The following is a 144179-nucleotide window of genomic DNA, read 5'->3' as shown; positions in this document are numbered from 1 at the left end:
CTGGGTTCATTCTGTAATGTGTGGACTATCAGTGTGTTGTTGAAACACAGAAATTGCATCGGGATTGAATACAACAATCACCATGCGCAATTTTCCTAAATGGGAGTAATGTCTCAAACAGTCTACGCTTTGATCGTTCCCTGCAAGGCCAGTAGTAGTTTCCGATGCACATCTGGAGGCATTCTGTAATCTGTGGACCTTCAAAGTGTTGATGAAACACAGGAATTGCATCGAGATTGAATACAACAGTCACCATGCGCACTTTCCTCCATGGGAGTAGTGTCTCAAACAGTCTACGTTTTGATCGTTTCCTGGAAGACCAGTAGCAGTTTCCGATGCACATCTGGAGGCATTCTGTATTCTGTGGACTTTCAAAGTGTTGATGAAAGACAGAAATTGCATCGGGAGTGAATACAACAGTAACCATGCGCACTTTCCTCCATGGGAGTAAGGTCTCAACCACTCTACGCTTTGTACGTTTGATAGAAGACCAGTAGTAGTTTCCGATACACATCTGGAGGCATTCTGTAATGTGTGGACTATTAGAGTGTTGATGAAACACAGAAATTGCATCAGGATTGAATACAACAGTCACCATGCGCAATTTTCCTAAATGTAAGTAATGTCTCAAACAGTCTACGTTTTGATCGTTCCCTGGAAGACCAGTAGCAGTTTCCGATGCACATCTGGAGGCATTCTGTAATCTGTGGACTATCAGAGTGTTGTTGAAACACAGAAATTGCAACGACATTGAATACAACAGTCACCATGCGCACATTCCTCCATGGGAGTAATGTCTCAAACAGTCTACGCTTTGATCGTTCTCTGGAAGAACAGTAGTTTCCGATGCACATCTGGAGTATTTCTGTAATCTGTGAACTATCAGAGTGTTGATGAAACACAGAAATTGCATCGGGAGTGAATACAACAGAAACCATGCGCACTTTCCTCCATGGGAGTAATGTCTTAAACAGTCTACGCTTTGATCATTCGATAGAAGACCAGTAGTAGTTTCCGATGCACATCTGGAGGCATTCTGTAATGTGTCGACTATTAGAGTGTTGATGAAACACAGAAATTGCTTTGGGATTGAATACAACAGTCACCATGCGTACTTCCCTCCATGAGACTAATGTCTCAAACAGTCTACGCTTTGATCGTTCCCTGGAAGACCAGTAGTAGTTTCCGATGCACATCTGGAGGCATTCTGTAGTCTGTGGACTATCAGAGTCTTGTTGAAACACAGAAATTGCATCGGGATTGAATACAACAGACACCATGCGCACTTTCCTCCATGGGAGTAATGTCTCAAACAGTCTACGCTTTCATCGTTCGATAGAAGACCAGTAGTAGTTTCCGATGCACATCTGGAGGCATTCTGTATTCTGTGGACCTTCAAAGTGTTGATGAAACACAGAAATTGCATCGGGATTGAATACAACAGTCACCATGCGCACTTTCTTCCATGGGAGTAGTGTCTCAGACAGTCTACGCTTTGATCGTTTCCTGGAAGACCAGCAGTAGTTCCCGATGCACATCTGGAGCCATTCTGTAGTCTGTGGACTATCAGAGTGTTGTTGAAACAGAGAAATTGCATCGGGATTGAACACAACAGTAACCATGCGCACTTTCCTCATTGGGAGTAATGTCTCAAACAGTCTACGCTCTGATCGTTCCCTGGAAGAACAGTAGTAGTTTCCGATGCACATCTGGAGGCATTCTGTAATGTGTGGACTATCAGAGTGTTGTTGAAACACAGAAATTGTATCAGAATTGAATACATCAGTCACCATGCACACTTTCCTCCATGGGAGTAATGTCTCAAACAGTTTACGCTTTGATCGTTCCCTGGAAGATTAGTACTAGTTTCCGATGAACATCTGGGTACATTCTGTAATGTGTGGACCATCAGAGTGTTGTAGCAACACAGAAATTGCATCGGGATTGAATACAACAGTCACCATGCGCCAATTTCCTAAATGTTAGTAATGTCTCAGTCTACGCTTTGATCGTTCTCTGAAAGACCAGTAGTAGATTCCGATGCACATTTGGAGGCATTCTATAATCTGTGGACTATCAGAGTGATGTTGAAACACAGAAATTGCATCAGGATTGAAAACATCTGTCACCATGCGCACTTTCCTCCATGGGAGTAATGTCTCAAACAGTTTACGCTTTGATCGTTCACTGGAAGACCAGTACTAGTTTCCGATCAACATCTAGGTTCATTCTGTAATGTGTGGATTATCAGAGTGTTGTTGAAATACAGAAATTGCATCGGGATTGAATACAACAGTCACCATGCGCAAATTTCCTAAATGTTAGTAATGTCTCAAACAGTCTACGCTTTGATCGTTCCCTGGAAGACCAGTAGTAGATTCCGATGCAAATATTGCGGCATTCTGTAATCTGTGGACTATCAGAGTGTTGATGAAACACAGAAATTGCATCGGGATTGAATACAACAGTCACCATGCGCCCTTTCCTCCATGGAACTAATGTCTCAAACAGTCTACGCTTTGATCGTTCCCTGGAAGACCAGTAGTAGTTTCCGATGCACATCTGGAGGCATTCTGTTATCTGTGGACCTTCAAAGTGTTGATGAAACACAGGAATTGCATCGAGATTGAATACAACAGTCACCATGCGCACTTTCCTCCATGGGAGTAGTGTCTCAAACAGTCTACGTTTTGATCGTTTCCTGGAAGACCAGTAGCAGTTTCCGATGCACATCTGGAGGCATTCTGTAATCTGTGGACTTTCAAAGTGTTGATGAAAGACAGAAATTGCATCGGGAGTGAATACAACAGTCACCATGCGCACTTTCCTCCAGGGGAGTAATGTCACAATTAGTTTACGCTTGATCTTTCCCTGGAAGACCAGTAGCAGTTTCCGCTGCACATCTGGAGGTATTCTGTAATCTGTGGACTATCAGTGTGTTGATGAAACACAGATATTGCATCGGGATTGAATACAACAGTCACCATGCGCACTTTCTTCCATGGGAGTAGTGTCTCAGACAGTCTACGCTTTGATCGTTTCCTGGAAGACCAGTAGTAGTTCCCGATGCACATCTGGAGCCATTCTGTAGTCTGTGGACTATCAGAGTGTTGTTGAAACACAGAAATTGCATCGGGATTGAATACAACAGTCACCATGCGCACTTTCCTCCATGGGAGTAATGTCTCAAACAGTCTACGCTTTGATCGTTCTCTGGAAGAACAGTAGTTTCCGATGCACATCTGGAGTATTTCTGTAATCTGTGAACTATCAGAGTGTTGATGAAACACAGAAATTGCATCGGGAGTGAATACAACAGAAACCATGCGCACTTTCCTCCATGGGAGTAAGGTCTCAACCACTCTACGCTTTGTACGTTCGATAGAAGACCAGTAGTAGTTTCCGATACACATCTGGAGGCATTCTGTAATGTGTGGACTATTAGAGTGTTGATGAAACACAGAAATTGCATCAGGATTGAATACAACAGTCACCATGCGCAATTTTCCTAAATGTAAGTAATGTCTCAAACAGTCTACGTTTTGATCGTTCCCTGGAAGACCAGTAGCAGTTTCCGATGCACATCTGGAGGCATTCTGTAATCTGTGGACTATCAGAGTGTTGTTGAAACACAGAAATTGCAACGACATTGAATACAACAGTCACCATGCGCACTTTCCTCCATGGGAGTAATGTCTCAAACAGTCTACGCTTTGATCGTTCTCTGGAAGAACAGTAGTTTCCGATGCACATCTGGAGTATTTCTGTAATCTGTGAACTATCAGAGTGTTGATGAAACACAGAAATTGCATCGGGAGTGAATACAACAGAAACCATGCGCACTTTCCTCCATGGGAGTAATGTCTTAAACAGTCTACGCTTTGATCATTCGATAGAAGACCAGTAGTAGTTTCCGATGCACATCTGGAGGCATTCTGTAATGTGTCGACTATTAGAGTGTTGATGAAACACAGAAATTGCTTTGGGATTGAATACAACAGTCACCATGCGTACTTCCCTCCATGAGACTAATGTCTCAAACAGTCTACGCTTTGATCGTTCCCTGGAAGACCAGTAGTAGTTTCCGATGCACATCTGGAGGCATTCTGTAGTCTGTGGACTATCAGAGTCTTGTTGAAACACAGAAATTGCATCGGGATTGAATACAACAGACACCATGCGCACTTTCCTCCATGGGAGTAATGTCTCAAACAGTCTACGCTTTGATCGTTCGATAGAAGACCAGTAGTAGTTTCCGATGCACATCTGGAGGCATTCTGTATTCTGTGGACCTTCAAAGTGTTGATGAAACACAGAAATTGCATCGGGATTGAATACAACAGTCACCATGCGCACTTTCTTCCATGGGAGTAGTGTCTCAGACAGTCTACGCTTTGATCGTTTCCTGGAAGACCAGCAGTAGTTCCCGATGCACATCTGGAGCCATTCTGTAGTCTGTGGACTATCAGAGTGTTGTTGAAACAGAGAAATTGCATCGGGATTGAACACAACAGTAACCATGCGCACTTTCCTCATTGGGAGTAATGTCTCAAACAGTCTACGCTCTGATCGTTCCCTGGAAGAACAGTAGTAGTTTCCGATGCACATCTGGAGGCATTCTGTAATGTGTGGACTATCAGAGTGTTGTTGAAACACAGAAATTGTATCAGAATTGAATACATCAGTCACCATGCACACTTTCCTCCATGGGAGTAATGTCTCAAACAGTTTACGCTTTGATCGTTCCCTGGAAGATTAGTACTAGTTTCCGTTGCACATCTGGGTTCATTCTGTAATGTGTGGACTATTAGAGTGTTGATGAAACACAGAAATTGCATCACGATTGAATACAACAGTCACCATGCGCAATTTTCCTAAATGTAAGTGATGTCTCAAACAGTGTACGCTTTGATCGTTCCCTGGAAGACCAGTAGCAGTTTCCGATGCACATCTGGAGGCATTCTGTAATCTGTGGACCATCAGAGTGTTGTTGAAACACAGAAATTGCATCGACATTGAATACGACAGTCACCATGCGCACTTTCCTCCATGGGAGTAATGTCTCAAACAGTCTACGCTTTGATCGTTCCCTGGAAGAACAGTAGTAGTTTCCGATGCACATCTGGAGTCATTCTGTAATCTGTGGACTATCAGAGTGTTGATGAAACACAGAAATTGCATCGGGAGTGAATCCAACAGAAACCATGCGCACTTTCCTCCATGGGAGTAATGTCTCAAACAGTCTACGCTTTGATCGTTCGATAGAAGACCAGTAGTAGTTTCCGATGCACATCTGGAGGCATTCTGTAATGTGTGGACTATTAGAGTGTTGATGAAACACAGAAATTGCATTGGGATTGAATACAACAGTCACCATGCGTACTTCCCTCCATGAGACTAATGTCTCAAACAGTCTACGCTTTGATCGTTCCCTGGAAGACCAGTAGTAGTTTCCGATGCACATCTGGAGGCATTCTGAAATCTGTGGACCTTCAAAGTGTTGATGAAACATAGAAATTGCATCGGGATTGAATACAACAGTCACCATGCGCACTTTCCTCCAGGGGAGTAATGTCACAAACAGTTTACGCTTGATCTTTCCCTGGAAGACCAGTAGCAGTTTCCGCTGCACATCTGGAGGTATTCTGTAATCTGTGGACTATCAGTGTGTTGATGAAACACAGATATTGCATCGGGATTGAATACAACAGTCACCATGCGCACTTTCTTCCATGGGAGTAGTGTCTCAGACAGTCTACGCTTTGATCGTTTCCTGGAAGACCAGTAGTAGTTCCCGATGCACATCTGGAGCCATTCTGTAGTCTGTGGACTATCAGAGTGTTGTTGAAACACAGAAATTGCATCGGGATTGAATACAACAGTCACCATGCGCACTTTCCTCCATGGGAGTAATGACTCAAACAGTCTACGCTTTGCTCGTTCCCTGGAAGAACAGTAGTAGTTTCCGATGCACATCTGGAGGCATTCTGTAATCTGTGGACTATCAGAGTGTTGTTGAAACACAGAAATTGTATCAGGATTGAATCCATCAGTCACCATGCGCACTTTCCTCCATGGGAGTAATGTCTCAAACAGTCTACGCTTTGATCGTTCGATAGAAGACCAGTAGTAGTTTCCGATGCACATCTGGAGGCATTCTGTAATCTGTGGACTATCAGAGTGTTGTTGAAACACAGAAATTGCATCGGGATTGAATACAACAGTCACAATGCGCACTTTCCTCCAAGGGAGTAATGTCTCAAACAGTCTACGCTTTGATCGTTCGATAGAAGACCAGTAGTAGTTTCCGATGCACATCTGGAGGCATTCTGTAATGTGTGGACTATTAGAGTGTTGATGAAACACAGAAATTGCATCAGCATTGAATACAACAGTCACCATGCGCAATTTTTCTAAATGTAAGTAATGTCTCAAACAGTCTACGCTTTGATCGTTCTTTGGAAGACCAGTAGCAGTTTCCGATGCACATCTGGAGGCATTCTGTAATCTGTGGACTATCAGAGTGTTGTTGAAACACAGAAATTGCATCGACATTGAATACAACAGTCACCATGCGCACTTTCCTCCATGGGAGTAATGTCTCAAACAGTCTACTCTTTGATCTTTCTCTGGAAGAACAGTAGTAGTTTCCGATGCACATCTGGAGTCATTCTGTAATCTGTGAACTATCAGAGTGTTGATGAAACACAGAAATTGCATCGGGAGTGAATCCAACAGAAACCATGCGCACTTTCCTCCATGGGAGTAATGTCTCAAACAGTCTACGCTTTGATCGTTCGATAGAAGACCAGTAGTAGTTTCCGATGCACATCTGGAGGCATTCTGTAATGTGTGGACTATTAGAGTGTTGATGAAACACAGAAATTGCTTTGGGATTGAATACAACAGTCACCATGCGTACTTCCCTCCATGAGACTAATGTCTCAAACAGTCTACGCTTTGATCGCTCCCTGGAAGACCAGTAGTAGTTTCCGATGCACATCTGGAGGCATTCTGTAATCTGTGGACTATCAGAGTGTTGTTGAAACACTGAAATTGCATCGGGATTGAATACAACAGTCACCATGCGCACTTTCCTCCATGGGAGTAATGTCTCAAACAGTCTACGCTTTGATCGTTCGATAGAAGACCAGTAGTAGTTTCCGATGCACATCTGGAGGCATTCTGTATTCTGTGGACCTTCAAAGTGTTGATGAAACACAAAAATTGCATCGGGATTGAATACAACAGTCACCATGCGCACTTTCTTCCATGGGAGTAGTGTCTCAGACAGTCTACGCTTTGATCGTTTCCTGGAAGACCCGTAGTAGTTCCCGATGCACATCTGGAGCCATTCTGTAGTCTGTGGACTATCAGAGTGTTGTTGAAACACAGAAATTGTATCAGGATTGAATACATCAGTCACCATGCGCACTTTCCTCCATGGGAGTAATGTCTCAAACAGTTTACGCTTTGATCGTTACCTGGAAGATTAGTACTAGTTTCCGATGAACATCTGGGTACATTCTGTAATGTGTGGACCATCAGAGTGTTGTTGAAACACAGAAATTGCATCTGGATTGAATACAACAGGCACCATGCGCCAATTTCCTAAATGTTAGTAATGTCTCAAACAGTCTACGCTTTGATCGTTCCCTGAAAGACCAGTAGTAGATTCCGATGCACATCTGGAGGCATTCTATAATCTGTGGACTATCAGAGTGATGTTGAAACACAGAAATTGCATCAGGATTGAAAACATCAGTCACCATGCGCACTTTCCTCCATGGGAGTAATGTCTCAAAGAGTTTACGCTTTGATCGTTCACTGGAAGACCAGTACTAGTTTCCGATCAACATGTAGGTTCATTCTGTAATGTGTGGATTAACAGAGTGTTGTTGAAACACAGAAATTGCATCGGGATTGAATACAACAGTCACCATGCGCCAATTTCCTAAATGTTAGTAATGTCTCAAACAGTCTACGCTTTGATCGTTCCCTGGAAGCCCAGTAGTAGATTCCGATGCACATCTTGCGACATTCTGTAATCTGTGGACTATCAGAGTGTTGTTGACACACAGAAATTGCATCGGGATTGAATACAACAGTCACCATGCGCCCTTTCCTCCATGGGACTAATGTCTCAAACAGTCTACGCTTTGATCGTTCCCTGTAAGACCAGTAGTAGTTTCCGATGCACATCTATAGGCATTCTGTAATCTGTGGACCTTCAAAGTGTTGATGAAACACAGGAATTGCATCGAGATTGAATACAACAGTCACCATGCGCACTTTCCTCCATGCGAGTAGTGTCTCAAACAGTCTACGTTTTGATCGTTTCCTGGAAGACCAGAAGCAGTTTCCGATGCACATCTGGAGGCATTCTGTAATCTGTGGACTTTCAAAGTGTTGATGAAAGACAGAAATTGCATCGGGAGTGAATACAACAGTAACCATGCGCACTTTCCTCCATGGGAGTAATGTCTCAAACAGTCTACGTTTTGTTCGTTCGATAGAAGACCAGTAGTAGTTTCCGATGCACATCTGGAGGCATTCTGTAATGTGTGGACTATTAGAGTGTTGATGAAACACAGAAATTGCATCAGGATTGAATACAACAGTCACCTTGCGCAATTTTCCTAAATGTAAGTAATGTCTCAAACAGTGTACGCTTTGATCGTTCCCTGGAAGACCAGTAGCAGTTTCCGATGCACATCTGGAGGCATTCTGTAATCTGTGGACTATCAGAGTGTTGTTGAAACACAGAAATTGCATCGACATTGAATACAACAGTCACCATGCGCACTTTCCTCCATGGGAGTATTGTCTCAAACAGTCTACGCTTTGATCGTTCGATAGAAGACCAGTAGTAGTTTCCGATGCACATCTGGAGGCATTCTGTAATGTGTGGACTATTAGAGTGTTGATGAAACACAGAAATTGCATCAGGATTGAATACAACAGTCACCTTGCGCAATTTTCCTAAATGTAAGTAATGTCTCAAACAGTGTACGCTTTGATCGTTCCCTGGAAGACCAGTAGCAGTTTCCGATGCACATCTGGAGGCATTCTGTATTCTGTGGACCTTCAAAGTGTTGATGAAACACAGAAATTGCATCGGGATTGAATACAACAGTCACCATGCGCACTTTCTTCCATGGGAGTAGTGTCTCAGACAGTCTACGCTTTGATCGTTTCCTGGAAGACCAGCAGTAGTTCCCGATGCACATCTGGAGCCATTCTGTAGTCTGTGGACTATCAGAGTGTTGTTGAAACAGAGAAATTGCATCGGGATTGAACACAACAGTAACCATGCGCACTTTCCTCATTGGGAGTAATGTCTCAAACAGTCTACGCTCTGATCGTTCCCTGGAAGAACAGTAGTAGTTTCCGATGCACATCTGGAGGCATTCTGTAATGTGTGGACTATCAGAGTGTTGTTGAAACACAGAAATTGTATCAGAATTGAATACATCAGTCACCATGCACACTTTCCTCCATGGGAGTAATGTCTCAAACAGTTTACGCTTTGATCGTTCCCTGGAAGATTAGTACTAGTTTCCGTTGCACATCTGGGTTCATTCTGTAATGTGTGGACTATTAGAGTGTTGATGAAACACAGAAATTGCATCACGATTGAATACAACAGTCACCATGCGCAATTTTCCTAAATGTAAGTGATGTCTCAAACAGTGTACGCTTTGATCGTTCCCTGGAAGACCAGTAGCAGTTTCCGATGCACATCTGGAGGCATTCTGTAATCTGTGGACCATCAGAGTGTTGTTGAAACACAGAAATTGCATCGACATTGAATACGACAGTCACCATGCGCACTTTCCTCCATGGGAGTAATGTCTCAAACAGTCTACGCTTTGATCGTTCCCTGGAAGAACAGTAGTAGTTTCCGATGCACATCTGGAGTCATTCTGTAATCTGTGGACTATCAGAGTGTTGATGAAACACAGAAATTGCATCGGGAGTGAATACAACAGAAACCATGCGCACTTTCCTCCATGGGAGTAATGTCTCAAACAGTCTACGCTTTGATCGTTCGATAGAAGACCAGTAGTAGTTTCCGATGCACATCTGGAGGCATTCTGTAATGTGTGGACTATTAGAGTGTTGATGAAACACAGAAATTGCATTGGGATTGAATACAACAGTCACCATGCGTACTTCCCTCCATGAGACTAATGTCTCAAACAGTCTACGCTTTGATCGTTCCCTGGAAGACCAGTAGTAGTTTCCGATGCACATCTGGAGGCATTCTGAAATCTGTGGACCTTCAAAGTGTTGATGAAACATAGAAATTGCATCGGGATTGAATACAACAGTCACCATGCGCACTTTCCTCCAGGGGAGTAATGTCACAAACAGTTTACGCTTGATCTTTCCCTGGAAGACCAGTAGCAGTTTCCGCTGCACATCTGGAGGTATTCTGTAATCTGTGGACTATCAGTGTGTTGATGAAACACAGATATTGCATCGGGATTGAATACAACAGTCACCATGCGCACTTTCTTCCATGGGAGTAGTGTCTCAGACAGTCTACGCTTTGATCGTTTCCTGGAAGACCAGTAGTAGTTCCCGATGCACATCTGGAGCCATTCTGTAGTCTGTGGACTATCAGAGTGTTGTTGAAACACAGAAATTGCATCGGGATTGAATACAACAGTCACCATGCGCACTTTCCTCCATGGGAGTAATGACTCAAACAGTCTACGCTTTGCTCGTTCCCTGGAAGAACAGTAGTAGTTTCCGATGCACATCTGGAGGCATTCTGTAATCTGTGGACTATCAGAGTGTTGTTGAAACACAGAAATTGTATCAGGATTGAATCCATCAGTCACCATGCGCACTTTCCTCCATGGGAGTAATGTCTCAAACAGTCTACGCTTTGATCGTTCGATAGAAGACCAGTAGTAGTTTCCGATGCACATCTGGAGGCATTCTGTAATCTGTGGACTATCAGAGTGTTGTTGAAACACAGAAATTGCATCGGGATTGAATACAACAGTCACAATGCGCACTTTCCTCCAAGGGAGTAATGTCTCAAACAGTCTACGCTTTGATCGTTCGATAGAAGACCAGTAGTAGTTTCCGATGCACATCTGGAGGCATTCTGTAATGTGTGGACTATTAGAGTGTTGATGAAACACAGAAATTGCATCAGCATTGAATACAACAGTCACCATGCGCAATTTTTCTAAATGTAAGTAATGTCTCAAACAGTCTACGCTTTGATCGTTCTTTGGAAGACCAGTAGCAGTTTCCGATGCACATCTGGAGGCATTCTGTAATCTGTGGACTATCAGAGTGTTGTTGAAACACAGAAATTGCATCGACATTGAATACAACAGTCACCATGCGCACTTTCCTCCATGGGAGTAATGTCTCAAACAGTCTACTCTTTGATCTTTCTCTGGAAGAACAGTAGTAGTTTCCGATGCACATCTGGAGTCATTCTGTAATCTGTGAACTATCAGAGTGTTGATGAAACACAGAAATTGCATCGGGAGTGAATCCAACAGAAACCATGCGCACTTTCCTCCATGGGAGTAATGTCTCAAACAGTCTACGCTTTGATCGTTCGATAGAAGACCAGTAGTAGTTTCCGATGCACATCTGGAGGCATTCTGTAATGTGTGGACTATTAGAGTGTTGATGAAACACAGAAATTGCTTTGGGATTGAATACAACAGTCACCATGCGTACTTCCCTCCATGAGACTAATGTCTCAAACAGTCTACGCTTTGATCGCTCCCTGGAAGACCAGTAGTAGTTTCCGATGCACATCTGGAGGCATTCTGTAATCTGTGGACTATCAGAGTGTTGTTGAAACACTGAAATTGCATCGGGATTGAATACAACAGTCACCATGTTCACTTTCCTCCATGGGAGTAATGTCTCAAACAGTCTACGCTTTGATCGTTCGATAGAAGACCAGTAGTAGTTTCCGATGCACATCTGGAGGCATTCTGTATTCTGTGGACCTTCAAAGTGTTGATGAAACACAAAAATTGCATCGGGATTGAATACAACAGTCACCATGCGCACTTTCTTCCATGGGAGTAGTGTCTCAGACAGTCTACGCTTTGATCGTTTCCTGGAAGACCCGTAGTAGTTCCCGATGCACATCTGGAGCCATTCTGTAGTCTGTGGACTATCAGAGTGTTGTTGAAACACAGAAATTGTATCAGGATTGAATACATCAGTCACCATGCGCACTTTCCTCCATGGGAGTAATGTCTCAAACAGTTTACGCTTTGATCGTTACCTGGAAGATTAGTACTAGTTTCCGATGAACATCTGGGTACATTCTGTAATGTGTGGACCATCAGAGTGTTGTTGAAACACAGAAATTGCATCTGGATTGAATACAACAGGCACCATGCGCCAATTTCCTAAATGTTAGTAATGTCTCAAACAGTCTACGCTTTGATCGTTCCCTGAAAGACCAGTAGTAGATTCCGATTCACATCTGGAGGCATTCTATAATCTGTGGACTATCAGAGTGATGTTGAAACACAGAAATTGCATCAGGATTGAAAACATCAGTCACCATGCGCACTTTCCTCCATGGGAGTAATGTCTCAAAGAGTTTACGCTTTGATCGTTCACTGGAAGACCAGTACTAGTTTCCGATCAACATGTAGGTTCATTCTGTAATGTGTGGATTAACAGAGTGTTGTTGAAACACAGAAATTGCATCGGGATTGAATACAACAGTCACCATGCGCCAATTTCCTAAATGTTAGTAATGTCTCAAACAGTCTACGCTTTGATCGTTCCCTGGAAGCCCAGTAGTAGATTCCGATGCACATCTTGCGACATTCTGTAATCTGTGGACTATCAGAGTGTTGTTGACACACAGAAATTGCATCGGGATTGAATACAACAGTCACCATGCGCCCTTTCCTCCATGGGACTAATGTCTCAAACAGTCTACGCTTTGATCGTTCCCTGTAAGACCAGTAGTAGTTTCCGATGCACATCTATAGGCATTCTGTAATCTGTGGACCTTCAAAGTGTTGATGAAACACAGGAATTGCATCGGGATTGAATACAACAGTCACCATGCGCACTTTCCTCCATGCGAGTAGTGTCTCAAACAGTCTACGTTTTGATCGTTTCCTGGAAGACCAGAAGCAGTTTCCGATGCACATCTGGAGGCATTCTGTAATCTGTGGACTTTCAAAGTGTTGATGAAAGACAGAAATTGCATCGGGAGTGAATACAACAGTAACCATGCGCACTTTCCTCCATGGGAGTAATGTCTCAAACAGTCTACGTTTTGTTCGTTCGATAGAAGACCAGTAGTAGTTTCCGATGCACATCTGGAGGCATTCTGTAATGTGTGGACTATTAGAGTGTTGATGAAACACAGAAATTGCATCAGGATTGAATACAACAGTCACCTTGCGCAATTTTCCTAAATGTAAGTAATGTCTCAAACAGTGTACGCTTTGATCGTTCCCTGGAAGACCAGTAGCAGTTTCCGATGCACATCTGGAGGCATTCTGTAATCTGTGGACTATCAGAGTGTTGTTGAAACACAGAAATTGCATCGACATTGAATACAACAGTCACCATGCGCACTTTCCTCCATGGGAGTATTGTCTCAAACAGTCTACGCTTTGATCGTTCGATAGAAGACCAGTAGTAGTTTCCGATGCACATCTGGAGGCATTCTGTAATGTGTGGACTATTAGAGTGTTGATGAAACACAGAAATTGCATTGGGATTGAATACAACAGTCACCATGCGTACTTCCCTCCATGAGACTAATGTCTCAAACAGTCTACGCTTTGATCGTTCCCTGGAAGACCAGTAGTAGTTTCCGATGCACACCGGGAGGCATTCTGTAATCTGTGGACTATCAGAGTGTTGTTGAAACACAGAAATTGCATCGCGATTGAATACAACAGTCACCATGCGCACTTTCCTCCATGGGAGTAATGTCTCAAACAGTCTACGCTTTGATCGTTCGATAGAAGACCAGTAGTAGTTTCCGATGCACATCTGGAGGCATTCTGTAATCTGTGGACCTTGAAAGTGTTGATGAAACACAGAAATTGCATCGGGATTGAATACAACAGTCACCATGCGCAAATTTCCTAAATGTTAGTAATGTCTCAAACAGTCTACGCTTTGATCGTTCCCTGGAAGACCAGTAGTAGATTCCGATGCACATCTTGCGGCATTCTGTAAACTGTGGACTATCAGAGTGTTGTTGACACACAGAAATTGCATCGGGATTGAATACAACAGTCACCATGCGCCCTTTCCTCCATGGGACTAATGTCTCAAACAGTCTACGCTTTGATCGTTCCCTGGAAGACCAGTAGTAGATTCCGATGCACATCTTGCGGCATTCTGTAATCTGTGGACTATCAGAGTGTTGTTGACACACAGAAATTGCATCGGGATTGAATACAACAGTCACCATGCGCCCTTTCCTCCATGGGACTAATGTCTCAATCAGTCTACGCTTTGATCGTTCCCTGGAAGACCAGTAGTAGTTTCCGATGCACATCTGGAGGCATTCTGTAATCTGTGGACCTTCAAAGTGTTGATGAAACACAGGAATTGCATCGAGATTGAATACAACAGTCACCATGCGCACTTTCCCCCATGGGAGTAGTGTCTCAAACAGTCTACGTTTTGATCGTTTCCTGGAAGACCAGTAGCAGTTTCCGATGCACATCTGGAGTCATTCTGTAATCTGTGGACTTTCAAAGTGTTGATGAAAGACAGAAATTGCATCGGGAGTGAATACAACAGTAACAATGCGCACTTTCCTACATGGGAGTAATGTCTCAAACAGTCTACGTTTTGTTCTTTCGATAGAAGACCAGTAGTAGTTTCCGATGCACATCTGGAGGCATTCTGTAATGTGTGGACTATTAGAGTGTTGATGAAACACAGAAATTGCATCAGGATTGAATACAACAGTCACCATGCGCAATTTTCCTAAATGTAAGTAATGTCTCAAAGAGTGTACGCTTTGATCGTTCCCTGGAAGACCAGTAGCAGTTTCCGATGCACATCTGGAGGCATTCTGTAATCTGTGGACTATCAGAGTGTTGTTGAAACACAGAAATTGCATCGACATTGAATACAACAGTCACCATGCGCACTTTCCTCCATGGGAGTAATGTCTCAAACAGTCTACGCTTTGATCGTTCTCTGGAAGAAAAGTAGTAGTTTCCGATGCACATCTGGAGTCATTCTGTAATCTGTGGACTATCAGAGTGTTGATGAAACACAGAAATTGCATCGGGAGTGAATACAACAGAAACCATGCGCACTTTCCTCCATGGGAGTAATGTCTCAAAAAGTCTACGCTTTGATCGTTCGATAGAAGACCAGTAGTAGTTTCCGATGGACATCTGGAGGCATTCTGTAATGTGTGGACTATTAGAGTGTTGATGAAACACAGAAATTGCATTGGGATTGAATACAACAGTCACCATGCGTACTTCCCTCCATGAGACTAATGTCTCAAACAGTCTACGCTTTGATCGTTCCCTGGAAGACCAGTAGTAGTTTCCGATGCACATCGGGAGGCATTCTGTAATCTGTGGACTATCAGAGTGTTGTTGAAACACAGAAATTGCATCGGGATTGAATACAACAGTCACCATGCGCACTTTCCTCCATGGGAGTAATGTCTCAAACAGTCTACGCTTTGATCGTTCGATAGAAGACCAGTAGTAGTTTCCGATGCACATCTGGAGGCATTCTGTATTCTGTGGACCTTCAAAGTGTTGATGAAACACAGAAATTGCATCGGGATTGAATACAACAGTCACCATGCGCACTTTCTTCCATGGGAGTAGTGTCTCAGACAGTCTACGCTTTGATCGTTTCCTGGAAGACCCGTAGTAGTTCCCGATGCACATCTGGAGCCATTCTGTAGTCTGTGGACTATCAGAGTGTTGTTGAAACAGATAAATTGCATCGGGATTGAATACAACAGTCACCATGCGCACTTTCCTCATTGGGAGTAATGTCTCAAACAGTCTACGCTTTGATCGTTCCCTGGAAGAACAGTAGTAGTTTCCGATGCACATCTGGAGGCATTCTGTAATGTGTGGACAATCAGAGTGTTGTTGAAACACAGAAATTGTATCAGGATTGAATACATCAGTCACCATGCGCACTTTCCTCCATGGGAGTAATGTCTCAAACAGTTTACGCTTTGATCGTTACCTGGAAGATTAGTACTAGTTTCCGATGAACATCTGGGTACATTCTGTAATGTGTGGACCATCAGAGTGTTGTTGAAACACAGAAATTGCATCTGGATTGAATACAACAGGCACCATGCGCCAATTTCCTAAATGGTAGTAATGTCTCAAACAGTCTACGCTTTCATCGTTCCCTGAAAGACCAGTAGTAGATTCCGATGCACATCTGGAGGCATTCTATAATCTGTGGACTATCAGAGTGATGTTGAAACACAGAAATTGCATCAGGATTGAAAACATCAGTCACCATGCGCACTTTCCTCCATGGGAGTAATGTCTCAAAGAGTTTACGCTTTGATCGTTCACTGGAAGACCAGTACTAGTTTCCGATCAACATGTAGGTTCATTCTGTAATGTGTGGATTAACAGAGTGTTGTTGAAACACAGAAATTGCATCGGGATTGAATACAACAGTCACCATGCGCCAATTTCCTAAATGTTAGTAATGTCTCAAACAGTCTACGCTTTGATCGTTCCCTGGAAGCCCAGTAGTAGATTCCGATGCACATCTTGCGACATTCTGTAATCTGTGGACTATCAGAGTGTTGTTGACACACAGAAATTGCATCGGGATTGAATACAACAGTCACCATGCGCACTTTCCTCCATGGGACTAATGTCTCAAACAGTCTACGCTTTGATCGTTCCCTGTAAGACCAGTAGTAGTTTCCGATGCACATCTATAGGCATTCTGTAATCTGTGGACCTTCAAAGTGTTATGAAACACAGGAATTGCATCGAGATTGAATACAACAGTCACCATGCGCACTTTCCTCCATGCGAGTAGTGTCTCAAACAGTCTACGTTTTGATCGTTTCCTGGAAGACTAGAAGCAGTTTCCGATGCACATCTGGAGGCATTCTGTAATCTGTGGACTTTCAAAGTGTTGATGAAAGACAGAAATAGCATCGGGAGTAAATACAACAGTAACCATGCGCACTTTCCTCCATGGGAGTAATGTCTCAAACAGTCTACGTTTTGTTCGTTCGATAGAAGACCAGTAGTAGTTTCCGATGCACATCTGGAGGCATTCTGTAATGTGTGGACTATTAGAGTGTTGATGAAACACAGAAATTGCATCAGGATTGAATACAACAGTCACCATGCGCAATTTTCCTAAATGTAAGTAATGTCTCAAACAGTGTACGCTTTGATCGTTCCCTGGAAGACCAGTAGCAGTTTCCGATGCACATCTGGAGGCATTCTGTAATCTGTGGACTATCAGAGTGTTGTTGAAACACAGAAATTGCATCGACATTGAATACAACAGTCACCATGCGCACTTTCCTCCATGGGAGTATTGTCTCAAACAGTCTACGCTTTGATCGTTCGATAGAAGACCAGTAGTAGTTTCCGATGCACATCTGGAGGCATTCTGTAATGTGTGGACTATTAGAGTGTTGATGAAGCACAGAAATTGCATTGGGATTGAATACAACAGTCACCATGCGTACTTCCCTCCATGAGACTAATGTCTCAAACAGTCTACGCTTTGATCGTTCCCTGGAAGACCAGTAGTAGTTTCCGATGCACACCGGGAGGCATTCTGTAATCTGTGGACTATCAGAGTGTTGTTGAAACACAGAAATTGCATCGCGATTGAATACAACAGTCACCATGCGCACTTTCCTCCATGGGAGTAATGTCTCAAACAGTCTACGCTTTCATCGTTCGATAGAAGACCAGTAGTAGTTTCCGATGCACATCTGGAGGCATTCTGTAATCTGTGGACCTTGAAAGTGTTGATGAAACACAGAAATTGCATCGGGATTGAATACAACAGTCACCATGCGCAAATTTCCTAAATGTTAGTAATGTCTCAAACAGTCTACGCTTTGATCGTTCCCTGGAAGACCAGTAGTTGATTCCGATGCACATCTTGCGGCATTCTGTAAACTGTGGACTATCAGAGTGTTGTTGACACACAGAAATTGCATCGGGATTGAATACAACAGTCACCATGCGCCCTTTCCTCCATGGGACTAATGTCTCAAACAGTCTACGCTTTGATCGTTCCCTGGAAGACCAGTAGTAGTTTCCGATCAACATCTAGGTTCATTCTGTAATGTGTGGATTATCAGAGTGTTGTTGAAACACAGAAATTGCATTGGGATTGAATACAACAGTCACCATGCGCAAATTTCCTAAATGTTAGTAATGTCTCAAACAGTCTACGCTTTGATCGTTCCCTGGAAGACCAGTAGTAGATTCCGATGCACATCTTGCGGCATTCTGTAATCTGTGGACTATCAGAGTGTTGTTGACACACAGAAATTGCATCGGGATTGAATACAACAGTCACCATGCGCCCTTTCCTCCATGGGACTAATGTCTCAAACAGTCTACGCTTTGATCGTTCCCTGGAAGACCAGTAGTAGTTTCCGATGCACATCTGGAGGCATTCTGTAATCTGTGGACCTTCAAAGTGTTGATGAAACACAGGAATTGCATCGAGATTGAATACAACAGTCACCATGCGCACTTTCCCCCATGGGAGTAGTGTCTCAAACTGTCTACGTTTTGATCGTTACCTGGAAGACCAGTAGCAGTTTCCGATGCACATCTGGAGGCATTCTGTAATCTGTGGACTTTCAAAGTGTTGATGAAAGACAGAAATTGCATCGGGAGTGAATACAACAGTAACAATGCGCACTTTCCTACATGGGAGTAATGTCTCAAACAGTCTACGTTTTGTTCGTTCGATAGAAGACCAGTAGTAGTTTCCGATGCACATCTGGAGGCATTCTGTAATGTGTGGACTATTAGAGTGTTGATAAAACACAGAAATTGCATCAGGATTGAATACAACAGTCACCATGCGCAATTTTCCTAAATGTAAGTAATGTCTCAAAGAGTGTACGCTTTGATCGTTCCCTGGAAGACCAGTAGCAGTTTCCGATGCACATCTGGAGGCATTCTGTAATCTGTGGACTATCAGAGTGTTGTTGAAACACAGAAATTGCATCGACATTGAATACAACAGTCACCATGCGCACTTTCCTCCATGGGAGTAATGTCTCAAACAGTCTACGCTTTGATCGTTCTCTGGAAGAAAAGTAGTAGTTTCCGATGCACATCTGGAGTCATTCTGTAATCTGTGGACTATCAGAGTGTTGATGAAACACAGAAATTGCATCGGGAGTGAATACAACAGAAACCATGCGCACTTTCCTCCATGGGAGTAATGTCTCAAAAAGTCTACGCTTTGATCGTTCGATAGAAGACCAGTAGTAGTTTCCGATGGACATCTGGAGGCATTCTGTAATGTGTGGACTATTAGAGTGTTGATGAAACACAGAAATTGCATTGGGATTGAATACAACAGTCACCATGCGTACTTCCCTCCATGAGACTAATGTCTCAAACAGTCTACGCTTTGATCGTTCCCTGGAAGACCAGTAGTAGTTTCCGATGCACATCGGGAGGCATTCTGTAATCTGTGGACTATCAGAGTGTTGTTGAAACACAGAAATTGCATCGGGATTGAATACAACAGTCACCATGCGCACTTTCCTCCATGGGAGTAATGTCTCAAACAGTCTACGCTTTGATCGTTCGATAGAAGACCAGTAGTAGTTTCCGATGCACATCTGGAGGCATTCTGTAATCTGTGGACTATCAGAGTGTTGTTGAAACACAGAAATTGTATCAGGATTGAATACATCAGTCACCATGCGCACTTTCCTCCATGGGAGTAATGTCTCAAACATTTTACGCTTTTATCGTTCCCTGGAAGATTAGTACTAGTTTCCGATGAACATCTGGGTACATTCTGTAATGTGTGGAACATGAGATTGTTGTTGAAATACAGAAATTGCATCGGGATTGAATACAACAGTCACGATGCGCCAATTTCCTAAATGTTAGTAATGTCTCAAACAGTCTACGCTTTGATCGTTCCCTGAAAGACCAGTAGTAGATTCCGATGCACATCTGGAGGCATTCTATAAGCTGTGGACTATCAGAGTGTTGTTGAAACACAGAAATTGCATCAGGATTGAAAACATCAGTCACCATGCGCACTTTCCTCCATCGGAGTAATGTCTCAAACAGTTTACGCTTTGATCGTTCACTGGAAGACCAGTACTAGTTTCCGATCAACATATAGGTTCATTCTGTAATGTGTGGATTATCAGAGTGTTGTTGAAACACAGAAATTGCATCGGGATTGAATACAACAGTCACCATGCGCAAATTTCCTAAATGTTAGTAATGTCTCAAACAGTCTACGCATTGATCGTTCCCTGGAAGACCAGTAGTAGATTCCGATGCACATCTTGCGGCATTCTGTAATCTGTGGACTATCAGAGTGTTGTTGACACACAGAAATTGCATCGGGATTGAATACAACAGTCACCATGCGCACTTTCCTCCATGGGACTAATGTTCCAAACAGTCTACGCTTTGATCGTTCCCTGGAAGACCAGTAGTAGTTTCCGATGAACATCTGGAGGCATTCTGGAATCTTTGGACCTTCAAAGTGTTGATGAAACACAGGAATTGCATCGAGATTGAATACAACAGTCACCATGCGCACTCTCCTCCATGGGAGTAGTGTCTCAAACAGTCTACGTTTTGATCGTTTCCTGGAAGACCAGTAGCAGTTTCCGATGCACATCTGGAGGCATAATGTAATCTGTGGACTTTCAAAGTGTTGATGAAAGACAGAAATTGCATCGGGAGTGAATACAACAGTAACCATGCGCACTTTCCTCCATGGGAGTAATGTCTCAAACAGTCTACGCTTTGTTCGTTCGATAGAAGACCAGTAGTAGTTTCCAACGCACATCTGGAGGCATTCTGTAATCTGTGGACTATCAGAGTGTTGTTGAAACACAGAAATTGCATCGGCATTGAATACAACAGTCACCATGCGCACTTTCCTCCATGGGAGTAATGTCTCAAACAGTCTACGCTTTGATCGTTCTCTGGAAGAACAGTAGTAGTTTCCGATGCACATCTGGAGTCATTCTGTAATCTGTGGACTATCAGAGTGTTGATGAAACACAGAAATTGCATCGGGATTGAATACAACAGTCACCATGCGCACTTTCCTCCATGGGAGTAATGTCTCAAACAGTCTACGCTTTGATCGTTCGATAGAAGACCAGTGGTAGTTTCCGATGCACATCTGGAGGCATTCTGTAATCTGTGGACTATCAGAGTGTTGATGAAACACAGAAATTGCATCGGGATTGAATACAACAGTCACCATGCGCACTTTCTTCCATGGGAGTAGTGTCTCAGACAGTCTACGCTTTGATCGTTTCCTGGAAGACCAGTAGTAGTTCCCGATGCACATCTGGAGACATTCTGTAGTCTGTGGACTATCAGAGTGTTGTGGAAACACAGAAATTGCATCGGGATTTAATTCAACAGTCACCATGCGCACTTTCCTCCATGGGAGTAATGTCTCAAACAGTCTACGCTTTGATCGTTCCCTGGAAGAACAGTAGTAGTTTCTGATGCACATCTGGAGGCATTCTGTAATCTGTGGACTATCAGAGTGTTGTTGAAACACAGTAATTGTATCAGGATTGAATACATTAGTCACCATGCGTACTTTCCTCCATGGGAGTAATGTCTCAAACAGTTTACGCTTTGATCGTTCCCTGGAAGATTAGTACTAGTTTCCGATGAACATCTGGGTACCTTCTGTAATGTGTGGACCATCAGAGTGTTGTTGAAACACAGAAATTGCATCGGGATTGAATACAACAGTCACCATGCGCCAATTTCGTAAATGTTAGTAATGTCTCAAACAGTCTACGCTTTGATCGTTCCCTGAAAGACCAGTAGTAGATTCCGATGCACATCTGGAGGCATTCTATAATCTGTGGACTATCAGAGTGTTGTTGAAACACAGAAATTGCATCAGGATTGAATACATCAGTCACCATGCGCACTTTCCTCCGTGGGAGTAATGTCTCAAACAGGTACTCTTTGATCGTTCACTGGAAGATCAGTACTAGTTTCCGATCAACATCTAGGTTCTTTCTGTAATGTGTGGATTATCAGAGTGTTGTTGAAACACAGAAATTGCATCGGAATTGAATACAACAGTCACCATGCGCAAATTTCCTAAATGTTAGTAATGTCTCAAACAGTCTACGCTTTGATCGTTCCCTGGAAGACCAGTAGTAGTTTTCGATGCACATCTGGAGGCTTTCTATAATCTCTGGACTATCAGAGTGTTGTTGAAACACAGAAATTGCATCAGGATTGAATACATCAGTCACCATGCGCACTTTCCTCCATGGGAGTAATGTCTCAAACAGTTTACGCTTTGATCGTTCACTGTAAGACCAGTACTAGTTTCCGATGAACATCTAGGTTCATTCTGTAATGTGTGGATTATCAGAGTGTTGTTGAAACACAGAAATTGCATCGGGATTGAATACAACAGTCACCATGCGCAAATTTCCTAAATGTTAGTAATGTCTCAAACAGTCTACGCTTTGATCGTTCCTTGGAAGACCAGTAGTGGATTCCGATGCACATCTGGAGGCATTCTGTAATTTGTGGACTATCAGAGTGATGTTGAAACACAGAAATTGCATCGGGATTGAATACAACAGTCACCATGCGCACTTTCATTCATGGGACTAATGTCTCAAATAGTCTACGCTTTGATCGTTCTCTGGAAGAAAAGTAGTAGTTTCCGATGCACATCTGGAGTCATTCTGTAATCTGTGGACTATCAGAGTGTTGTTGAAACACAGGAATTGCATCGGGAGTGAATACAACAGAAACCATGCGCACTTTCCTCCATGGGAGTAATGTCTCAAACAGTCTACGCTTTGATCGTTCGATAGAAGACCAGTAGTAGTTTCCGATGAACATCTGGAGGCATTCTGTAATGTGTGGACTATTAGAGTGTTGATGAAACACAGAAATTGCATTGGGATTGAATACAACAGTCACCATGCGCCAATTTCCTAAATGTTAGTAATGTCTCAAACAGTCTACGCTTTGATCGTTCCCTGAAAGACCAGTAGTAGATTCCGATGCACATCTGGAGGCATTCTATAAGCTGTGGACTATCAGAGTGTTGTTGAATCACAGAAATTGCATCAGGATTGAAAACATCAGTCACCATGCGCACTTTCCTCCATCGGAGTAATGTCTCAAACAGTTTACGCTTTGATCGTTTACTGGAAGACCAGTACTAGTTTCCGATCAACATCTAGGTTCATTCTGTAATGTGTGGATTATCAGAGTGTTGTTGAAACACAGAAATTGCATCGGGATTGAATACAACAGTCACCATGCGCAAATTTCCTAAATGTTAGTAATGTCTCAGTCTACGCTTTGATCGTTCCCTGGAAGACCAGTAGTAGATTCCGATGCACATCTTGCGGCATTCTGTAATCTGTGGACTATCAGAGTGTTGTTGACACACAGAAATTGCATCGGGATTGAATACAACAGTCACCATGCGCCCTTTCCTCCATGGGACTAATGTTCCAAACAGTCTACGCTTTGATCGTTCCCTGGAAGACCAGTAGTAGTTTCCAATGAACATCTGGAGGCATTCTGGAATCTGTGGACCTTCAAAGTGTTGATGAAACACAGGAATTGCATCGAGATTGAATACAACAGTCACCATGCGCACTTTCCTCCATGGGAGTAGTGTCTCAAACAGTCTACGTTTTTGATCGTTTCCTAGAAGACCAGTAGTAGTTTCCGATGCACATCTGGAGGCATCCTGTAATCTGTGGACCTTCAAAGTGTTGATGAAACACAGAAATTGCATCATGATTGAATACAACAGTCACCATGCGCACTTTCTTCCATGGGTGTAGTTTCTCAGACAGTCTACGCTTTGATCGTTTCCTGGAAGACCAGTAGTAGTTCCCGATGCACATCTGGAGATAATCTGTAGTCTGTGGACTATCAGAGTGTTGTGGAAACACAGAAATTGCATCGGGATTGAATTCAACAGTCACCATGCGCACTTTCCTCCATGGGAGTAATGTCTCAAACAGTCTACGCTTTGATCGTTCCCTGGAAGAACAGTAGTAGTTTCTGATGCACATCTGGAGGCATTCTGTAATCTGTGGACTATCAGAGTGTTGTTGAAACACAGTAATTGTATCAGGATTGAATACATTAGTCACCATGCGCACTTTCCTCCATGGGAGTAATGTCTCAAACAGTTTACGCTTTGATCGTTCCCTGGAAGATTAGTACTAGTTTCCGATGAACATCTGGGTACATTCTGTAATGTGTGGACCATCAGAGTGTTGTTGAAACACAGAAATTGCATCGGGATTGAATACAACAGTCACCATGCGCCAATTTCTTAAATGTTAGTAATGTCTCAAACAGTCTACGCTTTGATCGTTCCCTGAAAGACCAGTAGTAGATTCCGATGCACATCTGGAGGCATTCTATAATCTGTGGACTATCAGAGTGTTGTTGAAACACAGAAATTGCATCAGGATTGAATACATCAGTCACCATGCGCACTTTCCTCCATGGGAGTAATGTCTCAAACAGGTACTCTTTGATCGTTCACTGGAAGACCAGTACTAGTTTCCGATCAACATCTAGGTTCATTCTGTAATGTGTGGATTATCAGAGTGTTGTTGAAACACAGAAATTGCATCGGAATTGAATACAACAGTCACTATGCGCAAATTTCCTAAATGTTAGTAATGTCTCAAACAGTCTACGCTTTGATCGTTCCCTGGAAGACCAGTAGTAGATTCCGATGCACATCTTGCGGCATTCTGTAATCTGTGGACTATCAGAGTGTTGATGAAACACAGATATTGCATCGGGATTGAATACAACAGTCACCATGCGCTCTTTCCTCCATGGGAGTAATGGCTCAAACAGTTTACGCTTTGATCGTTCCCTGGAAGACCAGTAGTTGTTGTCCGATGCACATCTGGGGACATTCTGTAATGTGTGGACTATCAGAGTGTTGATGAAACACAGATATTCCATCAGGATTGAATACAACAGTCACCATGCGCACTTTCCTCCATGGGAGTAATGTCTCAAACAGTCTACGCTTTGATCGTTCGATAGAAGACCAGTGGTAGTTTCCGATGCACATCTGGAGGCATTCTGTAATCTGTGGACTATCAGAGTGTTGATGAAACACAGAAATTGCATCGGGATTGAATACAACAGTCACCATGCGCACTTTCTTCCATGGGAGTAGTGTCTCAGACAGTCTACGCTTTGATCGTTTCCTGGAAGACCAGTAGTAGTTCCCGATGCACATCTGGAGACATTCTGTAGTCTGTGGACTATCAGAGTGTTGTGGAAACACAGAAATTGCATCGGGATTTAATTCAACAGTCACCATGCGCACTTTCCTCCATGGGAGTAATGTCTCAAACAGTCTACGCTTTGATCGTTCCCTGGAAGAACAGTAGTAGTTTCTGATGCACATCTGGAGGCATTCTGTAATCTGTGGACTATCAGAGTGTTGTTGAAACACAGTAATTGTATCAGGATTGAATACATTAGTCACCATGCGTACTTTCCTCCATGGGAGTAATGTCTCAAACAGTTTACGCTTTGATCGTTCCCTGGAAGATTAGTACTAGTTTCCGATGAACATCTGGGTACCTTCTGTAATGTGTGGACCATCAGAGTGTTGTTGAAACACAGAAATTGCATCGGGATTGAATACAACAGTCACCATGCGCCAATTTCGTAAATGTTAGTAATGTCTCAAACAGTCTACGCTTTGATCGTTCCCTGAAAGACCAGTAGTAGATTCCGATGCACATCTGGAGGCATTCTATAATCTGTGGACTATCAGAGTGTTGTTGAAACACAGAAATTGCATCAGGATTGAATACATCAGTCACCATGCGCACTTTCCTCCATGGGAGTAATGTCTCAAACAGTTTACGCTTTGATCGTTCACTGTAAGACCAGTACTAGTTTCCGATGAACATCTAGGTTCATTCTGTAATGTGTGGATTATCAGAGTGTTGTTGAAACACAGAAATTGCATCGGGATTGAATACAACAGTCACCATGCGCAAATTTCCTAAATGTTAGTAATGTCTCAAACAGTCTACGCTTTGATCGTTCCTTGGAAGACCAGTAGTGGATTCCGATGCACATCTGGAGGCATTCTGTAATTTGTGGACTATCAGAGTGATGTTGAAACACAGAAATTGCATCGGGATTGAATACAACAGTCACTTGCGCACTTTCATTCATGGGACTAATGTCTCAAATAGTCTACGCTTTGATCGTTCTCTGGAAGAAAAGTAGTAGTTTCCGATGCACATCTGGAGTCATTCTGTAATCTGTGGACTATCAGAGTGTTGTTGAAACACAGGAATTGCATCGGGAGTGAATACAACAGAAACCATGCGCACTTTCCTCCATGGGAGTAATGTCTCAAACAGTCTACGCTTTGATCGTTCGATAGAAGACCAGTAGTAGTTTCCGATGAACATCTGGAGGCATTCTGTAATGTGTGGACTATTAGAGTGTTGATGAAACACAGAAATTGCATTGGGATTGAATACAACAGTCACCATGCGCCAATTTCCTAAATGTTAGTAATGTCTCAAACAGTCTACGCTTTGATCGTTCCCTGAAAGACCAGTAGTAGATTCCGATGCACATCTGGAGGCATTCTATAAGCTGTGGACTATCAGAGTGTTGTTGAAACACAGAAATTGCATCAGGATTGAAAACATCAGTCACCATGCGCACTTTCCTCCATCGGAGTAATGTCTCAAACAGTTTACGCTTTGATCGTTTACTGGAAGACCAGTACTAGTTTCCGATCAACATCTAGGTTCATTCTGTAATGTGTGGATTATCAGAGTGTTGTTGAAACACAGAAATTGCATCGGGATTGAATACAACAGTCACCATGCGCAAATTTCCTAAATGTTAGTAATGTCTCAGTCTACGCTTTGATCGTTCCCTGGAAGACCAGTAGTAGATTCCGATGCACATCTTGCGGCATTCTGTAATCTGTGGACTATCAGAGTGTTGTTGACACACAGAAATTGCATCGGGATTGAATACAACAGTCACCATGCGCCCTTTCCTCCATGGGACTAATGTTCCAAACAGTCTACGCTTTGATCGTTCCCTGGAAGACCAGTAGTAGTTTCCAATGAACATCTGGAGGCATTCTGGAATCTGTGGACCTTCAAAGTGTTGATGAAACACAGGAATTGCATCGAGATTGAATACAACAGTCACCATGCGCACTTTCCTCCATGGGAGTAGTGTCTCAAACAGTCTACGTTTTTGATCGTTTCCTAGAAGACCAGTAGTAGTTTCCGATGCACATCTGGAGGCATTCTGTAATCTGTGGACCTTCAAAGTGTTGATGAAACACAGAAATTGCATCATGATTGAATACAACAGTCACCATGCGCACTTTCTTCCATGGGTGTAGTGTCTCAGACAGTCTACGCTTTGATCGTTTCCTGGAAGACCAGTAGTAGTTCCCGATGCACATCTGGAGATAATCTGTAGTCTGTGGACTATCAGAGTGTTGTGGAAACACAGAAATTGCATCGGGATTGAATTCAACAGTCACCATGCGCACTTTCCTCCATGGGAGTAATGTCTCAAACAGTCTACGCTTTGATCGTTCCCTGGAAGAACAGTAGTAGTTTCTGATGCACATCTGGAGGCATTCTGTAATCTGTGGACTATCAGAGTGTTGTTGAAACACAGTAATTGTATCAGGATTGAATACATTAGTCACCATGCGCACTTTCCTCCATGGGAGTAATGTCTCAAACAGTTTACGCTTTGATCGTTCCCTGGAAGATTAGTACTAGTTTCCGATGAACATCTGGGTACATTCTGTAATGTGTGGACCATCAGAGTGTTGTTGAAACACAGAAATTGCATCGGGATTGAATACAACAGTCACCATGCGCCAATTTCTTAAATGTTAGTAATGTCTCAAACAGTCTACGCTTTGATCGTTCCCTGAAAGACCAGTAGTAGATTCCGATGCACATCTGGAGGCATTCTATAATCTGTGGACTATCAGAGTGTTGTTGAAACACTGAAATTGCATCAGGATTGAATACATCAGTCACCATGCGCACTTTCCTCCATGGGAGTAATGTCTCAAACAGGTACTCTTTGATCGTTCACCGGAAGACCAGTACTAGTTTCCGATCAACATCTAGGTTCATTCTGTAATGTGTGGATTATCAGAGTGTTGTTGAAACACAGAAATTGCATCGGAATTGAATACAACAGTCACTATGCGCAAATTTCCTAAATGTTAGTAATGTCTCAAACAGTCTACGCTTTGATCGTTCCCTGGAAGACCAGTAGTAGATTCCGATGCACATCTTGCGGCATTCTGTAATCTGTGGACTATCAGAGTGTTGATGAAACACAGATATTGCATCGGGATTGAATACAACAGTCACCATGCGCTCTTTCCTCCATGGGAGTAATGGCTCAAACAGTTTACGCTTTGATCGTTCCCTGGAAGACCAGTAGTTGTTGTCCGATGCACATCTGGGGACATTCTGTAATGTGTGGACTATCAGAGTGTTGATGAAACACAGATATTCCATCAGGATTGAATACAACAGTCACCATGCGCACTTTCCTCCAAGGGAGTAATGTCTCTATCATTTTACGCTTTGATCGTTCCCTGGAAGACCAGTAATAGTTTCCGATGCCCATCTGTGGGCATTCTGTAATGTATGGACTATCAGAGTGTTGATGAAACACAGAAATTGCATCGGGATTGAGTACAACAGTCACCATGCGCACTTTCCTCCATGGGAGTAATGTCTAAAACAGTCTACCCTTTGATCGTTCTCTGGATGAACAGTAGTAGTTTCCGATGCACATCTGGAGGCATTCTGTAATCTGTGGACTATCAGAGTGTTGATGAAACACAGAAATTGCATCGGGAGTGAATACAAGAGAAACAATGCGCACTTTCCTCAATGGGAGTAATGTCTCAAACAGTCTACGCTTTGATCTTTCGATAGAAGACCAGTAGTAGTTTCCGATGCACATCTGGAGGCATTCTGTAATGTGTGTACTATTAGAGTGTTGATGAAACACAGAAATTGCGTTGGGATGGAATACAACAGTCACCATGCGCACTTTATTTTATGGGAGTAATGTTTCAAACAGTTTACGCTTTGATCGTTCCCTGGAAGGCCAGTAGTAGTTTCCGATGAACATCTGGGTTCATTCTGTAATGTGTGGACAATCAGAGTATTGTTGAAACACAGAATTTGCATCGGGATTGAATACAACAGTCACCATGCGCAATTTTCCTAAATGGGTGTAATGTCTCAAACAGTTTACACTTTGATCGTTCCCTGGAAGACCAGTAGTAGTTTCCGATGCACATCTTGGGGCATTCTGTAATGTGTGGACTATCAGAGTGTTGATGAAACACAGAAATTGCATCGGGATTGAATACAACAGTCACCATGCGCACTTTCCTCAATGGGACTAATGTCTCAAACAGTTTACGCTTTGATCGTTCCCTGGAGGACCAGCACTAGTTTCCGATGAACATCTGGGTTCATTCTGTAATGTGTGGACCATCAGAGTGTTGTTGAAACACAGAAATTGCGTCGGGATTGAGTATAACAGTCACCATGCGCAATTATCCAGAATGGGAGTAATGTCTCAAACATTCTACGCTTTGATCGCTCCCTGAAAGACCAGTAGTAGTTTCCGATGCTCATCTGGAGGCATTGTGTAATCTGTGGACTATCAGAGTGTTGTTGAAACACAGAAATTGCATCGGGATTGAATACAACAATCACCATGCGCTCTTTCCTCCATGGGAGTAATGTCTCAAACAGTCTACGCTTTGATCGTTCTCTCGAAGACCAGTACTAATTTCCGATGCACATCTGGAGGCATTCCGCAGTCTCTGGACTATCAGAGTGTTGTTGAAACACAGAAATTGCATCGGGATTGAATACAACAGTCACCATGCGCACTTTCCTAATTGGGAGTAGTGTCTCAAACACTCTACGCTTTGATCGTTCCCTGGAAGACCAGTAGTAGTTCCCGATGAAAATCTGGAGGCATTCTCTAATCTGTAGACTGTCAGAGTGTTGATGAAACACAAAAATTGCATCGGGATTGAATACAACAATCACCATGCGCACTTACTTCCATGGGAGTAATGTCTCAAACAGTTTACGCTTTGATCGTTCCCTGGAAGACCAGTAGTAATTTCCGATGTACATATGGGGGCAATCTGTAATGTGTGGACTATCAGAGTGTTGATGAAACACAGAAATTGCATCGGGATTGAATACAACTGTCACCATGCGCACTTTCCTCCATGGGACTAATGTGTCAAACAGTTTGCGCTTTGATCGTTCCCTGGAAGACCAGTACTAGTTTCCGATGAACTGGCTTCATTCTGTAATGTGTGGACCATCAGAGTGATGTTGAAACACAGAAATTTCATCGGGATTGAATACAACAGGCACCGTGCGCAATTTTCCTGAATGGCACTAATGTCTCAAACAGTCTACGCTTTGATCGTTCCCTGGAAGACCAGTAGTAGTTTCCGATGCACATCAGGAGGCATTCTATAATCTGTGGACTATCAGAGTGTTGTTGAAACACAGAAATTGCATCAGGATTGAATACAACAGTCACAATGCGCACTTTCTTCCATGGGAGTAATGTCTCAAACAGTTTACGCTTTGATCGTTCACTGGAAGACCAGTACTAGTTTCCGATGAACATCTAGGTTCATTCTGTAATGTGTGGACTATCAGAGTGTTGTTGAAACACAGATATTGCATCGGGATTGAATACAACAGTCACTATGCGCTCTTTCCTTCATGGGATTAATGTCTCAAACAGTCTACGCTTTGATCGTTCCCTGGAAGACCAGTAGTAGTTTCCGATGCACATCTGGCGGCATTCTGTAATCTAAGGACTATCAGAGTTTTGATGAAACACAGAAAGTGCATCGGGATTGAATAGGACACTCACCATGAGCACTTTCCTCCATGGGAGTAATGTCTCAAACAGTTTACGCTTTGATCGTTCCCTGGAAGACCAGTAGTAGTTTACGATGCACATCTGGGTCCATTCTGTAATGTGTGGACTATCAGTGTGTTGTTGAAACACAGAAATTGCATCGCGATTGAATACAACAATCGCCATGCGCAATTTTCGTAAATGGGAGTAGTGTCTCAAACAGTCTACGCTTTGATCGTTCCCTGGAAGACCAGTAGTAGTTTCCGATGCACATCTTGAGGCATTCTGTAATGTGTGGACTATTAGAGTGTTGATGAAACACAGAAATTGCATCGAAATTAAATACAACAGTCACCATGCGCACTTTCCTCCATGGGAGTAATGTTTCAAACAGTCTACGCTTTGATCGTTCACTGGAAGAACAGTAGTAGTTTCCGATGCACATCTGGAGGCATTCTGTATTCTGTGAACTATCAGAGTGTTGTTGAAACACAGAAATTGCATCGGGATTGAATACAACAGTCACCATGCGCTCTTTCCTCCATGAAACTAATGTCTTAAACAGTCTACGCATTGATCGTTCCCTGGAAGACCAGCAGTAGTTTCCGATGCACATCTGGAGGCATTCTGTAATCTGTGGACTATCAGAGTGTTGTTGAAACACAGAAATTGCATCGGGATTGAATACAACAGTCACCATGCGCACTTTCCTCCATGGGACTAATGTCTCAAACAGTCTACGCTTTGATCGTTCGATAGAAGACCAGTAGTAGTTTCCGATGCACATCTGGAGGCATTCTGTAATGTGTGGACTATTAGAGTGTTGATGAAACACAGAAATTGCTTCAGGATTGAATACAACATTCACCATGCGCAATTTTTCTAAATGGGAGTAATGTCTCAAACAGTCTACGTTTTGATCGTTTCCTGGAAGACCAGTAGTGGTTTCCGATGCACATGTGGAGGCATTCTGTAACCTGTGGACTTTCAAAGTGTTGATGAAAGACAGAAATTGCATCGGGAGTGAATACAACATTAACCATGCGCACTTTCCTCCATGGGAGTAATGTCTCAAACAGTCTACGCTTTGATCGTTCCCTGGAAGACCAGTAGTAATTTCCGATGCACATCTGGAGGCATTCTGTAATCTGTGGACTATCAGAGTGTTGTTGAAGCTCAGAAATTGCAGCGGGATTGAATACAACAGTCACTATGCGCACTTTCCTTCATCTGATTAATGTCTCAAACAGTCTACGCTTTGATCGTTCATTGGAAGACCAGTAGTAGTTTTCGATGCACATCTGGAGGAATTCTGTAATCTGTGGACTATCAGAGTGTTGTTGAAACACAGAAATTGCATCGGGATTGAATACAACAGTCACCATGCGCACTTACCTCCATGGGAGTAATGTCTCAAACTGTCTACGCTTTGATCGTTCCTGGAAGACCAGTAGTACTTTCCGATGCACATCTGGAGGCATTCTGTAATCTGTGGACCTTCAAAGTGTTGATGAAACAAAGAAATTGAATCGGGATTGAATACAACAGTCACAATGCGCACTTTCCTCCATGGGAGTAATGTCTCAAACAGTTTACGCTTTGATCGTTCACTGGAAGACCAGTACTAGTTTCCGATGAACATCTAGGTTCATTCTGTAATGTGTGGACTATCAGAGTGTTGTTGAAACACATAAATTGCATCGGGATTGAATACAACAGTCACTATGCGCACTTTCCTTCATGGTATTAATGTCTCAAACAGTCTACGCTTTGATCGTTCCCTGGAAGACCAGTAGTAGTTTTCGATGCACATCTGGAGGAATTCTGTAATCTGTGGACTATCAGAGTGTTGTTGAAACACAGAAATTGCATCGGGATTGAATACAACAGTCACCATGCGCACTTACCACCATGGGAGTAATGTCTCAAACTGTCTACGCTTTGATCGTTTCCTGGAAGACCAGTAGTACTTTCCGATGCACATCTGGATGCATTCTGTAACCTGTGGACCTTCAAAGTGTTGATGAAACACAGAAATTGCATCGGGATTGAATACAACAGTCACCATGCGCACTTTCCTCCAAGGGAGTAATGTCACAAACAGTCTATGCTTTCATCTTTCCCTGGAAGACCAGTAGCAGTTTCCGCTGCACATCTGGAGGCATTCTGTAATCTGTGGACTACCAGAGTGTTGATGAAACACAGATATTGCATCGGGATTGAATACAACAGTCACCATGCGCACTTTCCTCCATGGGAGTAATGTCTCAAACAGTTTACGCTTGGTCGTTCCCTGGAAGAATAGTAGTAGTTTCCGATGCACATCTGGGGACATTCTGTAATGTGTGGACTATAAGAGTGTTGATGAAACACTGAAATTGCATCAGGATTGAATACAACCGTCACCATGCGCACTTTCCTCCATGGGAGTAGTGTCTCAAACAGTCTACGTTTTGATCGTTTCCTGGAAGACCAGTAGTAGTTTCCGATGCACATCTAGAGGCATTCTGTAATCTGTGGACTTTCAAAGTGTTGATGAAAGACTGAAATTGCATCGGGAGTGAATCCAACAGTAACCATGCGCAATTTTCCTAAATGGGAGTAATGTCTCAAACAGTGTACGCTTTGATCGTTCCCTGGAAGACCAGTAGCAGTTTCCGATGCACATCAGGAGGAATTCTGTATTCTGTGAACTATCAGAGTGTTTTTGAAACACAGAAATTGCATCGAAATTGAATACAACTGTCACCATGCCCAATTTCCTCCATGGGAGTTAATGTCTCAAACAGTCTACGCTTTGATCGTTCTCTGGAAGAACAGTAGTGGTTTCCGATGCACATCTGGAGGAATTCTGTAATCTGTGGACTATCAGAGTGTTGTTGAAACACAGAAATTGCATCGGGATTGAATACAACAGTCACTATGCGCACTTTCCTTCATGGGATTAATGTCTCAAACAGTCTACGCTTTGATCGTTCCCTGGAAGACCAGTAGTAGTTTTCGATGCACATCTGGAGGAATTCTGTAATCTGTGGAATATCAGAGTGTTGTTGAAACACAGAAATTGCATCGGGATTGAATACAACAGTCACCATGCGCACTTACCTCCATGGGAGTAATGTCTCAAACTGTCTACGCTTTGATCGTTTCCTGGAAGACCAGTAGTACTTTCCGATGCACATCTGGATGCATTCTGTAACTTGTGGACCTTCAAAGTGTTGATGAAACACAGAAATTGCATCGGGATCGAATACAACAGTCACCATGCGCACTTTCCTCCAAGAGAGTAATGTCACAAACAGTCTACGCTTTGATCTTTCCTGGAAGACCAGTAGCAGTTTCCTCTGCACATCTGGAGGCATTCTGTAATCTGTGGACTACCAGAGTGTTGATGAAACACAGATATTGCATCGGGATTGAATACAACAATCACTATGCGCACTTCCCTTCATGGGATTAATGTCTCAAACAGTCTACGCTTTGATCGTTCCCTGGAAGACCAGTAGTAGTTTCCGATGCACATCTGGCGGCATTCTGTAATCTAAGGACTATCAGAGTTTTGATGAAACACAGAAAGTGCATCGGGATTGAATAGGACACTCACCACGAGCACTTTCCTCCATGGGAGTAATGTCTCAAAGAGTTTACGCTTTGATCGTTCCCTGGAAGACCAGTAGTAGTTTCCGATGCACACCTCGAGGCATTCTGTATTAAGTGGACTATCCGAGTGTTGTTGAAACACAGAAATTGCATCGGGAGTGAATACAACAGAAACCATGCGCACTCTTCTCCATGGGAGTAATGTCTCAAACAGTCTGCGCTTTCATCATTCGATAGAAGACCAGTAGTAGTTTCCGATGCACATCTGGAGGCATTCTGTAATGTGTGGACTATTAGAGTGTTGTTGAAACACAGAAATTGCATCAGAATTGAATACAACAGTCACCATGCGCTCTTTCCTCCATGAAACTAATGTCTTAAACAGTCTACGCTTTGATCGTTCCCTGGAAGACCAGTCGTAGTTTCCGATGCATATCTGGAGGCATTCTGTAATCTGTGGGCTATCAGAGTGTTGTTGAAATACAGAAATTGCATCGAAATTGAATACAACAGTCACCATGCCCACTTTCCTGCATGGGAGTTAATGTCTCAAACAGTCTACGCTTTGATAGTTCTCTGGAAGAACAGTAGTAGTTTCCGATGCACATCTGGAGGCATTCTGTATTCTGTGAACCATCAGAATGTCGATGAAACGCAGAAATTGCATCGGGATTGAATACAACAGTCACCATGCGCTCTTTCCTCCATGAAACTAATATCTTAAAGAGTCTACGCTTTGATCGTTCCCTGGAAGACCAGTAGTAGTTTCCGATGCACATCTGCAGGCATTGTGTAATCTGTGGACTATCAGAGTGTTGTTGAAACACAGAAATTGCATCGCGATTGAATACAACAGTTACCATGCGCAAATTTCCTAAATGTTAGTAATGTCTCAAACAGTCTACGCTTTGATCGTTCCCTGGAAGACCAGTAGTAGATTCCGATACACATCTGGAGGCATTCTCTAATCTGTGGACTATCAGAGTGTTGTTGAAACACAGAAATTGCATCGGGATTGAATACAACAGTCACTATGCGCACTTTCCTTCATGGGTTTAATGTCTCAAACAGTCTACGCTTTGATCGTTCCCTGGAAGACCAGTAGTAGTTTTCGATGCACATCTGGAGGAATTCTGTAATCTGTGGACTATCAGAGTGTTGTTGAAACACAGAAATTGCATCGGGATAGAATACAACAGTCACCATGCGCACTTAACTCCATGGGAGTAATGTCTCAAACTGTCTACGCTTTGATCGTTTCCTGGAAAACCAGTACTACTTTCCGATGCACATCTGGATGCATTCTGTAACCTGTGGACCTTCAAAGTGTTGATGAAACATAGAAATTGCATCGGGATTGAATACAACAGTCACCATGCGCACTTTCCTCCAAGAGAGTAATGTCACAAACAGTCTACGCTTTGATCTTTCCCTGTAAGACCAGTAGCAGTTTCCTCTGCACATCTGGAGGCACTCTGTAATCTATGGACTACCAGAGTGTTGATGAAACACAGATATTGCATCGGGATTGAATACAACAGTCACTATGCGCACCTTCCTTCATGGGATTAATGTCTCAAACAGTCTACGCTTTGATCGTTCCCTGGAAGACCAGTAGTAGTTTCCGATGCACATCTGGCAGCATTCTGTAATGTGTGGACTATCAGTGTGTTGTTGAAACACAGAAATTGCATCGCGATTGAATACAACAGAAGCTATGCGCACTCTCCTCCATGGGAGTAATGTCTCAAACAGTCTGCGCTTTCATCGTTCGATAGAAGACCAGTAGTAGTTTCCGATGCACATCTGGAGGCATTCTGTAATCTAAGGACTATCAGAGTGTTGATGAAACACAGAAAGTGCATCGGGATTGAATAGGACACTCACCATGAGCACTTTCCTCCATGGTAGTAATGTCTCAAACAGTTTACGCTTTGATCGTTCCCTGGAAGACCAGTAGTAGTTTACGATGCACATCTGGGTCCATTCTGTAATGTGTGGACTATCAGTGTGTTGTTGAAACACAGAAATTGCATCGCGATTGAATAGAACAGTCACCATGCGCAATTTTCGTAAATGGGAGTAATGTCTCAAACAGTCTACGCTTTGATCGTTCCCTGGAAGACCAGTAGTAGTTTCCGATGCACATCTGATGGCATTCTGTAATGTGTGGACTATTAGAGTGTTGATGAAACACAGAAATTGCATCGAAATTAAATACAACAGTCACCATGCGCACTTTCCTCCATGGGAGTAATGTTTCAAACAGTCTACGCATTGATCGTTCACTGGAAGAACAGTAGTAGTTTCCGATGCACATCTGGAGGCATTCTGTATTCTGTGAACTATCAGAGTGTTGTTGAAACACAGAAATTGCATCGGGATTGAATACAACAGTCACCATGCGCTCTTTCCTCCATGAAACTAATGTCTTAAACAGTCTACGCATTGATCGTTCCCTGGAAGACCAGCAGTAGTTTCCGATGCACATCTGGAGGCATTCTGTAGTCTGTGGACTATCAGAGTGTTGTTGAAATACAGAAATTGCATCGGGATTGAATACAACAGTCACCATGCGCACTTTCCTCCATGGGACTAATGTCTCAAACAGTCTACGTTTTGATCGTTCCCTGAAAGACCAGTAGTAGTTTCCGATGCACATCTGGAGGCATTCTGTAATCTGTGGACCTTCAAAGTGTTGATGAAACACAGGAATTGCATCGGGATTGAATACAACAGTCACCATGCGTACTTTCCTCCATGGGAGTAGTGTCTCAAACAGTCTACGCTTTGATCGTTCATTGGAAGACCAGTAGTAGTTTTCGATGCACATCTGGAGGAATTCTGTAATCTGTGGACTATCAGAGTGTTGTTGAAACACAGAAATTGCATCGGGATTGAATACAACAGTCACCATGCGCACTTACCTCCATGGGAGTAATGTCTCAAACTGTCTACGCTTTGATCGTTTCCTGGAAGACCAGTAGTACTTTCCGATGCACATCTGGATTCATTCTGTAACCTGTGGACCTTCAAAGTGTTGATGAAAAACAGAAATTGCATCGGGATTGAATACAACAGTCACCATGCGCACTTACCTCCATGGGAGTAATGTCTCAAACTGTCTACGCTTTGATCGTTTCCTGGAAGACCAGTAGTACTTTCCGATGCACATCTGGGGGAATTCTGTAATGTGTGGACTATCAGAGTGTTGATGAAACACAGAAATTGCATCGGGATTGAATACAACAGTCACCATGCGCACTTTCTTCCATGGGAGTAATGTCTCAATCAGTCTACGCTTTGATCGTTCCCTTGAAGACCAGTAGTAGTTTCCGATGAAAATCTGGAGGCATTCTCTAATCTGTGGACTATCAGAGTGTTGATGAAACACAAAAATTGCATCGGGATTGAATACAACAATCACCATGCGCACTTTCTTCCATGGGAGTAATGTCTCAAACTGTTTACGCTTTGATCGTTCCCTGGAAGACCAGTAGTAATTTCCGATGTACATATGGGGGCAATCTGTAGTGTGTGGACTATCAGAGTGTTGATGAAACACAGAAATTGCATCGGGATTGAATACAACTGTCACCATGCGCACTTTCCTCCATGGGACTAATGTGTCAAACAGTTTGCGCTTTGATCGTTCCCTGGAAGACCAGTACTAGTTTCCGATGAACTGGCTTCAATCTGTAATGTGTGGACCATCAGAGTGATGTTGAAACACAGAAATTTCATCGGGATTGAATACAACAGGCACCATGCGCAATTTTCCTGAATGGCACTAATGTCTCAAACAGACTACGCTTTGATCGTTCCCTGGAAGACCAGTAGTAGTTTCCGATGCACATCAGGAGGCATTCTATAAACTGTGGACTATCAGAGTGTTGTTGAAACACAGAAATTGCATCAGGATTGAATACAACAGTCACAATGCGCACTTTCCTCCATGGGAATAATGTCTCAAAGAGTTTACGCTTTGATCGTTCACTGGAAGACCAGTACTAGTTTCCGATGAACATCTAGGTTCATTCTGTAATGTGTGGACTATCAGAGTGTTGTTGAAACACAGAAATTGCATCGGGATTGAATACAACAGTTACTATGCGCAAATTTCCTAAATGTTAGTAATGTCTCAAACAGTCTACGCTTTGATCGTTCCCTGGAAGACCAGTAGTAGATTCCGATGCACATCTGGAGGCATTCTGTAATCTGTGGACTATCAGAGTGTTGTTGAAACACAGAAATTGCATCGGGATTGAATACAACAGTCACTATGCGCACTTTCCTTCATGGGATTAATGTCTCAAACAGTCTACGCTTTGATCGTTCCCTGGAAGACCAGTAGTAGTTTTCGATGCACATCTGGAGGAATTCTGTAATCTGTGGACTATCAGAGTGTTGTTGAAACACAGAAATTGCATCGGGATTGAATACAACAGTCACCATGCGTACTTACCTCCATGGGAGTAATGTCTCAAACTGTCTACGCTTTGATCGTTTCCTGGAAGACCAGTAGTACTTTCCGATGCACATCTGGATGCATTCTGTAACCTGTGGACCTTCAAAGAGTTGATGAAACACAGAAATTGCATCGGGATTGAATACAACAGTCACCATGCGCACTTTCCTCCAAGGGAGTAATGTCACAAATAGTCTACGCTTTGATCTTTCCCTGGAAGACCAGTAGCAGTTTCCGCTGCACATCTGGAGGCATTCTGTAATCTGTGGACTACCAGAGTGTTGATGAAACACAGATATTGCATCGGGATTGAATACAACAGTCACCATGCGCACTTTCCTCCATGGGAGTAATGTCTCAAACAGTTTACGCTTTGATCGTTCCCTGGAAGAATAGTAGTAGTTTCCGATGCACATCTGGAGGCATTCTGTATTCTGTGAACCATCAGAATGTCGATGAAACGCAGAAATTGCATCGGGATTGAATACAACAGTCACCATGCGCTCTTTCCTCCATGAAACTAATATCTTAAAGAGTCTACGCTTTGATCGTTCCCTGGAAGACCAGTAGTAGTTTCCGATGCACATCTGCAGGCATTGTGTAATCTGTGGACTATCAGAGTGTTGTTGAAACACAGAAATTGCATCGGGATTGAATACAACAGTTACCATGCGCAAATTTCCTAAATGTTAGTAATGTCTCAAACAGTCTACGCTTTGATCGTTCCCTGGAAGACCAGTAGTAGATTCCGATGCACATCTGGAGGCATTCTGTAATCTGTGGACTATCAGAGTGTTGTTGAAACACAGAAATTGCATCGGGATTGAATACAACAGTCACTATGCGCACTTTCCTTCATGGGTTTAATGTCTCAAACAGTCTACGCTTTGATCGTTCCCTGGAAGACCAGTAGTAGTTTTCGATGCACATCTGGAGGAATTCTGTAATCTGTGGACTATCAGAGTGTTGTTGAAACACAGAAATTGCATCGGGATAGAATACAACAGTCACCATGCGCACTTAACTCCATGGGAGTAATGTCTCAAACTGTCTACGCTTTGATCGTTTCCTGGAAAACCAGTACTACTTTCCGATGCACATCTGGATGCATTCTGTAACCTGTGGACCTTCAAAGTGTTGATGAAACATAGAAATTGCATCGGGATTGAATACAACAGTCACCATGCGCACTTTCCTCCAAGAGAGTAATGTCACAAACAGTCTACGCTTTGATCTTTCCCCATAAGACCAGTAGCAGTTTCCTCTGCACATCTGGAGGCATTCTGTAATCTATGGACTACCAGAGTGTTGATGAAACACAGATATTGCATCGGGATTGAATACAACAGTCACTATGCGCACCTTCCTTCATGGGATTAATGTCTCAAACAGTCTACGCTTTGATCGTTCCCTGGAAGACCAGTAGTAGTTTCCGATGCACATCTGGCAGCATTCTGTAATGTGTGGACTATCAGTGTGTTGTTGAAACACAGAAATTGCATCGCGATTGAATACAACAGAAGCTATGCGCACTCTCCTCCATGGGAGTAATGTCTCAAACAGTCTGCGCTTTCATCGTTCGATAGAAGACCAGTAGTAGTTTCCGATGCACATCTGGAGGCATTCTGTAATCTAAGGACTATCAGAGTGTTGATGAAACACAGAAAGTGCATCGGGATTGAATAGGACACTCACCATGAGCACTTTCCTCCATGGTAGTAATGTCTCAAACAGTTTACGCTTTGATCGTTCCCTGGAAGACCAGTAGTAGTTTACGATGCACATCTGGGTCCATTCTGTAATGTGTGGACTATCAGTGTGTTGTTGAAACACAGAAATTGCATCGCGATTGAATAGAACAGTCACCATGCGCAATTTTCGTAAATGGGAGTAATGTCTCAAACAGTCTACGCTTTGATCGTTCCCTGGAAGACCAGTAGTAGTTTCCGATGCACATCTGATGGCATTCTGTAATGTGTGGACTATTAGAGTGTTGATGAAACACAGAAATTGCATCGAAATTAAATACAACAGTCACCATGCGCACTTTCCTCCATGGGAGTAATGTTTCAAACAGTCTACGCTTTGATCGTTCACTGGAAGAACAGTAGTAGTTTCCGATGCACATCTGGAGGCATTCTGTATTCTGTGAACTATCAGAGTGTTGTTGAAACACAGAAATTGCATCGGGATTGAATACAACAGTCACCATGCGCTCTTTCCTCCATGAAACTAATGTCTTAAACAGTCTACGCATTGATCGTTCCCTGGAAGACCAGCAGTAGTTTCCGATGCACATCTGGAGGCATTCTGTAGTCTGTGGACTATCAGAGTGTTGTTGAAATACAGAAATTGCATCGGGATTGAATACAACAGTCACCATGCGCACTTTCCTCCATGGGACTAATGTCTCAAACAGTCTACGTTTTGATCGTTCCCTGAAAGACCAGTAGTAGTTTCCGATGCACATCTGGAGGCATTCTGTAATCTGTGGACCTTCAAAGTGTTGATGAAACACAGGAATTGCATCGGGATTGAATACAACAGTCACCATGCGTACTTTCCTCCATGGGAGTAGTGTCTCAAACAGTCTACGCTTTGATCGTTCATTGGAAGACCAGTAGTAGTTTTCGATGCACATCTGGAGGAATTCTGTAATCTGTGGACTATCAGAGTGTTGTTGAAACACAGAAATTGCATCGGGATTGAATACAACAGTCACCATGCGCACTTACCTCCATGGGAGTAATGTCTCAAACTGTCTACGCTTTGATCGTTTCCTGGAAGACCAGTAGTACTTTCCGATGCACATCTGGATGCATTCTGTAACCTGTGGACCTTCAAAGTGTTGATGAAAAACAGAAATTGCATCGGGATTGAATACAACAGTCACCATGCGCACTTACCTCCATGGGAGTAATGTCTCAAACTGTCTACGCTTTGATCGTTTCCTGGAAGACCAGTAGTACTTTCCGATGCACATCTGGGGGCATTCTGTAATGTGTGGACTATCAGAGTGTTGATGAAACACAGAAATTGCATCGGGATTGAATACAACAGTCACCATGCGCACTTTCTTCCATGGGAGTAATGTCTCAATCAGTCTACGCTTTGATCGTTCCCTTGAAGACCAGTAGTAGTTTCCGATGAAAATCTGGAGGCATTCTCTAATCTGTGGACTATCAGAGTGTTGATGAAACACAAAAATTGCATCGGGATTGAATACAACAATCACCATGCGCACTTTCTTCCATGGGAGTAATGTCTCAAACTGTTTACGCTTTGATCGTTCCCTGGAAGACCAGTAGTAATTTCCGATGTACATATGGGGGCAATCTGTAGTGTGTGGACTATCAGAGTGTTGATGAAACACAGAAATTGCATCGGGATTGAATACAACTGTCACCATGCGCACTTTCCTCCATGGGACTAATGTGTCAAACAGTTTGCGCTTTGATCGTTCCCTGGAAGACCAGTACTAGTTTCCGATGAACTGGCTTCAATCTCTAATGTGTGGACCATCAGAGTGATGTTGAAACACAGAAATTTCATCGGGATTGAATACAACAGGCACCATGCGCAATTTTCCTGAATGGCACTAATGTCTCAAACAGACTACGCTTTGATCGTTCCCTGGAAGACCAGTAGTAGTTTCCGATGCACATCAGGAGGCATTCTATAAACTGTGGCTATCAGAGTGTTGTTGAAACACAGAAATTGCATCAGGATTGAATACAACAGTCACAATGCGCACTTTCCTCCATGGGAATAATGTCTCAAAGAGTTTACGCTTTGATCGTTCACTGGAAGACCAGTACTAGTTTCCGATGAACATCTAGGTTCATTCTGTAATGTGTGGACTATCAGAGTGTTGTTGAAACACAGAAATTGCATCGGGATTGAATACAACAGTTACCATGCGCAAATTTCCTAAATGTTAGTAATGTCTCAAACAGTCTACGCTTTGATCGTTCCCTGGAAGACCAGTAGTAGATTCCGATGCACATCTGGAGGCATTCTGTAATCTGTGGACTATCAGAGTGTTGTTGAAACACAGAAATTGCATCGGGATTGAATACAACAGTCACTATGCGCACTTTCCTTCATGGGATTAATGTCTCAAACAGTCTACGCTTTGATCGTTCCCTGGAAGACCAGTAGTAGTTTTCGATGCACATCTGGAGGAATTCTGTAATCTGTGGACTATCAGAGTGTTGTTGAAACACAGAAATTGCATCGGGATTGAATACAACAGTCACCATGCGTACTTACCTCCATGGGAGTAATGTCTCAAACTGTCTACGCTTTGATCGTTTCCTGGAAGACCAGTAGTACTTTCCGATGCACATCTGGATGCATTCTGTAACCTGTGGACCTTCAAAGAGTTGATGAAACACAGAAATTGCATCGGGATTGAATACAACAGTCACCATGCGCACTTTCCTCCAAGGGAGTAATGTCACAAATAGTCTACGCTTTGATCTTTCCCTGGAAGACCAGTAGCAGTTTCCGCTGCACATCTGGAGGCATTCTGTAATCTGTGGACTACCAGAGTGTTGATGAAACACAGATATTGCATCGGGATTGAATACAACAGTCACCATGCGCACTTTCCTCCATGGGAGTAATGTCTCAAACAGTTTACGCTTTGATCGTTCCCTGGAAGAATAGTAGTAGTTTCCGATGCACATCTGGGGAAAATCTGTAATGTGTGGACTATAAGAGTGTTGATGAAACACTGAAATTGCATCAGGATTGAATGCAACCGTCACCATGCGCACTTTCCTCCAAGTTAGTAATGTCTCAATCAGTTTACGCTTTGATCGTTCCCTGGAAGACCAGTAATAGTTTCCGATGCCCATCTGTGGGCATTCTGTAATGTGTGGACTATCAGAGTGTTGATGAAACACAGAAATTGCATCGGGATTGAGTACAACAGTCACCATGCGCACTTTCCTCCATGGGAGTAATGTCTCAAACAGTCTACGCTTTGATCGTTCCCTGGAAGACCAGTAGTAGTTTCCGATGCACATCTGGAGGCATTCTGTAATCTGTGGACCTTCAAAGTGTTGATGCAACACAGGAATTGCATCGGGATTGAATACAACAGTCACCATGCGCACTTTCTTCCATGGGAGTAGTGTCTCAAACAGTCTACGTTTTGATCGTTTCCTGGAAGACCAGTAGTAGTTTCCGATGCACATCTGGAGGCATTCTGTAATCTGTGGACTTTCAAAGTGCTGATGAAAGACTGAAATTGCATCGGGAGTGAATCCAACAGTAACCATGCGCACTTTCCTCCATGGGAGTAATGTCTCAAACAGTCTACGCTTTGATCGTTCGATAGAAGACCAGTAGTAGTTTCCGATGCACATCTGGAGGCATTCTGTAATGTGTGGACTATTAGAGTGTTGATGAAACACAGAAATTGCATCAGAATTGAATACAACAGTCACCATGCGCAATTTTCCTAAATGGGAGTAATGTCTCAAACAGTCTACGCTTTGATCGTTCCCTGGAAGACCAGTAGCAGTTTCCGATGCACATCTGGAGGAATTCTGTATTCTGTGAACTATCAGAGTGTTTTTGAAACACAGAAATTGCATCGAAATTGAATACAACTGTCACCATGCCCACTTTCCTCCATGGGAGTTAATGTCTCAAACAGTCTACGCTTTGATCGTTCTCTGGAAGAACAGTAGTGGTTTCCGATGCACATCTGGAGGCATTCTGTAATCTGTGGACTATCAGAGTGTTGTTGAAACACAGAAATTGCATCGGGATTGAATACAACAGTCACTATGCGCACTTTCCTTCATAGGATTAATGTCTCAAACAGTCTACGCTTTGATCGTTCCCTGGAAGACCAGTAGTAGTTTTCGATGCACATCTGGAGGAATTCTGTAATCTGTGGACTATCAGAGTGTTGTTGAAACACAGAAATTGCATCGGGATTGAATACAACAGTCACCATGCGCACTTACCTCCATGGGAGTAATGTCTCAAACTGTCTACGCTTTGATCGTTTCCTGGAAGACCAGTAGTACTTTCTGATGCACATCTGGATGCATTCTGTAACCTGTGGACCTTCAAAGTGTTGATGAAACACAGAAATTGCATCGGGATTGAATACAACAGTCACCATGCGCACTTTCCTCCAAGAGAGTAATGTCACAAACAGTCTACGCTTTGATCTTTCCCTGGAAGACCAGTAGCAGTTTCCTCTGCACATCTGGAGGCATTCTGTAATCTGTGGACTACCAGAGTGTTGATGAAACACAGATATTGCATCGGGATTGAATACAACAGTCACTATGCGCACTTCCCTTCATGGGATTAATGTCTCAAACAGTCTACGCTTTGATCGTTCCCTGCAAGACCAGTAGTAGTTTCCGATGCACATCTGGCGGCATTCTGTAATCTAAGGACTATCAGAGTTTTGATGAAACACAGAAAGTGCATCGGGATTGAATAGGACACTCACCATGAGCACTTTCCTCCATGGGAGTAATGTCTCAAACAGTTTACGCTTTGATCGTTCCCTGGAAGACCAGTAGTAGTTTCCGATGCACACCTCGAGGCATTCTGTATTAAGTGGACTATCCGAGTGTTGTTGAAACACAGAAATTGCATCGGGAGTGAATACAACAGAAACCATGCGCACTCTCCTCCATGGGAGTAATGTCTCAAACAGTCTGCGCTTTCATCGTTCGATAGAAGACCAGTATCAGTTTCCGATGCACATCTGGAGGCATTCAGTAATGTGTGGACTATTAGAGTGTTGATGAAACACAGAAATTGCATCAGAATTGAATACAACAGTCACCATGCGCTCTTTCCTCCATGAAACTAATGTCTTAAACAGTCTACGCATTGATCGTTCCCTGGAAGACCAGTCGTAGTTTCCGATGCATATCTGGAGGCATTCTGTAATCTGTGGACTATCAGAGTATTGTTGAAACACAGAAATTGCATCGAAATTGAATACAACAGTCACCATGCCCACTTTCCTCCATCGGAGTAATGTCTCAAACTGTCTACGCTTTGATCGTTTCCTGGAAGACCAGTAGTACTTTCTGATGCACATCTGGATGCATTCTGTAACCTGTGGACCTTCAAAGTGTTGATGAAACACAGAAATTGCATCGGGATTGAATACAACAGTCACCATGCGCACTTTCCTCCAAGAGAGAAATGTCACAAACAGTCTACGCTTTGATCTTTCCTGGAAGACCAGTAGCAGTTTCCTCTGCACATCTGGAGGCATTCTGTAATCTGTGGACTATCAGAGTGTTGATGAAACACAGATATTGCATCGGGATTGAATACAACAGTCACTATGCGCACTTCCCTTCATGGGATTAATGTCTCAAACAGTCTACGCTTTGATCGTTCCCTGCAAGACCAGTAGTAGTTTCCGATGCACATCTGGCGGCATTCTGTAATCTAAGGACTATCAGAGTTTTGATGAAACACAGAAAGTGCATCGGGATTGAATAGGACACTCACCATGAGCACTTTCCTCCATGGGAGTAATGTCTCAAACAGTTTACGCTTTGATCGTTCCCTGGAAGACCAGTAGTAGTTTCCGATGCACACCTCGAGGCATTCTGTATTAAGTGGACTATCCGAGTGTTGTTGAAACACAGAAATTGCATCGGGAGTGAATACAACAGAAACCATGCGCACTCTCCTCCATGGGAGTAATGTCTCAAACAGTCTGCGTTTTCATCGTTCGATAGAAGACCAGTAGTAGTTTCCGATGCACATCTGGAGGCATTCAGTAATGTGTGGACTATTAGAGTGTTGATGAAACACAGAAATTGCATCAGAATTGAATACAACAGTCACCATGCGCTCTTTCCTCCATGAAACTAATGTCTTAAACAGTCTACGCTTTGATCGTTCCCTGGAAGACCAGTAGTAGTTTCCGATGCACATCTGCAGGCATTGTGTAATCTGTGGACTATCAGAGTGTTGTTGAAACACAGAAATTGCATCGGGATTGAATACAACAGTTACCATGCGCAAATTTCCTAAATGTTAGTAATGTCTCAAACAGTCTACGCTTTGATCGTTCCCTGGAAGACCAGTAGTAGATTCCGATGCACATCTGGAGGCATTCTGTAATCTGTGGACTATCAGAGTGTTGTTGAAACACAGAAATTGCATCGGGATTGAATACAACAGTCACTATGCGCACTTTCCTTCATGGGATTAATGTCTCAAACAGTCTACGCTTTGATCGTTCCCTGGAAGACCAGTAGTAGTTTTCGATGCACATCTGGAGGAATTCTGTAATCTGTGGACTATCAGAGTGTTGTTGAAACACAGAAATTGCATCGGGATTGAATACAACATTCACCATGCGCACTTACCTCCATGGGAGTAATGTCACAAACAGTATACGCTTTGATCTTTCCCTGGAAGACCAGTAGCAGTTTCCTCTGCACATCTGGAGGCATTCTGTAATCTATGGACTACCAGAGTGTTGATGAAACACAGATATTGCATCGGGATTGAATACAACAGTCACTAAGCGCACTTTCCTTCATGGGATTAATGTCTCAAACAGTCTACGCTTTGATCGTTCCCTGGAAGACCAGTAGTAGTTTCCGATGCACATCTGGCGGCATTCTGTAATGTGTGGACTATCAGTGTGTTGTTGAAACACAGAAATTGCATCGCGATTGAATACAACAGAAACCATGCGCACTCTCATCCATGGGAGTAATGTCTCAAACAGTCTGCGCTTTCATCGTTCGATAGAAGACCAGTAGTAGTTTCCGATGCACATCTGGAGGCATTCTGTAATCTAAGGACTATCAGAGTGTTGATGAAACACAGAAAGTGCATCGGGATTGAATAGGACACTCACCATGAGCACTTTCCTCCATGGTAGTAATGTCTCAAACAGTTTACGCTTTGATCGTTCCCTGGAAGACCAGTAGTAGTTTACGATGCACATCTGGGTCCATTCTGTAATGTGTGGACTATCAGTGTGTTGTTGAAACACAGAAATTCCATCGAAATTAAATACAACAGTCACCATGCGCACTTTCCTCCATGGGAGTAATGTTTCAAACAGTCTACGCTTTGATCGTTCACTGGAAGAACAGTAGTAGTTTCCGATGCACATCTCGAGGCATTCTGTAATAAGTGGACTATCCGAGTGTTGTTGAAACACAGAAATTGCATCGGGATTTAATACAACAGTCACCATGCACACTTTCCACCATGGGACTAATGTCTCAAACAGTCTACGCTTTGATCGTTCCCTGGAAGGCCTGTAGTAGATCCGATGCACATCTGGAGGCATTCTGTAGTCTGTGGACCTTCAAAGTGTTGATGAAACACAGGAATTGCATCGGGATTGAATACAACAGTCACCATGCGCACTTTCCTCCATGGGAGTAGTGTCTCAAACAGTCTACGTTTTAATCGTTTCCTGGAAGACCAGTAGTAGTTTCCGATGCACATCTGGAGGCATTCTGTAATCTGTGGACTTTCAAAGTGTTGATGAAAGACAGAAATTGCATCGGGAGTGAATACAACATTAAAAATGCGCACTTTCCTCCATGGGAGTAATGTCTCAAACAATCTACGCTTTGATCGTTCCCTAGAAGACCAGTAGTAGTTTCCGATGCACATCTGGAGGCATTCTGTAACCTGTGGACTATCAGAGTGTTGTTGAAACACAGAAATTGCATCGGGACTGAATACAACAGTCACCATGCGCACTTTCCTCCATGGGACTAATGTCTCATACAGTCTACGCTTTGATCGTTCCCTGAAAGACCAGTAGTAATTTCCGATGCACATCTGAAGGCATTCTGTAATGTGTGGCCTATTAGAGTGTTGATGAAACACAGAAATTGCATCAGGATTGAATACAACAGTCACCATGAGCAATTTTCCTAAATGGGAGTAATGTCTCAAACAGTCTACGCTTTGATCGTTCCCTGGAAGACCAGTAGCAGTTTGCGATGCACATCTGGAGGCATTCTGTATTCTGTGAACTATCAGAGTGTTGTTGAAACACAGGAATTGCATCGGGATTGAATACAACAGTCACCATGCGCAATTTCCTCCATGAAACTAATCTCTTAAACAGTCTACCCTTTGATCGTTCCCTGGAAGACCAGTAGTAGTTTCCGATGCATATCTGGAGGCATTCTGTAATCTGTGGACCATCAGAGTGTTGTTGAAGCACAGAAATTGCATCGAAATTGAATACAACAGTCACCATGCGCACTTTCCTCCATGGGAGTAATGTCTCAAACAGTCTACGCTTTGATCGTTCTCTGGAAGAACAGTAGTAGTTTCCGATGCACATCCGAAGGCATTCTGTATTCTGTGAACTATCAGAGTGTTGTTGAACCACAGAAATTGCATCAAGATTGAATACAACAGTCACCATGCGCTCTTTCCTCCATGAAACTAATGTCTTAAACAGTCTACGCTTTGATCGTTCCCTGGAAGACCAGTAGTATTTTCCGATGCACATCTGGAGGCATTCTGTAATCTGTGGACTATCAGAGTGTTGTTGAAACACTGAAATTGCATCGGGATTGAATACAACTGTCACCTTGCGCAATTTTCCTAAATGGGAGTAATGTCTCAAACAGTCTACGCTTTGATCGTTCCTGGAAGACCAGTAGTAGTTTCCGATGCACATCTGGAGGCATTCAGTAGGCTGTGGACCTTCAAAGTGTTGATGAAACACAGGAATTGCATCGGGATTGAATACAACAGTCACCATGCGCACTTTCCTCCATGGGAGTAGTGTCTCAAACAGTCTACATTTTGATCGTTTCCTGAAAGACCAGTAGTAGTTTCCGATGCACATCTGTAGGCATTCTGTAATCTGTGGACTTTCAAAGTGTTGATGAAAGACAGAAATTGCATCGGGTGTGAATACAACAGTCACCATGCGCTCTTTCCTCCATGAAACTAATGTCTTAAACAGTCTACGCTTTGATCGTTCTCTGGAAGAACAGTAGTAGTTTCCGATGCACATCTGGAGGCATTCTGTTATCTGTGGACTATCAGAGTGTTGTTGAAACACAGAAATTGCATCGGGATTGAATACAACTGTCACCTTGCGCAATTTTCCTAAATGGGAGTAATGTCTCAAACAGTCTACGCTTTGATCGTTCCCTGGAAGACAAGTAGTAGTTTCCGATGAACATCTGGGTTCATTCTGTAATGTGTGGACCATCAGAGTGTTGTTGAAACACAGAAATTGCATCGGGATTGAATACAACAGTCACCATGCGCAATTTTCCAGAATGGGAGTAATGTCTTAAACAGTCTACGCTTTGATCGTTCCCTGAAAGACCAGTAGAAGTTTCCGATGCTCATCTGGAGGCATTGTGTAATCTGTGGACTATCAGAGTGTTGTTGAAACACAGAAATTGCATCGGGATTGAATACAACAATCACCATGCGCACTTTCCTCCATGGGACTAATGTCTCAAACAGTCTACGCTTTGATCGTTCCCTGAAAGACCAGTATTTATTTCCGATGCACATCTGGAGGCATTCCGTAGTCTGTGGACTATCAGAGTGTTTTTGAAACACAGAAATTGCATCGGGATTGAATACAACAGTCACCATGCACACTTTCCTCCATGGGAGTAATGTCTCAATCTGTGTACGCTTTGATCGTTTCCTGGAAGACGAGTAGTAGTTTCCGATGCACATCTGGAGGCATTCTGTAATCTGTGGGCCTTCAATGTGTTGATGAAACAAAGAAATTGAATAGGGATTGAATACAACAGTCACAATGCGCACTTTCCTAATTGGGAGTAGTGTCTCAAACAGTCTAGGATTTCATCGTTTCCTGGAAGACCAGTAGTAGTTCCCGATGCACATCTGGAGGCATTCTGTAATCTGTGGACTTTCAAAGTGTTGATGAAACACAGAAAGTGCATCGGGAGTGAATACAACAGTAACCATGCGCACTTTTCTCCATGGGAGTAATGTCTCGAACAGTCTACGCTTTGATCGTTCCCTAGAAGACCAGTAGTAGTTTCCGATGCACATCTGGAAGCATTCTGTAATCTGTGGACTATCAGAGTGTTGTTGAAACACAGAAATTTCATCGGGATTGAATACAACTGTCACCATGCGTACTTTCCTCCATGGGACTAATGTCTCAAACACTCTACGCTTTGATCGTTCCCTGGAAGACCAGTAGTAGTTTCCGATGCACATCTGGAGGCATTCTGTAATCTGTGGACTATCAGAGTGTTGATGAAACACAGAAATTGCTTCGGAATTGAATACAACAGTCACCATGCGCACTTACCTCCATGGGAGTAATGTCTCAAACAGTTTACGCTTTGATCGTTCCCTGGAAGAACAGCAGTACTTTCCGATCCACATCTGGAGGCATTCTGTAATCTGTGGACTATCAGAGTGTTGATGAAACACAGAAATTGCTTCGGAATTGAATACAACAGTCACCATGCGCACTTACCTCCATGGGAGTAATGTCTCAAACAGTTTACGCTTTGATCGTTCTCTGGAAGACCATTAGTAGTTTCCGATGCACATCCGGGGGCATTCTGTAATGTGTGGACTATCAGAGTGTTGATGAAACACAGAAATTGCATCGGGATTGAATACAACAGTCACCATGCGCACTTTCTTCCATGGGAGTAATGTCTCAATCAGTCTACGCTTTGATCGTTCCCTGGAAGACCAGTAGTAGTTTCCGATGCACATCTGGAGGCATTCTGTAGTCTGTGGACCTTCAAAGTGTTGATGAAACACAGGAATTGCATCGGGATTGAATACAACAGTCACCATGCGCACTTTCCTCCATGGGAGTAGTGTCTCAAACAGTCTACGTTTTGATCGTTTCCTGAAAGACCAGTAGTAGTTTCCGATGCACATCTGGAGGCATTCTGTAGTCTGTGGACTTTCAAAGTGTTGATGAATCACAGAATTTGCATCGGGATTGAATACAACATTCACCATGCGCTCTTTCCTCCATGAAACTAATGTTTTAAACAGTCTACGCTTTGATCGTTTACTGGAAGAACAGTAGTAGTTTCCGATGCACATCTGGAGGCAATCTGTATTCTGTGAACTATCAGAGTGTTGTTGAAACACAGAAATTGCATCGGGATTGAATACAACATTCACCATGCGCTCTTTCCTCCATGAAACAAATGTCTTAAACAGTCTACGCTTTGATCGTTCCCTGGAAGACCAGTAGTAGTTTCCGATGCACATCTGGAGGCAATCTGTAATCTGTGGACTATCAGAGTGTTGTTGAAACACAGAAATTGCATCGGGATTGAATACAACAGTCACCATGCGCAATTTTCCTAAATGGGAGTAATGTCTCAAACAGTCTACGCTTTGATCGTTCGCTGGAAGACCAGTAGTAGTTTCCGATGCACATCTCGAGGCATTCTGTAATAAGTGGACTATCCGAGTGTTGTTGAAACACAGAAATTGCATCGGGATTTAATACAACAGTCACCATGTGCACTTTCCTCCATGGGACTAATGTCTCAAACAGTCTACGCTTTGATTGTTCCCTGGAAGACCAGTAGTAGTTTCCGATGCACATCTGGAGGCATTCTGTAATCTGTGGACCATCACAGTGTTGATGAAACACAGAAATTGCATCGGGAGTGAATACAACAGAAACCATGCGCACTTTCCTCCATGGGAGAAATGTCTCAAACAGTCTACGCTTTGATCGTTCGATAGAAGACCAGTAGTAGTTTCCGATGCACATCCGGGGGCATTCTGTAATGTGGGGACTATCGGAGTGTTGATGAAACACAGAAATTGCATCGGGATTGAATACAACAGTCACCATGCGCACTTTCTTCCATGGGAGTAATGTCTCAATCAGTCTACGCTTTGATCGTTCCCTGGAAGACCAGTGGTAGTTTCCGATGCACATCTGGAGGCATTCTGTAGTCTGTGGACCTTCAAAGTGTTGATGAAACACAGCAAATGCATCGGGATTGAATACAACAGTCACCATGCGCACTTTCCTCCATGGGAGTAGTGTCTCAAACAGTCTACATTTTGATCGTTTCCTGAAAGACTAGTAGTAGTTTCCGATGCACATCTATAGGCGTTCTGTAATCTGTGGACTTTCAAAGTGTAGATGAAAGACAGAAATTGCAACGGGAGTGAATACAACAGTCACCATGCGCTCTTTCCTCCATGAAACTAATGTCTTAAACAGTCTACGCTCTGATCGTTCTCTGGAAGAACAGTAGTAGTTTCCGATGCACATCTGGAGGCATTCTGTAATCTGTGGACCATCAGAGTGTTGATGAAACACAGAAATTGCATCGGGATTGAATGCAACAGTCACTATGCGCACTTTAATTCATTGGACTAATGTCTCAAACAGTCTACGCTTTGATCGTTCCCTGGAAGACCAGTAGTAGTTTTCGATGCACATCTGGAGGAATTTTGTAGTCTGTGGACTATCAGAGTGTTGTTGAAACAAAGAAATTGCTTCGGGATTGAATACAACAGTCACCATGCGCACTTACCTCCATGGGAGTAATGTCTCAAACAGTTTACGCTTTGATCGTTCCCTGGAAGACCAGTAGTAGTTTCCGATGCACATCTGGGTTCATTCTGTAATGTGTGGACTATCAGTGTGTTGTTGAAACACAGAAATTGCATCGGGATTGAATACAACAGTCACCATGCACAATTTTCCTAAATGGGAGTAATGTCTCAAACAGTCTACGCTTTGATCGTTCCCTGGAAGACCAGTCGTAGTTTCCGATGCATATCTGGAGGCATTCTGTAATCTGTGGACTATCAGAGTGTTGATGAAACACAGAAATTGCATCGAAATTGAATACAACAGTCACCATGCGCACTTTCCTCCATGGGAGTAATGTCTCAAGCAGTCTACGCTTTGATCGTTCTCTGGAGGAACAGTAGTAGTTTCCGATGCACATCTGGAGGCATTCTGTATTCTGTGAACTATCAGAGTGTTGTTGAAACACAGAAATTGCATCGGGATTGATACAACAGTCACCATGCGCAATTTTCCTAAATGTTAGTAATGTCTCAAACAGTCTACGATTTGATCGTTCCCAGGAAGACCAGTAGTAGTTTCCGATGCACATCTTGAGGCATTCTGTAAAAAGTGGACTATCCGAGTGTTGTTGAAACACAGAAATTGCATCGGGATTTAATACAACAGTCACCATGCGCACTTTCCTCCATGGGATTAATGTCTCAAACAGTCTACGCTTTGATCGTTCCCTGGAAGACAAGTAGTAGTTTCCGATGCACATCTGGAGGCATTCTGTAGTCTGTGGACCTTCAAAGTGTTGATGAAACACAGGAATTGCAATGGGAATGAATACAACAGTCACCTTGCGCACTTTCCTCCATGGGAGTAGTGTCTCAAACAGTCTACGTTTTGATCGTTTCCTGAAAGACCAGTAGTAGTTTTCGATGCACATCTGGAGGCATTCTGTAATCTGTGGACATTCAAAGTGTTGATGAAAGATAGAAATTGCATCGGGAGTGAATACAACAGTCACCATGCGCTCTTTCCTCCATGAAACTAATGTCTTAAACAGTCTACGCTTTGATCGTTCTCTGGAAGAACAGTAGTAGTTTCCGATGCACAGCTGGAGGCATTCTGTAATCTGTGGACTATCAGAGTGTTGATGAAACACAGAAATTGCATCGGGAGTGAATACAACAGAAACCATGCGCACTTTCCTCCACGGGAGTAATGTCTCAAACAGTCTACGCTTTGATGGTTCGATAGAAGACCAGTAGTAGTTTCCGATGCCCATCTGTGGGCATTCTGTAATGTGTGGGCTATCAGAGTGTTGATGAAACACAGAAATTGCATTGGGATTGAGTACAACAGTCACCATGCGCACTTTCCTCCATGGGAGTAATGTCTCAAACAGTCTACGCTCTGATCGTTCCCTGCAAGACCAGTAGTAGTTTCCGATGCACATCTGGAGGCATTCTGTAATCTAAGGACTATCAGAGTGTTGATGAAACACAGAAAGTGCATCGGGATTGAATAGGACACTCACCATGAGCACTTTACTCCATGGGAGTAATGTCTCAAACAGTTTACGCTGGGATCGTTCCCTGGAAGACCAGTAGTAGTTTCCGATGCACATCTGGGTTCATTCTGTAATGTGTGGACTATCAGTGTGTTGTTGAAACACAGAAATTGCATCGGGATTGAATACAAGAGTCACCATGCGCAATTTTCCTAAATGGGAGTAATGTCTCAAACAGTCTACGCTTTGATCGTTCCCTGGAAGACCAGTAGTAGTTTCCGATGCATATCTGGAGGCATTCTGTAATCTGTGGACTATCAGAGTGTTGTTGAAACACAGAAATTGCATCGAAGTTGAATACAACAGTCACCATGCGCACTTTCCTCCATGGGAGTAATGTCTCAAACAGTCTACGCTTTGATCGTTCCCTGGAAGACAAGTAGTAGTTTCCGATGCACATCTCTAGGCATTCTGTAGTCTGTGGACCTTCAAAGTGTTGATGAAACACAGGAATTGCATCGGGAATGAATACAACAGTCACCATGCGCACTTTCCTCCATGGGAGTAGTGTCTCAAACAGTCTACGTTTGATCGTTTCCTGAAAGACCAGTAGTAGTTTCCGATGCACATCTGGAGGCATTCTGTAATCTGTGGACTTTCAAAGTGTTGATGAAAGACAGAAATTGCATCGGGAGTGAATACAACAGTCACCATGCGCTCTTTCCTCCATCAAACTAATGTCTTAAACAGTCTACGCTTTGATCGTTCTCTGGAAGAACTGTAGTAGTTTCCGATGCACATCTGGAGGCATTCTGTAATCTGTGGACTATGAGAGTGTTGATGAAACACAGAAATTGCATCGGGATTGAATACAACAGTCACTATGCGCACTTTCCTTCATGGGACTAATGTCTCAAACAGTCTACGCTTTGATCGTTCCCCGCAAGACCAGTAGTAGTTTTCGATGCACATCTGGAGGCATTCTGTAATCTAAGGACTATCAGTGTGTTGTTGAAACACAGAAATTGCATCGGGATTGAATACAACAGTCACCATGCGAAATTTTCCTAAATGGGAGTAATGTCCCAAACAGTATACGCTTTGATCGTTCCCTGGAAGACCAGTAGTAGTTTCCGATGCACATCCCGGGGCATTCTGTAATAAGTGGACTATCCGAGTGTTGTTGAAACACAGAAATTACATCGGGATTGACTACAACAGCCACCATGCGCACTTTCCTCCATGGGACTAATGTCTCAAACAGTCTACGCTTTGATCGTTCCCTGGAAGACCAGTAGTAGTTTCCGATGCACATCTGGAGGCATTCTTTAATCTGTGGACCTTCAAAGTGTTGATGAAACACAGGAATTGCATCGGTATTGAATACAACAGTCACCATGCGCACTTTCCTCCATGGGAGTAGTGTTTCAAACGGTCTACGTTTTGATCGTTTCCTGGAAGACCAGTAGTAGTTTCCGATGCACATCTGGAGGCATTCTGTAATCTGTGGACGTTGAAAGTGTTTATGAAAGACAGAAATTGCATCGGGAGTGAATACAACAGTAACCATGCTCACTTTCCTCCATGGGAGTAATGTCTCAAACAGTCTACGCTTTGAAACTTCCTGGCAGATTAAAACTGTGTGCCCGACCGAGACTCGAACTCGGGACCTTTGCCTTTCGCGGGCAAGTGCTCTACCAACTGAGCTACCGAAGCACGACTCACGCCCGGTACTCACAGCTTTACTTCTGCCAGTACCTCGTCTCCTACCTTCCAAACTTTACAGAAGCTCTCCTGCGAACCTTGCAGAACTAGCACTCCTGAAAGAAAGGATATTGCGGAGACATGGCTTAGCCACAGCCTGGGGGATGTTTCCAGAATGAGATTTTCACTCTGCAGCGGAGTGTGCGCTGATATGAAACTTCCTGGCAGATTAAAACTGTGTGCCCGACCGAGACTCGAACTCGGGACCTTTGCCTTTCGCGGGCAAGTGCTCTACCAACTGAGCTACCGAAGCACGACTCACGCCCGGTACTCACAGCTTTACTTCTGCCAGTACCTCGTCTCCTACCTTCCAAACTTTACAGAAGCTCTCCTGCGAACCTTGCAGAACTAGCACTCCTGAAAGAAAGGATATTGCGGAGACATGGCTTAGCCACAGCCTGGGGGATGTTTCCAGAATGAGATTTTCACTCTGCAGCGGAGTGTGCGCTGATATGAAACTTCCTGGCAGATTAAAACTGTGTGCCCGACCGAGACTCGAACTCGGGACCTTTGCCTTTCGCGGGCAAGTGCTCTACCAACTGAGCTACCGAAGCACGACTCACGCCCGGTACTCACAGCTTTACTTCTGCCAGTACCTCGTCTCCTACCTTCCAAACTTTACAGAAGCTCTCCTGCGAACCTTGCAGAACTAGCACTCCTGAAAGAAAGGATATTGCGGAGACATGGCTTAGCCACAGCCTGGGGGATGTTTCCAGAATGAGATTTTCACTCTGCAGCGGAGTGTGCGCTGATATGAAACTTCCTGGCAGATTAAAACTGTGTGCCCGACCGAGACTCGAACTCGGGACCTTTGCCTTTCGCGGGCAAGTGCTCTACCAACTGAGCTACCGAAGCACGACTCACGCCCGGTACTCACAGCTTTACTTCTGCCAGTACCTCGTCTCCTACCTTCCAAACTTTACAGAAGCTCTCCTGCGAACCTTGCAGAACTAGCACTCCTGAAAGAAAGGATATTGCGGAGACATGGCTTAGCCACAGCCTGGGGGATGTTTCCAGAATGAGATTTTCACTCTGCAGCGGAGTGTGCGCTGATATGAAACTTCCTGGCAGATTAAAACTGTGTGCCCGACCGAGACTCGAACTCGGGACCTTTGCCTTTCGCGGGCAAGTGCTCTACCAACTGAGCTACCGAAGCACGACTCACGCCCGGTACTCACAGCTTTACTTCTGCCAGTACCTCGTCTCCTACCTTCCAAACTTTACAGAAGCTCTCCTGCGAACCTTGCAGAACTAGCAAGGTTCGCAGGAGAGCTTCTGTAAAGTTTGGAAGGTAGGAGACGAGGTACTGGCAGAAGTAAAGCTGTGAGTACCGGGCGTGAGTCGTGCTTCGGTAGCTCAGTTGGTAGAGCACTTGCCCGCGAAAGGCAAAGGTCCCGAGTTCGAGTCTCGGTCGGGCACACAGTTTTAATCTGCCAGGAAGTTTCATATCAGCGCACACTCCGCTGCAGAGTGAAAATCTCATTCTGGAAACATCCCCCAGGCTGTGGCTAAGCCATGTCTCCGCAATATCCTTTCTTTCAGGAGTGCTAGTTCTGCAAGGTTCGCAGGAGAGCTTCTGTAAAGTTTGGAAGGTAGGAGACGAGGTACTGGCAGAAGTAAAGCTGTGAGTACCGGGCGTGAGTCGTGCTTCGGTAGCTCAGTTGGTAGAGCACTTGCCCGCGAAAGGCAAAGGTCCCGAGTTCGAGTCTCGGTCGGGCACACAGTTTTAATCTGCCAGGAAGTTTCATATCAGCGCACACTCCGCTGCAGAGTGAAAATCTCATTCTGGAAACATCCCCCAGGCTGTGGCTAAGCCATGTCTCCGCAATATCCTTTCTTTCAGGAGTGCTAGTTCTGCAAGGTTCGCAGGAGAGCTTCTGTAAAGTTTGGAAGGTAGGAGACGAGGTACTGGCAGAAGTAAAGCTGTGAGTACCGGGCGTGAGTCGTGCTTCGGTAGCTCAGTTGGTAGAGCACTTGCCCGCGAAAGGCAAAGGTCCCGAGTTCGAGTCTCGGTCGGGCACACAGTTTTAATCTGCCAGGAAGTTTCATATCAGCGCACACTCCGCTGCAGAGTGAAAATCTCATTCTGGAAACATCCCCCAGGCTGTGGCTAAGCCATGTCTCCGCAATATCCTTTCTTTCAGGAGTGCTAGTTCTGCAAGGTTCGCAGGAGAGCTTCTGTAAAGTTTGGAAGGTAGGAGACGAGGTACTGGCAGAAGTAAAGCTGTGAGTACCGGGCGTGAGTCGTGCTTCGGTAGCTCAGTTGGTAGAGCACTTGCCCGCGAAAGGCAAAGGTCCCGAGTTCGAGTCTCGGTCGGGCACACAGTTTTAATCTGCCAGGAAGTTTCATATCAGCGCACACTCCGCTGCAGAGTGAAAATCTCATTCTGGAAACATCCCCCAGGCTGTGGCTAAGCCATGTCTCCGCAATATCCTTTCTTTCAGGAGTGCTAGTTCTGCAAGGTTCGCAGGAGAGCTTCTGTAAAGTTTGGAAGGTAGGAGACGAGGTACTGGCAGAAGTAAAGCTGTGAGTACCGGGCGTGAGTCGTGCTTCGGTAGCTCAGTTGGTAGAGCACTTGCCCGCGAAAGGCAAAGGTCCCGAGTTCGAGTCTCGGTCGGGCACACAGTTTTAATCTGCCAGGAAGTTTCATATCAGCGCACACTCCGCTGCAGAGTGAAAATCTCATTCTGGAAACATCCCCCAGGCTGTGGCTAAGCCATGTCTCCGCAATATCCTTTCTTTCAGGAGTGCTAGTTCTGCAAGGTTCGCAGGAGAGCTTCTGTAAAGTTTGGAAGGTAGGAGACGAGGTACTGGCAGAAGTAAAGCTGTGAGTACCGGGCGTGAGTCGTGCTTCGGTAGCTCAGTTGGTAGAGCACTTGCCCGCGAAAGGCAAAGGTCCCGAGTTCGAGTCTCGGTCGGGCACACAGTTTTAATCTGCCAGGAAGTTTCATATCAGCGCACACTCCGCTGCAGAGTGAAAATCTCATTCTGGAGTCTACGCTTTGATCGTTCCCTGGAAGACCAGTAGCAGTTTCCGATGCACATCTGGAGGCATTCTGTATTCTGTGAACTATCAGAGTGTTGTTGAAACACAGAAATTGCATCGGGATTGAATACAACAGTCACCATGCGCTCTTGCCTCCATGAAACTAATGTCTTAAACAGTCTACGCTTGATCGTTCCCTGGAAGACCAGTAGTAGTTTCCGATGCATATCTGGAGGCATTCTGTAGTCTGTGGACCTTCAAAGTGTTGATGAAACACAGGAATTGCATCGGGAGTGATTACAACAGAAACCATGCGCACTTTCCTCCATGGGAGTAATGTCTCATAACTGTCTACGCTTTGATCGTTCGATAGAAGACCAGTAGTAGTTTCCGATGCACATCTGGAGGCATTCTGTAATGTGTGGACTATTAGAGTGTTAATGAAACACAGAAATTGCATCGGGATGGAATACAACAGTCACCATGCGCACTTACCTCCATGGGAGTAATGTCTCAAACAGTTTACGCTTTGATCGTCCCCTGGAAGAGCATTAGTAGTTTCCGATGAACATCTGGGTTCATTCTGTAATGTGTGGACCATCAGAGTGTTGTTGAAACACAGAAATTGCATCGGGATTGAATACAACAGGCACCATGCGCAATTTTCCTTCATGGGACTAATGTCTCAAACAGTCTACGCTTTGATCGTTTTCCGCAAGACAAGTAGTAGTTTTCGATGCACATTTGGAGGCATTCTGTAATCTAAGGACTATCAGACTGATGATGAAACACAGAAAGTGCATCGGGATTGAATAGGACACTCACAATGAGCACTTTCCTCCATGGGAGTAATGTCTCAAACAGTTTACGCTTTGATCGTTCCCTGGAAGACCAGTAGTAGTTTCCGATGCACATCTGGGTTCATTCTGTAATGTGTGGACTATCAGTGTGTTGTTGAAACACAGAAATTGCATCGGGATTGAATACAACAGTCACCATGCGAAATTTTCCTAAATGGGAGTAATGTCTCAAACAGTATACGCTTTGATCGTTCCCTGGAAGACCAGTAGTAGCTTCCGATGCACATCTCGAGGCATTCTGTAATAAGTGGACTATACGAGTGTTGTTGAAACACAGAAATTACATCGGGATTGAGTACAACAGTCACCATCCGCACTTTCCTCCATGGAAGTAATGTCTCAAACAGTCTAGGCTTTGATCGTTCGATAGAAGACCAGTAGTAGTTTCCGATGCACATCTGGAGGCATTCTGTAATATGTGGACTATTAGAGTGTTGATGAAACACAGAAATTGCATCAGGATTGAATACAACAGTCACCATGCGCAATTTTCCTAAATGATAGATATGTCTCAAACAGTCTACTCTTTGATCGTTCCCTGGAAGACCAGTAGCAATTTCCGATGCACATCTGGAGGAATTCTGTATTCTGTGAACTATCAGAGTGTTGTTGAAACACAGAAATTGCATCGTGATTGAATACAACAGTCACCATGCGCTCTTTCCTCCATGAAACTAATGTCTTAAACAGTCTACGCTTGATCGTTCCCTGGAAGACCAGTAGTAGTTTCCGATGCATATCTGGAGGCATTCTGTAGTCTGTGGACCTTCAAAGTGTTGATGAAACACAGGAATTGCATCGGGATTGAATACAACAGTCACCATGCGCACTTTCCTCCATGGGAGTAGTGTCTCAAACAATCTATGTTTTGATCGTTTCCTGAAAGACCAGTAGTAGTTTCCGATGCACATCTGGAGGCATTCTGTAATCTGTGGACTTTCAAAGTGTTGATGAAAGACAGAAATTGCATCGGGAGTTAATACAACAGTCACCATGCGCTCTTTCCTCCATGAAAATAATGTCTTACACAGTCTACGCTTTAATCGTTCTCTGGAAAAACAGTAGTAGTTTCCGATGCACATCTGAAAGCATTCTGTAATCTGTGGACTATCAGAGTGTTGATGAAACACAGAAATTGCATCGGGAGTGAATACAACAGAAACCATGCGCACTTTCCTCCATGGGAGTAATGTCTCAAACTGTCTACGCTTTGATCGTTCGATAGAAGACCAGTAGTAGTTTCCAATGCACATCTATAGGCATTCTGTAATGTTTGGACTATTACAGTGTTGATGAAACACAGAAATTGCATCGGGATGGAATACAACAGTCACCATGCGCACTTTATTCCATGGGAGTAATGTCTCAAACTGTTTACGCTTTGATCGTTCCCTGGAAGGCCAGTAGTAGTTTCCGATGAACATCTGGGTTCATTCTGTAATGTGTGGACTATCAGAGTGTTGTTGAAACACAGATATTGCATCGGGAATGAATACAACAGTCACCATGCGCACTTTCCTCCATGGGAGTAATGTCTCAAACAGTCTACGCTTTGATCGTTCCCTGGAAGAACAGCAGTACTTTCCGATGCACATCTGGAGGCATTCTGTAATCTGTGGCCTATCAGAGTGTTGATGAAACAAAGAAATTGCATCGGGATTGAATAAAACAGTCACCATGCGCACTTACCTCCATGGGAGTAATGTCTCAAACAGTTTACGCTTTGATCGTTCCCTGGAAGACCATTAGTAGTTTGCGATGAACATCTGGGGGCATTCTGTAATCTGTGGACTATCAGACTGTTGTTGAAACACAGAAATTGCATCGAAATTGAATACAACAGTCACCATGCGCTCTTTCCTCCATAGGAGTAATGTCTCAAACAGTCTACGCATTGATCGTTCTCTGGAAGAACAGTAGTAGTTTCCGATGCACATCTGGAGGCATTCTGTATTCTGTGAACTATCAGAGTGTTGTTGAAACACAGAAATTGCATCGGGATTGAATACAACAGTCACCGAGCGCACTTTCCTCCATGGGAGTAATGTCTCAAACAGTATACGCTTTGATCGTTCGATAGAAGACCAGTAGTAGTTTCCGATGCACATCTGGAGGCATTCTGTAATCTGTGGACTATCAGAATGTTGATGAAACACAGAAATTGCATCGGGATTGAATACAACAGTCACTATGCGCACTTTCCTTCATGGGACTAATGTCTCAAACAGTCTACGCTTTGATCGTTCCCCGCAAGACCAGTAGTAGTTTTCGATGCACATCTGGAGGCATTCTGTAATCTAAGGACTATCAGTGTGTTGTTGAAACACAGAAATTGCATCGGGATTGAATACAACAGTCACCATGCGAAATTTTCCAAAATGGGAGTATTGTCCCAAACAGTATACGCTTTGATCGTTCCCTGGAAGACCAGTAGTAGTTTCCGATGCACATCCCGGGGCATTCTGTAATAAGTGGACTATCCGAGTGTTGTTGAAACACAGAAATTACATCGGGATTGACTACAACAGTCACCATGCGCACTTTCCTCCATGGGACTAATGTCTCAAACAGTCTACGCTTTGATCGTTCCCTGGAAGACCAGTAGTAGTTTCCGATGCACATCTGGAGGCATTCTTTAATCTGTGGACCTTCAAAGTGTTGATGAAACACAGGAATTGCATCGGTATTGAATACAACAGTCACCATGCGCACTTTCCTCCATGGGAGTAGTGTTTCAAACAGTCTACGTTTTGATCGTTTCCTGGAAGACCAGTAGTAGTTTCCGATGCACATCTGGAGGCATTCTGTAATCTGTGGACGTTGAAAGTGTTTATGAAAGACAGAAATTGCATCGGGAGTGAATACAACAGTAACCATGCTCACTTTCCTCCATGGGAGTAATGTCTCAAACAGTCTACGCTTTGATCGTTCCCTGGAAGACCAGTAGCAGTTTCCGATGCACATCTGGAGGCATTCTGTATTCTGTGAACTATCACAGTGTTGTTGAAACACAGAAATTGCATCGGGATTGAATACAACAGTCACCATGCGCTCTTGCCTCCATGAAACTAATCTCTTAAACAGTCTACGCTTGATCGTTCCCTGGAAGACCAGTAGTAGTTTCCGATGCATATCTGGAGGCATTCTGTAGTCTGTGGACCTTCAAAGTGTTGATGAAACACAGGAATTGCATCGGGAGTGATTACAACAGAAAGCATGCGCACTTTCCTCCATGGGAGTAATGTCTCATACTGTCTACGCTTTGATCGTTCGATAGAAGACCAGTAGTAGTTTCCGATGCACATCTGGAGGCATTCTGTAATGTGTGGACTATTAGAGTGTTAATGAAACACAGAAATTGCATCGGGATGGAATACAACAGTCACCATGCGCACTTACCTCCATGGGAGTAATGTCTCAAACAGTTTACGCTTTGATCGTTCCCTGGAAGAGCATTAGTAGTTTCCGATGAACATCTGGGTTCATTCTGTAATGTGTGGACCATCAGAGTGTTGTTGAAACACAGAAATTGCATCGGGATTGAATACAACAGGCACCATGCGCAATTTTCCTTCATGGGACTAATGTCTCAAACAGTCTACGCTTTGATCGTTTTCCGCAAGACCAGTAGTAGTTTTCGATGCACATTTGGAGGCATTCTGTAATCTAAGGACTATCAGAGTGATGATGAAACACAGAAAGTGCATCGGGATTGAATAGGACACTCACAATGAGCACTTTCCTCCATGGGAGTAATGTCTCAAACAGTTTACGCTTTGATCGTTCCCTGGAAGACCTGTAGTAGTTTCCGATGCACATCTGGGTTCATTCTGTAATGTGTGGACTATCAGTGTGTTGTTGAAACACAGAAATTGCATCGGGATTGAATACAACAGTCACCATGCGAAATTTTCCTAAATGGGAGTAATGTCTCAAACAGTATACGCTTTGATCGTTCCCTGGAAGACCAGTAGTAGCTTCCGATGCACATCTCGAGGCATTCTGTAATAAGTGGACTATACGAGTGTTGTTGAAACACAGAAATTACATCGGGATTGAATACAACAGTCACCATCCGCACTTTCCTCCATGGAAGTAATGTCTCAAACAGTCTAGGCTTTGATCGTTCGATAGAAGACCAGTAGTAGTTTCCGATGCACATCTGGAGGCATTCTGTAATATGTGGACTATTAGAGTGTTGATGAAACACAGAAATTGCATCAGGATTGAATACAACAGTCACCATGCGCAATTTTCCTAAATGATAGATATGTCTCAAACAGTCTACTCTTTGATCGTTCCCTGGAAGACCAGTAGCAATTTCCGATGCACATCTGGAGGAATTCTGTATTCTGTGAACTATCAGAGTGTTGTTGAAACACAGAAATTGCATCGTGATTGAATACAACATTCACCATGCGCTCTTTCCTCCATGAAACTAATGTCTTAAACAGTCTACGCTTGATCGTTCCCTGGAAGACCAGTAGTAGTTTCCGATGCATATCTGGAGGCATTCTGTAATCTGTGGACTTTCAAAGTGTTGATGAAAGACAGAAATTGCATCGGGAGTTAATACAACAGTCACCATGTGCTCTTTCCTCCATGGGTGTAGTGTCTCAAACAGTCTATGTTTTGATCGTTTCCTGAAAGACCAGTAGTAGTTTCCGATGCACATCTGGAGGCATTCTGTAATCTGTGGACTTTCAAAGTGTTGATGAAAGACAGAAATTGCACCGGGAGTTAATACAACGGTCACCATGCGCTCTTTCCTCCATGAAAATAATGTCTTACACAGTCTACGCTTTAGTCGTTCTCTGGAAAAACAGTAGTAGTTTCCGATGCACATCTGAAAGCATTCTGTAATCTGTGGACTATCAGAGTGTTGATGAAACACAGAAATTGCATCGGGAGTGAATACAACAGAAACCATGCGCACTTTCCTCCATGGGAGTAATGTCTCAAACTGTCTACGCTTTGATCGTTCGATAGAAGACCAGTAGTAGTTTCCAATGCACATCTAGAGGCATTCTGTAATGTTTGGACTATTACAGTGTTGATGAAACACAGAAATTGCATCGGGATGGAATACAACAGTCACCATGCGCACTTTATTCCATGGGAGTAATGTCTCAAACTGTTTACGCTTTGATCGTTCCCTGGAAGGCCAGTAGTAGTTTCCGATGAACATCTGGGTTCATTCTGTAATGTGTGGACTATCAGAGTGTTGTTGAAACACAGATATTGCATCGGGAATGAATACAACAGTCACCATGCGCACTTACCTCCATGGGAGTAATGTCTCATACAGTTTACGCTTTGATCGTTCCCTGAAAGACCATTAGTAGTTTGCGATGAACATCTGGGGGCATTCTGTAATCTGTGGACTATCAGACTGTTGTTGAAACACAGAAATTGCATCGAAATTGAATACAACAGTCACCATGCGCAATTTTCCTAAATGGGAGTAATGTCTCAAACAGTCTGCGCTTTGATCGTTCCCTGAAGACCAGTAGTAGTTCCCGATGCACATCTCGAGGCATTCTGTAATATGTGGACTATCCGAGTGTTGTTGAAACACAGAAATTGCATCGGGATTGAATACAACAGTCACCGAGCGCACTTTCCTCCATGGGACTAATGTCTCAAACAGTCTACGCTTTCATCGTTCCCTGGAAGACAAGTAGTCGTTTCCGATGCACATCTGGAGGCATTCTGTAGTCTGTGGACCTTCAAAGTGTTGATGAAACACAGGAATTGCATCGGGATTGAATACAACAGTCACCATGCGCACTTTCCTCCATGGGAGTAGTGTCTCAAACAGTCGACGTTTTGATCGTTTCCTGAAAGACCGGTAGTAGTTTCCGATGCACATCTGGAGGCATTCTGTAATCTGTGGACTTTCAAAGTGTTGATGAAAGACAGAAATTGCATCGTGAGTGAATACAACAGTCACCATGCGCTCTTTCCTCCATGAAACTAATGTCTTAAACAGTCTACGCTTTGATCGTTCTCTGGAAGAACAGTAGTAGTTTCCGATGCACATCTGGAGGCATTCTGTAATCTGTGGACTATCAGAGTGTTGATGAAACACAGAAATTGCATCGGGAGTGAATACAACAGAAACCATGCGCACTTTCCTCCATGGGAGTAATGTCTCAAACAGTCTACGCTTTGATCGTTCGATAGAAGACCAGTAGTAGTTTCCGATGCACATCTGGAGGCATTCTGTAATGTGTGGACTATCAGAATGTTGATGAAACACAGAAATTGCATCGGGATTGAATACAACAGTCACTATGCGCACTTTCCTTCATGGGACTAATGTCTCAAACAGTCTACGCTTTGATCGTTCCCTGGAAGACCAGTAGTAGTTTCCGATGCACATCTGGAGGCATTCTTTAATCTGTGGACCTTCAAAGTGTTGATGAAACACAGGAATTGCATCGGTATTGAATACAACAGTCACCATGCGCACTTTCCTCCATGGGAGTAGTGTTTCAAACAGTCTACGTTTTGATCGTTTCCTGGAAGACCAGTAGTAGTTTCCGATGCACATCTGGAGGCATTCTGTAATCTGTGGACGTTGAAAGTGTTTATGAAAGACAGAAATTGCATCGGGAGTGAATACAACAGTAACCATGCTCACTTTCCTCCATGGGAGTAATGTCTCAAACAGTCTACGCTTTGATCGTTCCCTGGAAGACCAGTAGCAGTTTCCGATGCACATCTGGAGGCATTCTGTATTCTGTGAACTATCAGAGTGTTGTTGAAACACAGAAATTGCATCGGGATTGAATACAACAGTCACCATGCGCTCTTGCCTCCATGAAACTAATGTCTTAAACAGTCTACGCTTGATCGTTCCCTGGAAGACCAGTAGTAGTTTCCGATGCATATCTGGAGGCATTCTGTAGTCTGTGGACCTTCAAAGTGTTGATGAAACACAGGAATTGCATCGGGAGTGATTACAACAGAAACCATGCGCACTTTCCTCCATGGGAGTAATGTCTCAAACTTTCTACGCTTTGATCGTTCGATAGAAGACCAGTAGTAGTTTCCGATGCACATCTGGAGGCATTCTGTAATGTGTGGACTATTAGAGTGTTAATGAAACACAGAAATTGCATCGGGATGGAATACAACAGTCACCATGCGCACTTACCTCCATGGGAGTAATGTCTCAAACAGTTTACGCTTTGATCGTTCCCTGGAAGAGCATTAGTAGTTTCCGATGAACATCTGGGTTCATTCTGTAATGTGTGGACCATCAGAGTGTTGTTGAAACACAGAAATTGCATCGGGATTGAATACAACAGGCACCATGCGCAATTTTCCTTCATGGGACTAATGTCTCAAACAGTCCACGATTTGATCGTTTTCCGCAAGACCAGTAGTAGTTTTCGATGCACATTTGGAGGCATTCTGTAATCTAAGGACTATCAGAGTGATGATGAAACACAGAAAGTGCATCGGGATTGAATAGGACACTCACAATGAGCACTTTCCTCCATGGGAGTAATGTCTCAAACAGTTTACGCTTTGATCGTTCTCTGGAAGAACAGTCGTAGTTTCCGATGCACATCTGGGTTCATCCTGTAATGTGTGGACTATCAGTGTGTTGTTGAAACACAGAAATTGCATCGGGATTGAATACAACAGTCACCATGCGAAATTTTCCTAAATGGGAGTAATGTCTCAAACAGTATACGCTTTGATCGTTCCCTGGAAGACCAGTAGTAGCTTCCGATGCACATCTCGAGGCATTCTGTAATAAGTGGACTATACGAGTGTTGTTGAAACACAGAAATTACATCGGGATTGAATACAACAGTCACCATCCGCACTTTCCTCCATGGAAGTAATGTCTCAAACAGTCTAGGCTTTGATCGTTCGATAGAAGACCAGTAGTAGTTTCCGATGCACATCTGGAGGCATTCTGTAATATGTGGACTATTAGAGTGTTGATGAAACACAGAAATTGCATCAGGATTGAATACAACAGTCACCATGCGCAATTTTCCTAAATGATAGATATGTCTCAAACAGTCTACTCTTTGATCGTTCCCTGGAAGACCAGTAGCAATTTCCGATGCACATCTGGAGGCATTCTGTATTCTGTGAACTATCAGAGTGTTGTTGAAACACAGAAATTGCATCGTGATTGAATACAACAGTCACCATGCGCTCTTTCCTCCATGAAACTAATGTCTTAAACAGTCTACGCTTGATCGTTCCCTGGAAGACCAGTAGTAGTTTCCGATGCATATCTGGAGGCATTCTGTAGTCTGTGGACCTTCAAAGTGTTGATGAAACACAGGAATTGCATCGGGATTGAATACAACAGTCACCATGCGCACTTTCCTCCATGGGAGTAGTGTCTCAAACAGTCTATGTTTTGATCGTTTCCTGAAAGACCAGTAGTAGTTTCCGATGCACATCTGGAGGCATTCTGTAATCTGTGGACTTTCAAAGTGTTGATGAAAGACAGAAATTGCATCGGGAGTTAATACAACAGTCACCATGCGCTCTTTCCTCCATGAAAATAATGTCTTACACAGTCTACGCTTTAATCGTTCTCTGGAAAAACAGTAGTAGTTTCCGATGCACATCTGAAAGCATTCTGTAATCTGTGGACTATCAGAGTGTTGATGAAACACAGAAATTGCATCGGGAGTGAATACAACAGAAACCATGCGCACTTTCCTCCATGGGAGTAATGTCTCAAACTGTCTACGCTTTGATCGTTCGATAGAAGACCAGTAGTAGTTTCCAATGCACATCTGGAGGCATTCTGTAATGTTTGGACTATTACAGTGTTGATGAAACACAGAAATTGCATCGGGATGGAATACAACAGTCACCATGCGCACTTTATTCCATGGGAGTAATGTCTCAAACTGTTTACGCTTTGATCGTTCCCTGGAAGGCCAGTAGTAGTTTCCGATGAACATCTGGGTTCATTCTGTAATGTGTGGACTATCAGAGTGTTGTTGAAACACAGATATTGCATCGGGAATGAATACAACAGTCACCATGCGCACTTTCCTCCATGGGAGTAATGTCTCAAACAGTCTACGCTTTGATCGTTCCCTGGAAGAACAGCAGTACTTTCCGATGCACATCTGGAGGCATTCTGTAATCTGTGGCCTATCAGAGTGTTAATGAAACAAAGAAATTGCATCGGGATTGAATAAAACAGTCACCATGCGCACTTACCTCCATGGGAGTAATGTCTCAAACAGTTTACGCTTTGATCGTTCCCTGGAAGACCATTAGTAGTTTGCGATGAACATCTGGGGGCATTCTGTAATCTGTGGACTATCAGACTGTTGTTGAAACACAGAAATTGCATCGAAATTGAATACAACAGTCACCATGCGCTCTTTCCTCCATGGGAGTAATGTCTCAAACAGTCTACGCATTGATCTTTCTCTGGAAGAACAGTAGTAGTTTCCGATGCACATCTGGAGGCATTCTGTATTCTGTGAACTATCAGAGTGTTGTTGAAACACAGAAATTGCATCGGGATTGAATACAACAGTCACCATGGGCAATTTTCCTAAATGGGAGTAATGTCTCAAACAGTCTGCGCTTTGATCGTTCCCTGAAGACCAGTTGTAGTTCCCGATGCACATCTCGAGGCATTCTGTAATATGTGGACTATCCGAGTGTTGTTGAAACACAGAAATTGCATCGGGATTGAATACAACAGTCACCGAGCGCACTTTCCTCCATGGGACTAATGTCTCAAACAGTCTACGCTTTGATCGTTCCCTGGAAGACAAGTAGTCGTTTCCGATGCACATCTGGAGGCATTCTGTAGTCTGTGGACCTTCAAAGTGTTGATGAAACACAGGAATTGCATCGGGATTGAATACAACAGTCACCATGCGCACTTTCCTCCATGGGAGTAGTGTCTCAAACAGTCGACGTTTTGATCGTTTCCTGAAAGACCGGTAGTAGTTTCCGATGCACATCTGGAGGCATTCTGTAATCAGTGGACTTTCAAAGTGTTGATGAAAGACAGAAATTGCATCGTGAGTGAATACAACAGTCACCATGCGCTCTTTCCTCCATGAAACTAATGTCTTAAACAGTCTACGCTTTGATCGTTCTCTGGAAGAACAGTAGTAGTTTCCGATGCACATCTGGAGGCATTCTGTAATCTGTGGACTATCAGAGTGTTGATGAAACACAGAAATTGCATCGGGAGTGAATACAACAGAAACCATGCGCACTTTCCTCCATGGGAGTAATGTCTCAAACAGTCTACGCTTTGATCGTTCGATAGAAGACCAGTAGTAGTTTCCGATGCACATCTGGAGGCATTCTGTAATGTGTGGACTATGAGAGTGTTGTTGAAACACAGAAATTGCATCGGGATTGAATACAACAGTCACCATGCGCAATTTTCCTAAATGGGACTAATGTCTCAAACAGTTTACACTTTGATCGTTCCCTGAAAGACCAGTAGTAGTTTCCGATGCACATCTTGGGGCATTCTGTAATGTGTGGACCATCAGAGTGTTGTTGAAACACAGAAATTGCATCGGGATTGAAAACAACAGCCACCATGTGTAATTTTCCAGAATGGGAGTAATGTCTCAAACAGTCTACGCTTTGATCGTTTCCTGGAAGACCAGTAGTAGTTCCCGATGCACATCTGGAGGCATTCTGTAATCTGCGGACTTTCAAAGTGTTGATGAAACACAGAAATTGCATCGGGAGTGAATACAATAGTGACCATGCGCACTTTTCTCCATGGGAGTAATGTCTCGAACAGTCTACGCTTTGATCGTTCCCTAGAAGACCAGTAGTAGTTTCCGATGCACATCTGGGGGCATTCTGTAATCTGTGGAGTATCAGAGTGTTGTTGAAACACAGAAATTGCATCGGGATTGAATACAACTGTCACCATGCATACTTTCCTCCATGGGACTAATGTCTCAAACAGTCTACGCTTTGATCGTTCCCTAGAAGTCCAGTAGTAGTTTCTGATGCACATCTGGAGGCATTCTGTAATCTGTGGACTATCAGAGTGTTGTTGAAACACAGAAATTGCATCGGGATTGAATACAACAGTCACCATGCGCACTATCCTCCATGGGAGTAATGTCTCAAACAGTCTACGATTTGATCGTTCCCTGGAAGAACAGCAGTACTTTCCGATGCAAATCTGGAGGCATTCTGTAATCTGTGGACTATCAGAGTGTTGATGAAACACAGAAATTGCATCGGGATTGAATACAACATTCACCATGCGCACTTACCTCCATGGGAGTAATGTCTCAAACAGTTTACGCTTTGATCGTTTCCTGGAAGACCAGTAGTAGTTTCCGATGCACATCTGGGGGCATTCTGTAATCTGTGGACTATCAGAGTGTTGTTGAAACACAGGAATTGCATCGGGATTGAATACAACTGTCACCATGCATACTTTCCTCCATGGGACTAATGTCTCAAACAGTCTACGCTTTGATCGTTCCCTAGAAGTCCAGTAGTAGTTTCTGATGCACATCTGGAGGCATTCTGTAATGTGTGGACTATTAGAGTGATGATGAAACACAGAAATTGCATCAGGATTGAATACAATAGTCACCATGCGCAATTTTCCTGAATGGGAGAAATGTCTCAAACAGTCTACGCTTTGATCGTCTCCTGGAAGAAAAGTAGCAGTTTCCGATCCACACCTGGAGGCATTCTGTATTCTGTGAACTATCAGAGTGTTGTTGAAACACAGAAATTGCATCGGGATTGAATACAACTGTCACCATGCGTACTTTCCTCCATGGGACTAATGTCTCAAACAGTCTACACTTTGATCGTTCCCTGGAAGACCAGTAGTAGTTTCCGATGCACATCTTGGGGCATTCTGTAATGTGTAGACTATCAGAGTGTTGTTGAAACACAGAAATTGCATCGGGATTGAATACAACAGTCACTATGCGCACTTTCCTTCATGGGACTAATGTCTCAAACAGTCTACGCTTTGATCGTTCCCTGCAAGACCAGTAGTAGTTTTCGATGCATATCTGGAGGCATTCTGTAATCTAAGGACTATCAGAGTGTTGATGAAACACAGAAAGTGCATCGGAATTGAATATGACACTCGCAATGAGCACTTTCCTCCATGGGAGTAATGTCTCAAACTGTTTACGCTTTGATCGTTCTCTGGAAGACCAGTAGTAGTTTCCGATGCACATCTGGGTTCATTCTGTAATGTGTGGACTATCAGTGTGTTGTTGAAACACAGAAATTGCATCGGGATTGAATAAAACAGTCGCCATGCGCAATTTTTTTAAATGGGAGTAATGTCTCAAACAGTATAGGCTTTAATCGTTCCCTGGAAGACCAGTAGTAGTTTCCGATGCACATCTGGAGGCATTCTGTAACCTGTGGACCTTCAAAGTGTTGATGAAACACAGGAGTTGCATCGGGATTGAATACAACAGTCACCATGCGCACTTTCCTCCATGGGAGTAGTGTCTCAAACAGTCTACGTTATGATCGTTTCCTGGAAGACCAGTAGTAGTTTCCGATGCACATCTGGAGGCATTCTGTAATCTGTGGACTTTCAAAGTGTTGATGAAAGACAGAAATTGCATCGGGAGTGAATACAACAGTAACCATGCGCACTTTCCTCCATGGGAGTAATGTCTCAAACAGTACCCGCTTTGATCGTTCGATAGAAGACCAGTAGTAGTTTCCGATGCACATCTGGAGGCATTCTGTAATGTGTGGACTATTAGAGTGATGATGAAACACAGAAATTGCATCAGGATTGAATACAACAGTCACCATGCGCAATTTTCCTAAATGGGAAAAATGTCTCAAACAGCCTACGCTTTGATCGTTCCCTGGAAGACCAGTAGCAGTTTCCGATGCACATCTGGAGGCATTCTGTATTCTGTGAACTATCAGAGTGTTGTTGAAACACAGAAATTGCATCGGGATTGAATACAACAGTCACCATGCGCTCTTTCCTCCATGAAACTAATGTCTTAAACAGTCTACGCTTTGATCGTTCCCTGGAAGATTAGTAGTAGTTTCCAATGCATATCTGGAGGCATTCTGTAGTCTGTGGACGTTCAAAGTGTTGATGAAACACAACAGTCACAATGCGCACTTTCCTCCATGGGAGTAGTGTCTCAAACAGTCTACGTTTTGATCGTTTCCTGGAAGACCGGTAGTAGTTTCCGATGCACATCTGGAGGCATTCTGTAATCTGTGGACTTTCAAAGTGTTGATGAAAGACAGAAATTGCATCGGGAGTGAATACAACAGTAACCATGCGCACTTTCCTCCATGGGAGTAATGTCTCAAACAGTCCCCGCTTTGACCGTTCGATAGAAGACCAGTAGTAGTTTCCGATGCACATCTGAAGGCATTCTGTAATGTGTGGACTATTAGAGTGATGATGAAACACAGAAATTGCATCAGGATTGAATACATCAGTCACCATGCGCAATTTTCCTAAATGGGAGTAATGTCTCAAACAGTCTACGCTTTGATCGTCCCCTGGAAGAAAAGTAGCAGTTTCCGATGCACATCTGGAGGCATTCTGTATTCTGTGAACTATCAGAGTGTTGTTGAAACACAGAAATTGCATCGGGATTGAATACAACAGTCACCATGCGCTCTTTCCTCCATGAAACTAATGTCTTAATCAGTCTACGCCTTGATCGTTCCCTGGAAGTCAAGTAGTAATTTCCGATGCATATCTGGAGGCTTTCCGTAGTCTGTGGACTATCAGTGTATTGTTGAAACACAGAAATTGCATCGGGATTGAATACAACAGTCACCATGCGCACTTTCCTCCATGGGAGTAATGTCTCAAACTGTGTACGCTTTGATCGTATCCTGGAAGACGAGTAGTAGTTTCCGATGCACATCTGGAGGCATTCTGTAATCTGTGGACCTTCAAAGTGTTGATGAAACACAGAAATTGCATCGGGAGTGAATACAACAGTAACCATGCGCACTTTTCTCCATGGGAGTAATGTCTCGAACAGTCTACGCTTTGATCGTTCCCTAGAAGACCAGTAGTAGTTTCCGATGCACATCTGGGGGCATTCTGTAATCTGTGGACTATCAGAGTGTTGTTGAAACACAGAAATTGCATCGGGATTGAATACAACTGTCACCATGCGTACTTTCCTCCATGGGACTAATGTCCCAAACAGTCTACGCCTTGATCGTTCCCTGGAAGACCAGTAGTAGTTTCCGATGCACATCTTGGGGCATTCTGTAATGTGTAGACTATCAGAGTGTTGTTGAAACACAGAAATTGCATCGGGATTGAATACAACAGTCACTATGCGCACTTTCCTCCATGGGAGTAGTGTCTCAAACAGTATACGTTTTGATCGTTTCCTGGAAGACCAGTAGTAGTTTTTGATGATATCTGGAGGCATTCTGTAATCTAAGGACTATCAGAGTGTTGATGAAACACAGAAAGTGCATCGGGATTGAATAGGACACTCACAATGAGCACTTTCCTCCATGGGAGTAATGTCTCAAACAGTTTACGCTTTGATCGTTCTCTGGAAGACCAGTAGTAGTTTCCGATGCACATCTGGGTTCATTCTGTAATGTGTGGACTATCAGTGTGTTGTTGAAACACAGAAATTGCATCCGGATTGAATAAAACAGCCACCATGCGCAATTTTCCTAAATGGGAGTAATGTCTCAAACAGTATACGCTTTGATCGTTCCCTGGAAGACCAGTAGTAGTTTCCGATGCACATCTGGAAGCATTCTGTAATGTGTGGACTATTAGAGTGATGATGAAACACAGAAATTGCATCGGGATTGAATACAACAATCACCATGCGCACTTTCCTCCATGGGACTAATGTCTCAACAGTCTACGCTTTGATCGTTCCCTGGAAGACCAGTAGTAATTCCCGATGCACATCTGGAGGTATTCCGTAGTCTGTGGACTATCAGAGTGTTGTTGAAACACAGAAATTGCATCGGGATTGAATACAACAGTCACCATGCGCACTTTCCTCCATGGGAGTAATGTCTCAACCTGTGTACGCTTTGATCGTATCCTGGAAGACGAGTAGTAGTTTCCGATGCACATCTGGAGGCGTTCTGTAATCTGTGGACCTTCAAACTGTTGATGAAACACAGAAATTTCATCGGGAGTGAATACAACAGTAACCATGCGCACATTTCTCCATGGGAGTAATGTCTCGAACAGTCTACGCTTTGATCGTTCCTAGAAGACCAGTAGTAGTTTCCGATTCACATCTAGGGGCATTCTGTAATCTGTGGACTATCAGAGTGTTGTTGAAACACAGAAATTGCATCGGGATTGAATACAACAGTCACCATGCGCTCTTTCCTCCATGAAACTAATGTCTTAAACAGTCTACGCTTTGATCGTTCCCTGGAAGACCAGTAGTAGTTTCCGATGCATATCTGGAGGCATTCTGTAGTCTGTGGATCTTCAAAGTGTTGATGAAACACAGTAATTGCATCGGGATTGAAAACAACAGTCACCATGCGCACTTTCCTCCATGGGAGTAGTGTCTCAAACAGTATACGTTTTGATCGTTTCCTGGAAGACCAGTAGTAGTTTCCGATGCACATATGGAGGCAATCTGTAGTCTGTGGACCTTCAAAGTGTTGATGAAACACAGGAATTGCATCGGGATTGAATACAACAGTCACCATGCCTACTTTCCTCCATGGGAGTAGTGTCTCAAACAGTCTACGTTTTGATCGTTTCCTGGAAGACCAGTAGTAGTTTCCGATGCACATCTGGAGGCATTCTGTAATCTGTGGACTTTCAAAGTGTTGATGAAACACAGAAATTGCATCGGGATTGAATACAACCGTCATCATGCCCTCTTTCCTCCATGAAACTAATGTCTTAAACAGTCTACGCTTTGATCGTTCCCTGGAAGACCAGTAGCAGTTTCCGATGCACATCTGGAGGCATTCTGTATTCTGTGAACTATCAGAGTGTTGTTGAAACACAGAAATTGCATCGGGATTGAATACAACCGTCACCATGCGCTCTCTCCTCCATGAAGCTAATGTCTTAAACAGTCTACGCTTTGATCGTTCCCTGGAAGACCAGTAGTAGTTTCCGATGCATATCTGGAGGCATTCTGTAATCTGTGGACTATCAGAGTGTTGTTGAAACACAGAAATTGCATCGAAATTGAATACAACAGTAACCATGCGCACTTTCCTCCATGGGAGTAATGTCTCAAACAGTACCCGCTTTGATCGTTCGATAGAAGACCAGTAGTAGTTTCCGATGCACATCTGGAGGCATTCTGTAATGTGTGGACTATTAGAGTGATGATGAAACACAGAAATTGCATCAGGATTGAATACAACAGTCACCATGCGCAATTTTCCTAAATGGGAGTAATGTCTCAAACAGCCTACGCTTTGATCGTTCCCTGGAAGACCAGTAGCAGTTTCCGATGCACATCTGGAGGCATTCTGTATTCTGTGAACTATCAGAGTGTTGTTGAAACACAGAAATTGCATCGGGATTGAATACAACAGTCACCATGCGCTCTTTCCTCCATGAAACTAATGTCTTAAACAGTCTACGCTTTGATCGTTCCCTGGAAGATTAGTAGTAGTTTCCAATGCATATCTGGAGGCATTCTGTAGACTGTGGACGTTCAAAGTGTTGATGAAACACAACAGTCACAATGCGCACTTTCCTCCATGGGAGTAGTGTCTCAAACAGTCTACGTTTTGATCGTTTCCTGGAAGACCAGTAGTAGTTTCCGATGCACATTTGGAGGCATTCTGTAATCTGTGGACTTTCAAAGTGTTGATGAAAGACAGAAATTGCATCGGGAGTGAATACAACAGTAACCATGCGCACTTTCCTCCATGGGAGTAATGTCTCAAACAGTCCCCGCTTTGACCGTTCGATAGAAGACCAGTAGTAGTTTCCGATGCACATCTGAAGGCATTCTGTAATGTGTGGACTATTAGAGTGATGATGAAACACAGAAATTGCATCAGGATTGAATACATCAGTCACCATGCGCAATTTTCCTAAATGGGAGTAATGTCTCAAACAGTCTACGCTTTGATCGTCCCCTGGAAGAAAAGTAGCAGTTTCCGATGCACATCTGGAGGCATTCTGTATTCTGTGAACTATCAGAGTGTTGTTGAAACACAGAAATTGCATCGGGATTGAATACAACAGTCACCATGCGCTCTTTCCTCCATGAAACTAATGTCTTAATCAGTCTACGCCTTGATCGTTCCCTGGAAGACCAGTAGTAATTTCCGATGCACATCTGGAGGCATTCCGTAGTCTGTGGACTATCAGTGTGTTGTTGAAACACAGAAATTAAATCGGGATTGAATACAACAGTCACCATGCGCACTTTCCTCCATGGGAGTAATGTCTCAAACTGTGTACGCTTTGATCGTATCCTGGAAGACGAGTAGTAGTTTCCGATGCACATCTGGAGGCATTCTGTAATCTGTGGACCTTCAAAGTGTTGATGAAACACAGAAATTGCATCGGGAGTGAATACAACAGTAACCATGCGCACTTTTCTCCATGGGAGTAATGTCTCGAACAGTCTACGCTTTGATCGTTCCCTAGAAGACCAGTAGTAGTTTCCGATGCACATCTGGGGGCATTCTGTAATCTGTGGACTATCAGAGTGTTGTTGAAACAAAGAAATTGCATCGGGATTGAATACAACTGTCACCATGCGTACTTTCCTCCATGGGACTAATGTCCCAAACAGTCTACGCCTTGATCGTTCCCTGGAAGACCAGTAGTAGTTTCCGATGCACATCTTGGGGCATTCTGTAATGTGTAGACTATCAGAGTGTTGTTGAAACACAGAAATTGCATCGGGATTGAATACAACAGTCACTATGCGCACTTTCCTTCATGGGACTAATGTCTCAAACAGTCTACGCTTTAAAAGTTCCCTGCAAGACCAGTAGTAGTTTTTGATGCATATCTGGAGGCATTCTGTAATCTAAGGACTATCAGAGTGTTGATGAAACACAGAAAGTGCATCGGGATTGAATAGGACACTCACAATGAGCACTTTCCTCCATGGGAGTAATGTCTCAAACAGTTTACGCTTTGATCGTTCTCTGGAAGACCAGTAGTAGTTTCCGATGCACATCTGGGTTCATTCTGTAATGTGTGGACTATCAGTGTGTTGTTGAAACACAGAAATTGCATCCGGATTGAATAAAACAGCCACCATGCGCAATTTTCCTAAATGGGAGTAATGTCTCAAACAGTATACGCTTTGATCGTTCCCTGGAAGACCAGTAGTAGTTTCCGATGCACATCTGGAAGCATTCTGTAATGTGTGGACTATTAGAGTGATGATGAAACACAGAAATTGCATCGGGATTGAATACAACAATCACCATGCGCACTTTCCTCCATGGGACTAATGTCTCAACAGTCTACGCTTTGATCGTTCCCTGGAAGACCAGTAGTAATTCCCGATGCACATCTGGAGGTATTCCGTAGTCTGTGGACTATCAGAGTGTTGTTGAAACACAGAAATTGCATCGGGATTGAATACAACAGTCACCATGCGCACTTTCCTCCATGGGAGTAATGTCTCAAACTGTGTACGCTTTGATCGTATCCTGGAAGACGAGTAGTAGTTTCCGATGCACATCTGGAGGCATTCTGTAATCTGTGGACCTTCAAACTGTTGATGAAACACAGAAATTTCATCGGGAGTGAATACAACAGTAACCATGCGCACTTTTCTCCATGGGAGTAATGTCTCGAACAGTCTACGCTTTGATCGTTCCTAGAAGACCAGTAGAAGTTTCCGATGCACATCTGGGGGCATTCTGTAATCTGTGGACTATCAGAGTGTTGTTGAAACAAAGAAATTGCTTCGGGATTGAATACAACAGTCACCATGCTCTCTTACCTCCATGGGAGTAATGTCTCAAACAGTTTGCGCTTTGATCTTTCCCTGGAAGACCAGTACTAGTTTCCGATGAACATCTGGGTTCATTCTGTAATGTGTGGACCATCAGAGTGTTGTTGAAACACAGAAATTGCATCGGGATTGAATAAAACAGTCACCATGCGCAATTTTCCTAAATGGGAGTAATGTCTCAAACATTATACGCTTTGATCGTTCCCTGGAAGACCAGTAGTAGTTTCCGATGCACATCTGGAGGCATAATGTAATATGTGGACCTTCAAAGTGTTGATGAAACGCAGGAATTGCATCGGGATTGAATACAACAGTCACCATGCGCACTTTCCTCCATGGGAGTAGTGTCTCAAACAGTCTACGTTATGATCGTTTCCTGGAAGACCAGTAGTAGTTTCCGATGCACATCTGGAGGCATTCTGTAATCTGTGGACTTTCAAAGTTTTGATGAAAGACAGAAATTGCATCGGGAGTGAATAGAACAGTAACCATGCGCACTTTCCTCCATGGGAGTAATGTCTCAAACAGTACCCGCTTTGATCGTTCGATAGAAGACCAGTAGTAGTTTCCGATGCACATCTGGAGGCATTCTGTAATGTGTGGACTATTAGAGTGATGATGAAACACAGATATTGCATCAGGATTGAATACAACAGTCACCATGCGCAATTTTCCTAAATGGGAGTAATGTCTCAAACAGTCTACGCTTTGATCGTTCCCTGGAAGACCAGTAGCAGTTTCCGATGCACATCTGGAGGCATTCTGTATTCTGTGAACTATCAGAGTGTTGTTGAAACACAGAAATTGCATCGGGATTGAATACAACATTCACCATGCGCTCTTTCCTCCATGAAACTAATGTCTTAAACAGTCTACGCTTTGATCGTTCCCTGGAAGACCAGTAGTAGTTTCCGATGCATATCTGGAGGCATTCTGTAGTCTGTGGATCTTCAAAGTGTTGATGAAACACAGGAATTGCATCGGGATTGAATACAACAGTCAGCATGCGCTCTTTCCTCCATGAAACTAATGTCTCAAACAATCTACGCTTTGATCGTTCCCTGGAAGACCAGTAGTAGTTTACGATGCACATCTGGAGGCATTGTGTAATCTGTGGACTATCAGAGTGTTGTTGAAACACAGAAATTGCATTGCGATTGAATACAACATTCACCTTGCGCAATTTTCCTAAATGGGAGTAATGTCTCAAACAGTCTACGCTTTGATCGTTCCCTGGAAGACCAGTAGTAGTTTCCGATGCACATCTCGAGGCATTCTGTAATAAGTGCACTATCCGAGTGTTGTTGAAACACAGAAATTGCATCGGGATTGAATACAACAGTCACCAAGCGCTCTTTCCTCCATGAAACTAATGTCTTAAACAGTCTACGCTTTGATCGTTCCCTGGAAGACCAGTAGTAGTTGCCGATGCATATCTGGAGGCATTCTGTAGTCTGTGGATCTTCAAAGTGTTGATGAAACACAGGAATTGCATCGGGATTGAATACAACAGTCACCATGCGCACTTTCCTCCATGGGAGTAGTGTCTCAAACAGTATACGTTTTGATCGTTTCCTGGAAGACCAGTAGTAGTTTCCGATGCACATATGGAGGCAATCTGTAGTCTGTGGACCTTCAAAGTGTTTATGAAACACAGGAATTGCATCGGGATTGAATACAACAGTCATCATGCGCACTTTCCTCCATGGGAGTAGTGTCTCAAACAGTCTACGTTTTGATCGTTTCCTGGAAGACCAGTAGTAGTTTCCGATGCACATCTGGAGGCATTCTGTAATCTGTGGACTATCAGAGTGTTGTTGAAACACAGAAATTGCATCGAAATTGAATACAACAGTAACCATGCGCACTTTCCTCCATGGGAGTAATGTCTCAAACAGTACCGGCTTTGATCGTTCGATAGAAGACCAGTAGTAGTTTCCGATGCACATCTGGAGGCATTCTGTAATGTGTGGACTATTAGAGTGATGATGAAACACAGAAATTGCATCAGGATTGAATACAACAGTCACCATGCGCTCTTTCCTCCATGAAGCTAATGTCTTAAACAGTCTACGCTTTGATCGTTCCCTGGAAGACCAGTAGCAGTTTCCGATGCACATCTGGAGGCATTCTGTATTCTGTGAACTATCAGAGTGTTGTTGAAACACAGAAATTGCATCGGGATTGAATACAACCGTCACCATGCGCTCTTTCCTCCATGAAGCTAATGTCTTAAACAGTCTACGCTTTGATCGTTCCCTGGAAGACCAGTAGTAGTTTCCGATGCATATCTGGAGGCATTCTGTAATCTGTGGACTATCAGAGTGTTGTTGAAACACAGAAATTGCATCGAAATTGAATACAACAGTAACCATGCGCACTTTCCTCCATGGGAGTAATGTCTCAAACAGTACCGGCTTTGATCGTTCGATAGAAGACCAGTAGTAGTTTCCGATGCACATCTGGAGGCATTCTGTAATGTGTGGACTATTAGAGTGATGATGAAACACAGAAATTGCATCAGGATTGAATACAACAGTCACCATGCGCAATTTTCCTAAATGGGAGTAATGTCTCAAACAGCCTACGCTTTGATCGTTCCCTGGAAGACCAGTAGCAGTTTCCCATGCACATCTGGAGGCATTCTGTATTCTGTGAACTATCAGAGTGTTGTTGAAACACAGAAATTGCATCGGGATTGAATACAACAGTCACCATGCGCTCTTTCCTCCATGAAACTAATGTCTTAAACAGTCTACGCTTTGATCGTTCCCTGGAAGATTAGTAGTAGTTTCCAATGCATATCTGGAGGCATTCTGTAATCTGTGGACGTTCAAAGTGTTGATGAAACACAACAGTCACAATGCGCACTTTCCTCCATGGGAGTAGTGTCTCAAACAGTCTACGTTTTGATCGTTTCCTGGAAGACCAGTAGTAGTTTCCGATGCACATCTGGAGGCATTCTGTAATCTGTGGACTTTCAAAGTGTTGATGAAAGACAGAAATTGCATCGGGAGTGAATACAACAGTAACCATGCGCACTTTCCTCCATGGGAGTAATGTCTCAAACAGTCCCCGGTTTGACCGTTCGATAGAAGACCAGTAGTAGTTTCCGATGCACATCTGAAGGCATTCTGTAATGTGTGGACTATTAGAGTGATGATGAAACACAGAAATTGCATCAGGATTGAATACATCAGTCACCATGCGCAATTTTCCTAAATGGGAGTAATGTCTCAAACAGTCTACGCTTTGATCGTCCCCTGGAAGAAAAGTAGCAGTTTCCGATGCACATCTGGAGGCATTCTGTATTCTGTGAACTATCAGAGTGTTGTTGAAACACAGAAATTGCATCGGGATTGAATACAACAGTCACCATGCGCTCTTTCCTCCATGAAACTAATGTCTTAATCAGTCTACGCCTTGATCGTTCCCTGGAAGACCAGTAGTAGTTTCCGATGCACATCTGGAGGCATTCCGTAGTCTGCGGACTATCAGTGTGTTGTTGAAACACAGAAATTGCATCGGGATTGTATACAACAGTCACCATGCGCACTTTCCTCCATGGGAGTAATGTCTCAAACTGTGTACGCTTTGATCGTATCCTGGAAGACGAGTAGTAGTTTCCGATGCACATCTGGAGGCATTCTGTAATCTGTGGACCTTCAAAGTGTTGATGAAACACAGAAATTGCATCGGGAGTGAATACAACAGTAACCATGCGCACTTTTCTCCATGGGAGTAATGTCTCGAACAGTCTACGCTTTGATCGTTCCCTAGAAGACCAGTAGTAGTTTCCGATGCACATCTGGGGGCATTCTGTAATCTGTGGACTATCAGAGTGTTGTTGAAACACAGAAATTGCATCGGGATTGAATACAACTGTCACCATGCGTACTTTCCTCCATGGGACTAATGTCCCAAACAGTCTACGCCTTGATCGTTCCCTGGAAGACCAGTAGTAGTTTCCGATGCACATCTTGGGGCATTCTGTAATGTGTAGACTATCAGAGTGTTGTTGAAACACAGAAATTGCATCGGGATTGAATACAACAGTCACTATGCGCACTTTCCTTCATGGGACTAATGTCTCAAACAGTCTACGCTTTAAACGTTCCCTGCAAGACCAGTAGTAGTTTTTGATGCATATCTGGAGGCATTCTGTAATCTAAGGACTATCAGAGTGTTGATGAAACACAGAAAGTGCATCGGGATTGAATAGGACACTCACAATGAGCACTTTCCTCCATGGGAGTAATGTCTCAAACAGTTTACGCTTTGATCGTTCTCTGGACGACCAGTAGTAGTTTCCGATGCACATCTGGGTTCATTCTGTAATGTGTGGACTATCAGTGTGTTGTTGAAACACAGAAATTGCATCCGGATTGAATAAAACAGCCACCATGCGCAATTTTCCTAAATGGGAGTAATGTCTCAAACAGTATACGCTTTGATCGTTCCCTGGAAGACCAGTAGTAGTTTCCGATGCACATCTGGAAGCATTCTGTAGTGTGTGGACTATTAGAGTGATGATGAAACACAGAAATTGCATCGGGATTGAATACAACAATCACCATGCGCACTTTCCTCCATGGGACTAATGTCTCAACAGTCTACGCTTTGATCGTTCCCTGGAAGACCAGTAGTAATTCCCGATGCACATCTGGAGGTATTCCGTAGTCTGTGGACTATCAGAGTGTTGTTGAAACACAGAAATTGCATCGGGATTGAATACAACAGTCACCATGCGCACTTACCTCCATGGGAGGAATGTCTCAAACAGTTTGCGCTTTGATCTTTCCCTGGAAGACCAGTACTAGTTTCCGATGAACATCTGGGTTCATTCTGTAATGTGTGGATCATCAGAGTGTTGTTGAAACACAGAAATTGCATCGGGATTGAATAAAACAGTCACCATGCGCAATTTTCCTAAATGGGAGTAATGTCTCAAACATTATACGCTTTGATCGTTCCCTGGAAGACCAGTAGTAGTTTCCGATGCACATCTGGAGGCATAATGTAATATGTGGACCTTCAAAGTGTTGATGAAACGCAGGAATTGCATCGGGATTGAATACAATAGTCACCATGCGCACTTTCCTCCATGGGAGTAGTGTCTCAAACAGTCTACGTTATGATCGTTTCCTGGAAGACCAGTAGTAGTTTCCGATGCACATCTGGAGGCATTCTGTAATCTGTGGACTTTCAAAGTTTTGATGAAAGACAGAAATTGCATCGGGAGTGAATAGAACAGTAACCATGCGCACTTTCCTCCATGGGAGTAATGTCTCAAACAGTACCCGCTTTGATCGTTCGATAGAAGACCAGTAGTAGTTTCCGATGCACATCTGGAGGCATTCTGTAATGTGTGGACTATTAGAGTGATGATGAAACACAGATATTGCATCAGGATTGAATACAACAGTCACCATGCGCAATTTTCCTAAATGGGAGTAATGTCTCAAACAGTCTACGCTTTGATCGTTCCCTGGAAGACCAGTAGCAGTTTCCGATGCACATCTGGAGGCATTCTGTATTCTGTGAACTATCAGAGTGTTGTTGAAACACAGAAATTGCATCGGGATTGAATACAACATTCACCATGCGCTCTTTCCTCCATGAAACTAATGTCTTAAACAGTCTACGCTTTGATCGTTCCCTGGAAGACCAGTAGTAGTTTCCGATGCATATCTGGAGGCATTCTGTAGTCTGTGGATCTTCAAAGTGTTGATGAAACACAGGAATTGCATCGGGATTGAATACAACAGTCACCATGCGCACTTTCCTCCATGGGAGTAGTGTCTCAAACAGTCTACGTTTTGATCGTTTCCTGGAAGACCAGTAGTAGTTTCCGATGCACATATGGAGGCAATCTGTAGTCTGTGGACCTTCAAAGTGTTGATGAAACACAGGAATTGCATCGGGATTGAATACAACAGTCACCATGCGCACTTTCCTCCATGGGAGTAGTGTCTCAAACAGTCTACGTTTTGATCGTTTCCTGGAAGACCAGTAGTAGTTTCCGATGCACATCTGGATGCATTCTGTAATCTGTGGACTTTCAAAGTGTTGATGAAACACGGAAATTGCATCGGGATTGAATACAACCGTCACCATGCGCTCTTTCCTCCATGAAACTAATGTCTTAAACAGTCTACGCTTTGATCGTTCCCTGGAAGACCAGTAGCAGTTTCCGATGCACATCTGGAGGCATTCTGTATTCTGTGAACTATCAGAGTGTTGTTGAAACACAGAAATTGCATCGGGATTGAATACAACCGTCACCATGCGCTCTTTCCTCCATGAAGCTAATGTCTTAAACAGTCTACGTTTTGATCGTTCCCTGGAAGACCAGTAGTAGTTTCCGATGCATATCTGGAGGCATTCTGTAATCTGTGGACTATCAGAGTGTTGTTGAAACACAGAAATTGCATCGAAATTGAATACAACAGTCACCATGCGCGCTTTCCTCAATGTTAGTAATGTCTCAAACAGTCTACGCTTTGATCGTTCTCTGGAAGAACAGTCGTAGTCTCCGATGCACATCTGGAGGCATTCTGTATTCTGTGAACTATCAGAGTGTTGTTGAAACACAGAAATTGCATCGGGATTGAATACAACAGTCAGCATGCGCTCTTTCCTCCATGAAACTAATGTCTCAAACAATCTACGCTTTGATCGTTCCCTGGAAGACCAGTAGTAGTTTACGATGCACATCTGGAGGCATTGTGTAATCTGTGGACTATCAGAGTGTTGTTGAAACACAGAAATTGCATTGCGATTGAATACAACATTCACCTTGCGCAATTTTCCTAAATGGGAGTAATGTCTCAAACAGTCTACGCTTTGATCGTTCCCTGGAAGACCAGTAGTAGTTTCCGATGCACATCTCGAGGCATTCTGTAATAAGTGCACTATCCGAGTGTTGTTGAAACACAGAAATTGCATCGGGATTGAATACAACAGTCACCAAGCGCTCTTTCCTCCATGAAACTAATGTCTTAAACAGTCTACGCTTTGATCGTTCCCTGGAAGACCAGTAGTAGTTGCCGATGCATATCTGGAGGCATTCTGTAGTCTGTGGATCTTCAAAGTGTTGATGAAACACAGGAATTGCATCGGGATTGAATACAACAGTCACCATGCGCACTTTCCTCCATGGGAGTAGTGTCTCAAACAGTATACGTTTTGATCGTTTCCTGGAAGACCAGTAGTAGTTTCCGATGCACATATGGAGGCAATCTGTAGTCTGTGGACCTTCAAAGTGTTTATGAAACACAGGAATTGCATCGGGATTGAATACAACAGTCATCATGCGCACTTTCCTCCATGGGAGTAGTGTCTCAAACAGTCTACGTTTTGATCGTTTCCTGGAAGACCAGTAGTAGTTTCCGATGCACATCTGGAGGCATTCTGTAATCTGTGGACTTTCAAAGTGTTGATGAAACACAGAAATTGCATCGGGATGGAATACAACCGTCACCATGCCCTCTTTCCTCCATGAAACTAATGTCTTAAACAGTCTACGCTTTGATCGTTCCCTGGAAGACCAGTAGCAGTTTCCGATGCACATCTGGAGGCATTCTGTATTCTGTGAACTATCAGAGTGTTGTTGAAACACAGAAATTGCATCGGGATTGAATACAACCGTCACCATGCGCTCTTTCCTCCATGAAGCTAATGTCCTAAACAGTCTACGCTTTGATCGTTCCCTGGAAGACCAGTAGTAGTTTCCGATGCATATCTGGAGGCATTCTGTAATCTGTGGACTATCAGATTGTGTTGAAACACAGAAATTGCATCGAAATTGAATACAACAGTAACCATGCGCACTTTCCTCCATGGGAGTAATGTCTCAAACAGTACCGGCTTTGATCGTTCGATAGAAGACCAGTAGTAGTTTCCGATGCACATCTGGAGGCATTCTGTAATGTGTGGACTATTAGAGTGATGATGAAACACAGAAATTGCATCAGGATTGAATACAACAGTCACCATGCGCAATTTTCCTAAATGGGAGTAATGTCTCAAACAGCCTACGCTTTGATCGTTCCCTGGAAGACCAGTAGCAGTTTCCCATGCACATCTGGAGGCATTCTGTATTCTGTGAACTATCAGAGTGTTGTTGAAACACAGAAATTGCATCGGGATTGAATACAACAGTCACCATGCGCTCTTTCCTCCATGAAACTAATGTCTTAAACAGTCTACGCTTTGATCGTTCCCTGGAAGATTAGTACTAGTTTCCAATGCATATCTGGAGGCATTCTGTAGTCTGTGGACGTTCAAAGTGTTGATGAAACACAACAGTCACAATGCGCACTTTCCTCCATGGGAGTAGTGTCTCAAACAGTCTACGTTTTGATCGTTTCCTGGAAGACCAGTAGTAGTTTCCGATGCACATCTGGAGGCATTCTGTATTCTGTGGACTTTCAAAGTGTTGATGAAAGACAGAAATTGCATCGGGAGTGAATACAACAGTAACCATGCGCACTTTCCTCCATGGGAGTAATGTCTCAAACAGTCCCCGGTTTGACCGTTCGATAGAAGACCAGTAGTGGTTTCCGATGCACATCTGAAGGCATTCTGTAATGTGTGGACTATTAGAGTGATGATGAAACACAGAAATTGCATCAGGATTGAATACATCAGTCACCATGCGCAATTTTCCTAAATGGGAGTAATGTCTCAAACAGTCTACGCTTTGATCGTCCCCTGGAAGAAAAGTAGCAGTTTCCGATGCACATCTGGAGGCATTCTGTATTCTGTGAACTATCAGAGTGTTGTTGAAACACAGAAATTGCATCGGGATTGAATACAACAGTCACCATGCGCTCTTTCCTCCATGAAACTAATGTCTTAATCAGTCTACGCCTTGATCGTTCCCTGGAAGACCAGTAGTAGTTTCCGATGCACATCTGGAGGCATTCCGTAGTCTGCGGACTATCAGTGTGTTGTTGAAACACAGAAATTGCATCGGGATTGAATACAACAGTCACCATGCGCACTTTCCTCCATGGGAGTAATGTCTCAAACTGTGTACGCTTTGATCGTATCCTGGAAGACGAGTAGTAGTTTCCGATGCACATCTGGAGGCATTCTGTAATCTGTGGACTTTCAAAGTGTTGATGAAACACGGAAATTGCATCGGGATTGAATACAACCGTCACCATGCGCTCTTTCCTCCATGAAACTAATGTCTTAAACAGTCTACGCTTTGATCGTTCCCTGGAAGACCAGTAGCAGTTTCCGATGCACATCTGGAGGCATTCTGTATTCTGTGAACTATCAGAGTGTTGTTGAAACACAGAAATTGCATCGGGATTGAATACAACCGTCACCATGCGCTCTTTCCTCCATGAAGCTAATGTCTTAAACAGTCTACGTTTTGATCGTTCCCTGGAAGACCAGTAGTAGTTTCCGAAGCATATCTGGAGGCATTCTGTAATCTGTGGACTATCAGAGTGTTGTTGAAACACAGAAATTGCATCGAAATTGAATACAACAGTCACCATGCGCGCTTTCCTCAATGTTAGTAATGTCTCAAACAGTCTACGCTTTGATCGTTCTCTGGAAGAACAGTCGTAGTCTCCGATGCACATCTGGAGGCATTCTGTATTCTGTGAACTATCAGAGTGTTGTTGAAACACAGAAATTGCATCGGGATTGAATACAACAGTCAGCATGCGCTCTTTCCTCCATGAAACTAATGTCTCAAACAATCTACGCTTTGATCGTTCCCTGGAAGACCAGTAGTAGTTTACGATGCACATCTGGAGGCATTGTGTAATCTGTGGACTATCAGAGTGTTGTTGAAACACAGAAATTGCATTGCGATTGAATACAACATTCACCTTGCGCAATTTTCCTAAATGGGAGTAATGTCTCAAACAGTCTACGCTTTGATCGTTCCCTGGAAGACCAGTAGTAGTTTCCGATGCACATCTCGAGGCATTCTGTAATAAGTGCACTATCCGAGTGTTGTTGAAACACAGAAATTGCATCGGGATTGAATACAACAGTCACCAAGCGCTCTTTCCTCCATGAAACTAAAGTCTTAAACAGTCTTCGCTTTGATCGTTCCCTGGAAGACCAGTAGTAGTTGCCGATGCATATCTGGAGGCATTCTGTAGTCTGTGGATCTTCAAAGTGTTGATGAAACACAGGAATTGCATCGGGATTGAATACAACAGTCACCATGCGCACTTTCCTCCATGGGAGTAGTGTCTCAAACAGTATACGTTTTGATCGTTTCCTGGAAGACCAGTAGTAGTTTCCGATGCACATATGGAGGCAATCTGTAGTCTGTGGACCTTCAAAGTGTTTATGAAACACAGGAATTGCATCGGGATTGAATACAACAGTCATCATGCGCACTTTCCTCCATGGGAGTAGTGTCTCAAACAGTCTACGTTTTGATCGTTTCCTGGAAGACCAGTAGTAGTTTCCGATGCACATCTGGAGGCATTCTGTAATCTGTGGACTTTCAAAGTGTTGATGAAACACAGAAATTGCATCGGGATTGAATACAACCGTCACCATGCCCTCTTCCCTCCATGAAACTAATGTCTTAAACAGTCTACGCTTTGATCGTTCCCTGGAAGACCAGTAGCAGTTTCCGATGCACATCTGGAGGCATTCTGTATTCTGTGAACTATCAGAGTGTTGTTGAAACACAGAAATTGCATCGGGATTGAATACAACCGTCACCATGCGCTCTTTCCTCCATGAAGCTAATGTCCTAAACAGTCTACGCTTTGATCGTTCCCTGGAAGACCAGTAGTAGTTTCCGATGCATATCTGGAGGCATTCTGTAATCTGTGGACTATCAGATTGTGTTGAAACACAGAAATTGCATCGAAATTGAATACAACAGTAACCATGCGCACTTTCCTCCATGGGAGTAATGTCTCAAACAGTACCGGCTTTGATCGTTCGATAGAAGACCAGTAGTAGTTTCCGATGCACATCTGGAGGCATTCTGTAATGTGTGGACTATTAGAGTGATGATGAAACACAGAAATTGCATCAGGATTGAATACAACAGTCACCATGCGCAATTTTCCTAAATGGGAGTAATGTCTCAAACAGCCTACGCTTTGATCGTTCCCTGGAAGACCAGTAGCAGTTTCCCATGCACATCTGGAGGCATTCTGTATTCTGTGAACTATCAGAGTGTTGTTGAAACACAGAAATTGCATCGGGATTGAATACAACAGTCACCATGCGCTCTTTCCTCCATGAAACTAATGTCTTAAACAGTCTACGCTTTGATCGTTCCCTGGAAGATTAGTACTAGTTTCCAATGCATATCTGGAGGCATTCTGTAGTCTGTGGACGTTCAAAGTGTTGATGAAACACAACAGTCACAATGCGCACTTTCCTCCATGGGAGTAGTGTCTCAAACAGTTTACGTTTTGATCGTTTCCTGGAAGACCAGTAGTAGTTTCCGATGCACATCTGGAGGCATTCTGTAATCTGTGGACTTTCAAAGTGTTGATGAAAGACAGAAATTGCATCGGGAGTGAATACAACAGTAACCATGCGCACTTTCCTCCATGGGAGTAATGTCTCAAACAGTCTCCGGTTTGACCGTTCGATAGAAGACCAGTAGTAGTTTCCGATGCACATCTGAAGGCATTCTGTAATGTGTGGACTATTAGAGTGATGATGAAACACAGAAATTGCATCAGGATTGAATACATCAGTCACCATGCGCAATTTTCCTAAATGGGAGTAATGTCTCAAACAGTCTACGCCTTGATCGTCCCCTGGAAGAAAAGTAGCAGTTTCCGATGCACATCTGGAGGCATTCTGTATTCTGTGAACTATCAGAGTGTTGTTGAAACACAGAAATTGCATCGGGATTGAATACAACAGTCACCATGCGCTCTTTCCTCCATGAAACTAATGTCTTAATCAGTCTACGCCTTGATCGTTCCCTGGAAGACCAGTAGTAGTTTCCGATGCACATCTGGAGGCATTCCGTAGTCTGCGGACTATCAGTGTGTTGTTGAAACACAGAAATTGCATCGGGATTGAATACAACAGTCACCATGCGCACTTTCCTCCATGGGAGTAATGTCTCAAACAGTCTACGCTTTGATCGTTCCCTAGAAGACCAGTAGTAGTTTCCGATGCACATCTGGGGGCATTCTGTAATCTGTGGACTATCAGAGTGTTGTTGAAACACAGAAATTGCATCGGGATTGAATACAACTGTCACCATGCGTACTTTCCTCCATGGGACTAATGTCCCAAACAGTCTACGCCTTGATCGTTCCCTGGAAGACCAGTAGTAGTTTCCGATGCACATCTTGGGGCATTCTGTAATGTGTAGACTATCAGAGTGTTGTTGAAACACAGAAATTGCATCGGGATTGAATACAACAGTCACTATGCGCACTTTCCTTCATGGGACTAATGTCTCAAACAGTCTACGCTTTAAACGTTCCCTGCAAGACCAGTAGTAGTTTTTGATGCATATCTGGAGGCATTCTGTAATCTAAGGACTATCAGAGTGTTGATGAAACACAGAAAGTGCATCGGGATTGAATAGGACACTCACAATGAGCACTTTCCTCCATGGGAGTAATGTCTCAAACAGTTTACGCTTTGATCGTTCTCTGGAAGACCAGTAGTAGTTTCCGATGCACATCTGGGTTCATTCTGTAATGTGTGGACTATCAGTGTGTTGTTGAAACACAGAAATTGCATCCGGATTGAATAAAACAGCCACCATGCGCAATTTTCCTAAATGGGAGTAATGTCTCAAACAGTATACGCTTTGATCGTTCCCTGGAAGACCAGTAGTAGTTTCCGATGCACATCTGGAAGCATTCTGTAATGTGTGGACTATTAGAGTGATGATGAAACACAGAAATTGCATCGGGATTGAATACAACAATCACCATGCGCACTTTCCTCCATGGGACTAATGTCTCAACAGTCTACGCTTTGATCGTTCCCTGGAAGACCAGTAGTAATTCCCGATGCACATCTGGAGGTATTCCGTAGTCTGTGGACTATCAGAGTGTTGTTGAAACACAGAAATTGCATCGGGATTGAATACAACAGTCACCATGCGCACTTTCCTCCATGGGAGTAATGTCTCAAACTGTGTACGCTTTGATCGTATCCTGGAAGACGAGTAGTAGTTTCCGATGCACATCTGGAGGCATTCTGTAATCTGTGGACCTTCAAACTGTTGATGAAACACAGAAATTTCATCGGGAGTGAATACAACAGTAACCATGCGCACTTTTCTCCATGGGAGTAATGTCTCGAACAGTCTACGCTTTGATCGTTCCTAGAAGACCAGTAGTAGTTTCCGATGCACATCTGGGGGCATTCTGTAATCTGTGGACTATCAGAGTGTTGTTGAAACACAGAAATTGCATCGGGATTGAATACAACTGTCACCATGCGTACTTTCCTCCATGGGACTAATGTCTCAAACAGTCTACGCTTTGATCGTTCCCTGGAAGACCAGTAGTAGTTTCCGATGATCATCTGGATTCATTCTGTAATCTGTGGACTATCAGAGTGTTGTTGAAACACAGAAATTGCATCGGGATTGAATACAACAGTCACCATGCGCACTTTCCTCCATGGGAGTAATGTCTCAAACAAACTACGCTTTGATCGTTCCCTGGAAGAACAGCAGTACTTTCCGATGCACATCTGGAGGCATTCTGAAATCTGTGGACTATCACAGTGTTGTTGAAACACAGAAATTGCATCGGGATTGAATGCAACAGTCACTATGCGCACTTTAATTCATTGGACTAATGTCTCAAACAGTCTACGCTTTGATCGTTCCCTGGAAGACCAGTAGTAGTTTTCGATGCACATCTGGAGGAATTTTGTAGTCTGTGGACTATCAGAGTGTTGTTGAAACAAAGAAATTGCTTCGGGATTGAATACAACAGTCACCATGCGCACTTACCTCCATGGGAGTAATGTCTCAAACAGTTTGCGCTTTGATCTTTCCCTGGAAGACCAGTACTAGTTTCCGATGAACATCTGGGTTCATTCTGTAATGTGTGGACCATCAGAGTGTTGTTGAAACACAGAAATTGCATCGGGATTGAATAAAACAGTCACCATGCGCAATTTTCCTAAATGGGAGTAATGTCTCAAACATTATACGCTTTGGTCGTTCCCTGGAAGACCAGTAGTAGTTTCCGATGCACATCTGGAGGCATAATGTAATCTGTGGACCTTCAAAGTGTTGATGAAACACAGGAATTGCATCGGGATTGAATACAACAGTCACCATGCGCACTTTCCTCCATGGGAGTAGTGTCTCAAACAGTCTACGTTATGATCGTTTCCTGGAAGACCAGTAGTAGTTTCCGATGCACATCTGGAGGCATTCTGTAATCTGTGGACTTTCAAAGTTTTGATGAAAGACAGAAATTGCATCGGGAGTGAATAGAACAGTAACCATGCGCACTTTCCTCCATGGGAGTAATGTCTCAAACAGTACCCGCTTTGATCGTTCGATAGAAGACCAGTAGTAGTTTCCGATGCACATCTGGAGGCATTCTGTAATGTGTGGACTATTAGAGTGATGATGAAACACAGATATTGCATCAGGATTGAATACAACAGTCACCATGCGCAATTTTCCTAAATGGGAGTAATGTCTCAAACAGTCTACGCTTTGATCGTTCCCTGGAAGACCAGTAGCAGTTTCCGATGCACATCTGGAGGCATTCTGTATTCTGTGAACTATCAGAGTGTTGTTGAAACACAGAAATTGCATCGGGATTGAATACAACATTCACCATGCGCCCTTTCCTCCATGAAACTAATGTCTTAAACAGTCTACGCTTTGATCGTTCCCTGGAAGACCAGTAGTAGTTTCCGATGCATATCTGGAGGCATTCTGTAGTCTGTGGATCTTCAAAGTGTTGATGAAACACAGGAATTGCATCGGGATTGAATACAACAGTCACCATGCGCACTTTCCTCCATGGGAGTAGTGTCTCAAACAGTCTACGTTTTGATCGTTTCCTGGAAGACCAGTAGTAGTTTCCGATGCACATCTGGAGGCATTCTGTAATCTGTGGACTTTCGAAGTGTTGATGAAACACGGAAATTGCATCGGGATTGAATACAACCGTCACCATGCGCTCTTTCCTCCATGAAACTAATGTCTTAAACAGTCTACGCTTTGATCGTTCCCTGGAAGACCAGTAGCAGTTTCCGATGCACATCTGGAGGCATTCTGTATTCTGTGAACTATCAGAGTGTTGTTGAAACACAGAAATTGCATCGGGATAGAATACAACCGTCACCATGCGCTCTTTCCTCCATGAAGCTAATGTCTTAAACAGTCTACGCTTTGATCGTTCCCTGGAAGACCAGTAGTAGTTTCCGATGCATATCTGGAGGCATTCTGTAATCTGTGGACTATCAGAGTGTTGTTGAAACACAGATATTGCATCGAAATTGAATACAACAGTCACCATGCGCGCTTTCCTCAATGTTAGTAATGTCTCAAACAGTCTACGCTTTGATCGTTCTCTGGAAGAACAGTCGTAGTCTCCGATGCACATCTGGAGGCATTCTGTATTCTGTGAACTATCAGAGTGTTGTTGAAACACAGAAATTGCATCGGGATTGAATACAACAGTCACCATGCGCTCTTTCCTCCATGAAACTAATGTCTCAAACAATCTACGCTTTGATCGTTCCCTGGAAGACCAGTAGTAGTTTACGATGCACATCTGGAGGCATTGTGTAATCTGTGGACTATCAGAGTGTTGTTGAAACACAGAAATTGCATTGCGATTGAATACAACATTCACCTTGCGCAATTTTCCTAAATGGGAGTAATGTCTCAAACAGTCTACGCTTTGATCGTTCCCTGGAAGACCAGTAGTAGTTTCCGATGCACATCTCGAGGCATTCTGTAATAAGTGCACTATCCGAGTGTTGTTGAAACACAGAAATTGCATCGGGATTGAATACAACAGTCACCATGCGCTCTTTCCTCCATGAAACAAATGTCTTAAACAGTCTACGCTTTGATCGTTCCCTGGAAGACCAGTAGTAGTTTCCGATGCACATATGGAGGCAATCTGTAGTCTGTGGACCTTCAAAGTGTTGATGAAACACAGGAATTGCATCGGGATTGAATACAACAGTCACCATGCGCACTTTCCTCCATGGGAGTAGTGTCTCAAACAGTCTACGTTTTGATCGTTTCCTGGAAGACCAGTAGTAGTTTCCGATGCACATCTGGAGGCATTCTGTAATCTGTGGACTTTCAAAGTGTTGATGAAACACAGAAATTGCATCGGGATTGAATACAACCGTCACCATGCCCTCTTTCCTCCATGAAACTAATGTCTTAAACAGTCTACGCTTTGATCGTTCCCTGGAAGACCAGTAGCAGTTTCCGATGCACATCTGGAGGCATTCTGTATTCTGTGAACTATCAGAGTGTTGTTGAAACACAGAAATTGCATCGGGATTGAATACAACCGTCACCATGCGCTCTTTCCTCCATGAAGCTAATGTCTTAAACAGTCTACGCTTTGATCGTTCCCTGGAAGACCAGTAGTAGTTTCCGATGCATATCTGGAGGCATTCTGTAATCTGTGGACTATCAGAGTGTTGTTGAAACACAGAAATTGCATCGAAATTGAATACAACAGTCCCCATGCGCACTTTCCTCCATGGGAGTAGTGTCTCAAACAGTCTACGTTTTGATCGTTTCCTGAAAGACCAGTAGTAGTTTCCGATGCACATCTGGAGGCATTCTGTAATCTGAAGACTTTCAAAGTGTTGATGAACGACAGAAATTGCATCGGGAGTGAATACAACAGTCACCATGCGCTCTTTCCTTCATGAAACAAATGTCTTAAATAGTCTACGCTTTGATCGATCTCTGTAAGAACAGTAGTAGTTTCCGATGCACATCTGGAGGCATTCTGTAATCTGTGGACTATCAGAGTGTTGATGAAACACAGAAATTGCATCGGGAGCGAATACAACAGAAACCATGCGCACTTTCCTCCATGGGAGTAATGTCTCAAACAGTCTACGCTTTGATCGTTCGATAGAAGACCAGTAGTAGTTTCCGATGCACATCTGGAGGCATTCTGTAATGTGTGGACTATTAGCGTGTTGATGAAACACAGAAATTGCATCGGGATGGAATACAACAGTCACCATGCGCACTTTATTCCACGATAGTAATGTCTCAAACAGTTTACGCTTTGATCGTTCCCTGGAAGGTCAGTAGTAGTTTCCGATGAACATCTGGGTTCATTCTGTAATGTGTGGACTATCAGAGTGTTGTTGAAACACAGAAATTGCATCGGGATTGAATACAACAGTCACCATGCGCAATTTTCCTAAATGGGAGTAATGTCTCAAACAGTTTACACTTTGATCGTTTCCTGGAAGACCAGTAGTAGTTTCCGATGAACATCTGTGTTCATTCTGTAATGTGTGGACCATCAGAGTGCTGTTGAAACACAGAAATTGCATCGGGATTGAATACAACAGTCACCATGCGCAATTTTCCAGAATGGGAGTAATGTCTCAAACAGTCTACGCTTTGATCGTTCGCTGAAAGACCAGTAGAAGTTTCCGATGCTCATCTGGAGGCATTGTGTAATCTGTGGACTATCAGAGTGTTGTTGAAACACAGAAATTGCATCGGGATTGAATACAACAGTCACCATGCGCTCTTTCCTCCATGAAACTAATGTCTTAAACAATCTACGCTTTGATCGTTCCCTGGAAGACCAGTAGTAGTTTCCGATGCACATCTGGAGGCATTCTGTAATCTGTGGACTATCAGAGTGTTGTTGGAACACAGAAATTGCATCGGGATTGAATACAACAGTCACCTTGCGCATTTTTCCTAAATGGGAGTAATGTCGCAAACAGTCTACGCTTTGATCGTTCCCTGGAAGACCAGTAGTAGTTTCCGATGCACATCTCGAGGCATTCTGTAACAAGTGCACTATCCGAGTGTTGTTGAAACACAGAAATTGCATCGGGATTGAATACAACAGTCACCATGCGCACTTTCCTCCATGGGAGTAGTGTCTCAAACAGACTACGCTTTGATCGTTTCCTGAAAGACCAGTAGTAGTTTCCGATGCACATCTGGAGGCATTCTGTAATCTGTGGACTTTCAAAGTGTTGACGAAAGACAGAAATTGCATCGGAAGTGAATACAACAGTCACCATGCGCTCATTCCTCCATGAAACTAATGTCTTAAACAGTCTACGCTTTCATCGTTCTCTGTAAGAACAGTAGTAGCTTCCGATGCACATCTGGAAGCATTCTGTAATCTGTGGACTATCAGAGTGTTGATGAAACACAGAAATTGCATCGGGAGCGAATACAACAGAAACAATGCGCACTTTCCTCCATGCGAGTAATGTCTCAAACAGTCTACTCTTTGATCGTTCGATAGAAGACCAGTAGTAATTTCCGATGCACATCTAAAGGCATTCTGTAATGTGTGGACTAATAGAGTGTTGATGAAACACAGAAATTGCATCGGGATGGAATACAACAGTCACCATGCGCACTTTATTCCATCTGAGTAATGTCTCAAACAGTTTACGCTTTCATCGTTCCCTGGAAGGCCAGTAGTAGTTTCCGATGAACATCTGGGTTCATTCTGTAATGTGTGGACTATCAGAGTGTTGTTGAAACACAGAAATTGCATCGGGATTGAATACAACAGTCACCATGTGCAATTTTCCTAAATAGGAGTAATGACTCAAACAGTTTACACTTTGATCGTTCCCTGGAAGACCAGTAGCAGTTTCCGATGCACATCTTGGGGCATTCTGTAATGTGTGGACTATCAGAGTGTTGATGAAACACAGAAATTGCATCGGGATTGAATACAACAGTCACCATGCGCACTTTCCTCAATGGGACTAATGTCTCAAACAGTTAACGCTTTGATCGTTCCCTGGAAGACCAGTACTAGTTTGCGATGAACATCTGGGTTCATTCTGTAATGTGTGGACCATCTGAGTGTTGTTGAAACACAGAAATTGCATCGGGATTGAATACAACAGTCACCATGCGCAATTTTCCAGAATGGGAGTAATGTCTCAAACAGTCTACGGTTCGATCGTTCCCTGAAAGACCAGTAGAAGTTTCCGATGCTCATCGGGAGGCATTGTGTAAACTGTGGACTATCAGAGTGTTGTTGAAACACAGAAATTGCATCGGGATTGAATACAACAATCACCATGCGCACTTTCCTCCATGGGACTAATGTCTCAAACAGTCTACGCTTTGATCGTTCCCTGGAAGACCAGTAGTAATATCCGATGCACATCTGGAGGCATTCCGTAGTCTGTGGACTATCAGAGTGTTGTTGAAACACAGAAATTGCATCGGGATTGAATACAACAGTCACCATGCGCACTTTCCTTAATGGGAGTAATGTCTCAAACTGTGTACGCTTTGATCGTTTCCTGGAAGACCAGTAGTAGTTTCCGATGCACATCTGGAGGCATTCTGTAATCTGCGGACTTTCAAAGTGTTGATGAAACACAGAAATTGCATCGGGAGTGAATACAATAGTAACCATGCGCACTTTTCTCCATGGGAGTAATGTCTCGAACAGTCTACGCTTTGATCGTTCCCTAGAAGACCAGTAGTAGTTTCCGATGCACATCTGGGGGCATTCTGTAATCTGTGGACTATCAGAGTGTTGTTGAAACACAGAAATTGCATCGGGATTGAATACAACTGTCACCATGCATACTTTCCTCCATGGGACTAATGTCTCAAACAGTCTACGCTTTGATCGTTCCCTAGAAGTCCAGTAGTAGTTTCCGATGCACATCTGGAGGCATTCTGTAATCTTTGGACTATCAGAGTGTTGTTGAAACACAGAAATTGCATCGGGATTGAATACAACAGTCACCATGCGCACTATCCTCCATGGGAGTAATGTCTCAAACATTCTACGCTTTGATCGTTCCCTGGAAGAACAGCAGTACTTTCCGATGCAAATCTGGAGGCATTCTGTAATCTGTGGACTATCAGAGTGTTGATGAAACACAGAAAGTGCATCGGAATTGAATAGGACACTCGCTATGAGCACTTTCCTCCATGGGAGTAATGTCTCAAACAGTTTACGCTTTGATCGTTCTCTGGAAGACCAGTAGTAGTTTCCGATGCACATCTGGGTTCATTCTGTAATGTGTGGACTATCAGTGTGTTGTTGAAACACAGAAATTGCATCGGGATTGAATAAAACAGTCACCATGCGCAATTTTCCTAAATGGGAGTAATGTCTCAAACAGTATAGGCTTTGATCGTTCCCTGGAAGACTAGTAGTAGTTTCCGATGCACATCTGGAGGCATTCTGTAATCTGTGGACCTTCAAAGTGTTGATGAAACACAGGAGTTGCATCGGGATTGAATACAACAGTCACCGTGCGCACTTTCCTCCATGGGAGTAGTGTCTCAAACAGTCTACGTTATGATCGTTTCCTGGAAGACCAGTAGTAGTTTCCAATGCACATCTGGAGGCATTCTGTAATCTGAGGACTTTCAAAGTGTTGATGAAAGACAGAAATTGCATCGGGAGTGAATACAACAGTAACCATGCGCACTTTCCTCCATGGGAGTAATGTCTCAAACAGTACCCGCTTTGATCGTTCGATAGAAGACCAGTAGTAGTTTCCGATGCACATCTGGAGGCATTCTGTAATGTGTGGACTATTAGAGTGATGATGAAACACAGAAATTGCATCAGGATTGAATACAACAGTCACCATGCGCAATTTTCCTAAATGGGAGTAATGTCTCAAACAGCCTACGCTTTGATCGTTCCCTGGAAGACCAGTAGAGGTTTCCGATGCACATCTGGAGGCATTCTGTATTCTGTGAACTATCAGAGTGTTGTTGAAACACAGAAATTGCATCGGGATTGAATACAACAGTCACCATGCGCTCTTTCCTCCATGAAACTAATGTCTTAAACAGTCTACGCTTTGATCGTTCCCTGGAAGATTAGTAGTCGTTTCCAATGCATATCTGGAGGCATTCTATAGTCTGTGGACCTTCAAAGTGTTGATGAAACGCAACAGTCACCATGCGCACTTTCCACCATGGGAGTAGTGTCTCAAACAGTCTACGTTTTGATCGTTTCCTGGAAGACCAGTAGTAGTTTCCGATGCACATCTGGAGGCATTCTGTAATCTGTGGACTTTCCAAGTGTTGATGAAAGACAGAAATTGCATCGGGAGTGAATACAACAGTAACCATGCGCACTTTCCTCCATGGGAGTAATGTCTCAAACAGTCCCCGCTTTGACCGTTCGATAGAAGACCAGTAGTAGTTTCCGATGCACATCTGAAGGCATTCTGTAATGTGTGGACTATTAGAGTGATGATGAAACACAGAAATTGCATCAGGAATGAATACATCAGTCACCATGCGCAATTTTCCTAAATGGGAGTAATGTCTCAAAGAGTCTACGCTTTGATCGTCCCCTGGAAGAAAAGTAGCAGTTTCCGATGCACATCTGGAGGCATTCTGTATTCTGTGAACTATCAGAGTGTTGTTGAAACACAGAAATTGCATCGGGATTGAATACAACAGTCACCATGCGCTCTTTCCTCCATGAAACTAATGTCTTAATCAGTCTACGCCTTGATCGTTCCCTGGAAGACCAGTAGTAATTTCCGATGCACATCTGGAGGCATTCCGTAGTCTGTGGACTATCAGTGTGTGGTTGAAACACAGAAATTGCATCGGGATTGAATACAACAGTCACCATGCGCACTTTTCTCCATGGGAGTAATGTCTCGAACAGTCTACGCTTTGATCGTTCCCTAGAACACCAGTAGTAGTTTCCGATGCACATCTGGGGGCATTCTGTAATCTGTGGACTATCAGAGTGTTGTTGAAACACAGAAATTGCATCGGGATTGAATACAACTGTCACCATGCGTACTTTCCTCCATGGGACTAATGTCTCAAACAGTCTACGCCTTGATCGTTCCCTGGAAGACCAGTAGTAGTTTCCGATGCACATCTTGGGGCATTCTGTAATGTGTAGACTATCATAGTGTTTTTGAAACACAGAAATTGCATCGGGATTGAATACAACAGTCACTATGCGCACTTTCCTTCATGGGATTAATGTCTCAAACAGTCTACGCTTTAAACGTTCCCTGCAAGACCAGTAGTAGTTTTTGATGCATATCTGGAGGCATTCTGTAATCTAAGGACTATCAGAGTGTTGATGAAACACAGAAAGTGCATCGGGATTGAATAGGACACTCATAATGAGCACTTTCCTCCATGGGAGTAATGTCTCAAACAGTTTACGCTTTGATCGTTCTCTGGAAGACCAGTAGTAGTTTCCGATGCACATCTGGGTTCATTCTGTAATGTGTGGACTATCAGTGTGTTGTTGAAACACAGAAATTGCATCCGGATTGAATAAAACAGCCATAATGCGCAATTTTCTTAAATGGGAGTAATGTCTCAAACAGTATACGCTTTGATCGTTCCCTGGAAGACCAGTAGTAGTTTCCGATGCACATCTGGAAGCATTCTGTAATGTGTGGACTATTAGAGTGATGATGAAACACAGAAATTGCATCAGGATTGAATACAACAGTCATCATTCGCAATTTTCCTAAATGGGAGTAATGTCTCAAACAGTCTACGCTTTGATCGTTCCCTGGAAGAGCAGTAGCAGTTTCCCATGCACATCTGGAGGCATTCTGTATTCTGCGAACTATCATAGTGTTGTTGAAACACAGAAATTGCATCGGGATTGAACACAACAGTCACCATGCGCTCTTTCCTCCATGAAACTAATGTCTTAAACAGTCTACGCTTTGATCGTTCCCTGGAAGACCAGTAGTAGTTTCCGATGCATATCTGGAGGCTTTCTGTAGTCTGTGGACCTTCAAAGAGTAGATGAAACACAGGAATTGCATCGGGATCGAATACAACAGTCACCATGCGCACTTTCCTCCATGGGAGTAGTGTCTCAAACAGTCTATGTTTTGATCTTCTCCTAAAAGACCAGTAGTAGTTTCCGATGCACATCTGGAGGCATTCTGTAATCTGTGGACTTTCAAAGTGTTGATGAAAGACAGAAATTGCATCGGGAGTTAATACAGCAGTCACCATGCGCTCTTTCCTCCATGAAACTAATGTCTTACACAGTCTACGCTTTGATCGTTCTCTGGAAGAACAGTAGTAGTTTCCGATGCACATCTGAAAGCATTCTGTAATCTGTGGACTATCAGAGTGTTGATGAAACGCAGAAATTGCATCGGGATTGAATACAACAGTCACAATGCGCACTTTCCTCAATGGGACTAATGTCTCAAACAGTTTACACTTTGATCGTTCCCAGGAAGACCAGTACTAGTTTCCGATGAACATCTGTGTTCATTCTGTAATGTGTGGACCATCAGAGTGCTGTTGAAACACAGAAATTGCGTCGGGATTGAATACAACGGTCACCATGCGCAATTTTCCTAAATGGGAGTAATGTCTCAAACAGTCTACGCTTTGATCGTTCCCTGAAAGACCAGTAGAAGTTTCCGATGCTCATCTGGAGGCATTGTGTAATCTGTGGACTATCAGAGTGTTGTTGAAACACAGAAATTGCATCGGGATTGAATACAACAATCACCATGCGCACTTTCCCCCATGGGACTAATGTCTCAACAGTCTACGCTTTGATCGTTCCCTGGAAGACCAGTAGTAATTCCCGATGCACATCTGGAGGTATTCCGTAGTCTGTGGACTATCAGAGTGTTGTTGAAACACAGAAATTGCATCGGGATTGAATACAACAGTCACCATGCGCACTTTCCTCCATGGGAGTAATGTCTCAAACTGTGTACGCTTTGATCGTATCCTGGAAGACGCGTAGTAGTTTCCGATGCACATCTGGAGGCATTCTGTAATCTGTGGACCTTCAAACTGTTGATGAAACACAGAAATTTCATCGGGAGTGAATACAACAGTAACCATGCGCACTTTTCTCCATGGGAGTAATGTCTCGAACAGTCTACGCTTTGATCGTTCCTAGAAGACCAGTAGTAGTTTCCGATGCACATCTGGGGGCATTCTGTAATCTGTGGACTATCAGAGTGTTGTTGAAACACAGAAATTGCATCGGGATTGAATACAACTGTCACCATGCGTACTTTCCTCCATGGGACTAATGTCTCAAACAGTCTACGCTTTGATCGTTCCCTGGAAGACCAGTAGTAGTTTCCGATGCACATCTGGAGGCATTCTGTAATCTGTGGACTATCAGAGTGTTGTTGAAACACAGAAATTGCATCGGGATTGAATACAACAGTCACCATGCGCACTTTCCTCCATGGGAGTAATGTCTCAAACAATCTACGCTTTGATCGTTCCCTGGAAGAACAGCAGTACTTTCCGATGCACATCTGGAGGCATTCTGAAATCTGTGGACTATCACAGTGTTGTTGAAACACAGAAATTGCATCGGGATTGAATGCAACAGTCACTATGCGCACTTTAATTCATTGGACTAATGTCTCAAACAGTCTACGCTTTGATCGTTCCCTGGAAGACCAGTAGTAGTTTTCGATGCACATCTGGAGGAATTTTGTAGTCTGTGGACTATCAGAGTGTTGTTGAAACAAAGAAATTGCTTCGGGATTGAATACAACAGTCACCATGCGCACTTACCTCCATGGGAGTAATGTTTCAAACAGTTTGCGCTTTGATCTTTCCCTGGAAGACCAGTACTAGTTTCCGATGAACATCTGGGTTCATTCTGTAATGTGTGGATCATCAGAGTGTTGTTGAAACACAGAATTTGCATCGGGATTGAATAAAACAGTCACCATGCGCAATTCTCCTAAATGGGAGTAATGTCTCAAACAGTATACGCTTTGATCGATCCCTGGAAAACCAGTAGTAGTTTCCGATGCACATCTGGAGGCATAATGTAATCTGTGGACCTTCAAAGTGTTGATGAAACACAGGAATTGCATCGGGATTGAATACAACAGTCACCATGCGCACTTTCCTCCATGGGAGTAGTGTCTCAAACAGTCTACGTTTTGATCGTTTCCTGGAAGACCAGTAGTAGTTTCCGATGCACATATGGAGGCAATCTGTCGTCTGTGGACCTTCAAAGTGTTGATGAAACACAGGAATTGCATCGGGATTGAATACAACAGTCACCATGCGCACTTTCCTCCATGGGAGTAGTGTCTCAAACAGTCTACGTTTTGATCGTTTCCTGGAAGACCAGTAGTAGTTTCCGATGCACATCTGGAGGCATTCTGTAATCTGTGGACTTTCAAAGTGTTGATGAAACACGGAAATTGCATCGGGATTGAATACAACCGTCACCATGCGCTCTTTCCTCCATGAAACTAATGTCTTAAACAGTCTACGCTTTGATCGTTCCCTGGAAGACCGGTAGCAGTTTCCGATGCACATCTGGAGGCATTCTGTATTCTGTGAACTATCAGAGTGTTGTTGAAACACAGAAATTGCATCGGGATTGAATACAACCGTCACCATGCGCTCTTTCCTCCATGAAGCTAATGTCTTAAACAGTCTACGCTTTGATCGTTCCCTGGAAGACCAGTAGTAGTTTCCGATGCATATCTGGAGGCATTCTGTAATCTGTGGACTATCAGAGTGTTGTTGAAACACAGAAATTGCATCGAAATTGAATACAACAGTCACCATGCGCGCTTTCCTCAATGTTAGTAATGTCTCAAACAGTCTACGCTTTGATCGTTCTCTGGAAGAACAGTCGTAGTCTCCGATGCACATCTGGAGGCATTCTGTATTCTGTGAACTATCAGAGTGTTGTTGAAACACAGAAATTGCATCGGGATTGAATACAACAGTCACCATGCGCTCTTTCCTCCATGAAACTAATGTCTCAAACAATCTACGCTTTGATCGTTCCCTGGAAGACCAGTAGTAGTTTACGATGCACATCTGGAGGCATTGTGTAATCTGTGGACTATCAGAGTGTTGTTGAAACACAGAAATTGCATTGCGATTGAATACAACATTCACCTTGCGCAATTTTCCTAAATGGGAGTAATGTCTCAAACAGTCTACGCTTTGATCGTTCCCTGGAAGACCAGTAGTAGTTTCCGATGCACATCTCGAGGCATTCTGTAATAAGTGCACTATCCGAGTGTTGTTGAAACACAGAAATTGCATCGGGATTGAATACAACAGTCACCATGCGCTCTTTCCTCCATGAAACTAATGTCTTAAACAGTCTACGCTTTGATCGTTCCCTGGAAGACCAGTAGTAGTTTCCGATGCACATCTGGGGGCATTCTGTAATCTGTGGACTATCAGAGTGTTGTTGAAACACAGAAATTGCATCGGGATTGAATACAACTGTCACCATGCGTACTTTCCTCCATGGGACTAATGTCTCAAACAGTCTACGCTTTGATCGTTCCCTGGAAGACCAGTAGTAGTTTCCGATGCACATCTGGAGGCATTCTGTAATCTGTGGACTATCAGAGTGTTGTTGAAACACAGAAATTGCATCGGGATTGAATACAACAGTCACCATGCGCACTTTCCTCCATGGGAGTAATGTCTCAAACAATCTACGCTTTGATCGTTCCCTGGAAGAACAGCAGTACTTTCCGATGCACATCTGGAGGCATTCTGAAATCTGTGGACTATCACAGTGTTGTTGAAACACAGAAATTGCATCGGGATTGAATGCAACAGTCACTATGCGCACTTTAATTCATTGGACTAATGTCTCAAACAGTCTACGCTTTGATCGTTCCCTGGAAGACCAGTAGTAGTTTTCGATGCACATCTGGAGGAATTTTGTAGTCTGTGGACTATCAGAGTGTTGTTGAAACAAAGAAATTGCTTCGGGATTGAATACAACAGTCACCATGCGCACTTACCTCCATGGGAGTAATGTTTCAAACAGTTTGCGCTTTGATCTTTCCCTGGAAGACCAGTACTAGTTTCCGATGAACATCTGGGTTCATTCTGTAATGTGTGGATCATCAGAGTGTTGTTGAAACACAGAAATTGCATCGGGATTGAATAAAACAGTCACCATGCGCAATTCTCCTAAATGGGAGTAATGTCTCAAACAGTATACGCTTTGATCGATCCCTGGAAAACCAGTAGTAGTTTCCGATGCACATCTGGAGGCATAATGTAATCTGTGGACCTTCAAAGTGTTGATGAAACACAGGAATTGCATCGGGATTGAATACAACAGTCACCATGCGCACTTTCCTCCATGGGAGTAGTGTCTCAAACAGTCTACGTTTTGATCGTTTCCTGGAAGACCAGTAGTAGTTTCCGATGCACATCTGGAGGCATTCTGTAATCTGTGGACTTTCAAAGTGTTGATGAAACACGGAAATTGCATCGGGATTGAATACAACCGTCACCATGCGCTCTTTCCTCCATGAAACTAATGTCTTAAACAGTCTACGCTTTGATCGTTCCCTGGAAGACCGGTAGCAGTTTCCGATGCACATCTGGAGGCATTCTGTATTCTGTGAACTATCAGAGTGTTGTTGAAACACAGAAATTGCATCGGGATTGAATACAACAGTCACCATGCGCTCTTTCCTCCATGAAACTAATGTCTCAAACAATCTACGCTTTGATCGTTCCCTGGAAGACCAGTAGTAGTTTACGATGCACATCTGGAGGCATTGTGTAATCTGTGGACTATCAGAGTGTTGTTGAAACACAGAAATTGCATTGCGATTGAATACAACATTCACCTTGCGCAATTTTCCTAAATGGGAGTAATGTCTCAAACAGTCTACGCTTTGATCGTTCCCTGGAAGACCAGTAGTAGTTTCCGATGCACATCTCGAGGCATTCTGTAATAAGTGCACTATCCGAGTGTTGTTGAAACACAGAAATTGCATCGGGATTGAATACAACAGTCACCATGCGCTCTTTCCTCCATGAAACTAATGTCTTAAACAGTCTACGCTTTGATCGTTCCCTGGAAGACCAGTAGTAGTTTCCGATGCATATCTGGAGGCATTCTGTAGTCTGTGGATCTTCAAAGTGTTGATGAAACACAGGAATTGCATCGGGATTGAATACAACAGTCACCATGCGCACTTTCCTCCATGGGAGTAGTGTCTCAAACAGTCTACGTTTTGATCGTTTCCTGGAAGACCAGTAGTAGTTTCCGATGCACATATGGAGGCAATCTGTAGTCTGTGGACCTTCAAAGTGTTGATGAAACACAGGAATTGCATCGGGATTGAATACAACAGTCACCATGCGCACTTTCCTCCATGGGAGTAGTGTCTCAAACAGTCTACGTTTTGATCGTTCCCTGGAAGACCAGTAGCAGTTTCCGATGCACATCTGGAGGCATTCTGTAATCTGTGGACTTTCAAAGTGTTGATGAAACACAGAAATTGCATCGGGATTGAATACAACCGTCACCATGCGCTCTTTCCTCCATGAAGCTAATGTCATAAACAGTCTACGCTTTGATCGTTCCCTGGAAGACCAGTAGTAGTTTCCGATGCATATCTGGAGGCATTCTGTAATCTGTGGACTATCAGAGTGTTGTTGAAACACAGAAATTGCATCGAAATTGAATACAACAGTCACCATGCGCACTTTCCTCAATCTTAGTAATGTCTCAAACAGTCTACGCTTTGATCGTTCTCTGGAAGAACAGTCGTAGTCTCCGATGCACATCTGGAGGCATTCTGTATTCTGTGAACTATAAGAGTGTTGTTGAAACACAGAAATTGCATCGGGATTGAATACAACAGTCACCATGTGCAAATTTCCTAAATGGGAGTAATGACTCAAACAGTTTACACTTTGATCGTTCCCTGGAAGACCAGTAGTAGTTTCCGATGCACATCTTGGGGCATTCTGTAATGTGTGGACTATCAGAGTGTTGATGAAACACAGAAATTGCATCGGGATTGAATACAACAGTCACCATGCGCACTTTCCTCAATGGGACTAATGTCTCAAACAGTTTACGCTTTGATCGTTCCCTGGAAGACCAGTACTAGTTTCCGATGAACATCTGGGTTCATTCTGTAATGTGTGGACCATCTGAGTGTTGTTGAAACACAGAAATTGCATCGGGATTGAATACAACTGTCACCATGCGTACGTTCCTCCATGGGACTAATGACTCAAACAGTCTACGCTTTGATCGTTCCCTGGAAGACCAGTAGTAGTTTCCGATGCACATCTGGAGGCATTCTGTAATCTGTGGACTATCAGAGTGTTGTTGAAACACAGAAATTGCATCGGGATTGAATACAACAGTCACCATGCGCACTTTCCTCCATGGGAGTGACGTCTCAAACAGTCTACGCTTTGATCGTTCCCTGGAAGAACAGCAGTACTTTCCGATGCACATCTGGAGGCATTCTGAAATCTGTGGACTATCACAGTGTTGTTGAAACACAGAAATTGCATCGGGATTGAATACAACAGTCACTATGCGCACTTTAATTCATTGGACTAATGTCTCAAACAGTCTACGCTTTGATTTTTCCCTGGAAGACCAGTAGTAGTTTTCGATGCACATCTGGAGGAATTCTGTAGTCTGTGGACTATCAGAGTGTTGTTGAAACAAAGAAATTGCTTCGGGATTGAATACAACAGTCACCATGCGCACTTACCTCCATGGGAGTAATGTCTCAAACAGTCTACGCTTTGACTTTTCCCTGGAAGACCAGTAGTAGTTTCCGATGCACATCTGGGGGCATTCTGTAATGTGTGGACTATTAGAGTGTTGATGAAACACAGAAATTGCATCGGGATTGCATACAAGAGTCACCATGCGCACTATCTTTAATGGGAGTAATGTCTCAATCAGTCTACGATTTTGATCGTTCCCTGGAAGACCAGTAGTAGTTTCCGATGCAAATCTGGAGGCATTCTCTAATCTCCGGACTATCAGAGTGTTGATGAAACACAGAAATTGCATCGGGCTTGAATACAACAGTCACCATGCGCACTTTCCTCCATGGGACTACTGTCTCAAACAGTTTGCGCTTTGATCGTTCCCTGGAAGACCAGTACTAGTTTCCGATGCACATCTGGGTTCATTCTGTAATGTGTGGACCATCAGAGTGTTGTTGAAACACAGAAATTGCATCGGGATTGAATAAAACAATCACCATGCGCATTTTTCCCAAATGGGAGTAATGTATCAAACAGTATACGTTTTGATCGTTCCCTGGAAGACCAGTAGTAGTTTCAGATTCACATCTGGAGGCATTCTGTAATCTGTGGACTTTCAAAGTGTTGATGAAAGACAGAAATTGCATCGGGAGTGAATACAACAGTAACCATGCGCACTTTCCTCCATGGGAGTAATGTCTCAAACAGTACCCGCTTTGATCGTTCGATAGAAGACCAGTAGTAGTTTCCGATGCACATCTGGAGGCATTCTGTAATGTGTGGACTATTAGAGTTATGATGCAACACAGATATTGCATCAGGATTGAATACAACAGTCACCATGCGCAATTTTCCTAAATGGGAGTAATGTCTCAAACAGTCTACGCTTTGATCGTTCCCTGGAAGGCCAGTAGCAGTTTCCGATGCACATCTGGAGGCATTCTGTATTCTGTGAACTATCAGAGTGTTGTTGAAACACAGAAATCGCATCGGGATTGAATACAACAGTCACCATGCGCTCTTTCCTCCATGAAACTAATGTCTTAAACAGTCTACGCTTTGATCGTTCCCTGGAAGACCAGTAGTAGTTTCCGATGCACATCTCGAGGCATTCTGTAATAAGTGCACTATCCGAGTGTTGTTGAAACACAGAAATTGCATCGGGATTGAATACAACAGTCACCATGCGCTCTTTCCTCCATGAAACTAATGTCTTAAACAGTCTATGCTTTGATCATTCCCTGGAAGACCAGTAGTAGTTTCCGATGCATATCTGGAGGCATTCTGTAGTCTGTGGACCTTCAAAGTGTTGATGAAACACAGGAATTGCATCGGGATTGAATACAACAGTCACCATGCGCACATTCCTCCATGGGAGTAGTGTCTCAAACAGTCTACGTTTTGATCGTTTCCTGGAAGACCAGTAGTAGTTTCCGATGCACATCTGGAGGCAATCTGTAGTCTGTGGACCTTCAAAGTGTTGATGAAACACAGGAATTGCATCGGGATTGAATACAACAGTCACCATGCTTACTTTCCTCCATGGGAGTAGGGTCTCAAACAGTGTACGTTTTGATCGTGTCCTGGAAGACCAGTAGTAGTTTCCGATGCACATCTGGAGGCATTCTGTAATCTGTGGACTTTCAAAGTGTTGATGAAACACAGAAATTGCATCGGGATTGAATACAACCGTCACCATGCGCTCTTTCCTCCATGAAACTAATGTCTTAAACAGTCTACGCTTTGATCTTTCCCTGGAAGGCCAGTAGTAGTTTCCGATGCATATCTGGAGGCATTCTGTAATCTGTGGACTATCAGAGTGTTGTTGAAACACAGAAATTGCATCGAAATTAAATACAACAGTCACCATGCGCACTTTCCTCAATGGGAGTAATGTCTCAAACAGTCTACGCTTTGATCGTTCTCTGGAAGAACAGTCGTAGATTCCGATGCATATCTGGAAGCATTCTGTATTCTGTGAACTATCAGAGTGTTGTTGAAACACAGAAATTGCATCGGGATTGAATACAACAGTCACCATGCGCTCTTTCCTCCATGAAACTAATGTCTCAAACAATCTACGCTTTGATCGTTCCCTGGAAGACCAGTAGTAGTTTCCGATGCACATCTGGAGGCATTCTGTAATCTGTGGACTATCAGAGTGTTGTTGAAACACAGAAATTGCATTGCGATTGAATACAACATTCACCTTGCGCAATTTTCCTAAATGGGAGTAATGTCTCAAACAGTCTACGCTTTGATCGTTCCCTGGAAGACCAGTAGTAGTTTCCGATGCACATATCAAGGCATTCTGTAATAAGTTCACTATCCGAGTGTTGTTGAAACACAGAAATTGCATCGGGATTGAATACAACAGTCACCATGCGCACTTTCCTCCATGGGAGTAGTGTCTCAAACAGTCTACGTTTTGATCGTTTCCTGAAAGACCAGTAGTAGTTTCCGATGCACATCTGGAGGCATTCTGTAATCTGTGGACTTTCAAAGTGTTGATGAAAGACAGAAATTGCATCGGGAGTGAATACAACAGTCACCATGCGCTCTTTCCTCCATGAAACTAATGTCTTAAATAGTCTACGCTTTGATCGTTCTCTGTAAGAACAGTAGCAGTTTCCGATGCACATCTGGAGGCATTCTGTAATCTGTGGACTATCAGAGTGTTGATGAAACACAGAAATTGCATCGGGAGCGAATACAACCGAAACCATGCGCACTTTCCTCCATGGGAGTAATGTCTCAAACAGTCTACGCTTTGATCGTTCGATAGAAGACCAGTAGTAGTTTCCGATGCACATCTGGAGGCATTCTGCAATGTGTGGACTATTAGAGTGTTGATGAAACACAGAAATTGCATCGGGATGGAATACAACAGTCACCATGCGCACTTTATTCCATGATAGTAATGTCTCAAACAGTTTACGCTTTGATCGTTCCCTGGAAGGCCAATAGTAGTTTCCGATGAACATCTGGGTTCATTCTGTAATGTGTGGACTATAAGAGTGTTGTTGAAACACAGAAATTGCATCGGGATTGAATACAACAGTAACCATGCGCACTTTTCTCCATGGGAGTAATGTCTCGAACAGTCTACGCTTTGATCGTTCCCTAGAAGACCAGTAGTAGTTTCTGATGCACATCTGGGGGCATTCTGTAATCTGTGCACTATCAGAGTGTTGTTGAAACACAGAAATTGCATCGGGATCGAATACAACTGTCACCATGCGTACTTTCCTCCATGGGACTAATGTCTCAAACAGTCTACGCTTTGATCGGTCGATGGAAGACCAGTAGTAGTTTCCGATAAACATCTGGAGGCATTCTGTAATCTGTGGACTATTAGAGTGTTGTTGAAACACAGAAATTGCATCGGGATTGAATACAACAGTCACCATGCGGACTTTCCTCCATGGGAGTAATGTCTCAAACAGTCTACGCTTTGATCGTTCCCTGGAAGAACAGCAGTACTTTCCGATGCACATCTGGAGGCATTCTGTTATCTGTGGACTATCAGAGTGTTGATGAAACACAGAAATTGCATCGGGATTGAATACAACAGTTACCATGCGCACTTACCTCCATGGGAGTAATGTCTCAAATAGTTTACGCTTTGATCGTTCCCTGGAAGGCCATTAGTAGTTTCCGATGCACACCTGGGGGCATTCTGTAATGTGTGGACTATCAGAGTGTTGATGAAACACAGAAATTGCATCGGGATTGAATACAACAGTCACCATGCGCACTTTCTTCCATGCGAGTAATGTCTCAATCAGTCTACGCTTTGATCGTTCCCTGGAAGACCAGTAGTAGTTTCCGATGCAAATCTGGAGGCATTCTCTAATCTGTGGACTATCAGAGTGTTGATGAAACACAGACATTGCCTCGGGATTGAATACAACAGTCACCATGCGCACTTTCCTCCATGGTAGTAATGTCTCAAACAGTTTACGCTTTGATCGTTCCCTGGAAGACCAGTAGTAGTTTTCGACTTAGATATGGGGGCGATCTGTAATGTGTGGACTATCAGAGTGTTGATGAAACACAGAAATACCATCGGGATTGAATACAACTGTCACCATGCGTACTTTCCTCCATGGGACTAATGTCTCATACAGTTTGCGCTTTGATCGTTCCCTGGAAGACCAGTACTAGTTTCCGATGAACATCTGGGTTCATTCTGTAATGTGTGGACCATCAGAGTGTTGTTGAAACACAGAAATTGCATCGGGATTGAATACAACAGTCACCATGCGCACTTTCCTCCATGGGAGTAATGTATCAAACTGTCTACGCTTTGATCGTTTCTAGGAAGACCAGTAGTAGTTTCCGATGCACATCTGGATGCATTCTGTAATCTGTGGACCTTCAAAGTGTTGATGAAACACAGAAATCGCATCGGGATTGAATACAACAGTGACCATGCGCACTTTCCTACAAGGGAGTAATGTCACAAACACTCTACGCTTTGATCTTTCCCTGCAAGACCAGTAGCAGTTTCCGCTGCACATCTGGAGGCATTCTGTAATCTGTGGACTATCAGAGTGTTGATAAAACACAGAAATTGCATCGGAAGTAAATACAACTGGAACCATGCGCAGTTTCCTCCATGGGATTAATGTTTCAAACAGTCTAAGCTTTGATCGTTTCCTAGAAGACCAGTAGTAGTTTCCGATGCACATCTGGAGGCATTCTGTAATCTGTGGACTATCAGAGTGTTGATGAAACACTGAAATTGCATCGGGATTGAATACAACAGTCACCATGCGCACTTTCCTCCATGGGAGTAATGTCTCAAACAGTTTACGCTTTGATCGTTCCCTGGAAGACCATTAGTAGTTTCCGATGCACATCTGGGGGCATTCTGTAATGTGTGGACTATCAAAGTGTTGATGAAACACAGAAATTGCGTCGGGAGTGAATACAACAGTAACCATGCGCACTTTTCTCCATGGGAGTAATGTCTCGAACAGTCTACGCTTTGATCGTTCCTTAGAAGACCAGTAGTAGATTCCGATGCACATCTGGGGGCATTCTGTAATCTGTGGACTATCAGAGTGTTGTTGAAACACAGAAATTGCATCGGGATCGAATACAACTGTCACCATGCGTACTTTCCTCCATGGGACTAATGTCTCAAACAGTCTACGCTTTGATCGTTCGATGGAAGACCAGTAGTAGTTTCCGATAAACATCTGGAGGCATTCTGTAATCTGTGGACTATTAGAGTGTTGTTGAAACACAGAAATTGCATCGGGATTGAATACAACAGTCACCATGCGGACTTTCCTCCATGGGAGTAATGTCTCAAACAGTCTACGCTTTGATCGTTCCCTGGAAGAACAGCAGTACTTTCCGATGCACATCTGGAGGCATTCTGTTATCTGTGGACTATCAGAGTGTTGATGAAACACAGAAATTGCATCGGGATTGAATACAACAGTTACCATGCGCACTTACCTCCATGGGAGTAATGTCTCAAATAGTTTACGCTTTGATCGTTCCCTGGAAGGCCATTAGTAGTTTCCGATGCACACCTGGGGGCATTCTGTAATGTGTGGACTATCAGAGTGTTGATGAAACACAGAAATTGCATCGGGATTGAATACAACAGTCACCATGCGCACTTTCTTCCATGCGAGTAATGTCTCAATCAGTCTACGCTTTGATCGTTCCCTGGAAGACCAGTAGTAGTTTCCGATGCAAATCTGGAGGCATTCTCTAATCTGTGGACTATCAGAGTGTTGATGAAACACAGACATTGCCTCGGGATTGAATACAACAGTCACCATGCGCACTTTCCTCCATGGTAGTAATGTCTCAAACAGTTTACGCTTTGATCGTTCCCTGGAAGACCAGTAGTAGTTTTCGACTTAGATATGGGGGCGATCTGTAATGTGTGGACTATAAGAGTGTTGATGAAACACAGAAATACCATCGGGATTGAATACAACTGTCACCATGCGTACTTTCCTCCTTGGGACTAATGTCTCATACAGTTTGCGCTTTGATCGTTCCCTGGAAGACCAGTACTAGTTTCCGATGAACATCTGGGTTCATTCTGTAATGTGTGGACCATCAGAGTGTTGTTGAAACACAGAAATTGCATCGGGATTGAATACAACAGCACCTTGCGCAATTTTCCTGAATGGGAGTAATGTCTCATACAGTCTACGCTTTGATCGTTCCCTGGAAGACCAGTAGAAATTTCCAATGCACATCTGGAGGCATTCCGTAGTCTGTGGACTATCAGAGTGTAGTTGAAACACAGAAATTGCATCGGGATTGAATACAACAGTCACCATGCGCACTTTCCTCCATGGGAGTAATGTATCAAACTGTCTACGCTTTGATCGTTTCTAGGAAGACCAGTAGTAGTTTCCGATGCACATCTGGATGCATTCTGTAATCTGTGGACCTTCAAAGTGTTGATGAAACACAGAAATTGCATCGGGATTGAATACAACAGTCACCATGCGCACTTTCCTACAAGGGAGTAATGTCACAAACACTCTACGCTTCGATCTTTCCCTGGAAGACCAGTAGCAGTTTCCGCTGCACATCTGGAGGCATTCTGTAATCTGTGGACTATCAGAGTGTTGATAAAACACAGATATTGCATCGGAGGTAAATACAACTGGAACCATGCGCAGTTTCCTCCATGGGATTAATGTCTCAAACAGTCTACGCTTTGATCGTTCCCTAGAAGACCAGTAGTAGTTTCCGATGCACATCTGGAGGCATTCTGTAATCTGTGGGCTATCAGAGTGTTGATGAAACACTGAAATTGCATCGGGATTGAATACAACAGTCACCATGCGCACTTTCCTCCACGGGAGTAATGTCTCAAACAGTTTACGCTTTGATCGTTCCCTGGAAGACCATTACTAGTTTCCGATGCACATCTGGGGGCATTCTGTAATGTGTGGACTATCAGAGTGTTGATGAAACAGAGAAATTGCATCGGGATTGAATACAACAGTCACCATGCGCAGTTTCCTCCATGGGAGTAATGTCTCAATCAGTCTACGCTTTGATCGTTCCCGGAAGACCAGTAGTAGCTTCCGACGCAAATCTGGAGGCATTCTGTAATCTGTGGACTATCAGAGTGTTGATGAAACACAGAAATTACATCGGGATCGAATACAACAGTCACCATGCGCACTTTCCTCCATGGGATTAATGTCTCAAACAGTTTACGCTTTGATCGTTCCCTGGAAGATTAGTACTAGTTTCCGATGAACATCTGGGTACATTCTGTAATGTGTGGACAATCAGAGTGTGGTTGAAAAACAGAAATTGCATCGGAATTGAATACAACAGTCACCATGCGCAAATTCCTAAATGTTAGTAATGTCTCAAACAGTCTACGATTTGATCGTTCCCTGGAAGACCAGTAGTAGATTCCGATGCACATCTGGAGGCATTCTGTAATCTGTGGACTATCAGAGTGTTGTTGAAACACAGAAATTGCATTGGGATTGAACACAACAGTCACTATGCGCACTTTCCTTCATGGGACTAATGTCTCAAACAGTCTACGCTTTGTTCGTTCCCTGGAAGACGAGTAGTAGTTTTCGATGCACATCTGGAGGAATTCTGTAATCTGTGGACTATCAGAGTGTTGTTGAAACACAGAAATTGCATCGGGATTGAATACGACAGTCACCATTCGCACTTTCCTCCATGGGAGTAATGTCTCAAACTGTCTACGCTTTGATCGCTTCCTGGAGGACCAGTAGTAGTTTCCGATGCACACCTGGATGCATTCTGTAATCTGTGGACCTTCAAAGTGTTGATGAAATACAGAAATTGCATCGGGATTGAATACAACAGTCACCATGCGCACTTTCCTCCAAGGGAGTAATGTCTCAATCAGTTTACTCTTTGATCGTTCCCTGGAAGACCAGTAATAGTTTCCGATGCCCATCTGTGGGCATTCTGTAATGTGTGGACTATCAGAGTGTTGATGAAACATAGAAATTGAATCAGGATTGGGTACAACAGTCACAATGCGCACTTTCCTTCATGGGAGTAATGTCTCAAACAGTCTACGCTTTATAGTTCCTTGGAAGACCAGTTGTAGTTTCCGATGCACATCTGGAGGCATTCTGTAATCTAAGGACTATCAGAGTGTTGATGAAACACAGAAAGTGCATCGGGATTGAATACAACACTCACCATGAGCACTTTCCTAGGTGGGTGTAATGTCTCAAACAGTTTACGTTTTGATCGTTCCCTGGAAGACCAGTAGTAGTTTCCGATGCACATCTGGGTTCATTCTGTAATGTGTGGACTATCAGTGTGTTGCTGAAAGACAGAAATTCCATCGGGATTGAATACAACAGTCACCATGCGCAATTTTCCTAAATTGGAGTAATGTCTCAAACAGTCTACGCTTTGATCGTTCCCTGGAAGACCAGTAGTAGTTTCCGATGCACATCAGGATGCATTCTGTAATCTGTGGACTATGAGAGTGTTGTTGAAACACAGAAATTGCATCGAAATTTAATACAACAGTCACCATGCGCACTTTCCTCCATGGGAGTAATGTCTCAAACAGTCTCCGCTTTGATCGTTCTTTGGAGGAACAGTTGTAGTTTCCGATGCTCATCTGGAGGCACTGTGTAATCTGTGGACTATCAGAGTGTTGTTGAAACACAGAAATTGCATCGGGATTGAATACAACAATCACCATGCGCACTTTCCTCCATGGTACTAATGTCTCAAACAGTCTACACTTTGATCTTTCCCTGGAAGACCAGTAGTAATTTGCGATGCACATCTGGAGGCATTCCGTAGTCTGTGGACTATCAGAGTGTTGTTGAAACACAGAAATTGCATCGGGATTGAATACAACAGTCACCATGCGCACTTTCCTCCATGGGAGTAATGTCACAAACAGTCTACGCTTTGATCTTTCCCTGGAAGACCAGTAGCAGCTTCCGCTGCACATCTGGAGGCATTCTGTAATCTGTGGACTATCAGAGTGTTTATGAAACACAGATATTGCATCGGGATTGAATGCAACAGTCACCATGCGCACTTTCCTCCATAGGAGTAATGTCTCAAACAGTTTACGCTTTGATCGTTTCCTGGAAGACCAGTAGTCGTTTCCGATGCACATCTGGGGACATTCTGTAATGTTTGGACTATCAGAGTGTTGATGAAACACAGAAATTGCATCAGGATTGAATACAACAGTCACCATGCGCACTTTCCTCCAAGGGAGTAATGTCTCAATCAGTTTACTCTTTGATCGTTCCCTGGAAGACCAGTAATAGTTTCCGATGCCCATCTGTGGGCATTCTGTAATGTGTGGACTATCAGAGTGTTGATGAAACACAGAAATTGAATCAGGATTGAGTACAACAGTCACAATGCGCACTTTCCTCCATGGGAGTAATGTCTCAAACAGTCTACGCTTTGATCGATCCCTGCAAGAACAGTAGTACTTTCCGATGCACATCTGGAGGCATTCTGTAATCCAAAGACTATCAGAGTGTTGATGAAACACAGAAAGTGCATCGGGATTGAATACAACACTCACCATGAGCACTTTCCTAGATGGGAGTAATGTCTCAAACAGTTTACGCTTTGATCGTTCCCTGGAAGACCAGTAGTAGTTTCCGATGCACATCTGGGTTCATTCTGTAATGTGTGGACTATCAGTGTGTTGTTGAAAGACAGAAATTCCATCGGGATTGAATACAACAGTCACCATGCGCAATTTTCCTAAATGGGAGTAATGTCTCAAACAGTCTACGCTTTGATCGTTCCCTGGAAGACCAGTAGTAGTTTCCGATGCATATCTCGAGGCTTTCTGTAATAAGTGGACTATCCGAGTGTTGTTGAAACACAGAAATTGCATCGGGATTTAATACAACAGTCACCATGTGCACTTCCCTCCATGGGACTAATGTCTCAAACAGCCTACGCTTTGATCGTTCCCTGGAAGACCAGTAGTAGTTTCCGATGCACATCTGGAGGCATTCTGAAACCTGTGGACCATCAAAGTGTTGATGAAACACAGGAATTGCATCGGGATTGAATACAACAGTCACCATGCGCACTTTCCTCCATGGGAGTAATGTCTCAAACAGTTTACGCTTTGATCGTTTCCTGGAAGACCAGTAGTCGTTTCCGATGCACATCTGGGGACATTCTGTAATGTTTGGACTATCAGAGTGTTGATGAAACACAGAAATTGCATCAGGATTGAATATAACAGTCACCATGCGCACTTTCCTCCAAGGGAGTAATGTCTCAATCAGTTTACTCTTTGATCGTTCCCTGGAAGACCAGTAATAGTTTCCGATGCCCATCTGTGGGCATTCTGTAATGTGTGGACTATCAGAGTGTTGATGAAACACAGAAATTGAATCAGGATTGAGTACAACAGTCACAATGCGCACTTTCCTCCATGGGAGTAATGTCTCAAACAGGCTACGCTTTGATCGTTCCCTGCAAGAACAGTAGTACTTTCCGATGTACATATGGAGGCATTCTGTAATCTAAGGACTATCAGAGGGTTGATGAAACACAGAAAGTGCATCGGGATTGAATACAACACTCACCATGAGCACTTTCCTAGATGGGAGTAATGTCTGAAACAGTTTACGCTTTGATCGTTCCCTGGAAGACCAGTAGTAGTTTCCGATGCACATCTGGGTTCATTCTGTAATGTGTGGACTATCAGTGTGTTGTTGAAAGACAGAAATTCCATCGGGATTGAATACAACAGTCACCATGCGCAATTTTCCTAAATGGGAGTAATGTCTCAAACAGTCTACGCTTTGATCGTTCCCTGGAAGACCAGTAGTAGTTTCCGATGCATATCTCGAGGCTTTCTGTAATAAGTGGACTATCCGAGTGTTGATGAAACACAGAAATTGCATCGGGATTTAATACAACAGTCACCATGTGCACTTTCCTGCATGGGACTAATGTCTCAAACAGTCTACGCTTTGATCGTTCCCTGGAAGACCAGTAGTAGTTTCCGATGCACATCTGGAGGCATTCTGTAATCTGTGGACTATCAGAGTGTTGATGAAACACAGATATTGCATCGGGATTGAATGCAACAGTCACCATGCGCACTTTCCTCCATAGGAGTAATGTCTCAAACAGTTTACGCTTTGATCGTTTCCTGGAAGACCAGTAGTCGTTTCCGATGCACATCTGGGGACATTCTGTAATGTTTGGACTATCAGAGTGTTGATGAAACACAGAAATTGCATCAGGATTGAATACAACAGTCACCATGCGCACTTTCCTCCAAGGGAGTAATGTCTCAATCAGTTTACTCTTTGATCGTTCCCTGGAAGACCAGTATTAGTTTTCGATGCCCATCTGTGGGCATTCTGTAATGTGTGGACTATCAGAGTGTTGATGAAACACAGAAATTGAATCAGGATTGAGTACAACAGTCACAATGCGCACTTTCCTCCATGGGAGTAATGTCTCAAACAGTCTACGCTTTGATCGTTCCCTGCAACAACAGTAGTACTTTCCGATGCACATCTGGAGGCATTCTGTAATCTAAGGACTATCAGAGTGTTGATGAAACACAGAAATTGCATCGGGAGTGAATACAACTCTAACCATGCGCACTTTCCTCCATGGGAGTAATGTCTCAAACAGTTTACACTTTGATCGTTCCCTGGAAGACCAGTAGTAGGTTCCGATACACATCTGGAGGCATTCTGTATTCTGTGAACTATCAGAGTGTTGTTGAAACACAGAAATTGCATCGGGATTGAATACAACGGTCACCATGCGCTCTTTCCTCCATGACACTAATGTCTTAAACAGTCTACGCTTTGATCGCTCCCTGGAGGACCAGTAGTAGTTTCCGATGCACATCTGGAGGCATTCTGTATTCCGTGAACTATCAGAGTGTTGTTAAGACACAGAAATTGCATCGGGATTGAATACAACGGTCACCATGCGCTCTTTCCTCCATGAAACTAATGTCTTAAACAGTCTACGCTTTGATCGTTCCCTGGAGGACCAGTAGTAGTTTCCGATGCACATTTGGAGGCATTCTGTAATCTGTGGACTATCAGAGTGTTGATGAAACACAGAAATTGCATCGGGAGTGAATACAACAGAAGCCATGCGCACTTTCCTCCATGGGAGTAATGTCTCAAACAGTTTACACTTTGATCGATCACTGGAAGACCAGTAGTAGTTTCCGATGCACATCTTGGGGCATTCTGTAATGTGTGGATCATCAGAGTGTTGTTGAAACACAGAAATTGCATCGTTATTGAATACAACAGCCACCATGCGCACTTTCCTCCTAGGGAGTAATGTCAGAAACAGTCTACGCTTTGATCGTTCCCTGGAAGACCAGTAGTAGATTCCGATGCACATCTGGGTGCATTCTGTAATGTGTGGACTATCAGAGTGTTGCTGAAACACAGAAATTGCATTGGGATTGAATACAACTGTTACCATGCGCACTTTCCTCCATGGGAGTAATGTCTCTAACAGTTTACACTTTAATCGTTCCCTGGAAGACCAGTAGTAGTTTCCGATGCACATCTGGGACATTCTGTAATGTGGGGACTATCTGAGTGTTGATGAAACACAGGAATTGTATCACGATTGAATCCAACAGTCACCATGCGCACTTTCCTCCAAGGTAGTAATGTCTCAAACAGTTTACGCTTTGATCGTTCCCTGGAAGACCAGTAGTAGTTTCCGATGCACATCTGGAGGCATTGTCTAATCTGTGGAGTATCAGAGTGTTTGTGAAACACAGAAATTGCATCGGGATTGAATACAAAAGTCACCATGAGCACTTTCATCCATGGGAGTAATGACTCAAACTGTCTACGTTTTGATCGTTTCCTGGAAGACCAGTAGTTGCTTCCGATGTACATCTGTAGGCACTCTGTAATCTGTGGACCTTCAAAGTGTTGATGAAGCACAGAAATTGCTCCGGGATTGAATACTACAGTCATCATGCGCACTTTCCTTCTTGGGACAAATATCTCAAACAGTCTACGCTTTGATCGTTTACTGGAAGACCAGTAGTAGTTACCGATGCACATCTGGATGCCTTCTGTAATCTGTGGATTATCAGAGTTTTGATGAAACACAGAAATTTCTTTGGGATTGAATACAACATTCACCATGCTTACTTTCCTCCATGGGAGTAATGTCTCAAACAGTTTACGCTTTGATCGTTCCCTGGAAGACCAGTAGTAGTTTCCGATGCACATCTGGGACATTCTGTAATGTGTGGACTATCAGAGTGTTGATGAAACACAGAAATTGTATCATGATTGAATCCAACAGTCACCATGCGCACTTTCCTCCATGGGACTAATGTCTCAAACAGTTTACGCTTTGATCGTTCCCTGGAAGATCAGTAGTAGTCTCCGATGCACATCTGGAGGCATTCTGTAATCTGTGGATCTTTAAAATGTTGATGAAACAAAGAAATTGCATCGGGATTGAATACAACAGTTACCATGCGCACTTTCTTTCATGGGACTAATGTCTTAAAGAGTCTACGCTTTGATCGTTCCCTAAACGATCAGTAGTAGTTTATGATGATCATCTTTAGGCATTCTTTAATCTGTGGACTATCAGAGTGTTGATGAAACACAGATATTGCATCGGGATTGAATACAACAGTCACAATGCGCACTTTCCTTAATGGGAGTAATGTCTCAAACAGTTTACAATTTGAATGTTCCCTGGAAGACCAGTACTTGTTTCCGATGAACATCTGGGTTCATTCTGTAATGTGTGGACTATCAGAGTGTTGTTGAAACACAGAAATTGCATCGGGATTGAATACAACAGTCACCATGCGAAATTTTCCTAAATGGGAGTAATGTCTCAAAGAGTCTACGCTTTGATCGTTCCCTATAAGAACAGTAGTAGTTTCCGATGCACATCTGGAGGCATTCTGTAATCTGTGGACTATCAGACTGTTAGTGAAACACAGAAATTGCTTCGGGATTGAGTACAACTGTCATCATGCGCACTTTCCTCCATGGGAGTAAAGTCTCAAACAGTCTACGTTTTGATCGTTCCCTGCAAGACCAGTAGTAGTTTCCGATGCACATCTTTAGGCATTCTGTATTCTGTGGACTATCAGAGTGTTGTTGAAACACAGAGATTGCATCGGGATTGAATACAATAGTCACCATGCCCACTTTCCTCCATGGGAGTAATGTCTCAAACTGTCTACGATTTGATCGATACCTGGAAGACCAGTAGTAGTTTCCCATGCACATCTGGAGGCATTCTGCAATCTGTGGACCTTCAAAGTGTTGATGAAACACAGATAGTGCATCGGGATTGAATACAACAGTCACCATGCCCACTTTCCTCCATGGGAGTAATGTCTCAAACTGTCTACGATTTGATCGATACCTGGAAGACCAGTAGTAGTTTCCCATGCACATCTGGAGGCATTCTGCAATCTGTGGACCTTCAAAGTGTTGATGAAACACAGATAGTGCATCGGGATTGAATACAACAGTCACCATGCGCACTTTCCTACATGTGGGTAGTGTCTCAAACAGTTTACGCTTTGATCGTATCCTGGAAGACTAGTAGTAGTTTCCGATGCACATCTGGTTGCATTCTGTAATCTGTGGACTATCAGAGTGTTGATGAAACACAGAAATTGCATCGGGATTGAATACAACTGTAACCATGCGCACTTTCCTCTATGGGAGTAATGTCTCAAACAGTCTACGCTTTATAGTTCCCTGGAAGACCAGTTGTAGTTTCCGATGCAAATCTGGGGGCATTCTGTAATCTAAGGACTATCAGAGTGTTCATGAAACACAGAAATTGCATCGGGATTGAATACAACAGTCACCATGAGCACTTTCCTCCATGGGAGTATTGTCTCAAACAGTTTACGCTGTGATCGTTTCCTGGAAGACCAGTAGTAGTTTCCGATGCACATCTGGAGGTATTCTGTAATCTGTGGACCTTCAAAGTGTCGATGAAACACAGAAATTGCATCGGGATTGAATACAACAGTCACCATGCGCACTTTCCTCCATGGGAATAATGTCTCAAACAGTCTACGCTTTGATCGTTTCCTGGAAGACCACTAGTAGTTTCCGATGCACATCTTGGGGCATTCTGTAATGTGTGGAGTATCAGAGTGTTGATGAAACACAGAAGTCGCTTCGGGATGGAATACAACAGTCACCATGCGCACTTTCCTCCATGGGACTAATGTCTCAAACAGTATACGATTTGATCGTTCCCTGGAAGACCAGTAGCAGTTTCCGATGCACATCTGGAAGCATTCTGTAATCTGTGTACTATCAGAGTGTTGATGCAACACAGAAATTGCATCGGGATTGAATACAACAGTCACCATGCGCACTTTCCTCCATGGGAGTAATGTCTCAAACTGTTTACGTTTTGATCGTTCCCTGGAAGACCAGTAGTAGTTTCCGATGCACATCTGGGGACATTCAGTAATGTGTGGACTATCAGAGTGTTGATGAAACACAGAAATTGCATCAAGATTGAATACAACAGTCACCATGCGCACTTTCCTCCAAGGGAGTAATGACTCAATCAGTTTACGCTTTGATCGTTAACTGGAAGACCAGTAGTAGTTTCCGATGCCCATCTATGGGCATTCTATAATGTGTGGACTAACAGAGTGTTGACGAAACATAGAAATTACATCGGGATTGCGTACAACAGTCACCATGCGCACTTTCCTCCATGGGAGTAAAGTCTCAAACAGTCTACGTTTTGATCGTTCCCTGCAAGACCAGTAGAAGTTTCCGATGCACATCTGGTTGCATTCTGTAATCTGTGGACTTTCAAAGTGTTGATGAAACACAGAAATTGTTTCGGGAGTGAATACAACAGTAACCATGCGCACTTTCCTCCATAGGAGTAATGTCTCAAACAGTCTACGCTTTGATCGTTCCCTAGAAGACCAGTAGTAGTTTCTGATGCACATCTGGAGGCATTCTGTAATGTGTGGACTATCAGAGTGTTGATGAAACACAGAAATTGCAACGGGATTGAATACAACAGTCACCATGCGCACTTTCGTCCATGGGAGAAATTTCTCAAGTCAGTCTAGGGTTTGATCGTTCCCTGGAAGACCAGTAGTAGTTTCCGATGCACATCTTTAGGCATTCTGTAATCTGTGGACTATCAGAGTGTTGATGAAACACAGAAATTGCCTCGGGATTGAATACAACAGTCACCATGCGCACTTCCCTCCATGGGAGTAATGTCTCAAACTGTCTACGCTTTGATCGTTTCCTGGAAGACCAGTAGTAGTTTCCGATGCACATCTGAGTTCATTCTGTAATGTGTGGACTATCAGTGTTGTTGAAACACAGAAATTGCATCGGGATTGAATACAACAGTCACCATGCGCACTTTCCTAAAAGGGAGTAATGTCTCAAACAGTTTACGCTTTGATCTTTCAATTGAAGACCAGTAGTAGTTTGCGATGCACATCTGTGATCATTCTGTAATGTGTGGACTATCAGAGTGTTGATAAAACACAGAAATTGCATCGGGAGTGAATACAACAGTCACCATGCGCACTTTCCTCCATGGGAGTAAAGTCTCAAACTGTCTACGCCTTGATCGTTTCCTGGAAGACCAGTAAAAGTTTCAGATGCACATCTGGAGGCATTCTGCAATCTGTGGACCTTCAAAGTGTTGATGAAACACAGAAATTGCATCGGGATTGAATACAAAAGTCACCATGCGCACTTCCCTCCATGGGAGTAATGTCTCAAACAGTCTACGTTTTGATCGGTTCCTGGAAGACCAGTAGTAGTTTGCGATGCACATCTGGGGGCATTCTGTAATCTGTGGACTTTCAAAGTGTTGATGAAACACAGAAATGCATCGGGAGTGAATACAACAGTCACCATGCGCACTTTCCTCCATGGGAAAAATGTCTAAACAGTTTACGTTTTGTTCTTTCCTTGGAAGACCAGTACTTGTTTCCGATGAACATCTGGGTTCATTCTGTAATGTGTGGACTATCAGAGTGTTGTTGAAACACAGAAATTGCATCGGGATTGAATACAACAGTCACCATGCCCACTTTCCTCCATGGGAGTAATGTCTCAAACTGTGTAAGCTTTGATCGTTCCCTGGAAGACCAGTAGTAGTTTCCGATGCACATCTGGATGCATTCTGTAATCTGTGGACTATCAGAGTGTTGATGAAACACAGAAATTGCATCGGGATTGAATACAACTGTAACCATGCGCACTTTCCTCTATGGGAGTAATGTCTCAAACAGTCTACGCTTTATAGTTCCCTGGAAGACCAGTTGTAGTTTCCGATGCATATCTGGGGGCATTCTGTAATCTAAGGACTATCAGAGTCTTGATGAAACACAGAAATTGCATCGGGATTGAATACAACAGTCACCATGAGCACTTTCCTCCATGGGAGTAATGTCTCAAACAGTTTACGCTTTGATCATCCCCTGGAAGGCCAGTAGTAGTTAACGATGCACATCTGGGGGCATTCTGTAATGTGTGGACTACCAGAGTGTTGATGAAACACAGAAATTGCATCGGGATTGAATACAACAGTCACCATGCGCACTTTCCTCCATGGGAGTAATGTCTCAAACTGTCTACGCTGTGATCGTTTCCTGGAAGACCAGTAGTAGTTTCCGATGCACATCTGGAGGTATTCTGTAATCTGTGGACCTTCAAAGTGTTGATGAAACACAGAAATTGCATCGGGATTGAATACAACAGTCACCATGCGCACTTTCCTCCATGGGACTAATGTCTCAAACAGTCTACGCTTTGATCGTTTCCTGGAAGACCACTAGTAGTTTCCGATGCACATCTTGGGGCATTCTGTAATGTGTGGACTATCAGAGTGTTGTTGAAACACAGAAATTGCGTCGGGATTGAATACAACAGTCACCATGCGCACTTTCCTCCATGGGAGTAATGTCTCAAACTGTCTACGATTTGATCGTTCCCTAGAAGACCAGTAGTAGTATCCGATGCACATCTGGAGGCTTTCTGCAATCTGTGGACCTTCAAAGTGTTGATGAAACACAGAAATTGCATCGGGATTGAATACAACAGTCACCATGCGCACTTCCCTCCATGGGAGTAATGTCTCAAACAGTCTACGTTTTGATCGGTTCCTGGAAGACCAGTAGTAGTTTGCGATGCACATCTGGGGGCATTCTGTAATGTGTGGACTATCAGAGTGTTGTTGAAACACAGAAATTGCATCGGGATTTAATACAACAGTCACCATGCGCAATTTTGCGAAATGGCAGTAATGTCTCAAACAGTCTACGCTTTGATCGTCCCCTGGAAGACCAGTAGTAGTTTCCGATGCACATCTCGAGGCATTCTGTAATCTGTATACTATCAGAGTGTTGTTGAAACACAGAAATTGCATCGGGATTGAATAAAACAGTCACCATGCGCTCTTTCCTCCATGGGACTAATGTCTCAAACAGTCTACGATTTGATCGTTCCCTGGAAGACCATTAGTCAAAGTGTTGATGAAACACAGAAATTGCATCGGGATTGAATACAACAGTCACCATGCGCACTTTCCTCCATGGGACTAATGTCTCAAACAGTCTACGCTTTGATCGTTTCCTGGAAGACCACTAGTAGTTTCCGATGCACATCTTGGGGCATTCTGTAATGTGTGGACTATTAGAGTGTTGATGAAACACTGAAGTCGCTTCGGGATGGAATACAACAGTCACCATGCGCACTTTCCTCCATGGGACTAATGTCTCAAACAGTATACGCTTTTGATCGTTCCCTGGAAGACCAGTAGCAGTTTCCGATGCTCATCTGGAAGCATTCTGTAATCTGTGTACTATCAGAGTGTTGATGCAACACAGAAATTGCATCGGGATTGAATACAACAGTCACCATGCGCACTTTCCTCCATGGGAGTAATGTCTCAAACTGTCTACGATTTGATCGTTACCTGGAAGACCAGTACTAGTTTCCGATGCACATCTATGGGCATTCTATAATGTGTGGACTATCAGAGTGTTGACGAAACACAGAAATTGCATCGGGATTGAGTACAACAGTCACCATGAGCACTTTCCTCCATGGGAGTAATGTCTCAAACAGTTTACGCTTTGATCGTCCCCTGAAAGGCCAGTAGTACTTAACGATGCACATCTGGGGGCATTCTGTAATGTGTGGACTATCGGAGTGTTGATGAAACACAGAAATTGCATCGGGATTGAATACAACAGTCACCATGCGCACTTTCCTCCATGGGAGTAATGTCTCAAACTGTCTACGCTGTGATCGTTTCCTGGAATACCAGTAGTAGTTTCCGATGCACATCTGGAGGTATTCTGTAATCTGTGGACCTTCAAAGTGTTGATGAAACACAGATATTGCATCGGGATTGAATACAACAGTCACCATGCGCACTTTCCTCCATGGGACTAATGTCTCAAACAGTCTACGCTTTGATCGTTTCCTGGAAGACCACTAGTAGTTTCCGATGCACATCTTGGGGCATTCTGTAATGTGTGGACTATTAGAGTGTTGATGAAACACAGAAGTCGCTTCGGGATGGAATACAACAGTCACCATGCGCACTTTCCTCCATGGGACTAATGTCTCAAACAGTATACGCTTTGATCGTTCCCTGGAAGACCAGTAGCAGTTTCCGATGCTCATCTGGAAGCATTCTGTAATCTGTGAACTATCAGAGTGTTGATGCAACACAGAAATTGCATCGGGATTGAATACAACAGTCACCATGCGCACTTTCCTCCATGGGAGTAATGTCTCAAACTGTCTACGATTTGATCGTTCCCTGGAAGACCATTAGTAGTTTCCGATGCACATCTGGTGGCATTCTGTAATCTGTGGACTATAAGAGTGTTGTTGAAACACAGAAATTGCATCGGGATTGAATACAACAGTCACCATGCCCACTTTCCTCCATGGGAGTAATGTCTCAAACTGTCTACGCTTTGATCGTTCCCTGGAAGACCAGTAGTAGTTTCCGATGCACATCTGGATGCATTCTGTAATCTGTGGACTATCAGAGTGTTGATAAAACACAGAAATGGCATCGGGATTGAATACAACTGTAACCATGCGCACTTTCCTCTATGGGAGTAATGTCTCATACAGTCTACGCTTTATAGTTCCTTGGAAGACCAGTTGTAGTTTCCGATGCATATCTGGGGGCATTCTGTAATCTAAGGACTATCAGAGTGTTGATGAAACACAGAAATTGCATCGGGATTGAATACAACAGTCACCATGAGCACTTTTCTCCATGGGAGTAATGTCTCAAACAGTTTACGCTTTGATCGTCCCCTGAAAGGGCAGTAGTACTTAACGATGTACATCTGGGGGCATTCTGTAATGTGTGGACTATCAGAGTGTTGATGAAACACAGAAATTGCATCGGGATTGAATACAACATTCACCATGCGCACTTTCCTCCATGGGAGTAATGTCTCAAACTGTCTACGCTGTGATCGTTTCCTGGAAGCCCAGTAGTAGTTTCCGATGCACATCTGGAGGTATTCTGTAATCTGTGGACCTTCAAAGTGTTGATGAAACACAGAAATTGCATCGGGATTGAATACAACAGTCACCATGCGCACTTTCCTCCATGGGACTAATGTCTCAAACAGTCTACGCTTTGATCGTTTCCTGGAAGACCACTAGTAGTTTCCGATGCACATCTTGGGGCATTCTGTAATGTGTGGACTATTAGAGTGTTGATGAAACACAGAAGTCGCTTCGGGATGGAATACAACAGTCACCATGCGCACTTTCCTCCATGGGACTAATGTCTCAAACAGTATACGCTTTGATCGTTCCCTGGAAGACCAGTAGCAGTTTCCGATGCTCATCTGGAAGCATTCTGTAATCTGTGTACTATCAGAGTGTTGATGCAACACAGAAATTGCATCGGGATTGAATACAACAGTCACCATGCGCACTTTCCTCCATGGGAGTAATGTCTCAAACTGTCTACGATTTGATCGTTCCCTGGAAGACCATTAGTAGTTTCCGATGCACATCTGGTGGCATTCTGTAATCTGTGGACTATAAGAGTGTTGTTGAAACACAGAAATTGCATCGGGATTGAATACAACAGTCACCATGCCCACTTTCCTCCATGGGAGTAATGTCTCAATCTGTCTACGCTTTGATCGTTCCCTGGAAGACCAGTAGTAGTTTCAGATGCACATCTGGATGCATTCTGTAATCTGTGGACTATCAGAGTGTTGATGAAACACAGAAATTGCATCGGGATTGAATACAACTGTAACCATGCGCACTTTCCTCTATGGGAGTAATGTCTCAAACAGTCTACGCTTTATAGTTCCCTGATAGACCAGTTGTAGTTTCCGATGCATATCTGGGGGCATTCTGTAATCTAAGGACTATCAGAGTGTTGATGAAACACAGAAAATGCATCGGGATTGAATACTACAGTCACCATGAGCACTTTCCTCCATGGGAGTAATGTCTCAAACTGTTTACGCTTTGATCGACCCCTGAAAGGCCAGTAGTAGTTAACGATGCACATCTGGGGGCATTCTGTAATGTGTGGACTATCAGAGTGTTGATGAAACACAGAAATTGCATCGGGATTGAATACAACAGTCACCATGCGCACTTTCCTCCATGGGAGTAATGTCTCAAACTGTCTACGCCGTGATCGTTCCCTGGAAGACCAGTAGTAGTTTCCGATGCACATCTGGAGGTATTCTGTAATCTGTGGACCTTCAAAGTGTTGATGAAACACAGAAATTGCATCGGGATTGAATACAACAGTCACCATGCGCACTTTCCTCCATGGGACTAATGTCTCAAACAGTCTACGCTTTGATCGTTTCCTGGATGACCACTAGTAGTTTCCGATGCACATCTTGGGGCATTCTGTAATGTGTGGACTATTAGAGTGTTGATGAAACACAGAAGTCGCTTCGGGATGGAATACAACAGTCACCATGCGCACTTTCCTCCATGGGACTAATGTCTCAAACAGTATACGCTTTGATCGTTCCCTGGAAGACCAGTAGCAGTTTCCGATGCTCATCTGGAAGCATTCTGTAATCTGTGAACTATCAGAGTGTTGATGCAACACAGAAATTGCATCGGGATTGAATACAACAGTCACCATGCGCACTTTCCTCCATGGGAGTAATGTCTCAAACTGTCTACGATTTGATCGTTCCCTGGAAGACCATTAGTAGTTTCCGATGCACATCTGGTGGCATTCTGTAATCTGTGGACTATAAGAGTGTTGTTGAAACACAGAAATTGCATCGGGATTGAATACAACAGTCACCATGCCCACTTTCCTCCATGGGAGTAATGTCTCAAACTGTCTACGCTTTGATCGTTCCCTGGAAGACCAGTAGTAGTTTCCGATGCACATCTGGATGCATTCTGTAATGTGTGGACTATCAGAGTGTTGATAAAACACAGAAATGGCATCGGGATTGAATACAACTGTAACCATGCGCACTTTCCTCTATGGGAGTAATGTCTCATACAGTCTACGCTTTATGGTTCCCTGGAAGACCAGTTGTAGTTTCCGATGCATATCTGGGGGCATTCTGTAATCTAAGGACTATCAGAGTGTTGATGAAACACAGAAATTGCATCGGGATTGAATACAACAGTCACCATGAGCACTTTTCTCCATGGGAGTAATGTCTCAAACAGTTTACGCTTTGATCGTCCCCTGAAAGGGCAGTAGTACTTAACGATGTACATCTGGGGGCATTCTGTAATGTGTGGACTATCAGAGTGTTGATGAAACACAGAAATTGCATCGGGATTGAATACAACAGTCACCATGCGCACTTTCCTCCATGGGAGTAATGTCTCAAACTGTCTACGCTGTGATCGTTTCCTGGAAGCCCAGTAGTAGTTTCCGATGCACATCTGGAGGTATTCTGTAATCTGTGGACCTTCAAAGTGTTGATGAAACACAGAAATTGCATCGGGATTGAATACAACAGTCACCATGCGCACTTTCCTCCATGGGACTAATGTCTCAAACAGTCTACGCTTTGATCGTTTCCTGGAAGACCACTAGTAGTTTCCGATGCACATCTTGGGGCATTCTGTAATGTGTGGACTATCAGAGTGTTGATGAAACACAGAAGTCGCTTCGGGATGGAATACAACAGTCACCATGCGCACTTTCCTCCATGGGACTAATGTCTCAAACAGTATACGCTTTGATCGTTCCCTGGAAGACCAGTAGCAGTTTCCGATGCTCATCTGGAAGCATTCTGTAATCTGTGTACTATCAGAGTGTTGATGCAACACAGATATTGCATCGGGATTGAATACAACAGTCACCATGCGCACTTTCCTCCATGGGAGTAATGTCTCAAACTGTCTACGATTTGATCGTTCCCTGGAAGACCATTAGTAGTTTCCGATGCACATCTGGTGGCATTCTGTAATCTGTGGACTATAAGAGTGTTGTTGAAACACAGAAATTGCATCGGGATTGAATACAACAGTCACCATGCCCACTTTCCTCCATGGGAGTAATGTCTCAATCTGTCTACGCTTTGATCGTTCCCTGGAAGACCAGTAGTAGTTTCAGATGCACATCTGGATGCATTCTGTAATCTGTGGACTATCAGAGTGTTGACGAAACACAGAAATTGCATCGGGATTGAATACAACTGTAACCATGCGCACTTTCCTCTATGGGAGTAATGTCTCAAACAGTCTACGCTTTATAGTTCCCTGATAGACCAGTTGTAGTTTCCGATGCATATCTGGGGGCATTCTGTAATCTAAGGACTATCAGAGTGTTGATGAAACACAGAAAATGCATCGGGATTGAATACTACAGTCACCATGAGCACTTTCCTCCATGGGAGTAATGTCTCAAACTGTTTACGCTTTGATCGACCCCTGAAAGGCCAGTAGTAGTTAACGATGCACATCTGGGGGCATTCTGTAATGTGTGGACTATCAGAGTGTTGATGAAACACAGAAATTGCATCGGGATTGAATACAACAGTCACCATGCGCACTTTCCTCCATGGGAGTAATGTCTCAAACTGTCTACGCTGTGATCGTTCCCTGGAAGACCAGTAGTAGTTTCCGATGCACATCTGGAGGTATTCTGTAATCTGTGGACCTCCAAAGTGTTGATGAAACACAGAAATTGCATCGGGATTGAATACAACAGTCACCATGCGCACTTTCCTCCATGGGACTAATGTCTCAAACAGTCTACGCTTTGATCGTTTCCTGGAAGACCACTAGTAGTTTCCGATGCACATCTTGGGGCATTCTGTAATGTGTGGACTATTAGAGTGTTGATGAAACACAGAAGTCGCTTCGGGATGGAATACAACAGTCACCATGCGCACTTTCCTCCATGGGACTAATGTCTCAAACAGTATACGCTTTGATCGTTCCCTGGAAGACCAGTAGCAGTTTCCGATGCACATCTATGGGCATTCTATAATGTGTGGACTATCAGAGTGTTGACGAAACACAGAAATTGCATCGGGATTGAGTACAACAGTCACCATGCGCTCTTTCCTCCATGGGAGTAAAGTCTCAATCAGTCTACGTTTTGATCGTTCCCTGCAAGACCAGTAGTAGTTTCCGATGCACATCTTTAGGAATTCTGTAATCTGTGGACTATCAGAGTGTTGTTGAAACACAGAAATTGCGTCGGGATTGAATACAAGAGTCACCATGCGCATTTTCCTCCATGGGAGTAATGTCTCAAACTGTCTACGATTTGATCGTTACCTGGAAGACCAGTACTAGTTTCCGATGCACATCTGGAGGCATTCTGCAATCTGTGGACCTTCAAAGTGTTGATGAAACACAGATAGTGCATCGGGATTGAATACAACAGTCACCATGCGCACTTTCCTCCATGGGAGTAGTGTCTCAAACAGTTTACGCTTTGATCGTATCCTGGAAGACTAGTAGTAGTTTCCGATGAACATCTGGTTGCATTCTGTAATCTGTGGACTTTCAAACTGTTGACGAAACACAGAAATTGTTTCGGGAGTGAATACAACAGTAACCATGCGCACTTTCCTCCATAGGAGTAATGTCTCAAACAGTCTACGCTTTGATCGATCCCTAGAAGACCAGTAGTGGTTTCCGATGCACATCTGGAGGCATTCTGTAATGTGTGGACTATCAGAGTGTTGATGAAACACAGAAATTGCAACGGGATTGAATACAACAGTCACCATGCGCACTTTCGTCCATGGGAGTAATTTCTCAAATCAGTCTAGGCTTTGATCGTTCCCTGGAAGACCAGTAGTAGTTTCCGATGCACATCTTTAGGCATTCTGTAATCTGTGGACTATCAGAGTGTTGATGAAACACAGAAATTGCCTCGGGATTGAATACAACAGTCACCATGCGCACTTCCCTCCATGGGAGTAATGTCTCAAACTGTCTACGCTAAGATCGTTTCCTGGAAGACCAGTAGTAGTTTCCGATGCACATCTGGGGACATTCTGTAATCTGTGGACTATCAGAGTGTTGATGAAACACAGAAATTGCATCGGGAGTGAATACAACAGTCACCATGGGCACTTTCCTCCATGGGACTAATGTCTCAAACAGTATACGCTTTGATCGTTCCCTGGAAGACCAGTAGCAGTTTCCGATGCTCATCTGGAAGCATTCTGTAATCTGTGTACTATCAGAGTGTTGATGCAACAGAGAAATTGCATCGGGATTGAATACAACAGTCACCATGCGCACTTTCCTCCATGGGAGTAATGTCTCAAACTGTCTACGCATTATAGTTCCCTGGAAGACCAGTTGTAGTTTCCGATGCACATCTGGATGCATTCTGTAATGTGTGGACTATCAGAGTGTTGATGAAACACAGAAATTGCATCGGGATTGAATACAACTGTAACCATGCGCACTTTCCTCTATGGGAGTAATGTCTCAAACAGTCTACGCATTATAGTTCCCTGGAAGACCAGTTGTAGTTTCCGATGCATATCTGGGGGAATTCTGTAATGTGTGGACTATCAGAGTGTTGATGAAACACAGAAATTGCATCGGGATTGAATACAACAGTCACCATGGGCACTTTCCTCCATGGGAGTAATGTCTTAAACTGTTTACGCTTTGATCGTCCCCTGAAAGGCCAGTAGTAGTTAACGATGCACATCTGGGGGCATTCTGTAATGTGTGGACTATCAGAGTGTTGATGAAACACAGAAACTGCATCGGGATTGAATACAACAGTCACCATGTGCACTTTCCTCCATGGGAGTAATGTCTCAAACTGTCTACGCTGTGATCGTTTCCTGGAAGACCAGTAGTAGTTTCCGATGCACATCTTGGGGCATTCTGTAATGTGTGGACTATTAGAGTGTTGATGAAACACAGAAGTCGCTGCGGGATGGAATACAACAGTCACCATGCGCAGTTTACTCCATGGGACTAATGTCTCAAACAGTATACGCTTTGATCGTTCCCTGGAAGATCAGTAGCAGTTTCCGATGCTCATCTGGAAGCATTCTGTAATCTCTGTACTATCAGAGTGTTGATGCAACACAGAAATTGCATCGGGATTGAGTACAACAGTCACCATGCGCACTTTCCTACATGGGAGTAAAGTCTCAAACAGTCTACGTTTTGATCGTTCCCTGCAAGACCAGTAGTAGTTTCCGATGCACATCTTTAGGAATTCTGTAATCTGTGGACTATCAGAGTGTTGTTGAAACACAGAAACTGCGTCGGGATTGAATACAAGAGTCACCATGCGCACTTTCCTCCATGAGAGTAATGTCTCAAACCGTCTACGATTTGATCGTTACCTGGAAGACCAGTACTAGTTTCCGATGCACATCTGAAGGCATTCTGCAATCTGTGGACCTTCAAAGTGTTGATGAAACACAGATAGTGCATCAGGATTGAATACAACAGTCACCATGCGCACTTTCCTCCATGGGAGTAGTGTCTCAAACAGTTTACGCTTTGATCGTATCCTGGAGGACTAGTAGTAGTTTCCGATGCACATCTGGTTGCATTCTGTAATCTGTGGACTTTCAAAGTATTGATGAAACACAGAAATTGTTTCGGGAGTGAATACAACAGTAACCATGCGCACTTTCCTCCATAGGAGTAATGTCTCAAACAGTCTACGCTTTGGTCGATCCCTAGAAGACCAGTAGTAGTTTCCGATGCACATCTGGAGGCATTCTGTAATGTGTGGACTATCAGAGTGTTGATGAAACACAGAAATTGCAACGGGATTGAATACAACAGTCACCATGCGCACTTTCGTCCATGGGAGTAATTTCTCAAATCAGTCTAGGATTTGATCGGTCCCTGGAAGACCAGTAGTAGTTTCCGATGCACATCTTTAGGCATTCTGTAAGCTGTGGACTATCAGAGTGTTGATGAAACACAGAAATTGCCTCGGGATTGAATACAACAGTCACCATGCGCACTTCCCTCCATGGGAGTAAAGTCTCAAACTGTCTACGCTTTGATCGTTTCCTGGAAGACCAGTAGTAATTTCCGATGCACATCTGGGGACATTCTGTAATCTGTGGACTATCAGAGTGTTGATGAAACACAGAAATTGCATCGGGAGTGAATACAACAGTCACCATGCGCACTTTCCTCCATGGGAGTAATGTCTCAAACAGTCTACGCTTTGATCGTTCCCTAGAAGACCACTAGTAGTTTCCGATGCACATCTGGGTGCAATCTGTAATGTGTGGACTATAAGAGGGTTGACGAAACACAGAAATTGCATCGGGATTGGATACAACAGTCACCATGCGCACTTTATTCCATGGGAGTTATGTCTCAAACAGTTTAGGCTTTGATCGTTCCCTGGAAGACCAGTACTTGTTTCTGATGAACATCTGAGTTCATTTTGTAATGTGTGGACTATCAGTGTTGTTGAAACACAGAAATTGCATCGGGATTGAATACAACAGTCACCATGCCCACTTTCCTCCAAGGGAGTAATGTCTCAAACAGTTTACGCTTTGATCTTTCCCTTGAAGACCAGTAGTAGTTTGCGATGCACATCTGTGATCATTCTGTAATGTGTGGACTATCAGAGTGTTGATAAAACACAGAAATTGCATCGGGAGTAAATACAACAGTCACCATGCGCACTTTCCTCCATGGGAGTAATGTCTCAAAATGTCTACGCTTTGATCGTTTCCTGGAAGACCAGTAAAAGTTTCAGATGCACATCTGGAGGCATTCTGCAATCTGTGGACCTTCAAAGTGTTGATGAAACACAGAAATTGCATCGGGATTGAATACAACAGTCACCATGCGCACTTTCCTCACATGTTAGTAGTGTCTCAAACAGTCTACGCTTTGATCGTTTCCTGGTAGATCAGTAATAGTTTCCGATGCACATCTTTAGGAATTCTGTAATCTGTGGACTATCAGAGTGTTGATGAAACACAGAAATTGCCTCGGGATTGAATACAACAGTCACCATGCGCACTTCCCTCCATTGGAGTAATGTCTCAAACTGTTTACGTTTTGATCGTTCCATGGAAGACCAGTAGTAGTTTGCGATGCACATCTGGGGGCATTCTGTAATCTGTGGACTTTCAAAGTGTTGATGAAACACAGAAATGCATCGGGAGTGAATACAACAGTCACCATGCGCACTTTCCTCCATGGGAAAAATGTCTAAACAGTTTACGCTTTGTTCTTTCCTTGGAAGACCAGTACATGTTTCCGATGAACATCTGGGTTCATTCTGTAATGTGTGGACTATCAGAGTGTTGTTGAAACACAGAAATTGCATCGGGATTTAATACAACAGTCACCATGCGCACTTCCCTCCATGGTAGTAATTTCTCAAACAGTCTACGCTTTGATCGTTTCCTGGAAGACCAGTAGTAGTTTCCGATGCACATCTGGGGACATTCTGTAATCTGTGGACTATCAGAGTGTTGATGAAAGACAGAAATTGTCTCGGGAGTGAATACAACAGTCACCATGCGCACTTTCCTCCATGGGACTAATGTCTCAAACAGTCTACGATTTGATCGTTCCCTGGAAGACCATTAGTAGTTTCCGATGCACATCTGGTGGCATTCTGTAATCTGTGGACTATCAGAGTGTTGATGAAACACAGAAATTGCATCGGGATTGAATACAACTGTAACCATGCGCACTTTCCTCTATGGGAGTAATGTCTCAAACAGTCTACGCTTTATAGTTCCCTGGAAGACCAGTTGTAGTTTCCGATGCATATCTGGGGACATTCTGTAATCTAAGGACTATCAGAGTGTTGATGAAACACAGAAATTGCATCGGGATTGAATACAACAGTCACCATGAGCACTTTCCTCCATGGGAGTAATGTCTCAAACAGTTTACGCTTTGATCGTCCCCTGGAAGGCCAGTAGTAGTTAACGATGCACATCTGGGGGCATTCTGTAATGTGTGGACTATCAGAGTGTTGATGAAACACAGAAATTGCATCGGGATTGAGTACAACAGTCACCATGCGCACTTTCCTCCATTTGAGTAATGTCTCAAACTGTCTACGCTGTGATCGTTTCCTGGAAGACCAGTAGTAGTTTCCGATGCACACCTGGAGGTATTCTGTAATCTGTGGACCTTCAAAGTGTTGATGAAACACAGAAATTGCATCGGGATTGAATACAACAGTCACCATGCGCACTTTCCTCCATGGGAGTAATGTCTCAAACAGTCTACGCTTTGATCGTTTCCTGGAAGACCACTAGTAGTTTCCGATGCACATCTTGGGGCATTCTGTAATGTGTGGACTATTAGAGTGTTGATGAAACACAGAAGTTGCTTCGGGATTGAATACAACAGTCACCATGCGCACTTTCCTCCATGGGACTAATGTCTCAAACAGTCTACGCTTTGATCTTTCCCTGGAAGACCAGTAGCAGTTTCCGATGCACATCTGGAAGCATTCTGTAATCTGTGTACTATCAGAGTGTTGATGCAACACAGAAATTGCATCGGGATTGAATACAAAAGTCACCATGCGCACTTTCCTCCATGGGAGTAATGTCTCAAACTGTTTACGTTTTAATCGTTCCCTGGAAGACCAGTAGTAGTTTTCGATGCACATCTGCGGACATTCTGTAATGTGTGGACTATCAGAGTGTTGATGAAACACAGAAATTGCATCAAGATTGAATACAACAGTCACCATGCGCACTTTCCTCCAAGGGAGTAATGACTCAATCAGTTTACGACTTGATCGTTAACTGGAAGACCAGTAGTAGTTTCCGATGCCCATCTATGGGCATTCTATAATGTGTGGACTATCAGAGTGTTGACGAAACACAGAAATTGCATCGGGATTGAGTACAACAGTCACCATGCGCACTTTCCTCCATGGGAGTAAAGTCTCAAACAGTCTACGTTTTGATCGTTCCCTGCAAGACCAGTAGTAGTTTCCGATGCACTTCTTTAGGCATTCTGTAATCTGTGGACTATCAGAGTGTTGTTGAAACACAGAAATTGCGTCGGGATTGAATACAACAGTCACCATGCGCACTTTCCTCCATGGGAGAAATGTCTAAATCTGTTTACGTTTTGATCGTTCCGTGCAAGACCAGTAGTAGTTTCCGATGCACATCTTTAGGCATTCTGTAATCTGTGGACTTTCAAAGTGTTGATGAAACACAGAAATGCATCGGGAGTGAATACAACAGTCACCATGCGAACTTTCCTCCATGGGAGTAATGTCTAAAACTGTCTACGATTTGATCGTTACCTGGAAGACCAGTACTAGTTTCCGATGCACATCTGGTAGCATTCTGTAATCTGTGGACTTTCAAAGTGTTGATGAAACACAGAAATTGTTTCGGGAGTGAATACAACAGTAACCATGCGCACTTTCCTCCATAGGAGTAAGGTCTCAAACAGTCTACGCTTTGATCGTTCCCTAGAAGACCAGTAGTAGTTTCCGATGCACATCTGGAGGCATTCTGTAATGTGTGGACTATCAGAGTGTTGATGAAACACAGAAATTGCCTCGGGATTGAATACAACAGTCACCATGTGCACTCCCGCCCATGGGAGTAATGTCTCAAACTGTCTACGCTTTGATCGTTTACTGGAAGACCAGTAGTAGTTTCCGATGCACATCTGGGGACATTCTGTAATCTGTGGACTATCAGAGTGTTGATGAAACACAGAAATTGCATCGGGAGTGAATACAACAGTCACCATGCGCACTTTCCTCCATGGGAGTAATGTCTCAAACAGTCTACGCTTTGATCGTTCCCTAAAAGACCACTAGTAGTTTCCGATGCATATCTGGGGGCAATCTGTAATGTGTGGACTATAAGAGTGTTGATGAAACACAGAAATTGCATCGGGATTGGATACAACAGTCACCATGCGCACTTTATTCCATGGGAGTTATGTCTCAATCAGTTTACGCTTCGATCGTTCCCTGGAAGACCAGTACTTGTTTCCGCTGCACATCTGGAGGCATTTTGTAATCTGTGGACTATCAGGGTGTTGATGAAACATTGAAATTGCATCGGGATTGAATACAACAGTCACCATGCGCACTTTCCTCCAAGGGAGTAATGTCTCAAACAGTTTACGCTTTGATCTTTCCCTTGAAGACCAGTAGTAGTTTGCGATGCACATCTGTGATCATTCTGTAATGTGTGGACTATCAGAGTATTGATAAAACACAGAAATTGCATCGGGAGTAAATACAACAGTCAACATGCGCACTTTCCTCCATGGGACTAATGTCTCAAACAGTCAACGTTTTAATCGTTCCCTGGAAGACCATTAGTAGTTTCCGATGCACATCTGGAGGCATTCTGTAATCTGTGGACTATCAGATAGTTCGTTGAAACACAGAAATTGCATCGGGATTGAATACAACAGTCACCATGCTCACTTTCCTCCATGGGAGTAATGTCTCAAACTGTCGACGACTTGATCGTTTCCTGGAAGACCAGTATAAGTTTCCGATTCACATCTAGAGCCATTCTGCAATCTGTAAAACTTCAAAGTGTTGATGAAACACAGAAATTGCATCGGGATGGAATACAACAGTCACCATGCGCACTTTCCTCCATGGGAGTAGTGTCTCAAACAGTCTACGCTTTGATCGTTTAATGGAAGACCAGTAGTAGTTTCGGATGCGCATCTTTAGGCATTCTTTAGTCTGTGGACTATCATAGTGTTGATGAAACACAGAAATTGCCTCGGGATTGAAGGCAACAGTCACCATGCGCACTTCCCTCCATGGGAGTAATGTCTCAAACACTCTACGATTTGATCGTTTCCTGGAAGACCAGTAGTAGTTTGCGATGCACATCTGGAGGCATTCTGTAATCTGTGGACTTTCAAAGTGTTGATGAAACACAGAAATTGCATCGGGAGTGAATACAACAGTCACGATGTGCACTTTCCTCCATGGGAGTAATGTCTAAACAGTTTACGCTTTGGTCTTTCCCTTGAAGACCAGTACTTGTTTCCGATGAACATCTTTAGGCATTCTGTAATCTGTGGACTATCAGAGTGTTGTTGAAACACAGAAATTGCATCGGGATTGAATACAACAGTCACCATGAGCACTTCCCTCCATGGCAGTAATGTCTCAAACTGTCTACGATTTGTCCGTTACCTGGAAGACCAGTAGTAGCTTCCGATGCACATCTGGAGTAATTCTGCAATCTGTGGACCTTCAAAGTGTTGATGAAACACAGAAATTGTGTCGGGATTGAATACAACTGTCACCATGCGCACTTTCCTCCATGGGAGTAGTGTCCCAAACAGTTTACGCTTTGATCGTTTCCTGGAAGACCAGTAGTAGTTTCCGATGCACATCTGGTTGCATACTGTAATCTGTGGCCTTTAGAAGTGTTGATGAAACACAGAGATTGCATCGGGAGTAAATACAACAGTAACCATGCGCACTTTCCTCCATAGGAGTAATATCTCAAACAGTCTACGCTTTGATCGTTCCCTAGAAGACCAGTAGTAGTTTCCGATGCACATCTGGGGGCATTCTGTAATGTGTGGACTATCAGAGTGTTGATGAAACACAGAAATTGCATCGAGATTGAATACAAGAGTCACCATGCGCACTTTCCTCCATGGGAGTAATTTCTGAAATCAGTCTAGGCTTTGATCGTTCCCTGGAAGACCAGTAGTAGTTTCCGATGCACATCTTTAGGCATTCTGTAATCTGTGGACTATCAGAGTGTTAATGAAACACAGAAATTGAATCGGGATTGAATACAACAGTCACCATGCGCACTTCCCTCCATGGGAGTAATGTCTCTAACAGTCTACGCTTTGATCGTTTCCTGGAAGACCACTAGTAGTTTCCGATGCACATCTGGGGACATTCTGCAATCTGTGGACTATCAGAGTGTTGATGAAACACAGAAATTGCATCGGGATTGAATACAAGAGTCACCATGCGCACTTTCCTCCAAGGGAGTAATGTCTCAAACAGTTTACGCTTTGATCTTTCCCTTGGAGACCAGTAGTAGTTTCCGATGCACATCTGTGGGCATTCTGTAATGTGTGGACTATCAGAGTGTTGATGAAACACAGAAATTGCATCGGGATTGAATACAACAGTCACCATGCGCACTTTCCTCCATGGGAGTAATGTCTCAAACTGTCTATGATTTGATCGTTTCCTGGAAGACCAGTAAAAGTTTCCAATGCACATCTGGAGGCATTCTGCAATCTGTGAACCTTCAAAGTGTTGAGGAAACACAGAAATTGCATCGGGATTGAATACAACAGTCATCATGCGCACTTTCCTCCATGGGAGTAGTGTCTCAAAGAGATTACGCTTTGATCGTTTCCTGGAAGACCAGTAGTAGTTTCCGATGCACATCTTTAGGCATTCTGTAATCTGTGGACTATCAGAGTGTTGATGAAACACAGAAACTGCCTCGGGATTGAATACAACATTCACCATGCGCACTTAACTCCATGCGAGTAATGTCACAAACAGTCTACGCTTTGATCGTTTCCTGGAAGACCAGTAGTAGTTTGCGATGCACATCTGGAGGCATTCTGTAATCTGTGGACTTTCAAAGTGTTGATGAAACACAGAAATTGCATCGGGATTGAGTACAACAGTCACCATGCGCACTTTCCTCAATGGGAGTAATGTCTCAAACAGTTTACGCTTTATCGTTCCCTGCAAGACCAGTAGTAGTTTCCGATGAACATGTTTAGGCATTCTGTGAATCTGTGGACTATCAGAGTGTTGATGAAACACAGAAATTGCCTCGGGATTGAATACAACAGTCACCATGCGCACTTCCCTCCATGGAAGTAATGTCTCAAACAGTTTACGCTTTGATCGTTCCCTGGAAGACCAGTACTTGTTTCCGATCAAGATCTGGGTTCATTCTGTAATGTGTGGACCATCAGAGTGTTGTTGAAACACAGACATTGCATCGGGATTGAATACAACAGTCAACATGCGCACTTTCCTCGAAGGGAGTAATGTCTTAAACAGTTTACGCTTTGATCTTTCCCTTGAAGACCAGTATTAGTTTCCGATGCACATCTGTGGGCATTCGGTAATGTGTGGACTATCAGAGTGTCGATGAAACACAGAAATTGCATCGGGATTGAATACAACAGTCACCATGC

The sequence above is a fragment of the Schistocerca gregaria genome, chromosome 3 (genome assembly GCF_023897955.1).
Source record: "Schistocerca gregaria isolate iqSchGreg1 chromosome 3, iqSchGreg1.2, whole genome shotgun sequence".
NCBI lineage: Eukaryota > Metazoa > Arthropoda > Insecta > Orthoptera > Acrididae > Schistocerca > Schistocerca gregaria.
The sequence above is the reverse complement of the archived record's forward strand: the minus strand, read 5'-3'. Positions refer to the sequence as shown.